General features: G+C 48.1%; 1 protein-coding gene across 1 annotated transcript; it reads right to left on the reverse strand.

Annotated features, from left to right (window-relative positions):
* Nucleotides 1-60,836: 60,836 nt before the first annotated feature.
* CCL28 (C-C motif chemokine ligand 28) lies at nucleotides 60,837-103,967 on the reverse strand. Its single transcript, XM_086962938.1, has 3 exons — nucleotides 103,831-103,967; nucleotides 97,835-97,961; nucleotides 60,837-61,645 (listed from the first exon to the last, which is right to left on the reverse strand). Exons 1-3 carry the CDS (start codon nucleotides 103,898-103,900, stop codon nucleotides 61,456-61,458), a joined length of 387 nt encoding a protein of 128 aa, XP_086819064.1. The 5' UTR covers nucleotides 103,901-103,967; the 3' UTR covers nucleotides 60,837-61,455.
* Nucleotides 103,968-144,179: the final 40,212 nt, after the last annotated feature.

The following is a 144,179-nucleotide window of genomic DNA, read 5'->3' on the forward strand; positions in this document are numbered from 1 at the left end:
TGCATTTATAACATTGTGGCTGGCAGTGCGTTGTGCACCACCCGCCACAATGCCATAAATGCATGTATGCATTTGCATACACAATGCGGCAGGCACCTCGCGGGGCCTACCGCATTGTATATGCAAATGCAGGGGGGTACCACAGGTACCCCCGTGTGCACCCCCCATCCCTCCTTCACTTTGGGGGCCCGCAAGCGGCCCCCAAAGTGAAGACCGCATGCCTTTTCCGCCACGGAAAGGCACCTGCCCAGGCCCATTGTAACATGGCTGGCGGTGTCTAATAGACACCGCCACCATTTTATTCCTTTTCCGCCCCGGCCGCAAGGTGACCGGGGTGGAAAAGCGGCGGACGGTCTTGCCGTCTGCCAAGGTCCTCCCCACCATACTAATATGGCGGGGGGAGAAACGTGCGTGGATGTCGGGCGGATTGCCCCCGCCAGCCTGGCGGGGGCAATCCGCCCGACATCATAATGGGGCCCAAGGCAGGAGTCAGAAAACAACTCCTGATTTATATGGTAATCCTCAATTTTTTGAGCCATTCCTTGTAACTGTTTTAGCGGAATTGGGAATTACCCGAGACCCGTGACGGGGGCCTATGTGTTAACTTTACATAACAAACTGGTCATACTTTGAGTGTAGAGGATTCATGGCTGTGTCAATAGGTTTTACTAGGCCTCGTACAGTATGACAAAGTATGGGATTAAAGTGCACTTGATAAAAGCTCATTTGAGGATGCAAAATATAGTGCGGCCGATAGAGTGATGTGTTTCATTTGCAATGATATCTGACTAAAATGGGAGCCTCCCACAACAGTGTATTTTTTTGTGTGCATTTTATATGAAAACATCACCATATGTCTCTATGGGGGTCATTACGATGTCGGGTGGATTTTGTCCGCCAGGCTGGCGGTGGCCAGCGCCAGCCTGGCGGAGGAAATCTGCCCGACATCCACTGGCCAATTCCCCCCGCCATATTTGGATGGTGGGAGGGACCGCGGCGGTGTCAAAAACCGCCCGAATGTTTTCCGCTCCGGTCGCCTTGCGGCCGGGGGGGACAATGCATTACATGGTGGCGGTGTCTGTGAGACACCGCCCGCCATATTACTATGGGCATTTTCAAATGCCACGGAAAGGCATGCGGAGACTCCCTGCGGGTGCTCCTTGCCGGCCCCTTGGGAGTCCGGGGTTTGGGGGGTGCACTTGGGGTTTACCTATGGTACCCCCCGCATTTCAAAGTGCAACATGGCAGGCACCGTGCGGTGCCTGTCATGTTGTGCTTTGAAATGCACAACGTTAATTTTTACCATTGCAGCGGGCGGAGATTTCAGCTCCGCCCGCCGCAATGGTAAATATACAGGATGCGCCCGCCTGTGTGGCGGGCGCATCCTAATGCCAAAATCGCCTGCCATCCTAATAAACCCATACGTGTTTTAGTTTCATTTGTGTTGTGTGACTTCTTCATGTCTGGACAATGTTTTACTACTTTGATGATCTGTAAGGAGAGTAAAAAAAAGTGCTGCATTTGTGTTTTTTCCAGTTGTGCTTGAACTGTCAAACCGAAATAATGTAATACCTAGCCTGTATAAGTAATTGTTTATACAGGTTAATAGTGAGCAAAACAGGGTCTCAATGTTGCATGAATACATTTCACTTGAGAAGCCCTCTGCTTAAAAAGTGTGCCTCCCAGAACTCCACCGGAGTCTTTCCATTCGTATAAGAGCAGTGCTACCTCAGTTAGGCCACTACAACCCCCCCTCCCCTCCCTCCACCCCTTAGTGAAGGCCTGTTCCCTCGACCATTCCAGCTTTCTATAGTTTGAAGACATGTTAGTATTCTATGAACCTACCTGGAATTTACTGTTTGGTGAGTCGATGCCGCCGGTCAGAAGGGATGGGGTACAGAGAGCTCACGATTCCCTGGGCCCCACACCTTTCAGAGCCCGCACACGTGCTGCAACATTTATCTATAGATTTTAATGCAAAGCTATCCTATTTTTCAACGAAGTGGTATTTAACACAGCTAATGCCACAACCTGGAACCAAAAGCTGGTTCCCTCATAAGCCCCCGCCCCTACAGGACGTTTTTATAAACTTTGATGCAGCCCTCTCTCTGTGACAGGCCCCTCTTCAGTTTGTTAACCTGACATGTCTGCGTCGACAGAGCCAGCCATGGACATCAATACAAATTGTAATCCCTCACTTTGATCTCCGAGTAGCTCCTACTCATCTTCATATTCACTGACCTCTCTAGGCGCTAAGGAGAGCTGTAACTGGCTCTTGTATGGGGCCTTTGCCAGGGAAAGACTTGGCCTGGCTGTAAATCCACCCTAATCCTTGCTCAGGGCGCTGTGACATACTTCTGTAGGAATGCCAAGAGTTTTCCACACTGAGAACAATACAAGGCTTTCTTGTCATGTGACTCCATCGAGGAAGCAGCCAAAGCTTTAGGTGCATTCCCAAACTGGTGTTCAACAAGCAGACCTGGCTGTTAACTTACTCTGACTCTGCAAACAATCTAATTAATCTAAGTGCGCCTTATCTATTTCACTCATAGTAATCGACAGCCCGGGTAACTCACTTCATGTTTGTCCTGCTTGATTATTATTCACGGCCCAGTTATTGCTGATAGGAAAAGGCTGTTATTTTCATGCTTTTTGCTTGCATTGATATTCCACAGATACCAACCAACATGGCATAAGTACTGTCAGACACTCAATAGAGAATCACGCTTGTGATTTGGTGCAAAGATAAATAGGTTCTTACAATTTTTAAGCTGCAGCCAGAAAATGCTTGGAGCTTAGCCTTGCTGTGCACCCTGCCATCAGACCACCTAACCAGCACAGTGTTGGCATTAGGTTGAAGATGTTCACACAGATTATGGGGCATACTTACAAGAAACTGGCGGAGCACAGTCTGTTACCCCAAAATTGATTGTAATTGCTTTATTTGTTGATGAATAAAAATCGTTTCAAACAGAGATAAAACACGGTATGTAAAAAACATTATTTGTATACCGCTTTACACTGAAATTTTTTAGCTGCATTAATAGAAAGCAGCAATAAATATAAAAGCATTTGTGCAAAATTACTAGAGGACAATTTCCAAACCCTATCGTAAAAATTTTAAAACGCTTTGTCTTTAGTCTTAAAATTGTCCAATCCTGTAAAACAATTATGATGTAAAGTTTGTGCAGAACTTTTTAAAATTAGATTTTAAAAACAGATTTTTCATTTTTATTAAAATTTTGCATTAACAGCATATTACTGTACTAACAATTAGAATAAGTTTTGGCTAGTAGTTTTTTTTCGGCAATAAAGATAAACTTCAAAAATTGGGAGATCAGGCGAGGCATTGACCCAGGGAGGCAGGTAATAATGGCGTGTCGACATGTTCTCACCCCTAATTCATTAAAAATAGGTCTTAACAGAGTCATCCGCTCTTCTAGTAAATGGGGGCATGTAGTCACAATATGTATCAAAGTTTCGTCATAGGAACCACATAACCTGCAGAGGTTAGAGGACCATTTTTTCCCATTTGGGTATTCCGTCCTTAGTTGGGTATCTCCCAAGCCGCAATAGCATAAACTTGTCCCTTAAGAATGATTTTAAGTGGGTCAACAAGTATGATTGAGGTTCTAATTTAATAAATGAGTTGGTAATTGACCAAGAATGATACTTTATTCTGAGCTCATCTTTATCTAAAACAATCAATAGTAGGTTGGCTGATCTATTTAATGTTTGCTTAAAAACAGATTTGCTCCTCGCCTCTTCTTCAAATGTTGGGCAATCAAAATTACTTAAACTCTCGTTTAAGAAGGATCTCCAGCTGGTAGCATGCTCATACCTCGTTATCTCCTGCCAGCATTGGTTTGCAAGGGTACCTTGTTCTGAGCAATATAATGAATATAACATTATTAAGAAGGCAGATTGCCGTACCAGGGATTGCCTTTTCAGACCAAATTCTAATCTGACATTAGCATGTCCTATATGTCTGGGGATCCTAAAAACTGATTTGGAGACTTTTATTTGCAGGGCATCAACACTTTTCACGTGTTTGCCACGAAAAATCATTGGGCCGTAAGTCAAAGATGGAATCAGCTTTGCTTTCATGACCTTCAATAGATGTTCATGATTTGGACATGACAACTTGTCCCTCAACTTTCTAAAACCAAATGACAATGCTGTTGCCTTTGCTTTGAGGTTAATAAAATGTTTCAATGTGTAACCCCTTATTGTACCATTCTTTCTTATCTGTTTTTGTTCCACCTATAATCATTATTTTTGTCTTTTTGGAATTGATTTTCAAACCATTAAGAGTGATATAATGATTAAATGACTCAATTAGTCTTTTTAGTCCTATGACAGAATGACTTAATAATATAGGGTCATCTTCATATTGTAAATACATAGGGGCAGATTTACAAGCCCGTTGCGCCACTTTTGCGTCATTTTAACATGGGAAAAGTGACGCAAAAGTGGCGCAAGGGGCTTGTAAATCTGCCCCCTAATATCTTTGCCTTAGAGTGAGGGCGAGTGAGCGTTAACTTCTTTGAAATGTCTAGGAAGATCGGCCATAAATAGATTAAAAAGGCATTGGGCAAGTACACAGCCTTGTTTCAGACCAGTCTTAGTTTCAAGAAAACTTCTGCCATCTTCCATTTTGATCTGAACCCAAGTGTTGGAATATAACAATTTCATCATATCCAACAATTGCTTTGGGATACCCCAATCCAAAGGTTTAGCCCAAAGTAAATTTCAAGGAACAGAATCAAAGGCGGCTTTAAGGTCAACAAAACAGAACATATAACTTTTGCTTTCTATACTTTGCCCTATCGCCTACTAAGGTAAATAAAATCAAGTTTGTGCTGGTTGATTTGCCTCTTATAAAACCGGTTTGGAAAGCTGGAATTAGTTTGTTTCTTGAGATCCAGTCTGCCAAGTCTTCAAGGAGGCAACTCACAAAGATTTTTGTCTCCACATCAGTTAAAGCGGTTAGTCGGTAATTTGCAAGATTGTCTTGTGGACCACTTTATTATATTGGCTGAATTATGCTTTCTTGCCATGACTCGGGAACTGAACCAGATTTGATAACATCATTAAATAAAATCGTTAAAACCTCTGGCCAATGCTTAAGATTTGCTTTAAAAATTGGATTTGGAATCCCGTTAGGGCCGGGCGCTCCATTCGATCTGATCCTGCTCATTGCTTTTTTTACTTGCTCTACGTGCCAAAACTCCATTTCTAGTAGCTACGCTTGGGAAATGAGCGGGACTTGCTCCTTAAAATGCAAAACATCAACATGTAACTCAGATTGGTCATTATGCTGGACAGCACTGTGTTTTCTGCCTTCTTCTCTACTTGATATGTTTGTCTTCTGGCAAACAATATTGGAGTAGAACTGCGGGGCCGAAGGTGCAACGTAAAGATTAAAGATAAAAGATGCCCAGCAAGATTCAGCTATATTAGCACTATTCCCCCTTTTGCTACCATTTTCAAGATTGGTAATTATGCCCCAGAATAGTTTTGGATTTTGAGTTTTGCATGAAAAATGTAATTTGGCCCATAGTCCTTCGTAATATGAATGTTTGGCTTTCCATAGTTCATATTTGTATTGTTTTCTGGAATTTTTTTATTTATGTATTTCCAAAGTTTTTTGTGCTCCATTCGGTTTTCTGAAAACTGCCTTAGTAGCTCTATTAAGCTCTCTTTTTGGCAAAGTAACCGATTATTATACTATCCTGATACCCCAAAATTGGTAACGCCACACTCCGTCAGTTTCGAAATGCAGGGATGCACCATATTCACAAGAATGCGGGCACCCCTTTGTTAACCATAGCGCTGGTGCTAAAAAAGCTGCCTAATGCCAGGGCAGGCACCATAGCGGGATTTTGCAAGGGTGCCAGTTCTGCAGGGGCAATTGTTTATGTGCAAGAAGGAACACCTGTGGAAAGAGCAAAATACAAGGTCGAAATGAAGCATTTCTCATCACATTGCCTTCTTAAGACCAGATATTCCCTGGCTGTATTTTTGGCGCTCCCCCAGACCTTGTAAATCTGGGGTAGCATACAAAAGCAATGGGTGTAGTAGAGGAACACCCAATGCAACACCCATTTCCTGCCCCTTTCACGCAAAGTGCTGCATAAATAGGGGCAATATTTACATAACGGTGTTAAGCTACTTAAAGTGGTTTAATACAGCCTTGTAAACAAGGCAAAGTAGTTAATGCCACCAGAACGTTGGAAAAAGTTACGTTTAGGTGGCGTTAACTCCTTGTAAATATGCCCCTATACAGAGGTGGCTCCACATGGGCATCGGAGCATCGCCCCAATGCTTCCTCGCAGTGCGAGACGCAGAAACATAAACTGCCATTTTATGTTTCTGCTTTTCGCACTGCGAGAAAGCAGAAGAAGGGTTTTGTTGGGGGCAGGCATGTGGGCGGGTCCAGGAGGAGGGGCTTGCTCAATATTGTGGGCGATGACTGTTTGGTCAGCCCCAGGGCCGACCAAACCTGTCACAAGCACTCTCCTGTTTTCTCCATGCAGGCTGCATGCAGCCTGCATGGAGAAAACAGCCTCCCCATAGATGCCTGTGCGGACAGCGTCCTAGCCAATCACAATTCTGCAATGGCAGCATTGTGATTGGCTTAGGGGAGGGGAGTGAGGTTCCGTGACGATTTGAACCCGTGTTTTCAATATTGTCGGAAATACATAATATTGGTATCAGCGAACCGCAAATGATCCATTTAGCATATCCTGGTTGTTAGAACCGGGCGTCTCTGGTTGGCAAAGGTAAGTACCTTGGCCCAAGTAGGGACCCCTAGCTCCGGTCAGGGCGACGGAATAACCCTCTGAGATAACCCCTGCTCACCCTCTAGGTAGCATGGCGCGAGCAGTCTAGGCTAAACTCGGAGACAATGTGGATAACATTTGCACTTAACACAACAACAATTCCCAATCCACCACAAACTGAGACCACACAGGTAAGTATATATAAAATATAACTTTATCTAGTTTCAGCATGTAAATGAAGCAGTTGCATGATAATCACTTCTTTAAAACACATAGCATTTCTAACTTAAAGGTTGCACGTTAAACACTTCATTTAGAACAAGGTTGCACTTAATTCTTAGTAGGTCTTGTAAATAGGCAGTTCTTAGCATAAAAATAAAAATAGTCTCTAGTCTCTCAAATCAGCACTTAAAAATATGCCCCTGATTTCTATGCACTTCGCTCTTAAAACGAGCCAGGAAAACAATGTCAGCGCTTAAAAATAGCCAGGTTGATCTGCCCCTAATACCAGGAATGCTAAGCGCGGCAGCGCGTCTCACCCGAAGGCTGGGGGGACTCCTTTTCCTTCCCCCGACACTTCTTTATGCCTCAGGCGAGCCTCCCTTGCCAGCGCTCACTCGCGCTTGGGCCCGGCCGGTCTCAGCAGGTCCTCCGCCCGCTCCCAGTCTCTCGGGGGCGGCGAGGAGCAGAGACGGCAGGCCGGGGGCCCGAGCACTCCTACAATTCCCTCGGCGAGGTCAGGTCAGTCTTCCCCGGTCCCGGCGGTGATTACGCAGGCAGACGAGGTCCTTGACGACGGGAGCCAATCCTGTCGCGGCCCTTCAGCCGAGCCTCCCGTGACGACACCGCCACGCAGGGGGAATCAGCCAATCCGGTCGCGGCGCTTCTGCCGAGCCTCCCGTGACGTCACCGCCTGCTCTGGGGAAATCGACCAATCCGGTCGCGGCGTTTCTCCCTCAGCCTACGGCGGCAGCCAACCACAGCGCGGCCCCTTCGTGGCTGCGAGCAGACCTTCGGGGGTGATTTCAGGGCCCGGGCCCGCGGCGATGCTGAGGCGGGTCAAGCGTATCTAGCCCTCACCACGCTGGAGCGCTTCAGAACCCTCTGGCCCCCACCAGCACGTGTCGATGAACACGTCGATCTTGAGATGCAGCAGTTAATAGACAGCGCGGCGCTCTCAAGCAGAACAGAGAGCAGCCAGCGCGCTACACGGGGCGATCAGCAGGGCTTAGTCCAGCAGTCCCCGAGTTTCCCTGCACACAGCAGCTTCACGATCGCCTTGCCACACAGCAGCTTCCGGGGGGGGGGCACCGCAGAGTCTTGTTTCCTTGGGCAACCTTTATGTTCCTGGGTTGCAGACAGGGGGCCAGCTCTTCTCAGGCCCTTGGAGATTCAAGCTTGTAGACACAGCACACAGCAGAGTCTTGGCAGTTTCAAGTAGGCAGGGTCACAGCACACAGCAAAGTCCCTTTCTTCTCCTTAGCTTCCAGGTGGACAGCAGAACAAGTCAGCCCTTAGAGCACACAGCAAGGCAGTCTTCCTTCAGTTCTCTAGCTGTCCTCCTTCCAGCGAGGGTTCCTTCTTGCTTGCAGAATTTCAGAATCTAATTCTCTGCAGACAGGGGTCCTTTCCTTATACCCCCCAATGTCTTTGAAGTTCTTGGTGCATGGAGGCCCTGGGTCCAGTCTAAACCAGTTCTGGGGGTTGCGGAGCACTGAGGTGTCTCTGGCTTTCTTCTTCCTGTCAGCTTCAGGGCCAGTGGGGTCAGTTGACCACCAGGAGAGAGCTAATGTGGGGGAGGTAGGCAGGCACAGCCCAGCACTTATCTGGCATTCCTTCCTCCCTCCTCCCAAGCAGGCAGATGTGCCCTTTCATCCCCGGGATGGCTCCGACCCTCTCCTCTGGGGCTCTGCAGCCCCTTCCTGTCATATCCAGACCAGGCAGACATTCCACAAACCCAGGCACACAGAAAGGTTTAGACAAGAGAACAGCCACTTTCTAAAAGTGCTATTCTCCAACACAGGATTTAAAAACACCCTTCACTAAAAGATGTGTCATTAAATTCTGAGTCCAGGGATATCTTTCACTTATGTCCCATCTTGCTCCTATGGGGAGATAGGCTGGTATCACATGGGCCTAGCCCCCCTCCATGTTACTCTATGGAGCAAGATAGCCTTACAGCGGTGAGCACACAAAAATGGCTGTAGCCCACTACCAGAGCATAGTACCTGCACTAGCACACGCTCTACCTTATCCATACACTGCACCCTGCCCAGGGGGGTACCTTGAGCCTTCCATAGGGGTGACTGATGTGCACAGACTGGGAAGGATTAGGCCTAGCCAGTGGGGACACTGGCCAGGCTGACATGGCAGTCACTGACTGCACACAGGCCCTGCGCTGGCAGGCCTGAGTCACCTTTTAAAAGCTACTCATGTGGGTGGCGCAATCTGCGCTGCAGGCCCACTAGTAGCATTTGTCATCACCAGCCCTGGCACACACAGTGCACTCTACTAGGGACTTCGTGGTGATACAAATATGCCAATTAGGTATACTCAATCAATATCACAATTTACAGAAGGAGCACTTACACTCTGACACTGATCAGCAGTGGCAGAGTGTCCAAAACATCTAAATCAGCAAAAACGAAATCCAGCACAGCATCAAAACACATGAGTCAGAGGCAAAAAGATGGGGGGAAGAACCACGCCAAAAGGTGTCAGGTCTAACACGTGTCCCCTCCAGCTGAAAGTGGGGAGAACTACCCAACCTCTTGGGAGTCCTCATCACTAAGGCGGAAGAATCTGGACAGACCGTCAGCGTTGGCGTGTTCTGTACCAGGGCGGTGCTCCACCGTAAAGTCCATCCCCTGTAGGGAAATGGACCACCTCAACAATTTTGGATTCTCACCCCTCATCTGCATTAACCATCTGAGGGGCCTGTGGTCGGTCTGAACGCGGACGTGAGTCCCAAACAGGTAGGGCCTCAGCTTCTTCAGAGCCCAGACCACAGCAAAAGCTTCTCTTTCGATGGCACTCCATTTTTGTTCCCTGGGGATTAGCCTCCGGCTAATGAAAGCCACAGGTTGGTCTCCTCCCTCATCATTGATCTGTGAGAGCACTGCTCCCACGCCTTGCTCTGAAGCGTCAGTTTGCACAATGAACTCACTTGAAAAGTCAGGTGCCTTAAGCACCGGTGCTGTGCACATGGCAGTTTTGAGGGTGTCAAAAGCAGTTTGACAGGCCTCAGTCCAATTCACTTTCCTGGGCTGATTCCTAGATGTCAGCTCTGTCAAAGGGGCCACAATGGTGCCATAGCCTTTGACAAACCGTCTGTAATACCCGGTGAGACCTAGAAAGGCTCTCACCTCAGTCTGGGTCTTGGGGGGTTCCCAAGCCAGAATGGTATCAATTTTTGCCTGTAGGGGCGCCACCTTGCCGCTCCCCACCTGGTGTCCCAAGTACACCACAGATCCCTGCCCTATCTGGCATTTACTGGCCTTGATAGTGAGGCCTGCCTTCTGCAGAGCCTTCAACACTTCAGTGAGGTGTTGCAGGTGTTCCTCCCAAGTGGAGCTGAACACCGCAATGTCATCCAGGTAGGCTGCGCTGAATTGCTCCAGCCCTGCCAGTACCTGGTTGACCAATCTCTGAAATGTGGCGGGGGCATTTTTCAACCCAAAGGGCATGACACGAAACTGGAAGTGTCCTTCTGGCGTTGAAAATGCTGACCTCTCCTTTGCCCCGTCAGTTAAGGCAATCTGCCAGTACCCTGAAGTCAAATCAAAAGTACTCAGGTACTGGGCAGCTCCCAACTGATCCACCAGCTCATCAGCTCTGGGGATGGGGTGCGCGTCAGTCTTCGTGACCGCATTGAGCCCACGGTAGTCCACGCAGAACCGAAGTTCTGGGGGGCCACCGGGGGTAGCAGCTTTCTTAGGCACTAAGACCACTGGGCTAGCCCAGGGGCTGCTGGAGGGCTCAATAACCCCAAGCGCCAACATCTTGGAAACTTCTTCCTTGATGCTAGCTCTGACCTTGTCAGCCACCCTGTAAAACTTCTGTTTCACAGGCATGCTGTCTCCAGTGTCCACGTCGTGGACGCACCATTTGGTGACACCTGGGGTCAGGGAGAACAGTGGGGCGAACTGACCCAAGACTTGGCGACAGTCCTCCTGCTGTTCTGGGGTCAGGGTGGGGGAGAGGACCACGCCATCCACTGACCCATCTTGCTCCTTGACTGCCAGGAGGTCAGGGAGAGGATCACTATCCTCCTCCCCTCCAACATCTGTAGCCATGAGCATAGTCACTTCAGTTCTCTCAAAGTGGGGTTTGAGGCGGTTCACATGTAGCACTCTCAGGGGCTGCCTGGGAGTCTTCAGGTTCACCAAATAGGTAACCTCGCTCTTGCGCTCCACCACCTCATATGGGCCAGACCACTTGTCACGGAGCGCACAAGGCTCCACTGGCGCCATCACCCACACCTTCTGACCAGGTTGGAACTCAACCAGAGAAGTGTTCTGGTCATACCACCTCTTCATTTCCTCCTGGCTAGCCTCCAGGTTCTCTTGAGCGAGCTTCCTGAAGCGCTTGGTCTGGTTGCGAATGGCCAGCACATAGCTGAACACATCCTGAGGGGTTTTCCCACGGGATTTCTCCCACCCCTCCTTCACCAGAGCCAGAGGTCCTCTGACAGGGTGGCCATACAGCAACTCAAAGGGACTGAACCCTAAGGATTTCTGAGGCACCTCCCTGTAGGCAAACAACAGGCATGGCAACAAGACATCCCATTTCCGCCTCATGGGCTCCTCCAGGCCCATGATCATGCCCTTCAATGTGCGGTTGAATCTCTCAACCAAACCATTTCCTTGAGGGTGGTAAGGAGTGGTGAATTTGTAGGTCACCCCACACTCACTCCACAGGGACTTCATATACTTAGAAATGAAGTTTGTCCCGCGGTCCGAAACGACCTCCTTCGGAAATCCCACCCGGGAAAAGATCCCCATCAGGGCACGGCCCACCACTGGGGCGGTGACTGTCCTGAGCGGAAGGGCTTCCGGGTACCGAGTGGCATGGTCCACCAAGACCAGGATAAACCTGTTGCCTAGGGCTGTCTTGGGATCCAGGGGCCCCACGATGTCAATGCCCACCCGCTCAAAAGGGGTGCTCACCACGGGAAAGGGTTGGAGGGGTGCCACGCGCTTCCCTCCACTCTTGCCACTGGCCTGACAAGTCTGACAAGACTTACAAAAGGCAGAGACGTGCGTCTTCATCTGGGGCCAGTAGAAATGGGTGACAAGCCTGTGATAGGTCTTGTCTTGCCCCAGATGTCCTGCGAGAGGCACGTCATGAGCCAGACCCAGTAGGAAGTTCCTGAAGCGCTCCGGTACCACCAGCACACGGGCTGCGCCGGGCTCAGCGAACTTAGGCTCACTATACAGTAAGTCATCCTCCCAATAGATCAAATGTTCCTTGGACCCCAGGCCTGCGGCCTGGTCGGCAGCCTGCTGCCGCACACCCATGAGAGAAGGGCACTCCTTCTGAGCCTGGCAGAATTCCTCCCTGGAGGGACCACCCTCTTGCTGCCACTGGGACAGCTCAGGCAATTCCCCTAGTTCGGCCACCTGCTCCCCTGTAGGTTCCAGGGCATCCCCTTCCGGGTCTGCCTCCTCCTGGACCGTGGGAACGGTGGGGGCTGGTTTCCCGCGCCCTCTACCCCTTCCTCTCTTGGCAGGTCCCTGGGCCATTGTTCCAGGCTCCAGTTCTGTTAGACCGCCCTCTCTTGCTGTCATTGCACGGGTGGACACACAGATCCACGCAGGCAAACCCAACATCTCCAAGTGAGTCCGGTGCTCCACCTCTTTCCATGGGGAGCTCTCCAGGTCATTACCTAATAGACAATCTACAGGCAAGGCATCACTTACTACAATCTCCAAAATACCGGAGACTCCTCCCCATTCAAATGGAACTTTCGCCAGCCTGCAGTAGCGCACTGAACTGTCAGCTGCCACCACAGGCCGGAGTACCTGGGGAACAATTTGCTCTTCAGACACCCACTGACACCTAACAGATGTCACGCTGGCCCCTGTGTCTCTCAGAGCCTCCACCACCTGTCCATTGATGGTCACCTTCTGCCCGTATTTCTTAGTGTTTTGGGGCAGCAAGGTTTCCTGGGCCATCTCTTGGTCTCCTAGAGAGACAAGGGTCATCAATGCTAACCCCTCCTCCCCACTAGAAATCAAATCCCCTCCCAAAGCTACACTGGCTATCGCCGGAGCTGGAGCTGGAGCACCAGTGGGTGCAGATTTCTTCTTTGGACAGTTTGGAGCAATGTGCCCCACCTCCCTACATGCATAGCAAGTGAGGGTTTTCTTGTCCTGCGGGCCCTTATGGGGCCAGGACTTCTTAGACTTGGGGGGTTGAGACACCTTCTCCTGGGAACTACTTTGGGGCCCTTTAGAAGACTCCTTTTGATTACCCGTGTCCCCCCCACTCTTCTGCTGGGGACCCTGTCCACCTTTGGCTGGGGTACTTACCACCCCCTTGTGGACCCTGGTGCTAGTCCACCGGTCCGCCTCTTTAGCAAGCTCACTGGGATCAGTTAACTTACTGTCTAAAAGATGCTGGCGCAGCTCTGGGACACACAAACTACTTAAGTGCTCCCTACTAATCAAGTGACACAACCCCACATAATCAGTAACTTTGCTGCCCTTCATCCAACCTTCCAGTGCACGCGTGTACATACTCACACACTCCACCCAAGTACTTGAATCAAGCTTCTTGAAGTTCCTAAACTTCTGGCGGTACTGTTCAGCAGTGAGCCCATACCTGAGGCACAAAGCCTCCTTCATGGCGGAGTAGGACAAAGCATCCTTTGCTTCTAAGGGTGCCAAAACATCCCTCCCAGAGGCCTCAAAATGCTTCCACAATCCTGCTCCCCAATTCTTCTCAGGCACCTCATTCATCTTTAAGGCAAGTTCATACGCTCTGAACCACGCATAAATATCCTCACCCCTCTGATAATTCTGTACCAGATCCTTTGGTATGTATACCTTACCCGCCTGTACTGGTTGTGCGCTGCCACCATTAGAACTGGACCCCCTCTCTTTATATTTGAAATCCAATTCCTTCATGCTCCTCTCATGAGCCAATTGGAGCTTCTTTTCCTCCAAAGCGAGAGCATGCCTCCTCTCCTGTGCCGCTCTCTCCTGCGCCTCTTTCTCAACTTCTAGGCGCAGTCTCTTCTCGTCGGCTTCCGCTTTGAGCTTCAAAAGCTCAATCTCATGGGCCCTAGCTCTCTGATTCTCCTCCAACTCCTCTGGAGAAATAATCCTACTGGAGTGGGTGCTGCCGGCCCTAGACGCTGGCTTCGCCACTGGCAATTCACTGGGCAAAAACCCAATCTCCTGTGCGCCACCCTCTTCAATAGTAGCTTCTGGGACACCATGTTTGGCCTCCCACCAGGCCCTCAGAGCTGTCCGTAGCTCTTCCTTATTTGCGCCGCCCCTTACTGGGCATTCAAGCTGTCTGCAGAATTTTCTCAGTTGCTCCTTGTTATAGGTGAGCAACTCCTGGCTTTCAAATTCCACTTCCCCTTCTGCATTCATGCTTTGCGCGGTCTGAGACATGTTACCTCCTACCCCTTTTCAACTAAAAAGGTTTCACCAAAAAGAAAAAATCCTGCGCAACCTGTTCCGCTAAACTAGACTAGTGATGTACAAGAAATCACTGCAGGTCAAGTGCAATCATTAGTTCAAAATCCGCACCGCGAGCCACCAATGTTAGAACCGGGCGTCTCTGGTTGGCAAAGGTAAGTACCTTGGCCCAAGTAGGGACCCCTAGCTCCGGTCAGGGCGACGGAATAACCCTCTGAGATAACCCCTGCTCACCCTCTAGGTAGCATGGCGCGAGCAGTCTAGGCTAAACTCGGAGACAATGTGGATAACATTTGCACTTAACACAACAACAATTCCCAATCCACCACAAACTGAGACCACACAGGTAAGTATATATAAAATATAACTTTATCTAGTTTCAGCATGTAAATGAAGCAGTTGCATGATAATCACTTCTTTAAAACACATAGCATTTCTAACTTAAAGGTTGCACGTTAAACACTTCATTTAGAACAAGGTTGCACTTAATTCTTAGTAGGTCTTGTAAATAGGCAGTTCTTAGCATAAAAATAAAAATAGTCTCTAGTCTCTCAAATCAGCACTTAAAAATATGCCCCTGATTTCTATGCACTTCGCTCTTAAAACGAGCCAGGAAAACAATGTCAGCGCTTAAAAATAGCCAGGTTGATCTGCCCCTAATACCAGGAATGCTAAGCGCGGCAGCGCGTCTCACCCGAAGGCTGGGGGGACTCCTTTTCCTTCCCCCGACACTTCTTTATGCCTCAGGCGAGCCTCCCTTGCCAGCGCTCACTCGCGCTTGGGCCCGGCCGGTCTCAGCAGGTCCTCCGCCCGCTCCCAGTCTCTCGGGGGCGGCGAGGAGCAGAGACGGCAGGCCGGGGGCCCGAGCACTCCTACAATTCCCTCGGCGAGGTCAGGTCAGTCTTCCCCGGTCCCGGCGGTGATTACGCAGGCAGACGAGGTCCTTGACGACGGGAGCCAATCCTGTCGTGGCCCTTCAGCCGAGCCTCCCGTGACGACACCGCCACGCAGGGGGAATCAGCCAATCCGGTCGCGGCGCTTCTGCCGAGCCTCCCGTGACGTCACCGCCTGCTCTGGGGAAATCGACCAATCCGGTCGCGGCGTTTCTCCCTCAGCCTACGGCGGCAGCCAACCACAGCGCGGCCCCTTCGTGGCTGCGAGCAGACCTTCGGGGGTGATTTCAGGGCCCGGGCCCGCGGCGATGCTGAGGCGGGTCAAGCGTATCTAGCCCTCACCACGCTGGAGCGCTTCAGAACCCTCTGGCCCCCACCAGCACGTGTCGATGAACACGTCGATCTTGAGATGCAGCAGTTAATAGACAGCGCGGCGCTCTCAAGCAGAACAGAGAGCAGCCAGCGCGCTACACGGGGCGATCAGCAGGGCTTAGTCCAGCAGTCCCCGAGTTTCCCTGCACACAGCAGCTTCACGATCGCCTTGCCACACAGCAGCTTCCGGGGGGGGGGCACCGCAGAGTCTTGTTTCCTTGGGCAACCTTTATGTTCCTGGGTTGCAGACAGGGGGCCAGCTCTTCTCAGGCCCTTGGAGATTCAAGCTTGTAGACACAGCACACAGCAGAGTCTTGGCAGTTTCAAGTAGGCAGGGTCACAGCACACAGCAAAGTCCCTTTCTTCTCCTTAGCTTCCAGGTGGACAGCAGAACAAGTCAGCCCTTAGAGCACACAGCAAGGCAGTCTTCCTTCAGTTCTCTAGCTGTCCTCCTTCCAGCGAGGGTTCCTTCTTGCTTGCAGAATTTCAGAATCTAATTCTCTGCAGACAGGGGTCCTTTCCTTATACCCCCCAATGTCTTTGAAGTTCTTGGTGCATGGAGGCCCTGGGTCCAGTCTAAACCAGTTCTGGGGGTTGCGGAGCACTGAGGTGTCTCTGGCTTTCTTCTTCCTGTCAGCTTCAGGGCCAGTGGGGTCAGTTGACCACCAGGAGAGAGCTAATGTGGGGGAGGTAGGCAGGCACAGCCCAGCACTTATCTGGCATTCCTTCCTCCCTCCTCCCAAGCAGGCAGATGTGCCCTTTCATCCCCGGGATGGCTCCGACCCTCTCCTCTGGGGCTCTGCAGCCCCTTCCTGTCATATCCAGACCAGGCAGACATTCCACAAACCCAGGCACACAGAAAGGTTTAGACAAGAGAACAGCCACTTTCTAAAAGTGCTATTCTCCAACACAGGATTTAAAAACACCCTTCACTAAAAGATGTGTCATTAAATTCTGAGTCCAGGGATATCTTTCACTTATGTCCCATCTTGCTCCTATGGGGAGATAGGCTGGTATCACATGGGCCTAGCCCCCCTCCATGTTACTCTATGGAGCAAGATAGCCTTACAGCGGTGAGCACACAAAAATGGCTGTAGCCCACTACCAGAGCATAGTACCTGCACTAGCACACGCTCTACCTTATCCATACACTGCACCCTGCCCAGGGGGGTACCTTGAGCCTTCCATAGGGGTGACTGATGTGCACAGACTGGGAAGGATTAGGCCTAGCCAGTGGGGACACTGGCCAGGCTGACATGGCAGTCACTGACTGCACACAGGCCCTGCGCTGGCAGGCCTGAGTCACCTTTTAAAAGCTACTCATGTGGGTGGCGCAATCTGCGCTGCAGGCCCACTAGTAGCATTTGTCATCACCAGCCCTGGCACACACAGTGCACTCTACTAGGGACTTCGTGGTGATACAAATATGCCAATTAGGTATACTCAATCAATATCACAATTTACAGAAGGAGCACTTACACTCTGACACTGATCAGCAGTGGCAGAGTGTCCAAAACATCTAAATCAGCAAAAACGAAATCCAGCACAGCATCAAAACACATGAGTCAGAGGCAAAAAGATGGGGGGAAGAACCACGCCAAAAGGTGTCAGGTCTAACACTGGTGTTTTCGCTATGCTACAAGCAAGAGTACTCCTGTTACAAACACATTTCCGATCTACCCATGGCATCCATCTTAGATCATGGCAGCCATTTTGTGTTTCTTGCCCTCACATACGCAATAACCTCTGATTACTTCATTTCGATTAAGGACACGTAGGCTTAGCCGGCAATTCACCTTTCCAGTGACACGTGCACCTTAGAACAGAACACGCTGTAGCTGCATGACTCGACAAAGGCTGCCTCCTGTGCCCGAGGCCAGTCCTGCTATACTGGTTCTTGTGTTCGTTGTCCTGATCATGATTAGGCGGCCGAAGCCGGTAGCCTTGCCCATTTACAACCCACAAACATCCCTTATCCTGCTTTTCTATCTTCTGCACCTGGCTCTGCTCCTTTCCTTCTGGGCCTTGATTAGGGGGAGGTAACGAAATTTACGATGAGGCGGTCCGGGTCTTGAATGAAAAGTTGACATGAGATTATGATGGAAAAGTGGGAACCCCTCGTTCGTAATGTTTTGACATCAGATATTGTCGACGATTCCTGTGCAACGCCAAATATTTATTGTTTAGGACACAAAGGTTTGGGAATGTATTACATGTAAAGAATTTGCCTCAAGCTCAAATTTTAGTATATAAGGAGCAACCCTTTTTGTACAAATCGAACAGGCTCCTAGATACTGCCCGTGTGTAGTTTCTGTGACTTCTGTGTCCCTGCAGTAATAAACCTTTGGTCTTTGACGCCACCATCGAGAAGCCCGTGTTTCTGTTTATTTGTGCACCGAGACAGGTGGAACTCCGGGGTCTTCGGGTGTTATCCCTGACACCTCTGGACGGAACCAAAAAGTCCAGAACTCCAATTGGCGCCCAACGTGGGGCGACGTCATTCGGTACCGGTCCAAAAGCCTGAAGAGTACGAGAAGCTTCGTGTGAAGATTCCTGAGGGAGGCGCCCCACTTCATCGATCCCGGCATATCGCAAAAGTGGCCCGACGTTCTCCTCCACGAGGGTTCCCGTTCAGGACGGCTGCAGTGGTCCGTTGCCTTGACCGTCGCCCTGTCTTGGACCCGAGGTGCAGTCGTTAGTACGGCGAAACGTGACAGGTTTCTCCTTGGTGACGTCTTCAGTGCCTCAGTTAAGTATTTAGTGATTGCTAGTTGGTTACTTCGTAAGGGTTGTTTAAATCCTTTTAGTTCTTGGTTTGGTTTGGTTTCGTAAGATTATCACTGGTTGTTCTGGTTACGATAATCTATTGGTTTAGTTTGGGTATCGATACATTTGTTCGCTTTTGGTAGGCCTAAGTTCTTGGTTCGAGTGCACATTCTTGTTTGTGTTTGTTTGTTCTGTGTTCCGGATTATAAAATGGTAAGTCGGAAAAATTGTATGTTGTCGTGCTTTGGTTGCAACAGTGATTCCCGTTTGGAGGACTCATGTCTGGTTCCTCCGATCGGAACTCCCCTATATGATCTTTATTGTAAGTTTGGTGTGAGTCCTATATCTTATAATGAGGTGTGGGTCCGATACACTGAAAAAGATGGTGTCCTTAGTTGGCCACTACATGGTAGTTTTGAACCCGAAATCCTTGACAATTTAGAAGTGAAATTGTTTAAGAAGAAAGCCCGGCCGGCAATGTTTGATTCTTTCCGTTACTGGCGAAAAGAATCTAAACAGAGAGAGATTAAAAGGTTGAAAAAAGAACAGAAAGAGCAAGAGTTAACTTTAGAACAAGCGGCTAAGCAGCTGCAAGATAACGAGTCTGAGAAAGCAATGGAGATAGCTGCTAGAGAGCGTAACTTAGCGATAGATAAGTGCTACCCAGCCTTGCCATCGAGTACGACTAAGATAGTAGAGGACCCCGAAAACGATCCTCTGTTGTCTTACTTGTTACAGTCACCACCACCGTATGCACAAGGTGCTACGGCTCCACCTGTACCAAATGTTCAAATGCCGGTTGCTGGACAACCTGGTATTCCTGCTCCTGCCCCTCAGAATCAAGTCCCTGTACCTCCTGTGGTTAATGTAAATGTTCCTTCGGCACCACCTCTTCCTGGGTTGCCGACTTCTTTACCTATACCTATATTGCTTACACCTACTACTTCACAAGCTACCTTACTTGACACTCCTACTGTCCCTGTACAATCTGTTCCAACTGCTACTGTGTTTTCTACATCTGCTAGTATTATGACTCCGCTTTCGGTTCGTCGAAGAATCACTGATTCTGTCTCTAACATTCTGTCTCCTTTCTATAAATCTTTAATTAAGACACCTACTTCTGACTCTGTACAAAGACGTAGTCAGCTCCCAAGTACTGAGGAACGGGGAATATTAGATTCCACGGCTCTCCGATGGATTTCGAAGAGTAGAAGATATAGTACGAGAGATGTACTAGATACATTTATGCAGTGGAACAAACCAACACAACGATATGTATTTGACGAGATGTGTTCTCTTTTACGAGAGGAACTAGAAGAAAATGACTCTGAATTGAATTTAGAAGACTTAATTAAGGTTCAGAAAGAGTTCGCTGCAGGTATGATAGTAGGTCAAAATATAAAAGAAGCGATGGAACTGATTTTAAGTTATAGGAATGATCCATCTCTTCGTTCACCGAGGGACTTAGAGAAAAGTAGTACGAAGCAGAATCGCCAAAATCCAATGAGGGAGGTTCCACCAATTTGGCGGGACGCTGTACAAGCAGATGCTGTTAATGGTATTGCAGCCGCTCCGGCGCAATTCCAGAGAGTGTGGATACACATTCCATGGAAGCGAGCCGAAGTGTTAGCAGTGAAACAGGCCTTGCCAGATCCGCGTAAGAATCCTGCCGGATATTATAAGGAGTTAGCACAAACAGTTGAGGCTTGTGTGATGAATCTAGCAGACATTGACATGTTATTTGGGAATGTAGTTCCACAACCAATTTGGGCTAAAATTCGCAAAGAGAATCATCCAGTTGCTCTAGGTGGTGATTGGGCAGCTATAATTGCAGCGGATGGTCAGCAAATAGGTGGTTCCAAACCCGAACCTCTAATTGCTAATCTTCCAGGTAGGATAATCGACTTAATGAAGACTCTGATGCCAGCATTGCGTGTTAACTGGGACAAGTTGTCCGCATGCAGGCAAAAGAAAGACGAAAGTGTCTCCGACTTTTTCACGAGGTTCGAAGAGACTTTTGTAGATCACAGTGGTCAGGATATGAGCACAGAAGGAGGTCAGAGATTGTTTGTCGATAAATTTGTACACAATTTGTTACCCGAGCTATGCAATAAATTAAAAGATTCAGAGAGTGCGTGGGCTGTCTCTACAACTGCGCAAATACTTGCAACTGCACAGTATTATGAAAATAGGGATAAAGAGGAGAAAGAGAAATCAGATAAGAAAACTAAAGACCTAAAGACTAAAGTTCTTCTGCAACAAGCATATCCTCCTCGCATGAATCAGAATAATACACAGCAAGGGTCGTATCAAAGGACAGATTATGGTTCTCAGAGACCACAATACCAGTGGAATCAATGTGTGTATTGTAAGAAAGAAGGTCATTATAAGAATGAGTGTCCAGTCTTAGCGCAAAATAACGCAGCAGCAGCTCAGAGAGGTCGTGGTGGTTTTGTGCAAAATTCTAGAGGTCGAGGACGAGGTACTATGCCTCCACAAACAAATGATCGCCCTTCCAATCACTTTGATCAGCGAAATGGACAGTCTGCTCAACAAAATAGATCTCAACAGTATCATGTTGAAGACTATTGTGAAAACGATGAGGGATTTCAACAAAATGAGTACTAGGACAGCCATGGACACAGAGAGGGGGTAGTATCAGTTCCAGTGGATCAGAGTGGGCCTTATGTCGCAGTAGCAACATCAGGTGTAGTCGAACCGTTTCTGTTGGATACTGGTGCCGCAAAAAGTTCTATCATTCATGCGAAACTCCCTGGCGCACCTTTGTCCGGCTTAACAAATGTTTCTGTAGGTTTTTCAGGCGCCCCTGTTTACAACCCTGTATCTGGTCCTTTGTCTATTTCTGTTGGACCGTGTCAATTGAAAGCACCCCTGATTTTGACGTCAGGTTGTAATGAAAATCTGCTTGGTTTAGACTTGTTAAAACGCCTATATGCGACATTGTACTGTTCTCCGGAAGGAGTACGGCTTACGTTGGGTAAAAGAATCACCTCTCCAATGTACTTGTCAATGGATGCACTCCCGCCAGAGCTGCGTTCACTCCCTGATACTCTTTGGGCGACTGGTCCTAACGATGTAGGCCTTTTAGAAATACCACCATATGTAGTCACTTTGAAAGCAAATGTAAAATTTCCACGAATTCCTCAATACAAGATCTCTAGCGAGGGTGAACGTGCACTTTTATTAATCGTGCAAGATTTGATTAAGAAAGGGGTGGTTGAAGAAACTAGAGGAAATGTCTGTAATAGTCCTGTATTGCCAATTTTGAAACGTACCGATCCTTCTAAGCCTCCAGTATATAGGTTTGTTATAGACCTCAGAGAAGTTAATAAAATTGTGGTTCCGCAGTTTCCTGTAGTTCCAGACATTACTGCATTGTTAACATTGATTCCTGCAACAGCTACATGGTTTTCAGTCATCGACTTGAAGAATGCCTTTTTCAGCATTCCAATAGCCGAGGAAAGCAGAGATATTTTCGGCTTCTGTCTAGGAGGTCGAAGTTTCAGGTTTAAACGCGCTCCACAAGGCTATTGTGAGAGCCCGTCCATTTACAGTCAGGCATTAAAAAGTCAGTTAGATTCCTTTGTACTTCCTCCAGGTTCTGCTTTAGTGCAGTATGTAGATGACCTTCTAGTGGCTGCTGATGACAAGGAAACTTGCAAAGCAGCTACGATTTCGTTATTGCATCATTTGTCTAATTTGAATCATAAGGTGTCACCTTCGAAAATGCAATACTGCTGCCAAGAAGTGACCTATCTAGGTCATCTCTTGTCAAAGGAGGGAAGGAAGTTGACCCCAGAGAGAATAAAAGCAATTACGCAGATGAGTGTTCCTCGTACACAGAGAGAAGTACGTGCCTTTCTAGGTATTACCTCTTACTGTAGGCAGTGGATCCCAAATTTTTCTCTTTTAGCGAAACCGTTGGTAGCTTTGACTGGGAAAAATGTTCCGAGTCCGGTGCCATGGTCTGCTGAATGTCAGGAGAGTTTTTCTGAGTTACGAAATGCACTATGTTCAGCTCCTGTATTAGGTACACCCGATTACAGCAAGCCATTCACGCTCTATGTTCACGAGAGAGAAGGTTGCGCGTTGAGTGTTCTGACACAGAGATTTGGTGATAAACAACGCCCTTGTGCGTACTTTTCATCAACATTAGATCCGGTAGCTAGAGCGTTGCCTAGTTGTTTGAGAGCTACAGCGGCAGCTGCGGCTTCCATTCGACAATCTGCTGGTTTGGTGATGAATAACATGCTAGTGGTCATGGTTCCTCATGCTGTGGATACACTCATGAACAGAACCAAGACACAACACCTTACCAGTGCTAGATTATCAGGCTATGAGCTGACATTGTTAGCGAGTCATATTCAGATCAAAAGATGCAATGTATTGAATCCAGCAACACTGTTGCCGGCTAATCAAGAGTCGAGTGATTCTGAACCCCATGATTGTTGTTTCAGAACCGAGGAAGAGACAAAAGGACGAATTGATTTAAAAGACACCCCATTGTCAGATCCAGATGGCACGTTGTATGTTGATGGGTCATGCTTTAAATTGGAGAATGGTGATGTGACTGCTGCCTATGCAGTAGCGACTTTGAGTACGATTGTGGAGACTGCAAGAGTGAGTCAGAATTCTGCCCAAGCTGCAGAATTAATTGCTCTAACGAGAGCGTGTGTTTTAGCAAAGGGAAAGAGAGTGAATGTGTTCACAGATAGTCAGTACGCGTTCGGCGTGGCCCATAATTTTGGCCGTTTGTGGAAAGAAAGAGGTTTCATTACGTCCCATGGGACTAAGATTCAACATGGTCAGCTAGTTAACGACTTGTTGGAATCTCTAACCTTGCCGACTGAAGTTGCGATTGTGAAATGCAGTGCGCATAAAGCAATCACGGATGATGTTGGTCGTGGGAATGCTTTTGCTGACAAGACCGCTAAACAGACAGCTAGAAATATGATGAGTAGAATGTATGTTGCAACGTCTGCAAGATGGATTTCTGAGTCTGGAATGTGTGAGGATAGAGTGGACAGTGTGAAAGAGATTCAGAAAGAGGCGACTGAGGAGGAAAAGCGTGCATGGAAAGAAAGTACGGGCAAGTTGGATTCGAGTGGGTGTTGGATTGACTTGTCGGAACAACAGCGTTGGATGTTGCCTGATGCGTATGTGCTTGCAGTGGTGACAATGGCACATGGAGTAGAGCATATAAGTTCTAAAGGGATATGTAAGATGTTGGCTCCAGTCTGGAAGAATGATGGGATTAGTAAATGTGCAGAAAGAGTGGTGAAAAATTGTATGGTATGCCTGATGCATAATCCTGGCCACTATAGGTGTGGCAGGGTATACTCAGACATGAGTCCCTTTCTCACTGCTCCATCAGGATTCAAGCAAGCCGGGCCGAAGACGGCTGAAATGCCAGAAACCGGTCCCCGGTAGCTTGTCTCCTTTCTGGTGAAGAATTGGCTTGGTAGTTTAGTCTGCCCTGTTCCCATGATGCACTGGGCCAGGGACAGACTGATTTGCATATAGCCATGTTCTGAGCTGGGATGGGGCAGTGAGATAAATAACGGTGATGATTCAAGCCCTGATCTGTGGACTGGGTAAGAGTGGTCTGCTCAATTCAGACACTCTGTTCATCACCACCCCCTTTTCTGAATCTTTTTTGGCCACTATAGGTGTGGCAGGGTATACTCAGACATGAGTCCCTTTCTCACTGCTCCATCAGGATTCAAGCAAGCCGGGCCGAAGACGGCTGAAATGCCAGAAACCGGTCCCCGGTAGCTTGTCTCCTTTCTGGTGAAGAATTGGCTTGGTAGTTTAGTCTGCCCTGTTCCCATGATGCACTGGGCCAGGGACAGACTGATTTGCATATAGCCATGTTCTGAGCTGGGATGGGGCAGTGAGATAAATAACGGTGATGGATCAAGCCCTGATCTGTGGACTGGGTAAGAGTGGTCTGCTCAATTCAGACACTCTGTTCATCACCACCCCCTTTTCTGAATCCCTTTTTGGCCACTATAGGTGTGGCAGGGTATACTCAGACATGAGTCCCTTTCTCACTGCTCCATCAGGATTCAAGCAAGCCGGGCCGAAGACGGCTGAAATGCCAGAAACCGGTCCCCGGTAGCTTGTCTCCTTTCTGGTGAAGAATTGGCTTGGTAGTTTAGTCTGCCCTGTTCCCATGATGCACTGGGCCAGGGACAGACTGATTTGCATATAGCCATGTTCTGAGCTGGGATGGGGCAGTGAGATAAATAACGGTGATGGATCAAGCCCTGATCTGTGGACTGGGTAAGAGTGGTCTGCTCAATTCAGACACTCTGTTCATCACCACCCCCTTTTCTGAATCCTTTTTGGCCACTATAGGTGTGGCAGGGTATACTCAGACATGAGTCCCTTTCTCACTGCTCCATCAGGATTCAAGCAAGCCGGGCCGAAGACGGCTGAAATGCCAGAAACCGGTCCCCGGTAGCTTGTCTCCTTTCTGGTGAAGAATTGGCTTGGTAGTTTAGTCTGCCCTGTTCCCATGATGCACTGGGCCAGGGACAGACTGATTTGCATATAGCCATGTTCTGAGCTGGGATGGGGCAGTGAGATAAATAACGGTGATGGATCAAGCCCTGATCTGTGGACTGGGTAAGAGTGGTCTGCTCAATTCAGACACTCTGTTCATCACCACCCCCTTTTCTGAATCCTGCAGTGGTGACAATGGCACATGGAGTAGCGCATATAAGTTCTAAAGGGATATGTAAGATGTTGGCTCCAGTCTGGAAGAATGATGGGATTAGTAAATGTGCAGAAAGAGTGGTGAAAAATTGTATGGTATGCCTGATGCATAATCCTGGCAAGGGAATCCCTACTCCTGCTGGTCACTTCGCTCCACCCTCTTGCCCCTTTGAAGTGATTCAGTTAGACTTCATTCACATGGATCGGTGCAATAACTTAAAGTACGTCCTGGTGGTAGTTTGTGCTTTCTCCAGATGGATCGAAGCATATCCACTAAAGGACAACACTGCCCTATCAACTGCCAAAATCCTTCTCAAAGAATATTTCCTTAGATACGGAATGCCACGGATTGTATGGTCAGATAACGGAAGTGAGTTTATAGGGAAAGTTATGCAGAGTGTGTGTGCCGGTTTAGGAATAAAACAAAAATTCCACAGTGCAAACCATCCCCAGTCTGCTGGTTTAGTTGAGGGTTACAATGGCACCCTCAAACTAAAACTTGCTAAAATACAGGCATCCACAGGTTTATCTTGGCCAGACGCACTACCCTTGGCTTTGTTATCCACGAGAACGACTGTGCATTCTAGAGTAGGGCTTAGTCCATATGAAATTGTCTTTGGCCGTCCCGCTAATATTTGGGGAGTGCCAAGGCCAAAGGAATTTTGTTCTCTGGAATATCCAATGTTGATTGATTACCTTTACGACTTGACTGCTAAATTGAGTCTTATTCACCAACAGGTTTTCGATGCATTGCCAAAGCCTCCGGAGAGTCCAGGTCATCAGCTGAAACCAGGTGACCACGTTGTGGTGCAGAACTTTGCGAGGACGAAGAACCTTCAGCCCAGATTTGTTGGCCCCTACCAAATTCTGCTAACAACGAGAACTGCTGTTCGTGTGGCTGGTCGCAAGCACTGGATCCATGCGACACATGTCAAACGTGTGCCCCTACCACTTCCTTATGACAACTGGATTAAGAAGGGAATTGGTGCCTCTGAGTTCGAGCAAACACCCAAGTTTGTCCCTTTCAGCGATGCCGAATTGATAACTGACACTTTGAACTCTGACTCTCCTCCTGAAACTACTTCTTTGATTCCTGAACACTTGCCCTCTGCATCAGAAGAAACTTTGCCATCTGCGAACTTGAACATTGCAACCTCTGCTGACAAGACACTGTTTCCTGATCAAACAGCTCCTGCAAAACTAAGATACAACTTACGATCTCGCAATATGGACAAATAAAGCAGGAAACTGCCTATTGTGATATTTGAAATTTTGAACTTTTGCTTTCAGCCAGGAAGTTTGCTATTGTTTTATTGTTTTTCTAAAATTGCCTTGCCGTCTGGGTAGCCGTAGGGTCGTGGCTGTGTGCCTAGTTGAATCTGCGGGGGTCAGACACAAGGTCGATCTTTCTGTTGGTTCTGGGAACTCCCAGGACTGATAGAGGCATTTTCATCTACGTACACATCATCAGTGGTCGCGAGCGGATTGTAGAAGATGGAGCTTCCTGCGCTGCAACGAGAAAATGTGATTTATGTTCGCAGAAACAGACTTTACAGAATCCTTCATAGTAAATGTTTTCTGATGCAATGTGCTATTACATTTTTAATTGTTTTAATAGCGTTGGTGGGTGGAATCGTTTTTGGTATAAATGTAATCTTTGTGCCAGTAACTACAGTACCTCCCCTTGATCCTACTACCTCTACTGTTTCTTCTATACACTCTTTTCACTCGTTTCCTGAACATGAGCAAGTTCGACGCTCAGAATTTATCAATAACACTTTTGTACAGCTCTTGCACCAACACCAACTGGTAGTTAACACTACAGACTGCTGGGTGTGTGGCTTGATACCCCACACTATGGATAAAGGCATTCCCTATCTGGTTTTGCCTTTTAGCTATAATGGATCATTTCAGGCCTTTCAAACCATCTTTGCTTATGCCCTTGAAACCTATCCTCCGCGTCCACCACGTTCCACTAAATATAACTCTGCCAACAAAGCTTTAGTCCAGGGAATTATTGACATGATCAAGGACGTCAATAATACTCCATCTTACCCTAGAGACGAATTGCGAGTATATTTGAGTTGGAACTCTACAGAGTATCGCCTTAGCTTGGGAGAAAGCAAGCGAAAAAGCTCCACTCCAATATGGGTCGTACCTCACCGAGGTCAGGTCTGTTTGCAAGGTAATGGAAGAAATCCGAGAGCTCAGCTAGGGAGGAGTGAGTGCGTTGAGACTTATGTGTTTCCGTCTAACTCTTCCCCTGCGTTTCTTACTGCTAGGGGTACCTACTTCATCTGTCAAGACAGAGCATATACATGGCTGCCTGCTGACTTTTCAGGTTCATGTCAGCAATTTGACAGCTGAGCTTCAGGCGGATAGACTCATGACGTTGCAGAACCGTATGGTTCTAGACGTAATCCTTGCAGATCGAGGTGGGGTATGCAGAATGATCCAATCGAGCTGCTGTGTCTTTATTCCCAATAATGCTCCAACAGTCTACGAGGCGATCTCTAAGCTACACAAGATTTCCGACTCTCTACATGTAGACAAGGGAAACTGGTCCTTCATGGAGTGGTTGTGGACTCTGATATCAGCGTGGGGATGGAAGGTTCTGATGGTCATTGGTGTCATCTTAGTATTCCTATTCTCATGCTGCCTGATTATCCAGTGTGGTCCTGCTTTGTGTAGTCTCTGTGCTGCAACCTGTTTTAGAAAACCACCTGCATTCGGAGAAAAGGCACGAGAAAGGATGATGATACAACAGCATGTCACTGACCTGATGAGCATAGAATTAGACTCTGACATAGACTGAGTAATTGCCTATGTAAGGGCAAAAGGAGGGTCTGAGGTTCCGTGACGATTTGAACCCGTGTTTTCAATATTGTCGGAAATACATAATATTGGTATCAGCGAACCGCAAATGATCCATTTAGCATATCCTGGTGTTTTCGCTATGCTACGAGCAAGAGTACTCCTGTTACAAACACATTTCTGATCTACCCATGGCATCCATCTTAGATCATGGCAGCCATTTTGTGTTTCTTGCCCTCACATACGCAATAACCTCTGATTACTTCATTTCGATTAAGGACACGTAGGCTTAGCCGGCAATTCACCTTTCCAGTGACACGCGCACCTTAGAACAGAACACGCTGTAGCTGCATGACTCGACAAAGGCTGTCTCCTGTGCCCGAGGCCAGTCCTGCTATACTGGTTCTTGTGTTCGTTGTCCTGATCATGATTAGGCGGCCGAAGCCGGTAGCCTTGCCCATTTACAACCCACAAACATCCCTTATCCTGCTTTTCTATCTTCTGCACCTGGCTCTGCTCCTTTCCTTCTGGGCCTTTATTAGGGGGAGGTAACGAAATTTACGATGAGGCGGTCCGGGTCTTGAATGAAAAGTTGACATGAGATTATGATGGAAAAGTGGGAACCCCTCGTTCGTAATGTTTTGACATCAGATATTGTCGACGATTCCTGTGCAACGCCAAATATTTATTGTTTAGGACACAAAGGTTTGGGAATGTATTACATGTAAAGAATTTGCCTCAAGCTCAAATTTTAGTATATAAGGAGCAACCCTTTTTGTACAAATCGAACAGGCTCCTAGATACTGCCCGTGTGTAGTTTCTGTGACTTCTGTGTCCCTGCAGTAATAAACCTTTGGTCTTTGACGCCACCATCGAGAAGCCCGTGTTTCTGTTTATTTGTGCACCGAGACAGGTGGAACTCCGGGGTCTTCGGGTGTTATCCCTGACACCTCTGGACGGAACCAAAAAGTCCAGAACTCCAATAGGGAGGCTGTCTGCAGCTGCTTCCTGCAAGGAGGACGAACAAAACGCAGGACTGGATCGCCGAAGGTACTTTTTTTATTTAAAATTACCCCCTTCCCTCCCCCGCGCGACCCCCCGCACCCGCGAGTCTTGCCGGCCATGACAGACTGATAGGGTGTAAGCTTTTGGGCCTGGCTGCTTGTCCGAGTTAGGGTTATCATGGGCCTTGCTCAAAGCACATGCCAGCTCACATCCAAGAGGCCTGGCCCAGGTGAGTTGTCTTCAACAGTCTCCCTTTGGAGGAATATGTGTGTGCATGTGTGTCTGCGTGCCTGGGACTGGGCATGAATGTCAGTGTTAATGTCTCTGTATAGGTGCCTGGGAGAGTATGCATGTTTATCTTAATACATTTGTAATCTGAAGGCCTGTGGGGTGGGGGTGGGGGGTGTCAGAACAGGAGCCAGGGTGCCAAGAAGAGGCAATATCCAATCCTCTTCCAAAATAGCTGATGGCCATGGAAAAGGCAAAACTAGTACAACAACTCATCCGAACCACAATATGGCCCAAAGTGACTGCTCTCCATTTTCATCGTAAAGTCAGTCGCTGTGACTGAAAAATCATCGGGTTTCTGTTCAGCAGCTTTCACAGTGGTTGTGTGGGTAGTAGTGAAGAAAAGGATGAGTTGATGGATGGAATGTGCCTCCTTGCTCTGCTTACATACAGCTCTGCCTCTGTGCAAGTGAAAGACATACACGGACTACGCTGCACTTGTGGAAACAGCTAAACTGATGAAACAGCCGCATTATTTATAGAGCTGTCACATTTTCCGAAAGTTGCGTGACTGGCTTTTTTCCTATTAGGCATTTGTGCTCGATCTGTTGTGAAATCATCAACACAAAGATAATCATGCGAAGTAATTACTGTGAAACAGGCGAGCTGGAAACGGGAAACATTGGTGCTCTGCTTTTCCATAATGAGAGTAGCTAACAATAGTGCAGCAGGGACAGTGGCACCGCAGCCTTTGGGTGTGAGCTGGTCTCTTCATTCCAATTAGTTGCTTTTTAGGGCTCGCCTGCTGATGCGCATGCGCATAGCTGGCGAAGCTCTATAGTGACTTAAACAGAGTTTAAACACTGGCGATTCCATGGAGTGCATGTGCGCTTTTTAGGTCATTGCGCAAGCGCAAGCCCTAAAAAGCGCGTGTACAATGCCACCAGCCGCCTGCCTGCCTGCCTCGCATTACCACATCAAAGGCAGCCCAGCCTCACTCCCACAAGCTTATCAGCGTGCGCTCATCCCCTAATTATTCACGGCCGGCTGGCCGTACTTTCAGTTTCACGGCCGCCGGCTGTGTCTCCTTTTTTTGCTTCCTTGAGTGAACGCTTATCGTGAGCTAATCGTCTTTACTACCCCTCTTTGCTTCCATTCCCATCATGTTCTAGCCCAGTTTTGCACCCTATCTGATTCCCAAGCCCTCTGTGCTTCTGGCTTGTGATCTGTAGTGGTGTTTTAATAGAGGTTCTTGAAGTGGCGAACGGTGGTGACGTGTTTAATTCAGAACATCACTGAGTGGTTAGGAAGTATCGACAAATCTCGGACGACTGGACCGCAGCGACTTTGTGGTCCGGTTCGCCCTCTAGCCGCAGTCACCTTTCTCACTTGTCTGTTCTCTTTTCCACGGTGTCCTCTACCCACTGGCTCCACAGCTCTCCTGTCATCTTATCTCTGCACCTTGCTCTATTGACCGCCTCTGCCTCCAGCCCATAAATCACATCTGAAATCCACCGCAGTTGTCGCTCCCCAGCAGGGCCTGCTGTGTAAATCAATCGGGCGGGTACAATATCGCATACTTCCCTGAACACCCTGATAAATTATGGACAGCGCTTTACTGACATGTAGCAATTTGGTAATATACTCCCCTTCCATAATCAGATGCATGAAAGATTTCACTGCCCTCCCATGCCTGTTTATCTTCCTCATGTTTTAACAGATAACAATGTTTATCGCCTTTCTCGGGATTGTTCACCATAGGGCACTTCTGTAGTGTTGCAGCCTCACGGCGCCTCCTCAGGTTTACGTTTATGCATTCCTGGGTGGCGTGTCGTTATTCCTGTGTAGTCTGTCCTTTTCACTAGAGTCCAACATGTCATTTAAGAATGAGTTCACAGAAGCTTCACTCTACTGTGCTGACCAAGTGTTCTGCAAGTAGTAGAGGCTTCTGATGCTGGGCAGCTGCCAGACCGGAGTGCTTTTATAAAGACTTGTGTAGTTAGTGGTTTGAGGCGCTGTTTGCTTCTGCAATATCACTTTTGTATTCTCTGACCTAAAATGACCTTTCAACTGCCCCTTTCACCAACACCACACCCATTGACCTAGTACGGCCATTACTTGCACAGATTTGCCTTTGGTATTCCAAGCAGCTTGGACACGTTTCCACCTAAGAAAAAGACCCAGCAGATGTGTAATATCCATTTCTTTGATTGGCTGCCCAGAACGAGTTTTCAGAAAAAACAGATGTCTGGTAACTCTGAATCCTGTATTCCGATTTCCCTTCTTGTTCCTAAACTTCTGAATGCGACTGCAGCTTCTCCCAGAATTCTCTTCTTGCCCTTCTGCATAAGTTATGCTGCTGAAGTGATGCATCAGTATGGACCGGTTTGTACAACCTTGTTTATTAAAGGAAAATCAGTTCATACCAAATCAACACAATTTTAAGGTCTGAATCGCTAACCCCTATTGAAGGGAAGAGTGACACGTCGAGTCTGTGGTTGAGTTTAAAAAAAAGTATTAAACAAAAGAAAATAACGGCATGGCCCATGGAATCAAGATTTTTTTGACAGGCTGCTCTTGATTCCATCCATCTTCTGTTCGCTGAGTTCATTGTCAAGCCAATGGCACGCCCCCCAAGCCAAGCTCCGCTCCCCCCTCGAGTTCTAGCCTGAACTTCTCCTGGTCACGCAAAGCACTGCTGTCACCCACTGAAAAGCTTCCATAAAGGCACTGCCAACAACTCGCTTTCTGAATTAAGTAATTAGAGGACCGTTGTGCTCCTCTTGTTAATCCTGGAAAAGTGCACAATGTGGGAGAGCAGGGATATAAAAAAGAAAATCAGAGGGAAAGCATGAGTGCACCATGCAGGGTAGAGGCATTATCCGCACGCCAAATGCATAGTGATGCCGCTTAACCCCTGCTTCTCTGGCAATTTATCTATCGCTGATAATAAGACAAAATATTTTAAAAAAAGAAATTTGGTGACCATGTACAGCCATGCCACTAGGCCACAACGCAAATGACAAAGCTATTAATTTAGCAATTTTACAAAATAACGCATAAATAAAAAAAATGTCATTTATAATATCAATAGCTCAAACTTTCCTAATGCGAGCCCTATTGCATTTCCAATGCTTGTTTTAATACCAGCCTGTGGCTGGTGTAGAGAGCCACTCTGGCTCTCCACTACTTTGGTTCGTTTCACTGCTGTGCACGCACTCCTCGGGGCGGGCACGACCCGAGGAGATAAATAAACGGCGGAAGACCGTTTGGGGTCTTCCTGCCAGAGTACCAGTAACCAGTGTGTGTCCCTCATCATTTAAGTGCTGTGTAGGCCTCTGACACCCCTAGACCCCACAGTGCTACACTGGTGACGAGGCTGGTCATACCCCGGTGCATCATCCCTGCCAGGCGAGGAGCGCGCGGAGCCCACCTGCGGCGCTCCGCTATCTGAGGAACCCGCTTCCTGCATCCCTGCCAGGCAAGGAGCTCGTGGAGCCCACCCACAATGCACTGCTAGCTGAGGTACCCGCTTCCTGCCACCTCTCACTGTGCGGTGCTATCCGCAGCCTGGCCTGTGCCTCCTGTGCTCTGTGCTGCCACTGCTGCAGTGTCTCCTGCTCTGCCTCCAGCACTGCGACTCCAGCCAGCGTCATCCCCCACCTCGCGTGAGGCCACTGGACCGTCCTGCACCCGCCGGCGCATCCCTGGACTGTCAGGAGCGTGCCTGGTACGACGGTGCATGCAGGGAGAGGATCGTCACAAGCCTGCATGCGGTGAGTCTGCCGCCCCTGTAGCATGCTCCCCCGGTGGTGCCCAGTAGAATTGCAGGCCTGTGGAGAAGAAGTCAGCAAGTGTAGCCTTCCACGTGGCCTGTGTTGCCCCATCTGCTGCAGGGGAAGCAGTGCCGCCTGCACACATCCAGGGGTGGTCTGAGAACCGTGCCCCACTGCCAAGACCACCTCAGAGGGAGACCTAAGGGAGTTTGTGAAACCCACAGAGGGGAGAGGGCCACCAAGACCCCTACACTGGTGAAAGTGAAGCACAGGGCAGCGTCAGTCAGCCCTACACAGTCTTCAGGGTGGCTATTCCATATCAACCTGAGGAGCAAGCCCAGTGCATCGCGTTTCACCAGGCCCGTCCCACACTGGATACACACTTGCACAGACTGTGCATCCAGGACACCGAGCATCAGCACAGAGACACCGCACTCGCGGCCAGGCGCTCCCATGCCATGACCACGCCAGCCACAGCAGGCACATCGGGCCAGCAGGCCTAAGTGGACAACCCACCCAGAGGAGCCAATGCACCACCTCCAGGCCATAGTCACACAGTTGTATCCCAGCTACCGCCATTCAGCCAAACCGATGACCCTGCCACGGCGGCACCGCGATGGGACGCTTGGATCGGACGGCTGACCACTATTTCAAAGGCACCAGAGAAACGGATGATGCAGTGAAGAGGTCGCTGCTCATATACTATGGCGGCGCAGAGATCTACGATCTTTTCGTAACCCTGCCCAACACAGGTAACGATGACAACTACGAGGCTGCGGTCGCCGCGCTCAACAGGCCTTTCGACCAGCAACTTAACCCCGACTTCGATCAGTTCAAGTTTAGACAGGCGTCGCAGTCAGACATGGAGTCTGTGGCCATGTTTTATGCGTGGCTGCACAGGCTAGCTAGCACGTGCTCCTTCCCTGATCAACGGGAAGAGATACGCGGCCAAGTCATCCAGGGGTGCCACTCGATACTGCTGCGGAAACTGATACTTCGACACGAGATCCTCATCCTGGCCAGGTCTCATGAGCTGTCGAGTGTCCCGGTAGGCGAGATGGAAGCTGCTCTGCACAAGCTTGCCGTGGCAACACACGCCCCACCAAATGTGACCGTCAAAGGAAAAAGGGTTGAGGTGATACAACGGCGCCCCGCGATGGTTCGCCAGGCACCAAGGACGACACCCGGAGGAACATGCCGCAACTGCGGAAAAGACCACCCGGTGACGGCAGTGTGTGGAGCAAGGGGGAAGATGTGCTCTCACTGTGGGAAGATGAACCACTTCGCAAGGGTGTGTCGCAGTAGCTGATCTCGGCAGGCCGCTCAAAGATCACAAGGGATGTCCCACCACCTGGTCTCACTCAAAGACCTGCAGTCGCAAGAAAATGACCCGCCACAGTAGCGTTGCCTCGACCTGGAAGACAATGATGATGAAGTGTTCGTTGTGTCTTTTGTCAGCAGGTCCGACAACCACCGTAGGCCACCACTGATGTGCTCTGTTCTCGTTGAAGGGTCCGCTGGCCCGGCGCTCATTGACACGGGCGCATCGGTCAACGTCATGGATTCGGAACAGTATGATCGGTTGTCGCCACGGCCCCCACTCGCCACAGTGGCTCGGTTCCATGTTACGGAAGGGAGAAAAGGCATGCTACTCAGCTGCCACACGGTGGAGGATCGAGGCCTGGTCTTCTTTGTTAACCAGATCCACGAATCCCACGCCGAAACCATCCTGAGAGACTTCCGGGCGCTGTTCACTGGGCTTGGTAAGCTGAAGCGGAAACGATTCAAGCTTCAGATAGACACCATAGGGAGGCCTATCACCCTGAGGCACAGGAGAGTGTCGTTCAAACTGCCCACAAGTGGAAGAAAAGCTGAAGAAGCTGGAGGACCTCGATGTCATCGTGAAGGTGTCCGACCTGACTCCATGGGTGTCCCCGCTGGTTGTGGCTACCAAGCCAAAGCAGCCTGGAGCCATCCGGCTCTGTGTGGACATGAGGCTCCCAAACCCGGTGGTCAAGAGGGAACACCACCTTACGCCCATGATGGATGACATTGTCGCGGATCTGAATGGAGCCAAGTGGTTTTCAAAGCGGGACTTAAACGCGGGGTACCATCAGTTGGAGCTTGGACCCGAGAGCAGATATATCACCACATTCTCAACTCACATCGGCCTCAGGAGGTAGAGGGGACACTGGGGTGTCATCGGCAGCTGAGGTCTTCCAGAAGGTTTGCAGGGTGTCATCAACCTGAGCAACAACATCCTGGTCACTCACCTCCGAGCCCCCCTCCAGCGGCTCGAAAATAGCGGTCTGACCTTTCACAAAGCAAAGTGCTCATTCTACCTGGAGTCAGTCAACGTCTTCGGGTACGTCTTCACCAGGGAAGGGCTGCAGGTGGACCCCAAGAAGGCCCTACGCACAGCAAGCACCCCAAAGACCCCCATGGAGGTTCGCAGTTTCCTTGGTATGGCCACATAATGTGGCAGATTCATCCCAAATCTGGCCTCACAGTCAGAACCACTTTGCATCCTCACCCGCAGTGACCACAAATGGGAATGGACCATGGCTGTGAATACTGCATTCAACAAAATCAAGGCTGCACTCATGGATAAGATGGTGATGGCCTACTTCCTCCCGGGGCAACGTACCGAGCTGGTTGTCGATGCCAGGCCAGTAGGCCTTGGAGCAGTTGTCCTTCAGGAGCACAGTCACAAGACTTGGAGGCCAGTGGCGTACGCCAGCAGGGCACTATCAGACACTGAGACCAGGTATGCCCAAATCGAAAGAGAGGCTCTGGCAATAAAATGGGTGTGCCAGCATTTTCACCTGTACTTGTACAGACAAGAATTTCAAGTGATCACTGACCATAAACTACTGCTCCCGCTATTTGCTGGGTCATCAAGACTGGCCCCTCCAAGAATAGACAGATGGGTTGTGCAGCTACAGGCCTACAACTTCAAAGTCGTCTTCCGTCCGGGTGGCCATAATCCGGTGGACTACCTCTCAAGGCACCCTGAGTCCCTGGTCCCTCAGAGTCCACCGGAGGATGTATTCTACTCTGAAGCATTCGTGAAAATGATCTCTCAGGAGGCATGCCCCACTGCCATGACCCTAGAGGAGATAAGCCCAGCAACGGAAGAAGACAAAGCACTGGTCAGAGTGAAATCTACCCTGCTGAGCAATGGATAGGCACACTTCCTAGACGCGGCTCAGGCACTCCGAGCCGAAGACAGCCATGCTCAGCAACAGGTCTGGCAAATCCACCATGAACTAAGTGTGGTAGACCGGGGTGTTGTTCTGAGGGGACACTTCATCATAATCTCGAAAAAAACTGCAACCACCAAGGAATGGCGAAGACCAAAGACAGATTGCGGAACGAGGTGTGGTTCCCAGCTATGGATGCCATGGTGGAGGACATGGTGAGACAATGTCATGCTTGCACCATCACTGGTGTGGACCCCGCACCGGCACAGGTAATCACGGAAGAACCAAGCGAACTCCAGTGGACCAAGGTGAGCATCAACTTTGGAAGCTTTCTGGATGGTCGCAAAATGCTGGTGCTGGTTGAGTCCTTCTCAAAGTTCCCGATCATGGAGATGGTGATGTCTACAGAGTTTGTGCATGTCCGAAGAGTCCTTGAGAAGATCTTGGCACTCATGGGGTTAGCCGATTAAATATGTTCAGACAATGGACCTCCGTTCCAGGGATGGGAATTCCAAGAATACTTGGAGAAGAAGGCGATTTGCAACAGAAAAATCACTCCTCTATGGCCACAAGCCAACGGGGAGGTGGAATGTCTTATGCCGACACTCAACCGGGCCGGGCGCATTGCTGAATCAGCACTTGACCAGTTCCTTGATGCCTACAGGCAAACGCCACACAGCATGACCAAGTGTGCTCCAGCTCATCTGCTCTTTAAAAGGCCCCCGAGGGACAGCATCCCGACAGTCCCAACATGGAAACCCCTGGAACAGGACAATGAAGCCGCCCAAGTGAGGAGAACCTCAACGAATCAAAAGGCGAGTGAAGCCCACAGAGCAAGAGAGCCGCAGTTGAAAGTGGGGGTGTCATATGGTTACTACGTTTCTATATATTGTGTTAAGTTAGCATGAGCTTATTAAATGTCTAAACGCAATATTTTCTTTCAGCTTGAGTTTGCACACAACACCTAATTGTTATTGTAGCTTTCAACCTAGACGAAAGATGTGATTTATTTGAGAATAATATGTTATTGCTCTAGTATCAGTCGTGCTTGGTACACTTGGTACAACTGTCTGCACACCGAGAACTGCACACTCTAAGAATAACCTAACACAAGGTTGCTGAAGGCCTGATCCTCGTACCACGTTAGACATAACACAAATAATGTTGCTGCCAACATTGGGCTCTACGCGGGTTTAAGATAGAGTTACAGGGAATGAATCGACACACACTTGATGCTTCGCATGCAGAGAGCTGGTAGCTGTTGATGTGATCTACTCCTACTGAGAATTAGAGGTATGGGCCCGCCCAGCTAGAACCCAAACGAGACCTTCTTAGATATAATATAATATACTGAATAGGGTGCGCGAAATATAGGTGATACAGAATTCTATAGATTTTTGCATCATAACATGCTATCACCTTTTGCTTATTATGGATTAGTGACTATGCTGCTAACTCTGATTTTTATAATATGTATGTTGGTATTATACAAGATACTGCGTTTGAGAACTATGCATTGAAAAATAAACATTTCAAACTTGCACGTGTGTTCTTTGCCTCCCAGTTTCGGTTTGTAATGATTATATAACGAAAGAGTGCTCATGTGTTCCACGATACCTGAGGTACCCTAAGTTCATGTTCTGGATTGTCTAAGTCATTGGGAAGTAATTACTACCGATGAGACACTGTAGCTAGCTTGGTAAGGGGATTTCTGAAACAAAGGTGAGTTTTGGGTCACCCTGACTCACCCAGGTTCTAGATCTCTGTGCACAGTTCTGTGGGAGAACGGAAACCCTGCTACATGGCGCCCATACGTTGATTGGCCTTATATCATGACACTCGAGTAGTATATCATTCAAACCTTAACACCTTCATTCCCGTTTCCGGAAAACGGCGGTGTCGGAAAAACCTACCTAATTTTTTAAATAGGTCTTTTCAAGCTTGAATCTATCTAAAACGGTTTCTTTGAATTACTACCCAGTTGTGCTACAAAGTAGTCTTTGTTTTTTCATCTTCCAGTGCTGGCATGGCACAAGCCGTGGACATCCCGCAGCATAGTCGCATTGCGGTGCGTGACCACTTGCGGGCTTATAATGTCCCTGTGGAAGGCTTGGCTGTTGTTCTAGTGGTGAGTGCGGAACATGCTTACCCGTACGAACTGTTTTATTCGTGGGTGACATTTCCGCCGGTGAACGCTAATTCTGGTGTTTTCCATTCGTACACTGTTTCAGCTGTACCGGTTGCGTATGCTCCGTACAGAGCACTGGAGGTTCCTATTGATGCCTGGCAGCATGGAGTTTGGTTTGGTGGCGCCCTACCACACCCTCTAACCGCACCGAGGTTAGGTCCTTTGTCCATTCCGGGCACACCTTGGCCCGCTTTGGCTGGATTCACTCCTCACCCTGATCGCGCCACTTGCAACGTGGCTGATCTGCGGCGGCTTCATGAAGTCGCTGTGGAGGTGATTAGAGCGCTTGTTCAATACACTGGCCGTAATGTTCAAGACGCACTCCCTAGGGGTGCACAGCTTCGTGCAGAACAGGCTGGTTTGAAAATCAATCCTGTCATGGTGAATTCCGTGATGGGCAAAAAGCCCCAAGATAAGGATGATTTTTCGTTCTGGCTGGCTGAGAAATTCGGCCAGCGAGAAGCTGTGTTTCCCAACACGAGTCCTGGTGATAAGCACAGGATTCTTACACTGAGTTTACCGAAAGATTTAGCGCCTGATCTTGTTGACTGTGAGTCCTGGGGTAGGACTTTTGCAGTGGTCTATTCGAGGTGCTATGGTACCACATCTGTGACCAATCTGGGTGCGGTCCTTAAACGTGTTCAAGATGAACACGGACCGGAGTCGGCGGTCGAATTGGGGATGCGCCTGTGTGGCACCTTTGATATAGTTTGCGATCTGATCCTTGCGAATGTCAAGGGGGATGCGGTGAACTTTCAGGTTGCTAACGCGTTGGCGTTGGTTCCCGAGGCCGAGAGACCGCGTAGGTTAGCAAGGATCATTGTGGCCGCTTATAAAACGGTTGGCCGCAATGCGATGGGGCTTAAAGTTTTTCCTGATAAGGAGAAAAAGCCCCAGGGTCAGTCTTCGGATACTAGTGGTCAACAAAAGTCCAAAAAACAAAATTGGCCTAAAAAGCAGAATCAGGGTAAGCAACAACAACAACAAACACAGGTTTCTACTCCTGCGTCTCCGTTGCCTGCGCAGTCAGATCGGGTTTATGATTTGCGTGATCGCGCGATGATTAAGTCACCTGAAAGATTTCAGGCTTCTGACGAACGCTCTCCTCGTTCCTTTCAGGACTCATCGGCTCCGTCAACCGGTGGTGGAGGGGGTGGCAGGGGCCGGGGTGGCCAGCAAGGACGTGGTCAGCCCCGCCCAAGAGCCGGTGGAGATCAGCGGGAAGGCGCTACGCCCAAGAGACCACAGTTTGCCACGAAGAAAGTCGCCGCCCTGACAGCGCATCGATATGCCCCAGATAGTGAGAACGCGGCTTCGGAATCTGACTTGGGCTCTGACCTTGCTGGACAGCGCAGCAGAGATTACCATAGTGAAAGAGGCCCTCCGTCCACTGTTGAAGGTGACAGCGACTGACACTTATGTTGTGATTGAAACTGCTGATACGCATGTTGCTCCCCCTGAACGTCTTTTTGAAATTGTCCTGTTAATTGAAGGTGACATGCAGCGAACTGTAAAAGGGGTATTTTGGGAAAATCTCTCGTCTACGTATGAAATTTTGCTTTCGGAGGCTGACTGGCCACCACCTTTTGTTCTCGCAGCTCCGCGAGGGGAGGAGGTAATCCTCCCCAGTTTCGCGCACACTGTATCGAGGGTGGAAGCGCTGCATTTTGCAGAAGAGTGGGCTCTGGCGCTTGCGCCGGCTGTGTACCGCAATCAGTGTGGCTGGGATAAATTGTCACCGAGCCACGAGATTCCTTTGCGGTCTCAGCCTCAACCTCAGTATCCCATACGGCGTGAAGCCAAAGCTTCAGTCGCGGCTATCCTTGAACAATTGGAATATCAAGGTGTAATTGAAACGTGTGTGTCACCGATGAATAAACCCCTTTTTACTGTGAACAAGCCAGACGGCTCATATCGTTTGGTTTTGGATTATAGGCATTTAAACTCGCATTGCCGTAACTGCGCAGTACAGAATACTCATGGCTCTGCTTTAGTGAATAGTCTTGAGCGTAAACGGTTCAAAACCACGCTCGACATTTCCAATGGTTTTTATGCACATAGATTAAACGGTCTTAGTTCCCAATGGACCAGTTTTACATGCGGCGGTGTGCAAAAAATGTTTCGGCGTCTCCCAATGGGCTATAAGAACAGTCCGGGAGTATTCTCCGCCCGCATTGTCTCTCTTCTGGAGGGCATCGACCCAGTTGCTTGTTCGTATGTGGATGACATTTATCTCACAGACGACGACCTTTGGGAGCATCTGTGTCGAGTAAATAGCATTATTTGTAACTTTGCTGAAATTGGTTACAAGTTTAACTTTGCAAAGTCGCACATTGCAGAGTACACAGTGTTGTTTCTCGGTTACGAGCTTAACAACGAGGGAAAAGGGTTAGCCCCTCACTTCCTGGAGAAATGCGCACAATTGCGCTCTCCGACAACACTGAAAAAATTACAGTCTTTGCTGGGATTTTTGAATTTCGGGAGAACTTACATTCCGGAATATGTCCAGCGTATCAAGCCTTTGTATGCTTTGATACAACCATCTTTCTCCAAATCATGCTGGCTGCCTGAGCATTCAGCCATTCTGCAGTCTTTGCAGGCTGATTTGCTCGCTTCTGAATACTTACAAACTCGTGATAACCAGACCGACCTGGTGATAAGAATTATCCCTGGGGCGGTGGGTTTCACGTACCTGACCTTTAATGAAGGAGACACAGTACCTATTGCTTACAAATCACACTTGTACACTTCGGCTGAATTGCGTTTTTCCACTGTGGAGAAAGTTTTAACGGCTGTACAGATGGCAATTCTTAAGGAACGTGCCCTGTCACAGGGAAAACGCATGCTAGTTGTTACCCCGTGTCCTGCATTGGAGCGGGTACGAAGGCCAGTGTACCTAATTCCAAAGCTTTGCACCCTCGGTGGATTCAATGGGCTGCATCCTTGACGTCACAAGATGTCACGTTTGTTTTTGACGCCACTTTACGGTCGCAGGAGTATTTACAGTATGAATTTGTTCATCCTGCTCCTTTAGCAATGAGACCGTTGGAGGATTTCCATTGCATCATTTACACTGATGGTTCGGCTCAGGTTGCGCATGGCTCTAAACATGCCTACGTTTCCGCTTGCGCCATTGTGGTCGGTGCCATGGTGAACGATGAGTTCAAGTCCAGTGTCGTGCATACGCAGACGCTTGGGGACTGCACCGCACAATTAGCAGAGCTTTGTGCTTTGATGCTTGCATTAGAGTTCGCTGATCCAAGTGTGACGACTTTGATCGTAAGTGACTCTTACTACTGTGTCCAGTCTTACAATGAGAACTTGTTCTTTTGGATTCAGAATGAGTTTCGTGATTCCAAAGGTAGCACAATAAAACATAAAATGATCTGGGTCCGAGTGGCGGAACTTAAAGAGAAGTTGCCACTCGTGTTTGTGATTCATACTCTCGGTCATCAGCGCGTGGGGGTCCACGCTGTTGGCAATTCTCTTGCTGATGAAGCAGCAAAGTCAGCGGTATCAAAATACTTCGTTGTGGCAGTCACGAGGTCCAAAAGCAAAATTGACGATGACATCTTGGCAGCAGTTGCTGCAACAGAGAAGGGAAGTAAATATCCTGCGGGGTTCCCTTCTAAATACACATACCACTTAAATCCCGATAAGGTTCCTTATGTGAAAATCCCTGATGTTGGCGAACGTCTAGTTCCCAACTCGGATCACAGGGCTGCTTTGATTGCAGCGGCTCATGAAGGTGTGGCGTCTGCGCACGCGGGCGTCTCAGCCACTGTAACTCAGCTGCAACAGAGGGTCTGGTGGCGGGGACTGTACAAACAGACGCGCGATTATGTCCTTCAATGTGACATTTGCCAGCAGATTAAGCCTTCAACTGCTGCGCGTCCGCCTCAGACACAGTTGTACATCTCGAATAAACCGCTTTGATGCGTTTATTTAGATCACTGCGGTCCATTTTCTTCTGATACTGCATACAAGTACATCTTAGTAGCAGTTGATTCATGCACACGTTTTGTGTGGGTGTGGCCACATCGGAGCGCTGATTCACGTACTGTCATTAAGGATTTGCGAGTCTTTGTGGGAATTTTTGCCTGTGGTACCTTCCATTCGGATCAGGGTCCAGCTTTCGCCTCTAAGGCGTATAAGGATGCTATGGTTTCGTTGGGGGTCCAAGTCAAATTTTCGAGTCCCTACAGACCCGAGGGCAATAGTGTAGTTGAACGAATGAACCGCGACTTAAAGCAATCTTTGACAGCTCGAGTTATAGGCACTGGCAGAAACTGGTTAGCCCACCTCATAGGCGTGCAGCGTGCGCTTAATAATCTCCCTAGAAGGTCTCTGGGTGGGCGGACCCCATACGAAATGCTCTTTGGTATCAAGATGTATGTCCCTGACCTCGATGGGCTAAACTGCAAGGCCCAGGCGACGGCCTTTGACGTAGATGAACATTGCAATGTTTTACAGAATCTACAAAAGACAAGAGACAGTCTTGCAAAGGAACATTTGCCCTCCACATCGGATGATGCGCTGCAGATCCCGGTAGTTGGCTGGCTACCCCAAGTTGGAGAACTGGTTCGAGAGAAGATCGATAACAAGAAAGAGTTTGGTCCCTCATATCGTGCACCGGTTCGAGTTCTTGGAGTGAAGGGCACAAGAACAGTCATTTTACCACCACTTCCAGGTCGTAAGGAAAACAGATTTATTTCTATTGACAATGTCAAGACACACAGGGTGGCCGATTCTTCATAGCATGACACCGGCTGTTTCCTGTCCTTCCATGGTGAGGCACTCTGTGCTGGCTATTACATCTGGTGCAGAACAGGAGGTGTCCCTCGAGATGCCTGCCATATCCAGTCCTTTATTAAATACTGTTCCTGTTACTAACATTGATGAGCTGACCTACACCTATCCTGCTGATTTATCAATGCCTGATTTACAGACTCGTTTGGCCGACCAGTCCAGATTCTCTTTTGACTCTGTTTCGGAACCTTCAAAGAAACCCTCAACTATTGCAAGATATGCCACGTTGTTTAAAAAAAAAATTTTAATTCCCCCTTGGACATACATTTGGTTGATCCTATTTTCATTTTATCTTTTTATGTCAATTGGTTTTGTGTTTTATTTTTTCCGCCTGATCGATGGTCACTACGTTAAAGAAAGAACAGGAATTCGGTACCTTAATGGAACATTGGCCCCTCTTTCCTCTTCACATTCAGCGCACAGACTGAAACGAAACTTAAATACAGTTAACATTACTGCTTGGCCTGTCCTTGATGGGATTGTGTGGGATGCAGTTAGGTTTCAGATACATGGGCCCACTGAAGTGATTAATGTTCCAAATGTGCTTAGAGTAAACATGGGAGATGTGATTAAACAAAATATACGTTCTGATGATTGGGATATTCAGGCCGTAGAAGCATTATTCTCTGATTTGAAATATTATGCTGCCTTCGATGCTGAGGATCTGTATTTAGATTCTATTAATTATGGTGATTTGTTTTGTTTTCAACACTAAGGTAATAATTTTTTGCATAAGACAAATTCTAGGAGGGTTGCTGTAAATTATACACAATGGGAACATTGCCCTGCTCCATTAGGTGGCATCTCCAATACGTTTCTGAAAAAATATACTTATTTCACAGACTTTAATCAATCTAATCCCGAGTCATTTTATTTTAAAATGACACAAAAGTCCATGTCCAAAGTTAGACTTACCGATACAAAATTACTGTATTCGAAGTCCTTTCTAGACAGGTTGGCTGTAGATGGCTACGAGTTTTGGAAAGGAACAATTGACCTTAAATCGGTTTGGGGTACCAAGGATTGGCAGGTACAAGGCACTGAGGCTTTGCACCGTGCATGTCTCATCCCGAATCACATGTTGTTTTTAAATTCATCCATTTTCCAAACGACATGCTTTGGATTGGCTACTTCTAAAAAATTAAATACACCAACCATCCCGGATTTAGAGGAATATTTAGGTTGGGGTAACTTTACTGAATTGTCCATTCATGAGTTGCAAGCTCTATTGCACAATTCGTCTTTTAACATTTCCAGTTTGGATTCCAAGGGTTGGCTGATGTGGCATAGGAGTGCTGATTCTTGCCAACGTCGTTTTCTGGGTTTGGCTGAAGGGTTCACAGAAGTCAGACCCGATCCCCGTTTTGAAGAAGATTATACTGTCACGACTTATTCTGTGGGGAAGCTGTGTCAGAATTGGTTGCAACATTCCACATTAGCTGCAGCTAAACTACATCTGTCTCAATTGAATAATAATGTGGATTTAAATGATTTTATAAAAGGCCCAGCTAAAGGTAGATCTAAACGGTGGCTTTATGCTATTTACAATGAAATTTGGAAAGTTTCCCAAGTCGAGGCTGCTAAGCGCCTGAGGGCTATTGATCAAGCAAATTTAGAAAAAGTGCTTGCAGTCGTCGATAACAGTATTAACACGCTTTCTTCCCGAATTTACACATTGAACAATATTGTGTCTTCTGTCGTTGACATTGTACATGATGAAGTGTCCGTGTTATATCATGGTCAAAATCAATTGCGTTCTGTGATGCAGTTTGCTAGGACACTACAGACTCTGAAGTCTGGTCGAGTACCTTGGAATTTTATGAACGTCTCATCACTATTTGCCCCATTTAATTTAACTGAAAAACAGCGTATGCTTTCAATGAGAGATGCATCACTTTCTATGTTACACATTGAAAAATTAGAATCCTTGCCCTTTTCGGTGGCTGAGGTGACTGCTGCTACATGGCTTATCCATGGTGTTATTACCTTGCCTTTTGCTCTGTATAAATTTACAAATTGTATGAAATATATGGCTATAGGGCGATTTGAACCATTAGGCAGTGCTTTCCTCCATGAGACATGGTCTTTACCATACACTTACAGATGCCTAAAGGAGGGGAGTGAAGTGAATCTGAATGGTGAAGAATGTACACAGTCGCCTGACCTCTCACTAATATGCAGACACATCCAGTTGCATGGTTCTTGTAATCAGGACAAGCCTAATTTGGCCTGTGTTTTGAAGGGGACACCGGTTCCTGCAATAGTTCCCACGTTCACATTATTGTCCAACGGTAGTTATTTACTTTTGAATAACGAACTGTGTTGTGGGTTACAGGTCGGTATCGCTAATGTGGTTACTGTTTCAGAGAGGGTGGTTTGTTGCAAGAATGTGTTATATCCACCCACGCATGGGAATTCAGATGTTTCAATTTGGCCACGAATACCAACCTTGAAAGCCGAGTTCAATGGTTTAAGCCATATAAGAGCCCTATTGTCTCAGAAGCAAGTGGCCCTGAGCTCTGCCCGCGAAACTTATGTCCTTCACATATCTAACACACGCACAGAAGTGCAGGCGCTTTTAAATACTGATTTGCCTTTTCATTTCTCCGAGCTGGTTCATCAGATCTTCAATGCCTCCTCCACAACAGGTCTGGCACATTTTTTTAAATTGGTTAGCAGTGGTCTCGTGACTACATTTGAAAAAGTATTTGGTATTATCCCTGCGTTCTTTCATTCTATATTCGCAAGCCTGTTTGGCGGATTTCCTGTTTTGCTGGCTTTGGCTGCAGGCGTTCTGGTGATATTTTGCTTTCTAAAACATGGATGCCCATCCTGCGCAAGGAAACGCTCAGCCCCTACTGATGCAGTTTCGCAACCGGATGCTTGATTACTATGGCTCCTTGCCGCTTGCGACTTTAAGCACGGCTTTTGGATTATCGTTCAGATTTTCCTATTTCACATGTGTCCAGCCCGTGTTTCATTGCCTGAGCTGTGATTTCGACTGGGCCATTGATTTGTGTCTCTGCTTACCGACTTCTCCTGACGTCAACTTTGATCAGCTGATGAGCCCCGTAGTTGCTCACGAGTTGGTTTGTTCTGGCGAAAGGGTTATGGCTGTGGCAGCGATGCATGGACTAATGGGTCAGTGGGACATATTTGCAGCGGCGCATGACTTTCTGGCACATAGCGTTCTCGAGAACCCACTGAGTTGTCCTCTGATGTTGCTAGAGGAATCGGTGTTGGAGGAGCACGTATGTTCTTTCCCATTGCTTAATTGGATGGCTGAACTGTTTTCGGAAGATGACAGCGATTTCATGTTGGAAGCTGTAGCTACCTATTTTGCATATTCATTCAACCCATGAGTGACTTTGAAGACTTTCATTATTAGGGCACGTGACTTTTTAGTAATTCTGAATGGTGCCTTTTTTAATACGAACATTTGACTTTCATATGTTCTGGGCCTATGAACTGGGAGTAGGCCTTAAGTTCGACTTTTATATTTTGTGTGGCCACTATAGGCATTCATACATATTTTTGTTATTAAAATCTTATATACATTTACATACATTTAGCTTGGCTCAATATCATTGAACTCTGCTTTCATGTTTTACCTCTCATATGGTATTAGCTTATGTTTTCTATTTTTTAACCGTCCTCGGATCATTGGGGGGGTGTCATATGGTTACTACGTTTCTATATATTGTGTTAAGTTAGCATGAGCTTATTAAATGTTTAAACGCAATATTTTCTTTCAGCTTGAGTTTGCACACGACACCTAATTGTTATTGTAGCTTTCAACCTAGACGAAAGATGTGATTTATTTGAGAATAATATGTTATTGCTCTAGTATCAGTCGTGCTTGGTACACTTGGTACAATTGTCTGCACACCGAGAACTGCACACTCTAAGAATAACCTAACACAAGGTTGCTGAAGGCCTGATCCTCGTACCACGTTAGACATAACACAAATAATGTTGCTGCCAACATTGGGCTCTACGCGGGTTTAAGATAGAATTACAGGGAATGAATCGACACACACTTGATGCTTCGCATGCAGAGAGCTGGTAGCTGTTGATGTGATCTACTCCTACTGAGAATTAGAGGTATGGGCCCGCCCAGCTAGAACCCAAACGAGACCTTCTTAGATATAATATAATATACTGAATAGGGTGCGCGAAATATAGGTGATACAGAATTCTATAGATTTTTGCATCATAACATGCTATCACCTTTTGCTTATTATGGATTAGTGACTATGCTGCTAACTCTGATTTTTATAATATGTATGTTGGTATTATACAAGATACTGCGTTTGAGAACTATGCATTGAAAAATAAACATTTCAAACTTGCGCGTGTGTTCTTTGCCTCCCAGTTTCGGTTTGTAATGATTATATAACGAAAGAGTGTTCATGTGTTCCACGATACCTGAGGTACCCTAAGTTCATGTTCTGGATTGTCTAAGTCATTGGGAAGTAATTACTACCGATGAGACACTGTAGCTAGCTTGGTAAGGGGATTTCTGAAACAAAGGTGAGTTTTGGGTCACCCTGACTCACCCAGGTTCTAGATCTCTGTGCACAGTTCTGTGGGAGAACGGAAACCCTGCTACAGGGGATTGTGTCGTGGTCAAAGATAGACACCCAGGATGGAAGTTTAGAACACCGTACGAATCAGAAGAATATGTATGTATGTATAGGCATTTATATAGCGCACTACTTACCCGTAGGGTCCCAAGGCGCTTCGACCGCTGCGAAACCCTTCCTGGCTTCCCTGAGAGATGGTCCCTTAATGGGTATCTCCAGGGTGAGACCAGGCATCCCCGGCGGTCTGGTGGGGCCGTTAGTGAAGATGAGGCAAGCTAATGCCCAGAGTTGCCGAGTGTGATCGCTGATCAGAGTGGGCACCGAGGCGAGAGAATTATCGAGTCCGCTGACCCTGGTCCAGAAACCTGCCGCGCCGGGAATCGAACCCTGGTCCCGGGCCGTCCTCTGCTCTCGGGTCTGCCGCCTCTAACCAGTCAGCCACACTACTTCACGGGTCATTGTTAAGATTCAAGGGACCATGGTCACTGCTCAGCGAGGGCAACAAGTTTTCACGAGGAACGAGTCAAGCTTCAAGAAGATGAGTGGGACAGGTGTGGACCAGGAAGAGTTAGGAGGTCTGGAGAACACCAAAAGCCTCACCCTCATCAGCTCATCCGGACCACTAGTCTCTCCACCCAGTTCCCTGCAGGCAGAGAGCGGAGGGACTGTCCAGGACCCCAACGCATCACGCCAAGGACTGGTGACTGTTTTACTCCCGAACCCCCCAACCAATGCAGCGGCCAGTTCCAACTCCCAGAGACAGAAGTATGGTCTCCTGCCGAACCCTGCACCCAGCCAGCGGCTTGGAGACTTTGTGTGCACCTCCCCGTAACTCTGAAGAATCCTGATGGACTGTGTCTAAAGAAAAGGAGGAATGTAGAGAGCCACCCGGGGTCTCCACTATTTTGTTTCTTTTCACTGCTGTGCACGCACTCCTCAGGCGGGCTCGACCAAAGGAGATAAATAAACGTCAGAAGCCCACTCGGGGTCTTCCCACCAGAGTACCAGCAACCAGTGTGTGCCCCTCATCATTTAAGTGCTGCGTAGGTCTCTGACACTACTAGGCCCCACCGCGCTACAGCTGGGAGGCTTCATTTTCTTGCTTGCATTAGGGCGCAGGGTGGACTTTCTGAGCAACTGTGCGTTTGTGTTTTGTAAATCAGGGAAACATTGTGGTCCTGTCTGCACAGTGCATGAACTGGATGCACTTTCTAATTTTCTCAGTCTCTCGTCATTGTGCATGGACAAAGATCAAGCAGCCGCTACTGACACTGCACAGGCATATTTTAATAACTTCAAAAGGCTGTAACACAGACACTGCCCTCTACTAGCAGTTGAATTACCTCTGTTAGCACTCTTTTCTGATGGACAAGCCAGTCACAAGCACAGTTTCAGATCTTGCAGTCTGGGCGGTTCTTCCGTAGACCCTCTTGTTAAATTCTAGAGGTGTTAAATAATTTATTTTTAAAAGCCATAAATGCACTGTGTGGCATCTACTTTCTTAGGGGAGAAGCCACCCAAAACGTACGTTGCTATGCTCGCTCGGGACCATTCAGTGTACGCATTTATGCCTCACCTATTTGAAAGTTCACCAACCGCCACTGTCCCTACGTGCCTTGCAACTGTTATGTAAGCAAACCTCTGTAAAACGTCCCAAAGAACAAGAGAATGTACAAGTCAGCAAGCCCATCAAGACAGAACCTTTTAATGGTGAGTGGGAAGCTAATCTCATGACCTAGCGCACTAGACTGGTGGAGAGATTAAAACAACTGAGGCTGCCTTTAGTATTTCTTGAAGCAATTCAACACCCAACCCATAATGAGGATTATTGCTTTAAAGAAAGGGTGCAGATTTACTAATTTTTCATGCAGTCCAGCAACTAAACTTGCTACACTGTGTTACACAAGGAAGAAAACACCTTGCAGCACCATATTTACTAATATGTGATGCTGTACCCCATCGCCCCCATGCTGGTGCTTTTCTAAAAGGCTGTCTTCCATGATGCACAGCCTAGCAGAGGTCAGTGTGAGCTATCCAGCATAGTTTTTGTACTGGAAGCCTACGATTCCAGCATAGTTTTTGTACTGGAAGAGTACCCTTCCCAGTGCAAAATACATTTTGTCCTTTAGAAAGAAGGCCCACATGGGTGTTTATTACTGAAACCTGGGCATCTGACTCCTCTGGCCCTGATCTGGTGGCCGCTATTCCGGAAAGATATGTGCTTGCCAGACTGGACAGAGTTGGGCGTAGAGGAGGTGGATTAGGGATCCTCTATAAGACATCTCATATTTGCCGTACTTCTGAATTGTCTGGACCTTCAGATCCCTTTCAAGCTCTACACTTTTCAATTAATTCCCCTTGTGCTGCCCCTTTTATAGGCATACTGATCTATAGACCCCCGGGTCCTAGAACTGATTTTAGCCAGTCTCTGCTTAACATTCTGGAACCCTTTTTTGGCTGTGTCCAATTGATGATTCTGGGCGACTTAAATTTCCATCTGGACAATTTTGCTTCAAGAGATTCCCTTACCCTCCTGGACTCTTTGTCCGCTTATGGCCTACAGCAGCTGGTTAAATTTTCCACCCACCAGGCGGGTCACATCCTGTATGGGGTGTTTACAAATGATCCTAGGTTAAAAACAGACCTACCCATTCCTTTGATTTGGTCCGACCATCTGGCCGTTCCGTTGGAACGTAAGACTCTCCCTAAGAACCTTAACCTAACTGGTCCTAGCAAAATGGAACCTAGAAGAAGGTCACTAACTCCTCCCTTGCCCTGCTGATTCAGAAATCTGCCATTGACTCAGCCATAGATGTTAATATAGCTGCGACTTAACTAACGAATGCTATTACGACAGCAGTAAATATGCTAGCCCCGGTAACCTTTCGTTATTCTGCCCGAAAGAGACCATCAGCCCCGTGGTTCTCTGAGCCCTTAAGACTCCTAAGGCAGGGGTGTAGGAGGCAGGAAAGGCTATGGCGGGTGAGTTGGAACCCCCTAGAGTGGGAGAAGCACAAATCTCTCCTTAAGGAATATAAGGTGGAGGTGATTAAGGCGAAACAAGAATACTTCGCCCATCTAACGACTACTCTTACCTCCCCGAGAGAACTCTTTAAGATAGTTGACTCACTATGGACATTACAGATGCCTGATCCCATAGTGTGCTCACAAGATCTTTGTGATAATATCGCAGGATATTTTCACACAAAAATAGCGGACAGCTACTCGGCCCTTGATTTACAAAAGGCCCTAATGCCCCCGCCTTCTCCCAGCCCAACCCTTCTCCCTTCCGAAGTTGATGCCCCGACTACCACATTGCGTCTGTCTGCGTTTCCACTGCTCTCTCTGCAGGATCTTGACTTGCTTCTAAGCAAGTTGAGGTCAGGGTCTCCTTTAGACCTTTGCCCTCTCAAAGTTCTCAAGGACTGCAGACATACTTTGCTCCCTCTGCTTCTGGACATCATGAACAGAGCAAAGAAGGATGGTATCTTCCCTTCCCAATGGAAGAGTGCTGTAGTCAAGCCCCTCCTTAAGAAGCCCACATTAGATCCTGAGGTACTTAAAAACTTCTGCCTCATTTCTTTGCTCCCAGCACCAGCAAAGATGCTGGAGACCCATCTAAACCCACATTTGGCGGCTTTTTGGGATTCCTCGGGTCTTCTAGATCAGTCCCAACACGGTTTCAGGAGAGGACATAGCACGGAGTCGGCCCTTACGATAGTGCTTGACAACATCCGCACTGAGGTCGACCAGGGCCATACCTCCCGGCTGATCCTTTTAGATCTGACAGCCGCCTTCGATACCCTGTCTCCCTCGGTTCTTACATCTCGGCTGAGGGAGATAGGTGTAGAGGGAGCGGCCCTGAGCTTACTGGCTTCTTTCCTGGATCAGAGGGAGCAGAGGGTTAAGCTGGGAGAATATCTATCTCCTCCCACACCTGTACAATGTGGGGTTCCACAAGGGTCGGCATTAAGTCCGACCCTGTTTAACATCTATGTGGCCCCACTTGCCAGGCTGGTGAGATCTTTTGGGATGGAGGTAGTCTCCTATGCCGATGATACCCAGATCCTGGTGTCGCTCTCTCACTCGGTGAACGCTCCCATTCGTAATTTTAGAAACTGCATGGAGGCGGTTTCTAAGTGGATGATTTACAATTCACTTAAACTGAATGGGTAGAAGACCGAGATTCTGGTCTTCGGTGGAAACACAAACATCTGGACGGCCGAATGGTGGCCCCCCTCGCTGGGAGTCTGTCCCATACCAACAGATTCTGCGAAGAATCTGGAAGTGATGATCGACCCAGCTCTCTCAATGGCACAGCAGGTTAATAGAACAGTCGCTACCTGCTGGGGCATCATTAAAATTCTTCGGAAAATTAAACACTATTTGTCCCCTCAGGCTCGCAAGCAGGTCGTCCTTGCACTTGTTGCTTCGCGACTTGATTATTGCAACGCCCTGTGCGCCGGCGCTAATAAAGGTCTGGTGTAGTGCCTTCAGACTGTTCAGAATGCGGCGGCCAAATTTGCAGTGGATGCTCCCAGACTCTCCTCCGCAACGGCTGCCAGGAAAAGCCTGCACTGGCTTCCTATTGAGTCCAGGATTGTTTTTAAGACTCTTTGTTTGACCTATGGGGCGCTTGCTGGCAAAGGGGCCTATGACGTGAGGAAACTGTTGCGCCCATATGCACCGGATAGAGTCCTCCGCTCTTCAATAAAGAGCCTGTTGGTGGTGCCTCGTGTTCGAAGAAGTAAATGGGGCGGGAGGGCGTTTTCAACGGTAGCCCCCATGTTGTGGAACAGCCTTTCCATAGAAATTAAATCCCCACCGTTGGTCCTAAATTTTAGGAAAGCTCTTAAAACGTGGCTTTTCTCAAAGGCGTACCCGTAGTGCTGGCTATCTGGTCATTCTGATTTCTTTTATGTCACGCGCCTTGATGCCTCCGGGCTTAGTAGCGCATTATAAGACTTATTTCATTTCATTTCATAAAGTAATTTTTTTTGTATCACTCTGAGCAAATTTGCACTGCTGTACGCCTTAGTAAATATGGACCCTTGGTTGCTTATTAAAGCTTATGTAAGAGTAGTAGTAATGTTGAATGTTCAAGTGAGAGTAAATTAGGGCTGTTTTTCGTTAACAGTTCATTTGGTATTCATGTGGTATGGATGATTCGCACAGGGGCATAGTTTCAGAGGGGTGTTTGGGGTGTTACATCCCCTTCCCCCATAAATGCATTTACTGATAAATAGTTGGGTACAGGTGCTCTCAGTCTGGTATGTTGAGGTGTCTGTCAGATTTCACCTCAGATTTTTGCATGAGCACTCTGTCAAAATCACACACTCTCTCATCTCTGTTTTGAAAGTCCTAAAATATGTTATTTCATAAAATATTGTTTCTCTCACTTAGGGGCCCATTTGGATCATGTGCGGATCGCCATCGCCCGCATGACAGGAATGCAGGATGCGCCCACCACTGTGGAGGGCACATCCTAATTGCCCCCACAGGACCCCCGCCCTTATGGCGGGCGTTCCCGTTTCCCGATAGGTGTCGCCCGCCATCCTAATGACTCCCAAAGTACTTCTACCGGTCTGCATTCCTTTCTCTGTCTACTGTCCCAAAAGCCCAAGGCACGAGTCGGGGGTACACGCAGGTACACAGCATCACCCCACTATTTTCACAGGGTTAATGCTGTGTAACCTGCCAAGAAGCTGGGCCCAGAAATATGTTGAACTTGCCCCGGTGTAATTTTCAGACACCGGGACATGTTCCGCAGCGCCTGCACATTGTCTGATTTCCATTCCCAGCAGCAACGTGCAGGCAGTCAGGGAGCTTTTGTTTCACCTCCAGCTGCAGCTAGGCAAAAATAAAGGCAGAAATTAAGGGGCCATCAGGTCTCCTTTGATCTAGTATGGGACTGGAGGTGTCCTGGAACCTCTCAAATGCACCGGCAAGGAAACAAAAGCACACAGCTTAACTCGTCACAGGTACTTAAGAAAGGCATGCTTTTGCGTTTGTTCAGTCCCTGTACATAAGAGATGCATGCACTCTAAGAATGTCAGATGGGTTGGTATGTCCCCGTATTTACACAAATAACAATTTAAATAGCACTATTTTGTTTATTTTATAGCACCACAAATCCCAATGCAGAGTGTTAGAGCGCTTTACATAGCATACACATTATCCATTCCAAATATATCATGAAGTTTGTAAAATCAATGTACAAGATGTTTTACATGAGACAGTCAGGGTTACAAGGTGTAGGAGGCAAATACCCTTTGTAGCTCACTGTGGTCTAATAGAAGGATTACTATTTATTAACTGCAAGTAGCAAAAGGATCTCCATGTTCAAAGCAGTAATCCACTTACCTATCTACATAAAATAAAAATCTGTGATCTGCAGGGTACATGATATGCTGTGCAGGAGACAACATTTTTTAAACATATTTTATTGCATTTTCAGTTGGTGCATGTTTATACATATCAGAGCATCACTTCCAGTGAGGTCACTTCTTGTGATGCCACATGGAATGTCACGCATTGTGACGTCATGTGCTTTGATGGCACGTGTCATGATGTCCCTTGCATACTGCCTAATTTGGTCAGTCCCCCCACTTCTGTTTTTTAGAACTTGTGTCCTGCTTAAGCCCCTCTCATGCACCTTGCTTGTCATATAATGTATTTAAACATTATATATCAGCGTGATTGCCGGGAAATCGGATGCCCCTCCCTCCCAAAAAATGTTTTAATGACCAAGCTATGCCCTCTGGATTCGTAACAAAGTTATGTCCGCTGTGATATATTTTTTTAAATAGGTCCAGTCCTCCAGCACATGGGAACACTCGCCTGTAGTATCTTGGGAGCTTTTATGAAACACTTTGCATATTTGTATAGCTTTGCTACACCCCAGACTCTTATGCTGCATGAAGAGACACCCCACTTCCCCTATGGTGGCTTTGTGACCCTCTTCCACTCACATGTACAGGGCTCTATTGCTTTGAGGCAAGGTTCACACTTCACACATGTGCATTCATCCATACAGGAGAAGTGGCTACTCAAACTGGCCAATGAGGTGGCATGATGGTGAAGGGGTGTCAAATGACAGCAAAGAGAAGCAGCCAATCGGATACTCAATTGTTGATAGTGATCGAAGTGTCTGTGCTCCTCTTCAACCAAGCACACATGAAAATATAGACAACACCTCAACAGAATAGAGCAGACACCTGTGCTTTTTTTTAAAGTATAACAAAAATCTATATATTTGGAACAGTAAATGATCAGAATTCCACAGCTGGTTGTGCTGAACAATTTACGACACCTCAGCAGAATGGAGCAGACACCTGTGCTTTTTAGGCCGAGCCTAGAGCAGTTCATGCGCTGCTTGCTCGACTTTTAGTGAGGGGGTTTTCAAAGTGCTACCCACAAGCTTTTCCTGGCCTAAAGCGTGTGTGCATGTGCGTGTGAATGCATGCAGCCGCCATCTGTCTTTCTTTATCTCATTAAGCCTTGTTTTACAGTTACGAGCCGTCATGGCTCATTACGTGCTTTCGCGTGTAACGCACTTGCACACAACTCCCTCCGCCTCTCTCTCCCGCTGCAGCCCCCATCTACGCATTCAGTGCGGCCAATGCTCGTTTTGTAAAGCCTGCTGTTTACAGAATGTACGATTGCACGATATGGAAAGGCAGCTCGAAGTTAAAATGCACATTTCTTCCTATTGATTTTTTTTCTCCACGAGGAAAACATTTCCTTGTCCTCAGCTCCCCCGCACATCTTAAAAAGAAATTTACTCCAGCAAGGAGCTGGAGTAAAACTCCAACCATTTCTAAGTTGGAAAGGATTTGTATAGGAGTCCGTTAATGGCCTCAAATGCACCGGTTTGTGGGAGTTGATAAACTTGTAAGGCACATCAGTCCTTGATCGCTCATTCCCCACTCTGTGGTGGAGTTCACGACTGCGCAATTCAACTCACTCCTGGCTGTGAGTTAAACAGTAGTAAAACCATATGCCCTGGCAGGTATTCTTTTGTGGAATGTTGCCAGGCGTAAAGAATTCCTTAATGTTCATAAACATATGTTTACGGCTGGATTTGCCAACACAGCATCACCATGTGCCGCCACAGCATCACTCTGCGCCACCACATCATCACTCTGCGCCACCACAGCATCACTCAGCGCCACCACAGCATCACTCAGCACCGCCACAGCATCACTCAGCGACACAACAGCATCACTCAGCACCACAACAGCATCACTCAGCACCACCACAGCATCACTCAGCTCCACCATAGCATCACTCAGCGCCACCACAGCATCACCAGCGCCACCACAGCATCACCATGTGCCCCCACAGCATCACTATGTGTCACCACAGCATCACTCTGCACCACCACATCATCACTCAGCGCCATTACAGCATCACTCAGCGACACAATAGCATCACTCAGCACCACAACAGCATCACTCAGGACCACCACAGCATCACTCAGCACCACCACAGCATCACTCAGGGCCACCACGGCATCACTCAGCACCACCACAGCATCACTCAGCGCCACAACGGCATCACTCAGCGCCACCACAGCATCACTCAGCGCCAAGACAATATCACTCAGCAACACCACTGCATCACTCAGCACCACCACAGCATCATTCAGGGCCACCACAGCATCACTCAGCATCATCACAGCATCACTCAGGGCCACCACCGCATCACTCCGTGCCACAACAATATCACTCAGCACCACCACAGCATCACTCAGCAACACCACAGCATCACTCAGCATCACCTTTGCACTAGTGCACCACCACATCATATTCACTCAGCAAGACCTGAGTATTATTTAGCATCACCTTAGCATCGTCTCCGCACCAGTCACCACCACCACCACCACTACAACCTCAGCATCACTCAGCACCACCTCAGCCTGCTCTCGGAATCTGGCATCTGTTGATTCTCCCCTAATATCTGGCTGCTGCTAGTGTTATAATACAGGTACTAGTTCCCAACCTTCACCCTCCGATTGTTTATGCCCCCTCAAAAAAAAGCTTTAACAAACAACCATTGGAATAGGCAGAAACAAGTTGCCAGCATTGCAAGAACAAAAGAAAACTGAGGACACTTTTTATTGTAAATAACTTTTTTTATATGGTCGTTCAGTTGTACATAATGCCTTCTTGGTCATATATAAGGTAACAAAAATGCTTCTGACACTTTTTTATTATAACTTTTCAGCATGCTGCACAGCAGCCACACTTCTCTACAGCACAACTTGAATACATTGGCAATTTCAATAGCTCTGGCTAAACACTTATAAGGGCCCAAAGGCAAGACCTATTGGCTATGCCAATGCTTGTTTTTTTAAGTATGACAAAATCTATAAATCAGAAACTACTTAAGGATGTATATATTGAAATCTTCTTTTCTTTTTGTATTTTCTTGCTGTTTAAAATTTTCTAAAGCTCTGAGACACACAGGGAGATATGAGATGAACTGTGCAATCTATGTTCTCACAAGTATCATATATAGGCTATGCTTGGTAGGTGGAATGGAAAAAATATATTTGTTAAATGGAAAAATTACGAATTTGTTCTTGTAACATATGTGGGATAAATAATAGAAAAAAGAGGGGAGTTGCTGCACAGATTATACAGACCATGAAATTGGATATTTTATGTATACAAGAGTCACATATTATATGGAATGATAGAAAAATGTATGATGAGTTGGGGATGAAATTGTTAGTTTGTACTTCACAAGGTACAACGACGAAAGGAGTGGCAATCCTAGTCAGAAAAGGTTTTGGGATCCCTATTCGCAATAAGGCTGATCAACATGGGAGATGGGCAATAGTAGAGTTAAAGATTGATAGTAAAATCTGGACTATCTGTTCCGTATACGCCCCAAATTTAGATGACCCAAATATGTTGAACTTGTTAAATCTAGAATTAGCTAATTGGGCTCCATCATTAATATTTTGTGGGGATCTCAACCTCCATGTAGACCTTAAGAGGAATGTATGTAACATCTTACATTACCAAGGGGCAAAAAAAAATCTTTACATACTTTGATAATGGATCACGGTTTATTTGATGTTGCTCATGAAAAAAATCTCTCAATACCCGGATTTACATTTTTTTCTTTTCCCCATAAAAAATCTGTACGCCTTGACTACTTTTTTATTAAAAAAATATTATTATGTGACACTAAATTTGATCTCTATCCGCGAATAATTTCGGATCATAATCCAATAGTAATCGAAATTAGAACTAACTTATCGACTCCTCAGGTTAGGACCTGGACGTTTGATAGAAAACTTTTAGTGGACCCCGAGTATTTAGATATGATGGCAAAGTGGATAAAAGAATTTTTTGATATAAATAGAGGAACGGCCTTGGTTCAAAATATATGGGATGCTTTTAAAGCGGGGATCAGAGGGGAGTCACTATCGTATGTCATCAAAAAACAAAAAATAATACGAGAAAGGGTAGATCAAGGCTATAAAAATGTCCTATTATGGGGGAAAAAATTATCAATTGCTATTATTCAAAAACAATCAACTGTAGACATTGAAACGAATCTAGCAATTCATAAAGCTGCTTTATATGAATCTTTTGCCTCAAAATTGGCGGGAATAATAGCAATCCATAGATCTCAATTGTACGAGATGGCTGAGAATGCAGGGAAAATTTTGGTTAAAAGAACTAGACAAAAAGAAGTATATAACACAATAGATGCAATTAAAGACGAAATGGGACAAATACATAATAATCCTGATGCGATCCTTGAAACTTTTCGACAATTTTATCAAAAACTATATAAATATAATGATGACTGTTATTCGTCACCACAATGTATGAATTTTGCCAGAGCTAATGCCCTACCACTCTTGTCTTATGACCAAAAGTTAGCCCTAGAAACAGTAATTTCTTGGGAGGAAACTGAAAATGCATTAACATCGCTAGCATTAGGAAAAGCCACGGGACCTGATGGTATTCCATTGGAATTCTACAGGGTTTTTAGAAATGTTATAAAACAAGACATACTCATTACCTTCCTTGAGGCACAGAGAGGTTTTCCACCGGACTCCTGGGCCCAGTCACTAATAATGACATTTCTCAAAAAAGATAAGGATCCACTAAACCCCGCGTCATACAGACCAATATCTTTAATAAATACAGACAGCAAGATATACTAAAAAATATTAGCAACAAGATTGTCAAAAATAATAGCAACAATTGTATCCCGCTGGCAACATGGGTTTATCCCAAATAGGGATACAGCAGATCATGTACGGAGGGTTGTCGCTATTATGGACTGGGCTGAGGGTACTAAAACATCAATGGGGATCACCATATTGGATGCCGAAAAAGCATTCGATAGGGTGGCATGGCCCTATCTCTGGGAGCTGCTAATTATAAAGGGTTTTGGTCCGGGGATTGTAACCGCTTTTAAAGCTTTGTATAAAAATCCAATGTCATCAGTTAAAATTGGAGCTACGAAATCAGCTTTATTTCCTATCCAACGTGGAACACGTCAAGGATGCCAATCCTCCCCTCTCCTTTTTGCTATCTACATTGATATCTTTCTTAACCAATTAAATCAAGACGAACACATTGCTCCGGTGGCAGTGGGTGGTATCAATTACAGAGCCCTCGCCTATGCAGATGATCTAGTGGTACTTACCAGTGATATTGAGAGGGCGTTCCCTAGAATCGAAGAACTGGCAACAAATTTTGGCTCCTTTTCAGGATACAAATTGAATTTATCTAAAACGCAAATAATTTATGTGGGTCAAAATCCACCGCCCCTTAATAATATAGTCTCTGAAGCAACATACTTGGGGATTAAATTAACTACTCCTATATCAAAGATTCCTGATCTTAATTTTGACCAGATTCTGAGGAAGGCCAACTCAACTTTGGAGAGAATAGACCATTTGCATTTATCACTACATGGCAGGAACAATGTGTTAAAAATGTTGATTTTGCCAAAATTTATATATTTATTTAGAACAATTCCTTTGGAATTCCCGCTTGAATACTTTAAACAACTTGAAAGAATGACAGGAAGATTTCTATGGGGGTACAAAGGTATTAGAAGAGCTTATAAAAAAAATGATACTACCAAGGGATAGAGGTGGATGGCTGTTCCACACTTTTTATTTTATTATCTGGCTACAATATTTTCATGTATATCGCCCCTAATTGTGGGAAAAAAACTCCCATCTCATATGCACATTCCCCTTCGATTTATGAATTAGTTCTAGGATTGGATACTAATAATCAATTTCTAAGAATAATAGAACCAAGCTACTACAAAAAAACAAAATTTAAGATTATATCGGCAGCTTTTAAAGCATGGAGAGTTATTAAAAAATTGGTGGGGATTCCAAAGATTACAAGATATACTCCCTTAAATTCTCCACATTGCTTTCCTCCCATATTCAGAGATGCGGTGATGAAAAGGTGGAATAATAGTTGTATATACTATCTGAGTGATTTATATTCGGCCAATTCTAACACTATATCATCCTTCTCTGAACTACAACAGAAATTTAGAATTCCTCCTCAAGACTACTTTAAATACCTACAGATATTTAGCTTTTTAAACTCGTCGACGCTCAATGATTACCAAGGGTTAAAACTGATTTTGATGATAGAGAGTATGTTTGTTAAAAGAAAAATAGGTTATTTTTATAACCTTCTTATAACTTTTCTCCCAGATGATCTCTCTGCGATTCAACATAGATGGGAGGAGAAATTGTGTGTAAATGACTTGATGTTAAAGGAATCAATTAAAATAGCTAATACTATTCTAATTACAGGACGATCAAGAACCCAGCACTATATGGCTATGTTTGATCTTTATCATACCCCAGCAAAAATTATGAAATGGGGGGGGTACTGCTGGTATAATGTGCAATCGGTGTACACAGATGGGAGCAGATTCAATGCATATGTTTTTCTCATGCTATTATTCTACAAATACAACTTTTCATTGAAAGAATCACAGGGAGAACAATAACTTTTACACCAGAATTGATTTTATTTGGACTATCAATAGACACTTCAGTAAGCGAACAACAACACTTGATCTTTATTATGTTATCTGAATATCGGGCATGCATCACCCAGGAATGGATCAGCCCAGTTCCACCATCGTTCTCTATGTGGAGGGCCCGCTTACTAGCAAAATTTAACTTTGAATCAGCTATGTATGCAACTAAAGGAAGGAAGAAGAAACAATTAGGGATGAAAATTTGGGCTCCGGTACAACAATGGATCCATGAGGAAATTACTTAAAATATTCATTTGCTTAACCTTTGTTGGATTGCTTTGCTGTCGTGTTTCGTTTTATTTTATGGTATTTCTTATACATGTAAAATGTAATCGAGTTAATTTGTATATGTTTGCAACCTGAAAGCAATAAAAAAAATAAAAAAAAATAAAAAAAATCTATATATTTGGAACACTATACAAATGGAATCCCACAGCTGTTTGTGCTGACCAATTTATGAACGTGGTAGATTGTTTTCACCCATGTCTTTTCAGTAATGGTCAAAATGTTTAATGGCCTTTCGCAGGCCTATTATTTGTGCGACAAACACGTCTTGTCCCAGAGATTGTTCATGACCAGCAGTCCTACTGCCTACAGCAACTTCTTCTTTTCTTTCCAACACATTTTACTTTTCTTTCATTCTTTCTTTTCTTTTTACCATTCTTCGAAGTGCTGTGATTATTTATCTTGTCATCACTGCATTTCTTTTTCATCCATCTCTTGACATTTTTGTTGTTTGGGTTTGCACACAGAATTTTGTACTTTGTGTGTAGCCTGTGAAATACAAAATACAGTGTTATCAACCATATATCATTCTGGTAACCGTTCCATTGGATCAACTGTATTGCTTCATCTGAGCGAGTACCGGCAATAGATGGCGCCATAAATCCTCTGTTCTAATAGTTTTTTGTAATTCACCAACAAATTAGAATATGTAAAGGACTCATTTATATGAGAAATGTGTCTCATCTACGCATTCAGGAGGAATCTGTCCTCCCAATCATCCAGCATGCATAGTAGTAATTCACCCGTTCATAAGGCTTCCAGCACCTGATAGGGCAGTGGGGGGAGACACATCAGTAGAATGGATGGCTAGATCCAGGTGATATGGGTGGCCTGCAATCATGTCCACAGGATATTTGGCCTGTAAGAAACTGTATAATTTTTTCTTTAAAACTGTAAAAACAAATATATGTGTGAGTGCGCGTATGTATTTGTCTTTCTGTATTCCTTTCATCCTAACATTCCTTTATTCATTTAATTACTATTCTCACACGACTCCTGGAATATTTGGGGTAAGTGAATTGTGACCAGGCGCCGCGGTCAGTTGTGAGCTATTTGGTTTTTATTGTTACCTAGGTATATTGGTAATGTTCAGTGGCGCTGTATTTGCTTCTATGACTGAGGGACAGCAAAGATAAACGTGAAAGGCACTGATCAGGAAACAGGATAAATTACTGCTCTATAATAATTAAATTAATGTATTACTCATTTTTTTGTTGGTCTGGTGAGTGTTGAAGAAGATAAAATTGAACAGGAATTCTGCCACATGAATTCTGTCTGGAAGACAAATGATGGATTTGGGCAAGTGTCTATGGAAAGTAATCAGAGGGGGAAAGCTGGATAGAGAGGGGGAGACCAGTAGACTTCTGTAAGATTGTGGCTTGTAGGCGCAGTTAGAGAGGAGCAAAAAAAAACTTCTTGAATTGGAAAACAAGTTAAATTTGCGATTTTCTCAATCCACCTGTGGAGTGCAAGGTATGGTTGCGGACAACGGCCGACGCTATGACCGCACTCCCCTGATGTGTTCCCTTCGTGTTTGTTTCAGTAGTCAATTCGGTTGAGTGGGCACAAGCTACTCCAGCACCTGCCGTAATTCGGTGCCAATTGCTATGCAGATAATGGATGAACCCAAGCTTGTGGAGTGGTGCACCGCTCGATATTAAAAGGTTGTTGGTCAAATAGGTCAATAAGTCATATGGTCATGTTAAAGTTGTCTGAATCAATCCTTTATTTTCATAAGTGTCCAAATACAAAATACCAACCAACGCGTTTCGTTCATAAGAACAAATTCTTCTTCAGGGCATAAAATCACGGTCCTGGGAGAGTCAATGTATGTGTGCAATTTGGGCTATGTGGGTCTCCTTGATAAGGGCCAGTATGTGGTGAGTCTCAAGGCAAAGAAAGTAGTGAGCCATCTGCTTCGGAAGTTGCCATCAACTTCCGAAGCGTACATTGACTCTCCCAGGACCGTGATTTTATGCCCTGAAGAAGTTCTTTCCTATGAACGAAATGCGTTGGCTGGTATTTTGTATTTGGAAACTTATGAAAATAAAGGATTAATTAAGACAACTTTAACAAGACCATATGACTTTTTGACTTCTTTGACCAACAACTTTTTAATATCGAGCGGTGTGGAGTGCAGTTGGGCTGGAGAAGACACCCTAACTCGCTCTGCCAGCAAACCAGAAAAATAAATGGATTGTGGGTGTTTCGTGTGGTTCTCCCTGGCAAGCTAAATATGTGTTTACTGATGACAGTGTCTGCTCTACATAGAAATAAAATCAGCAAGACCTTCCCTGTCCAGGAGGAGGGAGTGGAAAGTTTTGCTGAGAGCACGGAGATCAGGTGTATTCTTTGGCAGGAAAGGCGGTAATACTGGCAATTGCAAAAGAGAGCAAGTTACAACGACAACCAGGAAACTGCTTGTACATATGTGAGTGTACAGAGTAAAGCCGCATAAGTGGGAGGAGGTGTGTACAGGTTCCTGCATTAAAAGTATTATTGATGGTTGCAATATTGATATGATTTCTAATGTACGCATATCACTAAATCACAATGAAAATATATACATGGTATTGTGGTTTACTGGGTGTGTTACTAGTACCATGGGGTCTTGCATTTGTGGCATAGAAGTGTGCAGAGGGGATTGGGGTACATGTCAGATAGTATCAGTGAAGTGTGGAGGGGAAGTGTCATGTAATAGAATTGAGGTGTGAGCCACGGGTCACAGTGCAAATCCCAGAGTCCTGATGTGATAAGTGGCGGTCAGACTCCACAACTGAAGTCAGGTGAGATTGAAACGTGGTGCTACTATCGCTCCTCAGGTCTGTGGAACTGTAACAATATCATATTAGACCATAAGGCAGATGATGGGCACAGATCAAAAAAGAGGATAAATGGTTGGCAGAACCACCTGAGTCCAGACCTCAGGCAGGAGGTACACAATAAAGGCCATGATTCCTGTATCAAGCATGACATGGAGGTCAGAAAATTAACTGCAACACCCACTACATGACAAAAAAACTCTGGGGCAGATCTTGCGTCAATTTTACGCCGCAGTTGCGTCACTTTGTGTGACGCATCTTCATCGTAAAAATGTGGCCCATTTACAACATGATGCATCTAGGGAGATGCGCCATGTTGTAAAGACCTGTGTCACATTATACCTCCATGAGGTATAATGCATGCAGGGTGGACTTTCCCACACAAAAGGTATCGTAGAAGTGACGCAGTGAAATGTACAAAAATTCACTGCGCTACTTCTAGGACACCACTGCGTCAAAACCTTGCACCTGCTTGCAGCAGGTGTAGGGAGTGTTGCAGCACAATGAGGATAGGTCTCCCCATGGATTGCTGGAGTTGTGTCGTGCTTGCGACACAACTGCAGCAAAGCATGACTTTTGCGCCAGCAGATGCATCAGAATTTCTCATGCATCTGTCAATCCTTGCTCCATGGTGCATCGTATTGTAAATACGGCACATCCACGGTGGCACAAGGGTTTCTCAGGGTGGTGAGTGACTCATCTCTACAAATGCTTCACTTTCTTGTAAATCTTCCCCACAGTGCCTTAATGTGGAAAAGAGACCAGTAATGTGTACTAAAAGTGGGGCAGGTTAGCATCCAATGGGTTCTTTGGGCTTTCTGACCCCGACCCAAAGACAGGTGAGTGACTGTAGTACCTTCATGGGGGTCAGCGAGGAATCTTCAGAGAAACAAGGAATGATGGTTTGAGCTCTAAAGCTCTGAATGTTGGCATCTATGCATGCTGAAGACAGCACCTCTTTCTGCTACTTGGGTGGACATACTCGGACTGTGCAATGCAATATGGTGTCCGGTCTTTTTTGTTTGCTGGTTGCAGATAAGAGAAAACTGCCCAATGTGTCTGATTTTTTAAGCCAAAGTGGAGATATGCGTTTGATGTCATAATTTGAAGGGTAATAAAAATAACTGGGGGTTTGAATTTCTTGTATAAATGACACATAAGCGTTAGAGTAATTCATGAATTAAAGAAAAGTAGAAGTAAGCCACTGAAAGCACTGCTCACAACTGATCTAAGACAAATTTAGAGCAGTGTCTACAAACCATAATTGTTGTATTTCCAGTCCTGTACAAGATGGCCAGGAAGAATCAGACATCATGTAGTCAGTATCCTTATGTCTCCTTACTTAATTGCAGGTTTTGATGAAGACGTCAGGTGGAAATCTAGTAGTATTAGGGAGCTGTCTTCAGGCACGAGAACATGCATGTTTTCCCCATTCTCCATAGAATGACAGAAGTGTGCAAGCCCTGTCAGTTGACTAACAGGTAGGAAGGCCTGTCAGCAGCTTCCTACATCTGTGCCAGGCAGAGGAAGGCGTGACTAGTCAACAGGACCTGTCCGGCTTTATCTGGCCATGCATGGACCCAGCTAGTAAACCCAGAATGCCTAGGTAGTAAAGTAGCACTGGAGTTTTAGGCATAGGTTAGTAATTATGGTATGACAAGTTTAATTGTTAAGGGTCAATGGTGTTATATATAGGGGAATGTGGCGCAAGACTGTATTAATACAGTAACACTGAGAGAGTGTACTAGCTTATAGAAGACATGGTATGGGAGCCAAACGGTATAACCGGTCACAATATCTACACATAAAATGTTATAAAGGCAAGTGTGATTACCTTTAAAACATTGGTCAACATTGCATTTCTAAACAAAAAATAACAATCAAGATACATGATAATATTTGCTGATCAATATTAATTGGAGAATGCGTAAAAAGCTGGACCTTGAAGGACAAAATGAACAACTAGAAGTGTAGTAAATAGTGGTATTCGATCATCAATCATTTCGGCTATGACTTTGTCAGGAATGGCTAAGTCTTAATATGTACTAAGAAACCTCCTTGATTGGATGTTTACGTTTACGAGAAACATAAGACAAATTCCTCTACTGGTCTGTGAAGAAAGAATGGTGTCACTACTAGCCCCCTTGTCAGAGATCCTCCCAACAACTCAACAACTGAACTCACCACCCACTACAACTCAACAATGTCCTCCATCCTGGAACAAGTAGCCCCTCTGAAACTGAAAAAGGTGAGAAACATTCACTCGAGATCATGGTTCAGTAAAGACCTCAATACTGAAAGAAGACAGAGAAGAGCAGCTGAAAGACTCTGGTGAACAAATCCATCCACAACCCACCTAGGCCAACTCAGGAGGGAACGTAGAAAATATAAAAAACATATCATCAATGAAAAATCCTCCTTCTTCTGCAACGCTCTAGATTCGGCCAAAAACCACCCAAAAGAATTAATCAGCATCATCACACATCAAACCGACAAGCCAGCCTTAAAAATCGGTGTGACAAATTCACTGACTTCTTCTATGATAACGTCACGAAAATCGAGCTCTCCTTTGATTATCACAACCAGTCATCCAGTGCCCAGAAATGAAGATAACAACCCCCCACAATCCACGGACACTCCAGCAACACTCCAGCAACGAGACAAGACAACGAGTGCACTTTAATCCAAGGACCCTACACAAACCCTAATAGTTGGAAGGCTTTCAATCCACTCTCCGAGGCAGACAGGTCTGCTTACTGGCTACATCTAAACCTTCCTCCCTCCTTGCAGACCACTCCCTGACTCAACCATGCCCTAACACCCCACTGGACTAAGATTATAAACAGCTCCCTGCCGACTGGTGTGATGCCATACTATCTCAAACTCAGTCAAGTTAAACTATTGCTTAAAAACCCAGAAACTGACCAAAACGACCACAATAACTTCAGAACAGTTTCCAATCTCCCAATCCTAGCCAAAACTCCAGAGAGATATGAACTCAACCAACACATCAAAAACAACAATCTCGCTGACTGGAGATGCAGTAAGACGTGTCATGCATTCTGTCCATCAACTGTTGTTTTTGCATTGGTCACAGCGAGTGGGATGGGTATGCTCAGACGTGAGTCCCATGCTCTCCACGCCACAGGAGTCAAGCTATCCTGGCTGAAGACGGCTGATGGCCAGAAAACGGTCCTAGGATGCTTGATTCCGGTCCAGGAAAGACATGGCTTGGCAGTTCGGGCTGGACTGTTCCCATGAGGCACTGGGTCAAGGCTGATTTGCATATGGCCATGTCTGAACTGGGGTGGTGTGGAGTGCAAAAAAACGATGGATTTAGGCCCAGATCTCTGTACTGGGGTGAATGTACGATATTTTTCTGCATTCTGTCCATCAACTGTTGTTTTTGCATTTTCCCAGGCCAAACAAGACATCATAGAGCACATTAGGTCCCTCGACTCCGTGACCAGAGGAGTGGCTGCCCATTAAATAACAGATTACCCTCTTTTCCAGCAAGTTCGCCTCTACCCGCTGGGAGTGCTCTGCATCATGTCTCACACTATGCCCCGGCTCCTGGTTGGGAGGGTGGGGTGTGGCGGGAGTTCCCTGTTGGTAGACCTGCGATGCTACTGCGGACATACCCCGGACTGTCCTTAAGGGAGTGACATCCCTGAGTGTATCCAAACCCTTGGGTGTAGGATGCCTTGTATGTGGGCCAGAGAAGTGTGGTCCTGTTGGCCGTTATAGTTGTACAATGTTTTGTGGCCGGTTTGGTCGCTTCTTGTCCTTTTGATCTCTTCTCTCTCTTCTTGTCTCATACTAGCTTCCATCCCTCTCTCTCTTCTTCTTTCCTTCTCTTTTCTCTGCCTCTCCGCACTTTGCTTTCCATTGCTTCCTCTCTCTTTCCCTTTTCTTTCCTTAGTGTGCGTTGGGTTGGGGGAGATGCGGCAGCGTCACTCAGTATGGAGTGGGGTGGGGGGCTTTCCCTGAGGGCTGTGCTGCAAAAGGACTGGAGGGGGGAGGCGTGGGAGGGTTCTGACTGGCTCATATTATGACAGCAAACATACCCAGGCCTTTAAAGGTTTTAACGCTTAATGTCAAGGGCCTGAATTCCCCCAATAAGCGGCGCCAGACATGGTGATATCTCCTGCAATAGAGTCCAGACATCATATTTTTGCAGGAACCCCACCTTTTGCAGGCTGACATAGGACGCATGGCTCATGCCAGATATCCCTTCCAATTTTGGGCGGCGGCAGACACTAAGACAGCAGGTGTGGCAATACTGTGCAGGGCTGGCATCAGGTGGGGGGACCGGGCCCTTCAGGAGCAGGGATGGGCCCTTTCTTAGGGTGAGTGTGGCGATTGGACGGTGCACCCTCACTCTGTGTAATGTGTATGCACCCAACCAGATGCAGGATCGGTATCTCCAGTCACCTCTGAAAGAACATGTCCCGTGAGGAGACCCCTTGCTGATCCTAGGGGGGGATTTTACCTTAGTCTGAGACCCGACAGTGGACCGTAGCGATGCCGTGTTCAGTGGTGCCGGGGCCATGTCCTCCGCATTGCGTACTCAAATAAAGGAATTAGGGCTGTTTGACGCGTGACGCTATCGGACTTGAAGGACTTCTCGTTCTATTCCCACGCCCATCGCTCATACTCCCGGATTGATGATTTATTTGTTTCCCACGCCCTACTAAGCGATATGTTGGGGGCCTCCATGTCTGATATCTCGCCCTCAGATCATGCGCATTTCGAGCTACTCATTCAAGACCCGACCGCTTCCTCAACCCGCGAATCGAGGTGGCGCTTGCCACCAGGTATTCTCCGAGACCCGGCAGATGTAGACAGCATCAGAACTGCCATTGATTCCTACTTCGCTACTAACGATCTCCCGGAGACACCCTTCCCTGTGGTGTGGGACGCCTTCAAGCAACACTGCAATGTCATATAACCACTCTTTCGATTGCCAGGGCGTGCGAGGCTCGGGTCTTGGTGGATAGTCTGGCAAAAGACATAAAATTAGAGGAGCGAAGGGATCAGGGTGGCCCCTCGTTAGCGTTTAGGAGGCGCCTTGCCAACCTTAGAGGGCAGCTCCAACTTTTACGCACTAACAAAGCAGAAAAATCACTGCTGGCCTTGAAGCAGAAGTACTATGAGCGAGGGGACAAGGTGGGCACGCTACTTGCGAGGAGTTTACGGGCATAGCTCATATAGCGACTGTCCAGCGTCCGGACGGGACGAAGCTCTTCTTGGAGAGGGACAAGCGCGAGGCGTTTCAGACCTACTACTCTGCACTATATCAGAAGGAACCGCCGTCCCTCGAGGTGGTGGCAGACGTTCTGAATAATTACACGGGGGGGATGCAGCACCCGCACTACGCTAAGACCCTGTAAGGCCCCATCACCCAAGAAGAGGTAATAGTAGCTATGAGGGATCTTCCCCTTGGGTAGACTCCGGGACCGGATGGTCTGCCCCTATCTTTCTGTCGCATGTTCCAGTCCCAGCTTTGGCCACAACTTTTATGGCTGTATAACTCCTTTACTGACACTGAGGGACCGTCTCCGGATATGGGTATGGCGGAGATAGCATTGATTTTGAAGCCAGGAAGGACCCCACACAGTGTGCATCGTATCGCCCCATTGGCCTGCTAAACACCGACCTCAAAATTTACACCAAACTCTTGGCAAAGCATCTGGACCCCTATATGCCGGGCATGGTGGATCCAGACCAGGTTGGCTTCATCCGCAATAGGCAGGGGGCGGATAATGTACGCAAAATAGCGCATTTACTAGGAAAGGCGCATCACTGGGGGATCCCGGCTTGCCTTCTTTCGTGGATGCGGAGAAGGCATTGATCGAGTGTATTGGACTTTCCTATGAGTGGTTTTATGTAAAATTGGATTAGGCCAGAGCATGCTCACCCATATCATGGCACCATACCTTGCCCCACAGGCTAGGATTCGGGTCAACGGCCGGCTCACGGAGCCGTTCACCATTTGTACGGGTACCAGGCAAGGGTGCCCCCTCTCACCTTTGTTATTTGCCCTTGTGGTGGAACCACTAGCAGAGATGATACGTCAGGCGCCCGATATCCATGGCATCCGCATGGGGGGACGTGAGAATAAGGTGGCGTTGTTTGCGGATGATCTTATTCTCTCCTTAACGCGTCCCCGGGAGTCCCTTCCGGCCCTCCATACAGCGCTGTGCCTTTTTGAACGAGCCTTTGGCCTCAAAATTAATCATAGTAAATCCTGGGCTCTCAACCTTACCATCCCACAAGAAGACATCTCCCTCCTGGAGAGCCTGGTCCCATACCAATGGGCCTTCCACCCCATTAGGTACCTCGGCCTCCAAGTGACTCCCTCTCTTGACACGTGGACGCAAGCTAATTGGAGAGACTGTCACAGGTCAGTACTTGAGGACCTGAGGTGGTGGCGGCCCCTGATGCTATTGTGGCTGGGCCGACTCAACGCCATCAAGATGTGGGTCCTTCCCAAAATCTTATATCTTTTCCAATGCCCCCCCATGCCCATTTCGTTACATTGTATACGCAGCCTCCAGCGCGACCTCACAAACTTTATTTTGGGCGGGCAGCGGCCCCGGTTTTCGCAGAAGCTCCTGATGGCGCCAAGGGATAGGGGGGGACTGGCATGTCCGAACTTAGTGCACTATTATTGGGCTGCACATCTTCGGTGCCTATTGGAGTGGATGGCAACAGAGAGTGAGAAGGGATGGCTCCACATGGACCGGGCCGTGACGGGGCGAACTATCTGGGATCTTGCCTGGCATCACCGGGCGTCGCGCTCTAAGAGCGCCTATGTTGCGATACCCACAAAAACGGTCCAGGACATTTGGGATAAAGTAGCCGTATGCAGAGGCCTCACAAACTTTCCTTTGTCACACACCCCGACTGCAGATTCACCAGCATCCAGCCCACCAAACAACCAACCAGAGAACCCAACCACCTCGGCTGCATCCTCCTCAACACCCGCTCCGCCAGCAAGCACGCCATCGAACTCTGGGACCTCCTAGACTCCACCGCCCCGACGTCGCCTTTCTGACGGAGACCTGGCTGAACGCCACCTCAGCACCAGACATCGCCATAGCCATCCCACAGGGCTACAAGATCTCCCGCAGAGACCGCACCAACAGAGTGGGAGGGGGAATTGCCATCATCCACAAGGACACCCTCAGAGTCTCGACCAACACCGACGACACCCTCACCACTGCCGAACACATGCACTTCCAGATCCACACTGACCCCAACACCACCCTCAGAGGAACACTCGTCTACAGACCTCCCGGACCACGGCCACAGTTCAGCGACACCATCGCCGACCTCGTCAGCATCCACGCCCGCGCCTCCACGGACTACATCCTCCTCTGGGACCTGAACTTCCACCTCGAGAACAACAACGATGCCAACTCCACCACCCTGATCGACAACCTCGCCAACCTCGGACTCAAACAGCTCGTGACGACACCCACCCACGCCGTTGGACACGCGCTGGACCCCATCTTCTCCACAAGCCCCCACGTATCCTTCAACCACACCCCCGAACTCCACTGGACCCACTACAGATGCATCCACTTCACCTTCAGGAAACCCACCACACACCACCGCACCCAACAGCTGTCACACCGCTGCTGGAGCAAGGTCACCAAGGACCAACTGACTGCCACTCTCGCCCTGAGACCACCCGCCAACCCCACTGACCCAGACACCGCTGCGACCAACCTCAAACAGTGGATCAATGACTGCGCCAACACCCTCGCCCCTCTTGAAACCTCCACAACCAACCACACCAACAAGAAAGCCGCCTGGTTCACCGAAGACCTCCGGATCTCCAAGCACACCTGTTGGAAGCTGGAGAAGAAATGGCTCCACGACCAAACACCTGACAGCCGCACAGCCCACAAGAGCGCCACCCGCAGACACCACCAACTCATCAGGGCCACCAAGAGGACTGCGTTCAAGGACCACTCAGACAACAACGCACACAACACCAAAGAGCTCTTCAGCATCGTGAAAGAACTCTCCAACCCCAGCTCCAACACCAACGACATCCCACCATCACAAGACTTGTGGAACTCCCTGGCCACCTTCTTTCACCGCAAGATCACCGACATCCATGACAGCTTCAACTCTGACACCCCTGCACCCACCACCGAGCCCTCCACCCCTGCGACCACCACCCGAACCAGCCGCCTGACCGCCTGGTCCAATGTCAGCGACGAAGACACCATCAAAACCATGAACTCCATCCACTCCGGATCCCCATCTGACCCCTGCCCTCACCACGTCTTCAACAAAGCCAGCACAACCATTGCCCCCCACCTCCAGAAAGCAATCAACATCTCCTTCGAAACAGCAACCTTCCCGGAAAGCTGGAAGCACACCGAGATCAACGCCCTTCTGAAGAAGCCCAAGGTGGACCCTAAGGACCTCAAGAACTTCAGGCCCCTTTCCCTGCTCCAGTTCATGGCAAAAGTAACAGAGAAGATTGTCAACAAACAGCTAACCCGCTACCTCGAAGACAACAACATCCTGGACCCTTCCCAATCCGGTTTTCGCAGCAACCACAGCACCGAGACAGCCCTCATCGCCGTCACTGACGACATCAGGATCCTGATGGACAAAGGAGAAACGGCCGCCCTCATCCTCCTGGACCTATCAGCAGCCTTCGACACAGTCTGCCACCGCACCCTATCAGCCCGCCTCCATGACGCCGGAATTCAAGAGAAGGCCCTGGCCTGGACCACATTCTTCCTCTCCGGCAGAACCCAGAGCATCCGCCTCCCACCCTTCCGCTCGAAATCCACCGAGATCATCTGCGGCGTTCCACAGGGATCCTCCCTCAGCCCGACGCTGTTCAATATCTACATGGCACTGCTCGCCCACGTCGCATGACAACATAAGCTCAACATCATCTCCTACGCCAATGACACCCAGCTGATCATATCCCTCACAGAAGACCCCCACACCGCCAAAGCCAACCTCCACAGAGGAATGAAGGCCGTATCCGACTGGATGAAGGACAGCAGACTGAAGCTGAACTCAGACAAGACGGAGGTCCTCATTCTCGGCCCCACCTCATCAGCCTGGGACGACTCTTGGTGGCCCACATCGCTAGGCACAGCCCCGGAACCCACAGACCACGCACGCAACCTGGGGGTCATCCTCAGCTCCACCCTCTCTATGACCAGGCAAGAAGAAGCCCTCTCCGCATTCTGCTTCAACACCCTCCACATGCTCTGCAGGATCTTCAAATGGATCCCTCCCAACACGAGAAAGACTGTCACCCAGGCCCTCGTCACCAGCAGACTCGACTATGGGAACGCCCTCTACTCAGGAACAACAACCAAGCTCCTGAAACGACCACAACGAATCCAGAACACCTCGGCACAACTGGTCCTCAACGTCCCCCGACGCAGCCACATCACACCCCTCCTGAGAGGCCTGCACTGGCTCCCCGTCAACAAGAGTATCACCTGCAAACTCCTTATCCACGCACACAAAGACCTACACAACACCGGACCTACATACCTCAACAACCGACTCAACTTCCACACCCCCACCCAAAGCCTCCGCTCAGCTAACCTCGCCCTCGCCACAGTTCCTCGTATCCGGAAAACCACCACCGGCGGCAGATCCTTCTCCTACCAAGACCTGGAACGCTCTCCCCACCAGCCTACGACAGACTAAGGACCTACTGGCCTTCACAAAACTCCTCAAGGCCTGGCTCTTCGATCAGTAGCTCCCCCCACCCAGCGCCTTGTGACCCTCACGGGTATGTAGCGTGCTTTACAAATGCAGTGATTGATTGATCCTTCCCACAGGCATATCACACGCGGACATTTGCCAAAGGGTCGCAAGGGGACTGCCGGGTGATAACGGACCTGTTCGAGGCGGGTGCGCTTACATCCTTTGCTCAATGTAGGGAAGAGTTCCAAGTCCCGTCGATGGCAGGGCTACAATATGCCCAGCTGAGGCACTGGGTGTCTGCGGAGGACATACATCAGGCACCTACGCGGGCCTTCACTCCCTTTGAGAGCCTAGCCCGGCATCCTATTGAGTCAAAGGGGCTTATATCCCGAATCTACCAGATTTTGCAATATCCACAGACACCGCCTTCCCACCTCTATCAACGCCGATGACAGGAAATGTCGGACACAGATATTTCTCCCATGCAGTGGAGCAAGCTGTGGCGAGAAATTCCCAAAGTGTACTGTAGCATTCCGCAACGGAAAAATTCTTATAAGCTCATGACTCAGTGGTACTACACGTCCCAACGCCTCCACAAGATGTTCCCCTCATCCTCCCCCTTGTGCTGGAGATGCCGATCTGCGACGGGGGACTTCATTCACATCTGGTGGGCCTACCTGTTGCAGACTATACTCTGGAAAGAGGCCCTTAGCCACATCAGGAGGGTGCTGGGGTTCACTTTGCCTGAGGTCCCCAGTGTGGTCTTGCTAAGCATTAAACCTGCTGGCCTGAAGGCGCTCACCAGGAGCTATTGGATTTTGGCGCTTCAAATGTTAGGAGCAGCCAAGCAGCTTATTGCTCTGTATTGGAAAAAACCAGAGGCCCCTCTAATCGCTGCCTGGTTTGTGCGTTTATGGCATGTTGCCACTATGGAGCTCTTCAGAGCGCAATTGCAGGCACGCGACACATGCTTTAAGGCTGTTTGGCACCCTTTAATTAAATACCTATGCACGGTTGAGCATGCCCGCCATATGCCCACCAAATTGAGAATGCTGCACCTTTTCATGGATGCTGTTATTCCTTCGGACCCAAGCAGATTGATTCCATAGCCGCTCTCCTGCATTGTGATCCCACCATGGCCGACATAGGGTTGGCCTTCATGCCCTGCTCTCTCATCAGTGGTGCACACTGTTCTTGCTCTCCCTGTACTGTCCCTTCTCTTCTCCTTCACCCATTTCTTATCGTCTATCCTTTTCTTTCTCTTTCTCCACTGCTCTGTGGGTTCCTGGGCCCTGTTGGGTCGACTGTTGAAGCCGGGCACGTTGCCCGTCTATTGCAAGGGTGGACACTAGGGGTCTACCCTCCACACAGGACCTGACTATGCTATTATCTGCATTACAGAACGCGGCCGGCCCCTTGTGGGTTGTAGGCGTAACGCTGTGTATCATTTCACCTCTTACATAGAGTATTAGCGAATTGCATGTACTATCCAAACACGAGGCCGGCCCGGGATAGGGTTGTAGGCTTAACGCTGTGTACCTACTGGTCCTGTGGTGTGTGATCTTTTTCGAAAATAAAAAAGATTTGAAATAAAATAAAAAAACAACAATCTCCTGGACCCACACCAATCGGGTTTCAGAAAAGGATGCAGCACGGAAACAGCCATTTTGAACATAGTAGAAGACCTACACAAATTACTGGATACAGACTGTTGCTGCCTACTCATACTTCTAGACGTATCAGCTGCCTACAACACGGTTAATGTTAATGTGATAGATTTAGAAAGCTCACTGTTACCGTTAGGTGTCCTGGCGCTAGCTTAATCTGATCGGTGGAGAAGGCAAATATCTTGGCAAAGATCTGAGGTGCTGGATTCCCTTCAAAAACGGATCTGTGCGGACTGGATGGACCATCGCATCTTTTCTACCAAAGGGCTCCCAACAACAAAAAATATGCAATCAAACCTCTGATACAACTGCAATAACCTGGGTGTCCCCCAAAGGTTTTATCCTCTCAACCACACTGTTCAGTATTCACATGGACCACTCACAGCGATCCTCAACCAAGCAAAAATCCCCTTCCGTCTTCACACATATGACACTCAGCTCTACATAGAGATCTCCTTACCATAAAGCATACACCGGTTAAATGCCACTGTCAAAGATATCCAACACTGGCTATCTCGCAACCACCTTAAACTCATCCAAGATAAGACAGAAATTCTGTTAATTTCAAAGACAGAGCAACCCCCCAATGCAAGAATGGATATACTCCATAGACGCCCTTAACTGCATTCTAACGCTAGGTGATGATTCTGTCAATGCTGTAGGAATCTCTCTGGGCCTCAAACTGACCCTGACAGAGAATATAAAGAACTGTGCGAAGAATCCTACCCCCCGCCGATTTATCTTTTTCACTCAGCCACGCAAGCACTGGTGCTGTCTAGATTGGACTACGCCACCCTCACAGGTACTGCCAAATTCCACCTAGCACTCCTTAGAACCATTTTCAACGCAGCAGCCAGGATGGTCACAGGAATCAAAAAATTTGACCACATCTCTCCGGCCCTGAAAAAAGTGAAAGGGTTCCTGATTGAAGCTTGTTGCCGCTTCAGTACTGTGTGCCTTACCCACAAAGCACTTCACACTGGAAAACCAACTTAGCTTGCCTCTAAACTCAAAAAGTCAGATCAGACGAGAAACCACAGAAGCCCAAACACCCTACTCCCCATCTTGCCTAAAGCTCACAAACAAAAAACACTGCCACGCTCCTTCTCGAGCAACAACCCTAAAATCTGGAACTCAATACCAATACATATCAGGACGAACCCCTCTTTTTTGAGCTTCAAGAGACAGCTAAAGGATCTCCTCCTCAACCAGCACTTCAACTAGCGGGTCATCAATCGCCCAATGTGTCATTAGCTCTACCTCTTGCTCTCCTTGCATACTTTACCTCCCTCATGCCCAACCATTGGTTTGGTATGATTCTACTTCTTTTTTATAAATATCCTCATTACTTTGATGTTAACAGGTTCTGAAGTAAAGCGCTCTGATATCCTCGGGTCTTGCCAGCGCTATATAAAACGACTAAATAGTAAATAAATAAATTGTTTTCTCTGTTATTAAAATGCATTTAATGTTAAATGCTACGGCTACGGCACTGAAGACTGGTTTAGCAATGCAGTGTAAGGCCCCAGGTCCATGGATCACCTCATGGTACTAGAAGAGCGCTTGCAGGATCAGTGGAATGCAGGATATTTGCCTACAGTTATAGATGGCTGACACTGTGGTTGCACAGGACATGATAACACTGATGTCTACCATAATCGCCTGAGTTAATTAAAATCAATATTGATGTGGTTGTACTCAGGGGCGGCTGGTGACATTTTAAAGTGGTGAGGCGCAAACTGATTTGCGAGTGCGGGCCCCAGGCCACTCGGGCCGGCGGCGACCCCCCCCTGACCCACGTACACAACACTCAAAGAAATGTATTCACACACGCATACACACAAACACATCCATTCTCCACCAAACATTCATGCAAACACGTACGCTCGCACCAAACACTTTAAAATAAAAGAGAAACACACACTCTTACCTTTCTGCCGGTCCCGGTCTGCGCCACCTCTGGGCTCTGCTCCCCACACGTCACAGGCTCACAGCGCCCCTGGCCAATCCTGGCTCCAGGGGCACAGGTACCTTCTCGCCTGCAGCACGCCCATTAGGGCTCCTAATGGGCATGTGCAACGTCGCAAAAACACAAGTGCGCATGAGTGGGCACGGGTAAAAATTCACCCTCCGTCCCCCCTCATGCGCACTTGTGTTGCCGCCTGTACAATCATGTCAATCAATCAACATGACGCCAGACCGCCAGGCAGGGCGGTCTGATGTCATTTTGATTCATTGACATGATTGTCACAGTCTTAACTCAAAAACGCTGAGGGAGCTGCGGGCGGCTTCGGGCAGGGGGGGCTACGCCCCCACGCCCCAATGGACGAACCGCGCCTGGTTGTACTTTCGTCTGAGGCAAAGGGCTTTGGAGTCAAAAGGGCTTTGGAGTCAAACACAAAAACTGTTCTTAATCCAAGTCAAATAGATTTGCAATCTCAAAATGTTCGATAGTGTAGTATTTTATGCAGCGAGGTACCTCATTTCTGTAAGTATAACTTCATAGATACATGACAATTGAAGGCAATGTTATTTGATATTCATAGATGCATGGCAATTGAAGAATGTGAATGTGAATAGGCTTTTATAGAGCGCACTTACACTCCAGGGAGCATCTTGGCGCTAGACATCACTGTCCCGAAAAAGAAGAAGGGGGGATGCTGCTTAAGGTAGATCATATTCATAGATCCTGGTCTATGAATAAAGTGAGGGGTTAGATTAACGCCAAGCAGAGTGAGTCTTCGGATTTGAAGATCCATGTTTTGAGCGTTTTGCGAAACAGTTTTTCGGAATGGATCAAGCGCATTTGTGGTGGGAGCTTGTTCCAGGCTTTGGCTCCAAGTACTCCGATGGATTTTCCACCTTTTGTGGTTAGTCTAAATTTGGGAACTGCGAGTAGGTTTAGGTTGGATGATCTGAGTGACCGTGAGGGAGTGTATCTTCTAAACCTTTGGGACAGGTATGTCGGTCCCGACTGGTGGTAGGCTCTGAACGTGATGAGCAGGATTTTAAAAAGCACTCTTTTGTGGATGGGTAACCAGTGCAGGGTTTTGAGTGCTTTTGAGGCAGATGATTTCCTGGGTAGTCTTAGCACCAGGCGGGCGGCGGCGTTTTGAACCATCTGCAGCTTGTGCAGGACGGCTCTGTTTGAGCCTGCATAGATGCTGTTGCAGTAGTCTAAGCGGGATGTGATGAGGGCTACTGCCACAGTCTTTCTAGCTGTTAAGGGAAGGAGGTCGAAGAACCTTCTAAGACCTTTGATGATATTGAAGCAGGACCCTGCCACTGTACCTGCTTGTTGCTTAAAGGATAAGGCTTCATCAAACCTTATCCCAAGGTTGCGGGCCGACGTGATGGTGTTTGGTGGAATTTCGGCGTCTTGGGGCCACCAATTGGTGGGGGAGAAAAGGTTGTTTTGGCCAAAAGGGAGGATTTCAGTTTTACCTGAATTACATTTAAGGTGGTGCGTTCGCATCCATTCAAAGGTTGCCGTCAGACAGTTTCTTAAATTTTCCTCCGCTTTGGAAGAGTTGTTATCCAGTACTAGGATGAGCTGGGTGTCGTCAGCGTAAGATATTGTGCTGATGTTAAAGGATGTGATGAGTTCAATCAGGGGGGTCATATAAAGGTTGAACAAAACCGGGCTTAGGCTTGAGCCTTGTGGTACCCCTGTTTTTATGGTTTTTTCATCCGAGCAGTAGTTTCCTAGCATGGTGACTTGCCTCCTATGGCTTAGGAAGTTTTTAAGCCATTCGAGGGAGGTTCCTGCTAGCCCTGACTCTGTCAGGCGGCCTATCAACACGGGGTGTGAGACCGTGTCAAAGGCCGCCGACAGGTCGAGCAGGATCAGGACGGCCTTTTTCCCTTGGTCCAGTGCCATCTTGAGGGTCTCTACAGTATGTAGGAGGGCTGACTCCGTGGAGTGTTTGGCCCTGAAACCAGCCTGGTTAGGATGAAATAGGTGGTTTTTCTCTAGGTGTTTAGTCAACTGTTTATTTACTGCAGCTTCGGTCAGTTTAAACAGTAGTGGGAGCAACGAGATGGGGCGAAGGTTGGAGAGCGTAGTGGGGTCAGGAAGGGGTTTTTTCTGCAGAGGTTTGACTGCAGCGAGCTTCCATTCAGCCGGAATGGATGCAGTGGCCAAAGAGGAGTTTATGATGGAATTTATGGCTGGATTTACCGTGTCCACCAGAGTGTGGAGCAGCATTGGGGGGCATGGGTCAAACGGGGAGCCTGATTTGCTGGAGAGAATTGCTTGTCGGGATTCGTCGAGACTGATGTGAGTAAAATTTTTCAGCTGGGGTTTGTTGTCGGATGGTCGCGTTGCGTCGTAGGGGGGGGTTCAGGAGGGTCCGGGAAGTCTGTGGTAAGTTTAAGTATTTTCTGTTCGAAATAGTCAGCTATATCGTTACAGAGAGCCAGTGAGGGTGGTATTTCTTGCCGGAGGATTCTGGGGTTCATGAACTCATCAACAATTTTAAAGATCTGTTTCTGATTATTGTTGGACCGATTGATTCTTTGAAGGAAATGGTCTTTTTTGGCGTTTTTTTATCATAGAGTGATATAGTTTCCTAGCGATTCTGTAGGCAAGGGCTTCCTTTGGATAATAGTTTTGGCGCCATTTCTTTTCGAGAGCTCCGATCTCTGTACGTTTGATTTTTAGCTCGGGGGAGAACCAGGGTGCGGATTTTCTATTCTGTTTTTTTCTTACTTTCTCTGAGTTGGCCGGACCGCAGCACTCAGAGATCCAGTTGCAAAATATTTTGTAGTCGGATTCTGTGTCTCCAGATAGCGATGGTTTAGATTTCTCTGCAGTGAGCAGGAAATTTGGTGAGCTGGCAAGCTTTTTCCAGTCTTTTTGCATTGGGACTTCGATTTTTAGGTTGGCGGTATTAGACATTTTCTTGTTGGTGGTTAGATTGAACGGAATTAACCAGTGGTCGGTCCATGTTTGGATCAGCGGGTTTTCGACCGTTAGGGTTTTGGTATTGGTGCAAATGCAGTCTAGTATGTGGCCTGCTTTGTGCGTGGGCATTTTGGTCAGTATTTCCAGACCTAGGATATTGGTTAAGTCCTTGAGCCATATGGTATTGGGGTCGTTGGGTTTGTCTAGGTGGAAATTTAGGTCACCCAGAACTGTGAAATTTGCGTATTTTAGGGTTAAAGTGCTGAGAGCATCTTTGAAACTTTCGAAGAAGCCGTTTTGGGGTCCTGGGGGGCGGTAGATGAGGGCTCCCGCGAAGGTATTTTCCTCATTTAGTTGGATGCAGAAACCCATACTTTCTGCCCCTTTTACGTCTGAGAGTTCGATGGTAGTACATTTTAGTGAATCTCGATGGATGATGGCTAGGCCACCTCCTCTGAGTTCTTGTCTGTCGATCCTCTGAATGAGGTATCCTTGGGGGACAGTTTGGGCTATGATCGGGTTGCACCATGGTTTCAGCCATGTTTCGGTTATGAAGAGTATGTCAATGTCGTTCTCCGTAATGAGGTCAAGAATGTGCTCCCCATTTTTGCAAATGGACCTCGCATTGATCAAGGCTCCTCGAAGCGAGGTTGCGTTGTTCATGTTAAGTGACTGTTTTTCCTGGGTGAGGAGAGTTCTGCAATGGTGGCAGCATGTGGGTCCTAACCATGTCTCGGCATTGACAATGTTAAGACAGTGATTTTTATTGTGGTTTAGTGCGAGTAGATCAGCTCGGGTATAGGTAAGTAATTGATTTGTACGTACCGTAGGTTGGGCAGCGTGACCGGCCCTGGGCCCGGCCGTGGCACGGACGGGCACAGACGGGCTTGCCTTAGGCGCGCCTTCGGCGCGCAAACGGCGCTCCCGCTGCGCTCGTCCGCTGCGCTTCCTGTGCATGCACATTTGTAGGGCGAGGGGGCGTGGCCTCTAGTGGGCGTGTCCGGCGAGCGCGCCTGCTCTAATGGCGGCCGCTTTGTAATTGAGGAAAGCACAACAGCGTATGCACCGCTGTGTGCTACAAGAAGTCGTTGGCAGTATTTTAAAAGCAGTTTACAGTGCAAGTAAAGAGTGACACCACACAAAGTTTTAAAATTTCGATTTTGCCAATGTTTGATTACAGTACTGAGAGAGCGCAAACTGAACAAAATGTATGAGTGCACTATAATCGCTAGTAGTAAGCACAATTCATAAAAAGAAATGCTATGAGTGCTGAAAATATATTCATATGTACCTTGAAATGTGTAGTTAACTTAGAGATTTCATATAGAAGTGGAACTAATGCAACATGTGTGAAAACATATACTCTTATTAGAAGTGTTTAATCAGGATCCATGTTATGTAGCTGCTAATAAGAGAAATCATGCTGCAAGGCATGGAAGAGAATGGCCCTTATGGCTAGGCCAGAAGGGTTCAGAAACGAGGATTGCTTTTCATATACATGGATTGCACTAATGTTACACTGACATGTTTATTCATTAGATTTATATTCCATAGATGTGTTTTATTATGCCAAGAGAAAAAGCTAACATGTTATTCTAGTTAACTTGCGAAAGGGTTGTAGGCCTGAAATGATGAAAGGATTTTTGATTTGCACGTACTGGTACAGGCCGAACTGTGTCAGGGGAAAATGTTGCAAGCTTCTGTTAGAAGTCTATGAGAATGAAGATTCAGCCACGGATGTCTGTCTGCAATCGTGAGGGGGATCCAATTAATAATTGGATGAATAGAGTTTTGTCCATAAGAGCGATGCAGACACGGAGGAGGGTTCAGGAATGTTTTAGGGGGTATCGGCGGGCCGGAGAAGAGTCTGAGAAGCAAGGTCAACGCTAACGCACGAGGCCCAAAAGAAGAAACATCATGGAAAAAGCCAGGAGAGACACCACGTGAGGGGCGTCTCACAAGGGGCGTCTCAAATGATGTTGCGTTTTGTATTAGGGTCAGCTCCCCTGGGTGGAGTTAGAGCAGATGCCTGAGGACCCTTTAGAGAGCGGATGGGTAGGCAGAGAGGGGTCATGACTGGCGATCATAGGTTTTCATCTAGATACTAAGTGTGGGTGATCTCCCCAGGGATCATTCACCGCTGACACCTTTTGGTAGGTTGGGATTCTGTTAAGTAGGGATACCATCCAGAGCAGGGTAGGGACAGCCTAACCTGAACCTTTTATCCCTGCTGCAAATGACGGAGAGATCACAATACGTGTCTATGCTTGCAGCCCTTTTAATCTTAGAACTTGTACTTGTTGTATTCTTTGCTCGCTTAAGAGCTTTTCGGGAGCACATGTATGTAGTGGTGCCCGTATATCTTTTGAATCTCATTCTGAGATGCCTGTACTTGCAGTTAACCTTAACCTTATAATAAACCTTTAAAAGCTAGAAGTAGTTTGTGGTTTTTCTGAGTTGAGTCCATCAATAGCAAAGTTAACCTGGTGTTGGATGCACTTTCTTTCCTCAAAGACAGGCAATAAAGGTTCGATTGACCAGAACGGGGTTTAGATCTAAAGTGATAAGATAGAGATCTACAATCTCACCCTCGCAGTTGGTAGCTATAGAGGGTGGTTGCCTTCTTGAGGAAGGTGATCTAGGCCAGGTTAGATTACCCCAAGGCCCCTAGAGATTGGTGATCGGAAGAACCGCCCGCCGAAGAAGGTCCGGATGACGTGAGACAGAAAAGCAGCAGTATCAGTCGAGAGTGAGTATAAAGGGTCATGCGTGTTAGATTGCGGTGTTTTTATGTTGTGTCTATGTTGTAATGTCTGGCGGAGTTGAATGCCTGTAGAGTGACTGTGGAACAGGTTGTGAGCGCGCGAAACCGGTGAAAATCTTAAGTTCAAAGAGAGCTTAAGTGGTTCGGGTGTATCGGACATCCAGAGTAATTGTCAACCAGAGTGAAGGGGGTCATGAGGTACCATTGATCGCCCGCAGGACCGTGATAGGGGGAACGTAAGAGTGAGTGCGTGAGTAACGGACGCTGGTCGGAAGTTACTGTGTGTAAGCAACCTATCAGAGAGACGGAGGACGTTTCGTCAGTTGTGGTGACAATTACAGATAGACTGTGGCCGTACAGTCAAGAGAAGTGACGGCTTGGTCGGAAGTAGTCATTTTTCGGTGTATGAATGGGACGCATGCATGACCGGGAGACGAGCTGAGAAAGGAGGGGTGCTGCTGCGAAGCGGAGGCGAGTGACGTCAGAAAGAGCCGCGCTGGGATTGGCCAGCCAGAGCAAGACCGCGCTGTGATAGGCCAGTTAGCAAAGCCGCGCTAGGATTGGTGGATTGTCATCAGGAAGTAAACAGTATAGCGAGGTCGGAAATTGTACGTTTAATCATGAAGTGTTTTAAATAGTTAAGAGCGGCGTTTAAAAGAGAGAGACGGAGATCCTATGATGGGGAAGAAGCCCCGCCGGAGGGTACACCGGCTTATTATATGGCAGCGAATGTTGGGCTACACACGATAATGTGGATCTCAGAGTGGAGTAAAATTACAGAAGGAAATGAGGAATTAACGTTCCCAAAGTACAGGACGTTCAGATTAGAGGTGCTACACAGATGACCTCAATGAGACCTATGCCTAGACCGACCCAGTTTGAAGCTCTCAATGCATGGATTAGGGCAGCGCACGAGAGGAACCTGAATAGACGACAAGAAAGGGAGAAACGATCGGTAAGAGCAGTGCAGGATGCCAAATGGGATGCGGATGCTAAAAGATGGAGAGTGAATAACTTAGAAGTAAATAAACTGTACCCAGTATTAGAGGTGGCAGGAAACAAGAACCCATTCGAGGAGGATGAAGAGAGTGAGTCAGAAGATAGCCTGATAAATAGGTTATTGACAGATAGGCCACCCCCGTATAACAATGAGACAGGAAATGTTGAACCCAGCAGGGAAGGGGGGCCCAGCCTAGGGGAGCAGGGACCGCTTCCCATTACAGATTGGGATCCCACTGCAAAGAAGGAACTGTCCCAACCTAGTCCGGTGCAGCAGGTAGTCGGAAGGTTTGTGGTACAAAGGGTGCCAGAAACGGAGTGTGCCACCTCCTACGCACTGCCAGATGCCCTACAAGTACCTGTTACCATAGGTCCTATAGTATCGATCTATGACCCCGAGAGAGCAAAAGGGGAGGAACGGGTACGGAGGGATAGGGAGAGAGCAGATATGGCAAGGAGGAGCGACATAATCAATTCCCCAAGTCAGTTGCCAAGACCAAGAGATTGGAGCACCCCAGTACACACAGCAGAGGATCCAATAGGGGATCCGGGGGGCCCTAGATGGCCGGGAGATCTGAGGGGATCAGGACGGAAATCCTTCCAGGAGCTAAGTGAGTACATGAGGAAATGGGATGAGGCAGTGGAGGCTCACAAGAGCACCATAGCAGCGGAAGCTGGAAGGGAAAGCCAGGATAGCAGGACCCGGACTCACTGTGGGGCTGACGAAAGCAGTCCGGAGTGGGACGGGAAGGGTCAAGACAGTAGAGGAGACACTTGCCCTATCAAGAGAGGAGGGAGACCAGACCTGGAAAACAGGAGCCCTGAGTGTGGGGGGGTGTCTCGCCCAATTCACAGCGAAGGAGATAGGAGAACGCAGGAATACCGGAACAGTTTTAAGTGCACCCACTATGAGTCTGACAATAGTGGGCAGAACGAGGGTTGCGAGAGGACTCGTCATAACCCCTGCGACTACGGACAGGAACGCAGTCCTGGGGAGATGGGGAGCCGAGGAGGAACCTACCGAATCTTGAGTGACACTAGGCAACGGGAAAATAGCGATAGAAGGGAGAACAGCAGGGAAGGCAGAGGGAATGAGGATGGGGGAAACAGGCCCGTGTTTCACCATCTTCCAAGGCAGGATGGCCGAGCCTGGGACCTAGAGAGATGGGAACAAGGGAGGACACTCCTTAACTCCCCTGAGCCCAAGCGTAGGACTCGGAGTTGGGATGGTAGAGAGACCAGTGAACCCCTTAAGAAAGAGATATTGCGAGCTGAGATAAAAGCCAAGAGACTTGATGTCGCCAGCTTAAAATCAGATCTGGATGACATGTTAGATGGTACTTTGCCCCTAGAGAGAATGGAGATGTATGAACAGGATGAGATACTGTTCATGGCAAAGGACATCACTCGGAAGGCGAGAGCGGCACATGAGAAATTAGTCGAACTAGCAGGGAAGTATATGGTAGACCTGTCAAGGACCAAAGCATTACAGGGTAACCATAGACTCCATTATTCCGATCGGGACCTAGATGAGAGAAGAACAATAGGATTAAAAACACACATAAGGGAACTGATCACGGGAATAAGGACATGGAGGGCGCTTGGTAAATGGGAAGAAAGGTGGTCCAAGAAAGGGACCGTCAGGAGAAGCATGCTTGGGATGACCCCGGAGGGAGGGTTGCAGAGAGTAGAGGCATACCCTTTGCGTGAGGTTGCAAATGGGAATTATGTGCATGTGCCATGGAGTAGAGGAGACTTAGCAGCTTTTACCAACTCCTTTCCTAAATTGAGGGAGAACCCAGTCGAGTGGTATAAGCAGGTTGAGAGGTTCGTGAAAATCTCCAAGGTACTGTGGATAGATCTGAATGCACTGTTTGACATAGTGGTACCAGGAGACCTGTGGACCGCATGTAAGTTTAGTGCCGAGTGGCCCACAGCAGAACCAGAGAGAGATCCACGGACCAATGGGCCGTCCGAGACAGTAATGGTAAAATATGAGAGAGTGATAACTTGGCTGAAAGACAAGGTGCCCATGCAAGACATAGATTGGGTCAAAATAGATCGAACTAGGCAGGAACCCAAGGAGACGGTTCATGAGTATTACGAGAGATTGCTGAAGGCGTTCAAACAATATAGCGGGTTGGATGTCATGGACCCGAAAGACATAGGGCAGTTTGTGTCCAAGTTTGTTTTGGGTTTGAGACCGGATATTAGTTTAATGATTCAGCAACACTTGATTTGTTGGCAAAATAAACCTTTGGATGAAATTCTGAGATATTCTAGGTACTGTTGTGATGAGATAGACTCAAAGGCAAAAAAACTAAAGGAAAAACTGATGGTGGTTCAGATGCAGTCAGCCGGCAAGGGGGGACAACAACAGCAGCAGCAGGGGACAGGGACTGGGGGTAAGAAGCAGTATGGTCAGAACAAGGGCAATGAGGAGAACTCTACCTTCAGACCTAGGGTGGACATTGCGGCATTGAAAAAGACGACCCGGTGCCATCAGTGTAACGAGGTGGGGCATTGGAAACGCGAGTGTCCCTACAACATCGAAATTGGAGAACAAGAGGTAGAGGAGGAAGAGATTCAAAGCACTCCAGGAAAAGGGGTAACGCAATACCAAGGAAAGGTGGTCAAAGGGGGGACCCCAGCTCCGTGAGCTCAGTTCCCTCAACCACCCAGAATAGCGACAACGGGAAAAACCTATAGACAGATGCCTCTGTTTGTTGGAGGAGAGGAGTGCTATTACGTTGACCCCTTAACCGGACAGAGGGTAGAGAGAGAAGAGTGTACCCTTGGGGCAGTCTTAGATGTGGATCAAAGGGGACCCTATGTTGAGGCAGAAGTGGCAGGGTGCCCCACGACATTCTTAGTGGACACAGGAGCCACCAGATCCACGATCAGATCAGCTGCAGTTCCAGGCCTGCCTATGTCTGGAGAGACCATTCAAGTGGTGGGGGTCGCAAACAGGAGAATAACGAGCTCATTGACGGAACCGGTACAAGTGAAAATAGGGAAGTACAGCGATGAGCATCAGTTTGTAGTTTGCGACTCTAGTCCGGTATGTTTATTGGGAAGAGATCTGTTGTGTAAGTTAAATTGTACCATATATTGTACCCCGCAGGGAGTGGAGGTATTAACCAATGATGATGATGCAGACTTCAAAGTCGCAAATTCAAGAATATGTGTGGAGCTGTATCCCACTTTGACCGTGGATGAGCTCCCCTGGGACCTAAGGGAGACCGTGGCACCAGAAGTATGGGATTTCACTGGGGAAGAGATTGGGCTAGTCAAAGGAGTAGACCCAGTGAAGATAATAGTGAAACCACACGCTGAGTTTCCAAGGACCCCCCAGTATAAATTGACTCCAGAAACGATTGCAGGTATAAAACCTGTGATCGAGTCCATGATTAAGCAGGGAATACTGAAAGAGATCGTGGGTAGTCCGTGTAACTCCCCGATCATGGGTTTGCAGAAACCCAACGGGAAATTCAGGATAGTGCAGGACCTTCGAAAGATTAATAACATAGTTGTCTCATGTTGTCCAGTGGTACCCAATCCATCAGTGATATTGTTTCAGATACCGTTCCAAGCCGAATGGTTCACTGTGATAGATCTTTGCCAGGCCTTCTTTTCGATCCCTCTGGACGAGGAGAGCCATTTTCTTTTCGCATTTAAGCTGGAAGGTCGCGTCCTAACATGGTGTCGTATTCCTCAGGGGTATACGAAAAGCCCATCGATCTTTAACCAGCTGTTGAAGAAAAATCTTGAAAGTCTAGTGCTGCCCCAGAAGTCAGTTCTGGTCCAGTACATAGACGACCTGCTTGTGGCGTCAGAAACGGAAGAGGCTTGCAGAGAGGACTCCATTGCTTTGCTAAACCACTTAGCTGCAAATGGGCACAAGGTGTCCCCGGGAAAATTGCAGTACTGCCTGACAGAGGTGCAGTACTTGCGGCACAGAATAGAGAAGGGGAAACGGAAGGTGTCCCCAGACAGGATAGAGGCGATCATGAAGATGAATGCGCCCAAAACCCAGAGAGAGGTCAGGATGTTCCTAGGGATGGTGGGGTATTGCCGACAGTGGATAGCGAACTTTTCACTGAAAGCGAAACCCTTGCAAAAACTGACGCACAAGAGGTGAGTGATCCGGTACCATGGGACAAGGACTGTTTGATGGCGTTCCTGCAGCTGAGAGAGGACCTGTGTCGTGCTCCTGCTCTGGGAATGCCTGATTACGATAAAATATTCTTGCTCTATTGCTGTGAAAGAGAGGGTTGTGCTTTGTCTGTCTTGGTCCAAATTCATGGGAATGCCCGTAGACCAGTTGCCTACTTTTCGGCTACATTAGACCCAGTAGCCGCAGCGTTGCCCGGATGTCTCAAATCCGTTGCTGCAACAGGTGTCAGTATTGAGCGTTCTGAGAACATTGTCATGGGACACCCGTTAGAGGTGTATGTGCCGCATTCTGTTGAACTGTTGATAACCAGGACCAAAACACAGCATCTGACCAATAGCAGGCTCACGCGCTATGAGCAAGTCATTCTTGCTGCAGAGAACGTGACTCTTAAGAGATGCTCTGTTTTGAACCCTGCCACATTGATGCCACTTGCAGGTGATATAGATGAAGATGTATGTACGGACCATGATTGCCTTGATGTGACTGAACTATGCACCAAACCGAGACCCGACATCGTAGATGAGCCACTGACTGACCCCGATGAAATCTTCTTTGTCGATGGCTCATGTGTAAGAGACGAAGTTGGGCAGTTGAGAGCAGCTTATGCTGTTTGTACAATTACTGGAGTTGAGGAAGCCGGATGCCTGGAAGGAGTACACTCCGCTCAGGTAGCTGAGATTATTGCCTTGACGCGTGCCTGTCTGGCAAGCAACCAAATTCGAGTCACCATATACACCGACAGCCAATATGGTTTCGGGGTAGTTCATGATTACGGGCAATTGTGGTCTCAAAGAGGGTACATGACTTCTTCAGGCTCTCCCATTCGCAATGGAGAGTTTGTGCGTCTACTGTTAGAAGCTTTGCAATGTCCAGCAGGTATTGCAGTTGTAAAATGTACCGCCCATACTAGAAATATGGACTTCGTGTCACAAGGCAATAGATATGCCGACGAAGTTGCGAGGTACTGTGCCGAACAAGGGTACTCTTTCACGGAGGTGGAAGTGGGCGGAATAAATGTAAGAACTGAATTGGCTATGATATTGGAAACTGTAGACACTTGGGATGAATTGAAATGCATGCAGGAAAATGCACCCGATTTTGAAAAACAAACCTGGAGGACAGCAGGATGTGTAATAGGCGAAGCCCATTTCTGGGTTTCAGCAGATGGAAGAGCAGTATTGCCTAATGAGATGGTGAGCCCAATGGCCAGGCAGATACATGGTCCAGTACATTTAGGGAGAGATGCTATGTTGAGAGTATTCAGACAAACCTGGTACAATCCTAAGTTCAGAGTAGCAGCAGAAGCCGTGTGCCAGCGTTGTGTGACCTGTCAGCAGTTGAATGTAGGAAAAAGAACACCAGTTACATTGAGTCACATAGGGAGGTCTGGAGGTCCTTTCAATAGGATGCAGATAGATTTTATTGAAATGCCAAGGTGCAACCGCCTTCGTTATGTCCTGGTGGTTGTTTGCGTATTTTCCAGATGGGTCGAGGCATACCCTACACGCAGGTGTGACACCCTCACAGTAGCCAAGTTATTGCTTAGGGAGCTCATACCACGGTTTGGGGTACCGGCCTCTTTGGAGTCAGATAGGGGAACTCATTTCAATAGCGAACTTGTGAAGGTGATTTGTGCGGCTCTGAACATAGACCAGAAATTGCATTGTAGTTACAGACCAGAAGCTTCAGGAATAGTGGAGCAGATAAATAGCACCATCAAGAATCGGATTGCCAAAATGTGTTCATCAACGTCCCTGAGTTGGCCTGATGCTCTGCCATTGGTCCTTATGAGTATCCGTAGTACCCCAGACAGAAGAAAGGGACTGTCACCGCACGAAGTGTTAATGGGGAGGGCAATGAGATTGCCATCAGTACCAACTGCTGCACTGTTAAACATCACAGATGATATGATCCTGGACTATTGCAAGGGGCTGTCTGACGCCATTCATTCTGTGTCCCTTCAGGTGCAGGCTGCCGAGGTTCCATCGTGCCAGGACCTGTGCCATGACCTGTACCCTGGAGACTGGGTGCTGGTGAAGAAACACGTGAGGAGAAACTGCCTGGATGTTCGGTGGCGTGGACCCTATCAGATCATCCTGATCACGAACACCGCAGTGAAGGTGGGAGGCCTGCCCAATTGGATCCACGCGTCTCATACGCGGAGGGTTCCAGCACCTCTGGAAGAAACAGCTCCTCTCTCGGATGGAAGTCCAGCTGTGGACCGAGAAGACATAGAGGGGGCTAGCCAAGCTGTAGAGGTGCAAGAAGAAGCAGGGAACGAGTCTGACCAAGCTGAGGACGGTCAGTACAACAGCGAAACAGACGACGCTACTGAAGGAGGAAGTAGCTGGGAGTACGAATCAGACACCGACCAGTCTGAAAGAGAGCGTGAGCAGACCAGAAGGAGAAGGAGCAGAAGGGTACGTGGAGAAGCTAGTTGGCCACAAAGAAGGAGTTCTAGCCTGAGGTCAACTCCAGAGAGAACCCTTGCTCCCATATCAGAGGACTCAGACCCGGAGGAAGGTGCGCAGGGCGCTGAAGCACCAGATCTACGAAGGTCAAGAAGAGTACGTGTGCCCCGCAGAAGATACGCCACCCCTGAGTGGACATATCTGGCGACAAATGTCTTTGGAGCGGGAGACAGGGAGGATACGAGCGGTGGTGGTGTCCAGCTCTGAGCCCATCATCACAGTGGAAGTACAGCTGTTAGTACCCGGAGTCGAAGCAGAAGGGTCACTAACTTTCACACTCCCCAGCCCTCCCCGCCTGAGCAAGTTAAAGCACATGTTTTTCACCGAATTGCAATTCCCTGACTTTGGAACCAAGATAACAAGCCATGAAGAGCACACTCTTCGCCTGGAAATATTGAACTATGCTATTCAAGCCGCAGGCTCGAAACTTATTGTGGATGCTTAAAGACTTTTGTAAATAAGCAAGAAAAAGGAGATTACCTAGCGCCTAGGAAGCAGAGAATCTTAGGGACTTTCCTATTAGTTGACGGAGAAGGGCTAGGGTTGTCTGTGTTAAAGCTTCAAAAAGACTTTTGGGAAAAGAGACTGCCAGCTTCCACTTGTGTGATTCTAAAGACTGGCTGATTAAGAGAGACTGTAAAGGAATAAAGAAGAAAAGAACTTTTGGGTTGAAATAAGAGAGAAAGAATCATACTGTCTGAAGAAATGGAGGCCGGTAGTCCAACCCGTAGAGCTAAATGTATAATAGGCACACTAATAGTAGGAGTGATAATCTTAATAGCTTTAGTAGTTACTGTATCATATGTTAAGGGACATGAGAGTGAGGCAAGGGCAACAGACGAGAAGTCTGTGGTGACACCAAAACCCACTGTTGCTGGTAAGAAGGGGGAAAACATACAGGAGAAAGCGTTATTAGCAGCAGAAGCCCGCAGGTTACACATGGATGAGTCCCAAGGTGACTATAGGTCAAATGCTTATGCCAAACTTTTGTATGAATACGTGGATGCCATGGAGGTGAAGGACTGTTATGTCTGCATGCAATTACCGGCGTCTGTAGATGAAGGCATTAGATATCATCACCTCCCGTTGACATATGGCATTACATGTAGCTTATTGCTTAGCATATTTTATGGGAGAGATAGTTTGGAATACTATTTCTCCAATTACGATTCAGTGTTACCAGAAGTCCCTAATTATAAGCAGATGAATAAGTGGGACTACTGGAAGAGTGAAGACAGATTGGCCAAGTTTTTCATTCCTTGGATTACTTTAGATACTTCACATGCCCGCAGAAATAACCTGACATGCAAGGTGTCAGAAGTCGAAAAGAAGTTTATAGGGCAGGTGGACGATCGATATAGAAGGCAAAAGATTTTGAAGAAATCAGGACAATGGAAAACAGATTGGACAGAGGAAGAGAAGGCACACAAGAGAAAGGGTAGTAGTGGTCCAATAGCTTTGGATAAGACCCAGAGAGGGAAGTTATGTCTTCACAGAGCCAAAACATATTACGAAAATGTATTCGTAGGAGAAGTCAGTTGTGAACATGCTTTTAATCTAGAATATTATACAAAGGATTTCTTGAAAGGAATGCAAGTCATTCCAAATGTGTATTTTGTATGTGGAAGAAATGCCTACGTGAGACTACCTGATAACTGGTATGGATCATGTTACTTGGCAATTGTCTTTCCCAAAATATACCATGCTCAAGACTTAGAGATCATTGAGGGCAAGGCCTCGAAGAGAGGGAGAAGAGATGTGGGAGATGCAGAATTAGTTGGAGATATATTTGGAGCTGCATTTCCTATTTTAGGACTGACCCTCAATGATGTCAAAATTAGGCGACTGGCAACAGTCGTAGACAGGTTGTCTGCCAGCACTGCTAGATCCTTAATGCTGGTGGAAGGAGAGATGCAATCGATAAGGGCCATGGTGCTTCAAAACCGTCTTGCATTAGACGTCCTGCTAGCAAAAGAGGGAGGAGTCTGTAAGGCTTTGAAGGTCCAGGAATGTTGCACTTACATTCCAGACAATTCAAAACCTCTTGAGAAGGTCATTATGAATATAACTAATATTCATAAGGAGATCGAAGACCTAACCAAAGTAAATGTTTGGGAAAAGGTGGGTCATGGAATGGGCGAAGTTGGAGGTTGGTTCGCCAACCTAGGGAAGAGCTTTGTGTGGTATGTGCTGAAACCTATCATCATAATAGTGATCTGTGTTATCCTGTTGTGGGGACTGGTGAGGTCATACCAATGGTATAGATCAAATAGACTGGAAAGATCCAGAAAAGAGCAGTTACAGAGATTGGCTGCAATGCAAGATAATCAGTACCGGAGGCTGGGGGCTCTGGAAACGCAGAAACGAGGGGCATTAGCCATTAGTTCAGTTTGACTTTTGGTGATGACCCCTTGAGGTCATCAAAGGGGGGAACTGAGAGAGCGCAAACTGAACAAAATGTATGAGTGCACTATAATCGCTAGTAGTAAGCACAATTCATAAAGAGAAATGCTATGAGTGCTGAAAATATATTCATATGTACCTTGAAATGTGTAGTTAACTTAGAGATTTCATATAGAAGTGGAACTAATGCTACATGTGTGAAAACATATACTCTTATTAGAAGTGTTTAATCAGGATCCATGTTATGTAGCTGCTAATAAGAGAAATCATGCTGCAAGGCATGGAAGAGAATGGCCCTTATGGCTAGGCCAGAAGGGTTCAGAAACGAGGATTGCTTTTCATATACATGGATTGCACTAATGTTACACTGACATGTTTATTCATTAGATTTATATTCCATAGATGTGTTTTATTATGCCAAGAGAAAAAGCTAACATGTTATTCTAGTTAACTTGCGAAAGGGTTGTAGGCCTGAAATGATGAAAGGATTTTTGATTTGCACGTACTGGTACAGGCCGAACTGTGTCAGGGGAAAATGTTGCAAGCTTCTGTTAGAAGTCTATGAGAATGAAGATTCAGCCACGGATGTCTGTCTGCAATCGTGAGGGGGATCCAATTAATAATTGGATGAATAGAGTTTTGTCCATAAGAGCGATGCAGACACGGAGGAGGGTTCAGGAATGTTTTAGGGGGTATCGGCGGGCCGGAGAAGAGTCTGAGAAGCAAGGTCAACGCTAACGCACGAGGCCCAAAAGAAGAAACATCATGGAAAAAGCCAGGAGAGACACCACGTGAAGGGCGTCTCACAAGGGGCGTCTCAAATGATGTTGCGTTTTGTATTAGGGTCAGCTCCCCTGGGTGGAGTTAGAGCAGATGCCTGAGGACCCTTTAGAGAGCGGATGGGTAGGCAGAGAGGGGTCATGACTGGCGATCATAGGTTTTCATCTAGATACTAAGTGTGGGTGATCTCCCCAGGTAGTCATTCACCGCTGACACCTTTTGGTAGGTTGGGATTCTGTTAAGTAGGGATACCATCCAGAGCAGGGTAGGGACAGCCTAACCTGAACCTTTTATCCCTGCTGCAAATGACGGAGAGATCACAAAACGTGTCTATGCTTGCAGCCCTTTTAATCTTAGAACTTGTACTTGTTGTATTCTTTGCTCGCTTAAGAGCTTTTCGGGAGCACATGTATGTAGTGGTGCCCGTATATCTTTTGAATCTCATTCTGAGATGCCTGTACTTGCAGTTAACCTTAACCTTATAATAAACCTTTAAAAGCTAGAAGTAGTTTGTGGTTTTTCTGAGTTGAGTCCATCAATAGCAAAGTTAACCTGGTGTTGGATGCACTTTCTTTCCTCAAAGACAGGCAATAAAGGTTCGATTGACCAGAACGGGGTTTAGATCTAAAGTGATAAGATAGAGATCTACAATCTCACCCTCGCAGTACCTCCAGCTCCCGGCTTCCGCCTCAGGACTGGGTCAGTGATCGGTCGTTGCGCTGAAGATCAGCGTTTAAGTAGTCAAAGGGGCGTGGCCTCTAGTGGGCGTGTCTGGCGAGCGCGCCTGCTCTAATGGCGGCCGCTTTGTAATTGAGGAAAGCACAACAGCGTATGCACCGCTGTGTGCTACAAGAAGTCGTTGGCAGTATTTTAAAAGCAGTTTACAGTGCAAGTAATGAGTGACACCACACAAAGTTTTAAAATTTCGATTTTGTCAATGTTTGATTACAGTACCTCCAGCTCCCGGCTTCCGCCTCAGGACTGGGTCAGTGATCGGTCGTTGCGCTGAAGATCAGCGTTTAAGTAGTCAAAGGGGCGTGGCCTCTAGTGGGCGTGTCCGGCGAGCGCGCCTGCTCTAATGGCGGCCGCTTTGTAATTGAGGAAAGCACAACAGCGTATGCACCGCTGTGTGCTACAAGAAGTCGTTGGCAGTATTTTAAAAGCAGTTTACAGTGCAAGTAAAGAGTGACACCACACAAAGTTTTAAAATTTCGATTTTGCCAATGTTTGATTACAGTACCTCCAGCTCCCGGCTTCCGCCTCAGGACTGGGTCAGTGATCTTTATCATTATCTTTAACAAACACTAAAAATAGAACTAGAATACAATTTTTTCACATCCCTCGCTGAACAAGGCATAGGCTGAGATCTGCACCTATCAGGCGCCCTGACGTCCCCCAGCACCAAATTTGCAGTGTCGAACAGTTTGAATACATGGAGTGCATTTGTCACATGCACTTCTTTAATTCGGGAATTTCAGCATATAAAAAATGCACTTTTATTTATCATAGAAAATAACGTTTTCAGTAGTAAATGGACTTTTGTAAAGTATTGCCTACTTTTTAAAGCATCTCAGAACAAGCATCACTTACATTTTAAAACATCTCAGAAGGATGAAAAGATAAGAGATTTAAATTGCATTTCCTTGTTATCTACTGATCTCGGCTGCAAAACCATTAATTCATTGTAACATTACACTACCTCCCTGACTTTTCTCAACCCAACAGCAATCCGTCAAAGGCCTTTGACTTCACTCCTTTTATCATGATGTGTTGTAGCACAGGTGGGCTGGTTACGCCCTCAGATGTTGCTGTATTTATGTGGTGAAGCACTGATACCATGAAATGTTATGAAGCCTTTGTACATGTAACAATTCTATGCATGGATGGCTATTCACAGTGTACCTAATCTATAAAATACGATTAATATATGTAACTATTTTATGCATGTATGGTCTATTCACAGTGCATCTAAGCTATAACATAAGATTAATATCAGTAACTATTCTATGCACGCATGGCCTATTAACAGTGCACCTACGGCATGACATAAGATTAATATCTGTAACTATTCCATGCATGTATGGCCTATTCACAGTGCACCTAATTTATAACATAAGATTAATATCTGTAACTATTCTATGCATGCATGGCCTATTCACAGTGCGCCTAATCTATAACATAAGATTAATATCTGTAACTATTCTGTGCACACATGGCCTATTAACAGTGCACCTACGCCATGACATAAGATTAATATCTGTAACTATTCCATGCATTTATGGCCTATTCACAGTGCACCTAATCTATAACATAAGATTAATATCTGTAATTATTCTATGCATGCATTGCCTATTCACAGTGTACCTAATCTATAACATAAGATTAAAATCTGTAGCTATTCTATGCACGCGTGGCCTATTAACAGTTCCCCTAATCTACAACATAAGATTAATATCTGTAATTATTCTATGCATGCATGGCCTATTAACAGTTCCCCTAATCTATAACATAAGATTAATATCTGTAACTATTCTATGCAGGCATGGCCTATTAACAGTGCACCTAATCTATAACATAAGATTAATATCTGTAACTATTCTATGCATGCATTGCCTATTCACAGTGTACCTAATCTATAACATAAAATTAAAATCTGTAGCTATTCTATGCACGCGTGGCCTATTAACAGTTCCCCTAATCTATAACATAAGATTAATATCTGTAATTATTCTATGCATGCATGGCCTATTAACAGTTCCCCTAATCTATAACATAAGATTAATATCTGTAACTATTCTATGCAGGCATGGCCTATTAACAGTGCACCTAATCTATAACATAAGATTAATATCTGTAACTATTCTATGCATGCATTGCCTATTCACAGTGTACCTAATCTATAACATAAGATTAATATCTGTAACTATTCTATGCACGCATGGCCTATTAACAGTGCACCTACACCATGACATAAGATTAATATTTTAACTATTCCATGCATGTATGGCCTATTCACAGTGCACCTAATCTATAACATAAGATTAATATCTGTAACTATTCTATGCATGCATTGCCTATTCACAGTGTACCTAATCTATAACATAAGATTAATATATGTAACTATTCTATGCATGCATGGCCTATTAACAGTGCACCTACGCCATGACATAAGGTTAATATCTGTAACTATTCTATGCACGCATGGCCTATTAACAGTGCACCTACGCCATGACATAAGATTAATATCTGTAACTATTCCATGCATGTATGGCCTATTCACAGTGCACCTAATCTATAACATAAGATTAAAATCTGTAAGTATTCCATGGATGTATGGCCTATTCACAGTGCACCTAATCTATAACATAAGCTTAATATCAGTAACTATAATATGCACCCATGGCCGATTAACAGTGCACCTAATCTATAACATAAGATTAATATCTGTAACTATTCCATGCATGTATGGCCTATTCACAGTGCACCTAATCTATAACATAGATTAATATCTTTAACTGTCTATGCGTGTATGGCCTATTAACAGTGCACCTAATCTATAACATAAGATTAAAATCTGTAACTATTCTTGGCACGCATGGCCAATTAACAGTGCACCTACGCCATAACATAAGATTAATATCTGTATCTATTCTATGCACGCATGGCCTATTAACAGTGCACCTACGCCATGGTATAAGATTAATATCTGTAACTATTCTATGCACGCATGGACTATTAACAGTGCACCTACGCCATGACATAAGATTAATATCTGTATCTATTCTTGGCGTGCATGGCCAATTAACAGTGCACCTACGCCATAACATAAGATTAATATCTGTATCTATTCTATGCACTCATGGCCCATTAACAGTGCACCTAATCTATAACATAAGATTGATATCTGTAACTATTCTATGTACGCATGGTCTATTAACAGTGCACCTACGCCTTAACAGATACAATTAATTTAAAGTCACTTACACTATAGCTGCGATGTCACATACACCATCGGCTCTCTGAATTTCACAGCTGAGTACCCTTCCTAAAGCCTTCTTTGAAACATGATTGCCAACTTCGGTGCAGCAGCTGATGCCATTAGGGGAGAATGCTGTAATGAAAAGGTAAGTATGGATCTAGATGCCCACCATGTTGTATTGCATGACTCAGAATAGAATACAGCTCAATAAGGACAAAAGTGTAACAATAACACAATATCACAACTCTGAGCTGTGAACCTTGTTACATACCTGTACACAGTTGTGGCTGTTACAGGTAAGAGCAGTGGGGCGGGGCGAGGGCAGGGGATAGGGGGGTGAAGTCGACATGCGACAATAAGGGGAAATAAAATAGTAAAAAAAGAAAAACGCTTACCTTGCGCTCGCCGCATCGCTGAGTCGGCGATGCGGCAAACACAAGTTAAGTGGTTTTCTGTTTTTTTTTATTTAATTTTCCCTCAACATCTGTCGTCTTCTCCCCACAGCCCCCACCTATCCCCACCGCTCTTACATGCAGTGGCCGCGACTTCCTGTATAACTTTCTGCAAGGCAAAGTCAACGGCGTACTACCACCAGTGTAGAGAGGTGGGCACTGCCAACCTTCTCACTGGGGGAGGTACAAGCTGGTGTCTGTTGTGCTTTTGGTTAATTTCAAAGTTGTGAAGAAAACGCCATAGAACCTCATTCATTTTTACCTCTTTGACTGACTCACTGACTATGGGTTGAATATGAATTTCTGGGGCATATTTACAAGGGGATTGCACCATGGGACGTCACATTTTAAGACGTTCCAGTGGCGCACTGCCCTGTACCATATGTACAAACTGGCGTTAAGCCATTTTGCATGGCCTAACGCCACTTTGTAAATATGGTACGCTTTCATGCAGTTTTCTGCATGAAAGGAGCGTACAATGGGTGTTGCTGTGGGCGTTCCACCGCAACAACCATTGCTTTTTGAAGCTGCTTCAAATTTACAAGGATCTGTAAATCGAAGGCAGCACCAAAAACTAACGCCATCGAAAAGCAGGCGTTAGATTGGCGAAAGAATAGAAATACTTTCTCCTTGTTTCTGCTTTTTCTGTGGGTGCTGCAGAAGCAAAACGCCTTAAATGATTGCTTATGTGCATGAAGCTGTCCCTTGCCAAACCTGAAAAGGCACCGGGTAGCCCAAACCAAGGGCATGCTTGCTTGGTGGAAGCATTTTTAAATCTCCTGCCAAGAGGGAGCAAACATCTAGTCTGGTCCCAGCGGGCGTGAGATTTGAATGTTGCTCCCACTCACAGAGAGCAGCATTATTAGCTGACCTTGAGAGCAGGAGCAATGCCAGCTCCTGCTGAATGCAGAGACCCGGTTTGGGCCCCAGAGGCCTTGGGGTTTCTCTGTGACCCCCACCAACAGTGCGGCGGTTGCCCCTGGGTGCACACCAGGGCATCAACCCTTTGTTTAGCCGGTAGATGGGGTACCCGGTCTGAAATCGGACTGGGTAGGGAGGCTGTGTAACCTTCTCCCCCTTTAAATTTCTGCCTGGCCTCTGGGGCTAAATTTGGCCTGGGCCCCTTCCCCCCCCCCCCCTCCCCCACATAGTGTATGCCCCAGGGGATATGGTCCTTAGTGCCAAAATCGGCCCAGTGAGGATGGCCACATGCCCCTTTCCCCTTTAAAATGGTGCAGGGACATGGGGGAGGTTGTCCCTGGGGCCATAATACCTGTTTAAGGGCGTCTTGTGCCCCTTCTCCCCTCCAGAAAGTACCTGGCACCCAGGGATGAAGTCCCTGGGACCAAAATCTGCCTGAGGAGAAGGTCACATGTGCCACCTCCCCCTAAAAATGAGGCTGGGCCATGGGGTGGAAGTCCTTGGGGCTGAAATCAGCCCGGGGAGGATGGGTGCTCCCCCCATAAAAAGTATACTGGGCCCTGAGGAATGTGGTCCTCAGAGCCAAAATCAGGCCAGGGAGGGGGCTATGAGCACCCCCTCCCCTTCATTTAAAAGTGTGGCCCTGGGGGATGGCGTCCCCAGGGCAATACCAGCTCAGCGAAGGGGGATCTCCTTTCCTTTCATTTAAAATAAAATGCCCAGGGGGATGCGGTCGCCAGGGCCAGGCTCAATGTCCAACCCCCCATTGCGCATGGCCAAAGGCTGTGCACAGCATGGTGTTGCTATATAGGGGAGTATTAGGGTGGGTGTTGGCTGCAGGGCATGGTGATTAAGTATTACTTTACATTTTTTTAACTAGAAATTCACTCAAAAAAACAAAGGTCAGTGCTTAACAGATGAGCGTAGCCCCACTGCTCACGGAGCAGTGTAAATGAAAAAATAAAATGATAATAACTGAATGTATTATCATTTTATTTTTCGTATGGTAAGGCTAGGGCAGGGCGGGGCTTGGCTCCCCTGATGTCAGGGAGATGGAGTGGTGTGCACTCTGTAAAGTGTGCATGAATGTTTAACCGGCCCTCTCGGGCCGGCCAAACATTCATGCGCATTTCATATGTTCTCCATGCAGGCTGCCTTACAGCCTGCATGGAGAACATGCCCAGGCACCAATTCCCTGACCGAGCGCCGCAATCACAACGCTGCACTGCTGTGGGGAGCCTGGGTGCTTCCTGGTCCCCGGAAGAGACTCACTCGGTGTGGGAGAGACACGGCGAGATAAGGTAAGTGATTTCATTATTCAAACAATCCCTTCCCCTTGCCACCCCCGTACCTTACCGGCCGCCACTACCAAAGGTTAAAGTAACGTTATAGTAACATTATAGTTAGGCACGATAAAAGGATCAGCTTTTTTTTATACCTTAGAAATTCACTAAAAAAAAACAAAGCTTAAAGTAACGTTATAGTTTGGTGAATATATCAGTCATAACATTAACATTTTGGACTAAACAAAACACATAAATTCACCAGTTACTGTTAGCATGACTAACTATAAAGTGTGCCCCCGCCATGCACTGCTTATGAGCTCAAATATGACATCACTTATGGTGTCATTTATGGCATCACTGATGACATCACTGATGATGTCATTCAAGAAACACTTTCCCGCATATTGGTCTATACATTACTATGCATTAGAGGCCTGACAGTAAGTACAAAATAGCTCAGAACAATATCAGCCTTCACATTGACCCTTTACCATACACTTTACAGCTAGCATAGTTCACAATAACAATAAACCACAGATATATAGAAACCCCTCATTGAGTACAGTGTTCAGGCTGTATAAAACTGTTCAGAGAAAGACTAGTTCCTACAAATAGTGAATGTCAGGTCCAAAACAAAGGACCTACTACGGGCAGCTTTTATCTGTATCAAACACCTGATACTCACTGAACCGACATTGAAAATTTTATATGATATCAGTAGGAAACTGAGTATTGTAAATAGTGGTTACTCTATGGAGAGTTTACTTTATACCACATTGTATACTAACAGTGAAACGTTCATAAGAAACACACATCAGAGTATTAAAAAGTACACTTTATGCAACAGTTGTCAAAAAAGACACTATTTGCTCAAAATCACCAAGATCTCAACATGTTAAACATCCAATTACCTGTACCCTTTACTGTGGTGAAAAGTTTACAGGTCGCCCATATTCTGAAACAGCACATGTACACTGGTAAGTATCTGGTGCACACAGTCTTCTATGTTAAGAAGAAATTGTCATGTTGAGATAATTCTGTCCAATAACTAGAGGCTGCTTACAATACTTAGTATGTAGTACATATAGTTCTTGCCCTTCTGGAAACTTTTTCTGCAGAACCAAAAAACTTGTGTAGAACATAGTGAACACAAGTCAACTGTCACCTGAGACGCAGAATAACTCTTGAATACAAAGATTTATAGCATGTTTAATACCTCTACACACCTATGGGGCATTAGAAACAGGTGCGTTTTGCAAACACTTATGCCCATTAGCAGGACTCAGGCTGTACAAAATTAGGTTGACAAGTAATACGGTACTTACCCACCACTAAGTAAACTATAAAACAAACTAGCACACTCATTTGATGATGTCATCAGTGATCTCATTTGAGATGTCATAAATTATGTCTTTGAACATGTCATGAGTGATGTCATATGTGAGGTCATAAGCAGAGCATGGCAGCGGCACAAGTTGTAGTTAACGCTGCTAACTATAACAAGCAAATGTAAGTGTTTTTCAGAATGTTTATGTTATCAGAGAAATATTCACTTAACTATAAAGTTACTAACCTTTTTTTTCAGGGTATATATAACTCTTGAAACTGCTTACCTCTGTATTTTTCCCTATCCTGTAGTCTGTTATCCTCCATTCATTCCTCTCACAGTATGAGTCACATTGGACACAGAAAACAGACTGTAGCCGCTGTTACTTTTTACTGTTGAACACTCTTCCCATTCTTTAGTCTAAATATTATTCTTACTGTATCTTGTTTTCAAGTTTAGGAATAACGTTTTCCAAATACAGACCAAGGCTGAGGCTGGGTACACAAAACATATTGATGAAAATTGTCCACTTTAAAGCAAAATTGCTGTTTTCCTTTTTCATAATACACCAAATTGGAATTACACAAGACTGTTGTCAGGAAAATGTTCTTCATTTTGTTTTTTTCACTATCTCCTATCTACTTCAATCAATGGGATGAGAGATGGAGTACCCCTTTGGTAAAGTAGGGACTCTTAGAGTAGGTGATTTCTGTCACATCATACTTCACATCTGTTAGAAATTGGGTGGTAGATGGACTGTGATATGAGCCCTAGGCAAGCAGCAACCACAATCCTAGCCAGGGTAAAAAGCAGGCGAACCCTAAAATAACCTGTTCTCCCACTCTGTTAGCTTGGCATAGAGCAGTCGGCTTAATTTACAGGCAAAGGGGAGGAAAGGCAAAGTGAAGGATGGCTCTCCCTTTAGTCTTCTCCCCCTGCGTAGCAGTTGAAAGCAAAAACGATTTGGGCCATATATAACATACATTTATAGATGGGTAAAAAATGAAGTATGAGGTTCCGTGTAACATCCTAGGCAATTCGAGCTTTGGTCTCTTTCTGTCCGATGTCACTCAGAACCCATTGACAAAAACATCCCCTTATTTACTGTTACCCATCTGTAAATCTATATGGTGTCTTTGGCTCTCATTGAGAATCACTAGCATGAACAACATGTTCTAAATCTGGCTATTCACTGCTCTGATTTAGCACCAGTGGGTTACAAAACATTACCTACTGTTGCTGCGTCATAAAGGAAGTCGTGACTCTTCTGACGGGGCTTTGTGGCAGCCTGTCGGCGCCGCGCTGGCTCTGCTTCGATTGAGGGCAGAGGGCACCGCTTTGGGGAAGGGTGGTTGGATGGCACAGAGGGTGGTGGGTTGGGTGGCTTGAAGTGCAGGTTTTCTTTTACATTTGGGACGGCGAGGCGAAGCCATGTAGTATATGGCTTCACATTACTCACTATTGCCCATCTATAGTTCTATATATTGTATTCGTACATTTACCTCGAAGGGTTCTAGTAACATGACACACGTCAAAATCGGAGTCCGAGTGGTCAGTAAAGAGCACCAGAGCCCTGAGATGGTCAAAAGCGAGGAATGCATGATTATGCGACGTATGGGCTTTCCAAGTCACTGAGAGAAGTGACGCACTTGACTTCACGCTGACAGAAATGCCCTGTTCGCACGCGGCTGCTCTAAGGCAGGCAGCGGTAGGCAAGCAAGGTGCTTCCCATGCGGCAGCCGCACACACGGGCGAGTTTACTCGTGTGCTCGCATGCCCAATCAAAACTGCAACTGGCACGCTTACGTTGTTTCTGCACACTGGCTGTGATGTCGTTTTAGAAACTCTTTCTAAAAACAAGCTGCAACGTACACGAGTAGGCTGGCATCATAAAACAACAGGTTACACGGGCGCCCTATGCTTTTTTCGGTGCGCCGAATGTTATGGGGCTTCAATTTGGGGGAAATAAACTTCCTGGTATCAAATAATACACCAAGAGTTGACGCGCAACTCACCCTCGGAGGGCTGGAACCAGCAGCACACGAGCGCGAGTCCGGCCAGGGCTGTCAGAGCTTTCGGATCCATCGCGCGGGCGGTCGCCTGTCGTTGTTGCGATACAACTATTGTACGTTAGCTCCGAACCTGTGCATTGTACAAGAGGTGCCAAGGATTAAATACTCTTCGCTCCCTCTCCCCACCCCCGCAGGAGCTGAAACCTGAGCATCAGGTCCTGTCTTACCTGAGACAGAAAGCGAAACACTCCGCACTAAAAACACACATGCATACACGTTTTAAACTGTCTCCATATATGTTTAGTATTTTCTGATGTTAAAGACTAATTTTAGATCAATAGGTGGGCAAAATCCGCCCGATTTCCCACATTCAACCAGTGTTTTAAACTGTACATCAACATCATTAGACAAGTCTTTAGATATAGAAAAGTAGAGCTGGCAAAGGTTTATTTTTAGCAGAAAGTACATGCTTCCTCTGTTCCTGTTTAACTGCTTTTGTTGTTGTTGTCAAAGGATGTTTCTCCTTATAACAATGCTGTAAACTTGCGGACATGGCTGCTCGACAGAAACCATCGCTGCTACAGAGGGTGGAGAGCAGATTCGGTTCAGACTTGAGGGAGACAGGACAGGAGAGGGGTGTAGAAGGGAGTATCTTAGAACGAGCTCTGTAGCTTAGGCTACTTACCTATGGAAAGTGAGTGTACTTCTTAGGAAGTCTTCATTGCTGACACCTTTTCTCTTGTCTGGGAGGGAATGCTAAGTAGGGATGTCACCTTAGAGTTAGTATAGGGACAGACTAACCTTATCTTTTCTTGAGCAAATGCAGTCGAGGCTTCAAGCTGGGCCTGTTATTGTTTGCTTTGCTTGATGCTTCTTGAACTTACATTGATTTTTATATTGAGTCGTCTGAGACTCTTGCAGGAGGATTATGTTTGTATTAGCGCTGGTTTATTTCTTGAACCTCTTACTGAGGTGCTTGTATGTTCAGTTATTTTTGGCTTTGTAATAAATCTTCAAACTTTATATCATAGTCAGTGGTTCTTCCAAATTGGTTGGTTTTATGCCCAAGTTGTTTTGAGTTATGATTTGGCGATCTTCTCTCTACACTTCCTAGCAGGCGACAACGGTCCAGTCGACCACGGATTCTAAAGATCGGTAAGGAAAATCTAGATAGAAGCTGGCCCCAACAATTGGTAGCAAACGAGGATGGTTGTCTCTGGAGTGAGTGATCTAGATTAGGATAAGAGTTTCCTAAGGCCCATAGAATTTAGGTGATGATTGCCCAGTTGATTATCGGCGGAAGATGGCGTTTCATGGAAACAGACGGAGAGTGACGGTCCGGCGAAAGCAGCAGTTCGTGGGAGAGTGAGTATGAATAGGGTTATGTGTTGTTAGATTGCAGTGTTTATTTTGTGATGTCTTGCGGAGTTGGAATGTCTGTTGTATGAAAGCAGGTCAGACTGTGAGCGCACGCAGCCCAGGAAAGTCTTAGGCTCAAGGAGTAGCTTAAGCGGTTAGGGTGTAGCAGACACCCAGAGTAATTGTTGACCATTGTTAAGGGAATCGTGGGGTACCATCGATTGCCCGCTGGACCGTGATAGGGAGAACAAATGTGTGAGTGCGTGAGTAACTGACGCTGGTCGTGGGTTGCTGTAACATTGAGTGCTTGTAACCTATCAGTTGAGGTGATTGTCCGGTCATTTCGTGGACAGATAGTTGCCAGTTGAAGTAGACAATTACATGAGACTGTGGACATACAGTCAGACTGTGGACGTACAGTCAGTGAAGTGATTGCTTGGACGTACAAGCAATTATTTCAGTGTATGAATGGGACATGTGCGTGAATGAGAGACGACTTGTAAAGGAGGGGAACTGCTTCTAGCAGAGGCGAGTGACATCAGAAGGTCCGCGCTGCGTCAGGGCGGTTGGTGTGAAGCCGCTCTGGGATTGGTGGATTGTCATCAGCAAGTAGAAGAGCGCTGCGGAAAGAAAAACGTTGGTTTCATTATGAAATGTTTTAAAGTGTTATGAGATTTGTTTAGGAGAGAAAATAAATTAGAGTCTCGGGGGGAGAAGAAGCTCTGCCCGAAGAAACACCAGCTCATTACATGGCTACGAATGTAGGGTTGCATACCATACCTTGGCTTGAGAATTGGTGTGAAATGACCGAAGGAAATGAAGAATTGACCTTTTCCCGTAATGGAAATTTTTAGATTGGAAGTGTTATATCAGTTGAAATCGATTATGGCTTCTTTGCGACTTCTGCTTATACCAACACATTTTGAGGCACTACATGCGTGGATTAGGGCGGCACACGAAAGAAGCAGGGACAGGAGACAGGAAAGAGTGAAAAGGTCGGTTAGGGCATTCCAAGATGCGAGGTGGGATGCATTAGAGAAGAGATGGAGAGTACAGACGATTGAGGGGGATAAGTCGTTCCCACTGTTGGTCAAGACAGGTAACGCACAGAAAAATAATTAAGAGGAAGATGACAGTGATACTAATGATAGCTTGATAGAAAGGCTGTTATCGGAGAGACCACCTCCATACAACCCGGAGTCAGAGAGAGATAAATCAGCCCCAACGGAGAGAGCTAGGGAACCACAAGCTCCACCTAGTACCAAAGTAGTGGAGAAACTCTCGACAGGGGAAATGCAGAAAGCAGAAAGTGCCGGTTCTCAGAGGTTACCGGATGCTCTTACGGTACCGGTTACCATTGGCCCCATAGTGTTGGTGTACAATCCAGATCAGGTGAGGAGTGGGAATACATTATAGGCAGGAGCAGAAGGGAGTGCTAGCTTTAGCAGGAACAGTATAGTGAATGGATTGAGTCAGTTACCAAGGCCTGTAGAATCCAGTACGCCAATACCAGCTACGGCGGATTCGTCGAGAGGGCCGATGGATCTGAGGGGACCGAGACCAAAGTCCTTTGTTGAGCTAAGGTCAGATCTGAGAACGTGGGAGTCAGGTGAAGGGGCTCAAGATGACAGGCCAAGGGAGAACTGGGACCATGGGAATGCCGAGAACAGGACAAGTTTTAGAGGCACATCTGAACAGAATAGGTGCCGAGAACAGGACAGCGACTGCAGGGAGTTGAGTGGTGCATCTAGTCAAGGTACCCTAAAGGCAGCCATAAGTGCAAGGAGACTGGATGTGATGCGGTTAAAAGCAGAAGTGGATGAGATAATTGACGGAAATTTGCCCTTAGAGAGAGTGGAGTTCTATGAGCCAGACGAGTTGCTGTTCGTAGCTAAAGATGTAACTCGCAAAGCAAGGTCAACACTTGAGAAATTAACCGAATTGGCTAACAGATATGAAGTGGATCTGTCTAAAACAAAAATGTTGCAGGGTATTCATAGGTTACAGTACACTGACCAAGACCTGGTAGAAAAGAGGGTAATTGGATTGAAGACTCACATTAGAGAACTGATCACAGGGATACGAGCATGGAACAGGCTTGACAAGTGGGAAAAAAGATGGTCCAAGAAAAAGAGCGCCAAAAGGAATGTGGAAGAGACACCTCCTCCAGGCGGGGGAACATTAGGAATAGGGAACTACCCATTAAGAGAGGTATCTAGCGGAGGGTGTGATCATGTGCCCATGAGTAGAGGAGATTTGGCGGCATTCACAAATGACTTTCCAAAGTTGAGGGAGAGCCCACTTGAGTGGGACAAGCAAGTAGAGCTGTTTGTAAAGATCTTGAAGGTGTTATGGATTGACCTAAACACACTGTTCGACATTGTGGTTCCGGGTGATCTGTGGGCGGCCTGTAAGATTGCCGTTGAATGGCCCACCTCTGAACCAGACAGAGATGTTGCTACGAATGGCCCGTCACCTCTTGTTATGAAAAAAATATGAGCAGGTGATCATGCGGTTGAAATCTAAGGTATTGCCACAGGATATTGACTGGGTGAAAATAGATCGGACTGTTCAGGAGCCAAAGGAGACAGTGCATGAGTATTACGAAAGACTGTTGCAGGTTTTTAAGCAGTATAGTGGGCTGGATGTAACGGACCCTAAGGATATTGGACAGTTTGTTTCGAAGTTTGTTCTAGGGTTGAGGCCAGTGATTTGTCTTATGATCCATTTGATTTGTTGGCAGAACAAGCCATTGGACGAGATACTGAGGTATGCTAGATATTACAGTGATGAAGTACATTCAAAACATAAGAAGCTTAAGGACGAACTGATGCTAGTTCAGATGCAAGCAGCTGACAAGGGAGGTCAAATGCAGACAGGTCCAGGAACGTTAGGGAGGAAACAGAATGGTCAGAATAAAGGAAAGAGAAACCCAGAGGACCCTAAACCGAGAGTAGATTTGGCAACGTTGAAGAAGACCACTGAGTGTCACTTGTGTCATCAAATTGGACACTGGAGACGCGAGTGTCCCTTGAACCCTGCAAATCAGTTGCAGCAGGAGGAAGAGGTAGTACAGGTACAGGAGCCTGAGGTGACAACGACAGTAATGAGGCCAAGGTCGATGAAAGGGGGGACATCGGCTCCGCGAGCGAAAGTTCCCCAGCCACCGACGATCCCGACAGGGACTCTGACTTACCAGCAGATGCCTCTTTTTGAGGACATGATGACTGTTACTTGGACCCATTGGCATGATGGTGCCTGAGGAGGGGGGAGGAAGACTGCACTCTTGGGGTAGTCTTGGAGGTAGACCAGAGGGGACCATTCGTGGAAGCTCATGTCGATATTCACCCTACCACCTTTTTGGTTGGCACTGGTGCTACCCGTTCTACTGTGAGATCTGTAGTAGTCGCCAACCTAACCCTCTCGGGACAATCTATCCAAGCTGTAGGAGTTGCAAATAAGACCTTTGACTGAACCAATTCCTGTGAATATAGGAACGTTTCGAGATAGACACCAGTTTGTGGTGTGTGATTTGAACCCTGTTTGTTTCCTAGGGAGGGATCTCCTGTGCAAACTCAATTGCACCATCTATTGTACCCCAAGGGGAGTGGAATTGCAAACTAATGATGACGATGCTACCTTTAAGGTTATAAATCAACACGTGTGTATAGAACTGTACCCCGTGTTGGCGGTGGAAGCACTTTCACTAGATTTGAGAGATTCAGTTTCACAGCAGGTGTGGGACTTTACAGGTGAAGATATAGGCTTGATCAAAGGAGTTGATCCAGTTAAGATTCAGAATAAGAAAAATGTTTAATTCCCAAGAACGCCTCAGTACAATTTGATACCAGAAATGGTTGCAGGAATAAAGCCTGTGATCGAGTCCATGATTAAGCAAGGAATACTGAAGGAAGTAATGCAACTCGCTTATTATGGGGCTGCAGAAGCCGAGCAGGAAATTTAGGATTGTGCAGGATTTACGCAGGGTTAACAACATAGTTGTTCCATGTTGTCCAGTGGTACCGAATCCATCTGTGATATTGTTTCAAATCCCATGGAAAGCGGAGTGGTTCAGTGTGATTGACCTCTGTCAGGCTTTCTTTTCAATACCATTGTACAGAGAGAGCCAATTTCTTTTTGCCTTTAAGCTGGAAAATCGTGTCTTAACGTGGTGTTGTATCCATTAGGGGTATACTGAGAGCCCATCGATCTTTAATCAGATCTTGACGAAGAATCTTGAGAGTCTTGTACTGCCGCAGAACTCTGTTCTCGTACAGTATATAGACGATCTCCTTGTTGCGTCAGAAACTGAGGATGCGTGCCGGGTTGATACCATCGCTTTACTGAATCACTTGGCAGAGAATGGACACAAGGTGTCGCCAAATAAGCTACATTATTGCTTCAATGAAGTGCAGTATTTGGGGCATCGAATAGAAAAAGGCAAGAGGAAGATGTCACCTTATAGGATTCAGGCAATCATAAGCATGATGTTGCCTTCTACTCAGAGAGAAGTCAGGATGTTTCTAGGGATGGTTGGCTACTGTCGTCAGTGGATTGCCAACTTCTCATTAAAGGCAAAGCCTTTGCAGAGACTGACACATTAGGATGTGAGTGATCCGGTACCATGGGACAGTGGCTGTATGAAGTCGTTCCTAGAGTTACGAGAGGATCTTTGTCGCGCTCCAGTGCTGGGGATGCCAGACTACAACAAACCTTTTTCACTATTTTGTTGTGAACAAGAAGGTTGTGCCTTATCAGTTTTGGCTCAAGATCATGGAGGTGTCCGTAGACTAGCTGCCTACTTCTAAGCTACTTTAGATCCAGTAGCTTCAGCATTGCCCGGATGTCTCAAATCCGTTGCTGCAATGGGTGTCAGCATTGAAAGGTGTAAAAGCATTGTCATGGGTCATCAGTTAATTGTGTGTGTTCCACATTCTGTGGAATTGTTGATGACAAGGACCAAGACACAGCACCTGACCAATAATAGGCTCACACGCTACGAGCAGGATATACTTGTAGCGGAGAATGTGACCCTTAGGAGGTGTTCTGTTTTGAATCCTACAACCTTGATGCTGTTGCCAAACACACTTGATGAAGATTGTGCGGACCATGATTGTCTTGATGTGACTGAACTTTGCACCAAACCAAGACCTGACATTGTTAATGAACCATTGCTCGACCCTGATGAAATTTTCTTTGTTGATGGTTCATGCATAAGAGACAGTGTTGGTCAGTTGAGAGCAGCATTTGCTATATGTACCATTACGGGAGTAGTTGAAGCCGCATGCCTGGAAAGAGTATTCTCACTCAGGTGGTTGAGATCATTGCTTTGACTCGTGCCTGCTTGGCCGCAGAACAGATTCGGATCACCATTTACACTGACAGCCAGTATGGGTTTGGTGTGGTTCATGACTTCGGACAGTTATGGTCTCAGAGAGGTTATATGACATCATCTGGATCACCCATCTGTAATGGGGAGTTTGTGAGGTTGCTTTTAGAGGCCTTACAGCGCCCCAAAGAGATTGCGGTTGTAAAGTACACAGCACATGGAAAGGGGACAGATTTTGTGTCGCTTATAAACCGCTATGCGGACAAAGTTACGCAGTTCTGTGCCAAACAGGGTTGCTCATTCACTGAGAGTCATGTAGAGGGGAGCCAAGAAAGAACCGAGTTCAACACGATGTTGGCCATGGCAGATACTTAGGATGAGCTCAAGTGCCTGCAAGGAACAGGTTTCAGACCAGGAGAGGAATGTGTGGTTCAACTCAGGCTGAGTAAAGGGAGATGTGGACATTTGGGTTTCGAGTGATGGAAGGCAGTGTTGCCGGATGAGCTGTTGAGCCCGATGGCAAGACAGATTCATGGTGCAGTGCATCTGGGAAGGGATGCGATGGTGCGAGTGTTCAGACAAACGTGGCACAATCCCCGGTTTTATGCAGTGGTTGAAGCTGTGTTTCAGAGATGCGTTACATGCCAACAAATGAATGCTGGAAAGAAAACTGTGGTTATAATGAGTCACATTGGGAGGTCTGGAGGGCCTTTCAATAGGATGCAGTTGGATTTTAGTGAAATGCCTAGGTGCAATGGGGTGAGATACATCTTGGTAGTGGTGTGTGTGTTCTCACTGTGGGTGGAGGCTTATCCAACATGTAGGTGCGGTTCACTCACAGTGGCAAAGTTGTTGAGGGAACTTATACCTAGGTTTGGAATACCGACCTCTTTGGAATCGCACAGAGGAACATACTTCCATAGTCAAATCATGAAGATGCATTGTACAGCACTGAATGTTGATGAGAGACTCCATTGTGGTTATCGTCCAGAGGCTTCTGGGGTAGTGGAGCAGATCAATGGGACTTTGAAAGCGCAAATGGCGAAGGTGTGTTCATCCTCGTCCCTGAAGTGGCCTGATGCTTTGCCTCTGGTGTTGATGAGTGTTAGTAGTACCCCAGACCGGAGGACAGGTCTTTTACCTCATGAAGTGCTGTTGGGAAGGGCTATGAGGTTACCAGTGGTCCCATTGACAGCCTTGTTAAGCATCACAGATGATCTGATTCTTGACTATTGCAAGGGACTCGCCAATGTCGTCCGTTCTGTGTCTCATTAGGTGCAGGCTGCTGTGGTTCCAGCTTCAAGTGATCTCTGCCACAACCTGAGTCCGGGTGACTGGATGCTGGTTCGGAAGCACATGAGAAAGAGCTGTTTGGATGTTCGCTGGAGAGGTCCTTACCAAGTCATATTGGTGGCGAACACTGCAGTAAAGTGTGGAAGACTGCCAAACTGGGTGCATGCTTCTCACACCCGTCGAGTTGTAGCAGCCTTGGAAGAAACAGCTCCTCTCCCAAATGAAAATCCAGCTGATGTGGCATGGCCACAGGAGGGGACAAGCCAGGCTGTGAGGGTGTCTGAAAAAGCTGGTTGCTCACTAGACCAAGCTGAGGAGGGTCACGACGGAAGCAACTCTGAAACTGCCTCAGAAAGGGGAATTAATTGTAAAGGTGACCCAGAGTAAGACTCAGCTGAGAGAAGTTGTGTGCAGGGTGAGCAAAGAGAAAGCAGGAGAACAAGCAGAGCAGAAGAGCAGTGACTGGAGAGACAGAAGCGGCTGAACTTGAGACTGGTCTCTGAGAGGGATCTTGCTCCAGTGTCGGAGGACTCTGAGTCGGAAGAAGGCGAAGAAGGGCAAGTTCGTGGAGGTCTGAGGAAATCAAGACAAATGAGGGTGCCTTGCCGAAAGTACATGACTCCAGAGTGGACATACGTTGTGACTGATGCCAGGAGTACTGAGATCGAGGAGGCTGAGGGCAGTGACAGTGGTCAGTACCAGTCCTAATGTGAAATTGGACGTGGTGTTGTTGGTGCCAGGACTTGAAATTGAAGGAGTGCTAACCACCACAGTCCCGAATCCGATATTGAGCAGAATTCGTAATCTGATATTGAATAGACTGATATTTCCTACATTTGGAACTGAAGTGCCATCTCATGAATTTATTGTTCTTTGTCTTGAACTTTTGCAGCAAGTTTTAGAAGCAGTTGGAGCAAATCTTATTTTGAATTAAAGAGATGTTGTTGTAAATAAGCACAATTTACCTAGGTCTGAGTGGAAGAAGAAGACATTTGGGGGCTTTGTGTAGATTTTGGAGAAGGGTTAAGGAAGCCTTTGTGTGATGTAAATAAGGAACTGAAATTCAAAAGGGGACTTCCAGTTTTCCGAGGTGTGGTTCGAGTTGGTTCTCAGGCAACCAAAGGAGGAGAGAGACTTTGGGTGTTGGTTGCCGGACCAAAAGTTCAAAACATTCCTGAGACCTTGGAGGCTGGAAACCCAAATAGGAGATCTACTCTTCATAGTTCTAGTAGTGGAGGTAATGTAATGTAATGTAATGTAAACAGGTATTTATAGAGCGCAAAACTGTCGCTCCGGAAGGAGCATCCTGGCGCTAAAAAAGTAGCTTCCATGAGATATCCGGAAAAGTGCTAAATGGCAGCAAACACATATGAGTCTGGCAGATTATATATCCAGGTTTTAAGTTTCTTTCAGAAGGCCGCTTGGGTGGGTTGCAATCTAAGGTCATTTGGCATAGCATTCCAGGCTTTAGGGGCAAGGACACCAAGTGATTTACCTCCTTTCATTTTAAGATGAAATTTAGGAACTTTAGCAAGATTGAGCCTCGCTGATCTCAAGACTCTAGTTGGATTATAGCGAGATAGTCTTTTCGACAGATACTTAGGTCCAGTGTTGTTTAAAGCTCCGTAGGCAGTTATTAAGATCTTAAAAAAGATTCTTTTATGCATCGGGAGCCAATGCAAAGTTCTAAGGGCTGCCGATGCAGAAGATCTCCTCGGAAGTTTTAACACTAACCGTGCTGCCGCAAGGTGGACACTTTGCAGCTTCTTTAATGTTTGTTTCTTTATTCCGGCCATAAGGCCATTGCAGTAATCTAAGCAGGAAAGTAGGAGTGACGCTGCCACAGACTTTCTCGCTTCAATAGGAAGAAAGTCGAAAAACTTCTTCAAAGATTTTATCATATTGAAACAGCTGCCTGCTAGGTTTCTCACATGATGATCAAAAGAGAGAGAGACGAGTCAAAGAGAATACCAAGGTTTCTGGCTGACTCAACCACGTCAGGCGGTGGAGAGGTACCTTCGGGCCACCATTTACTGGGGCAGAAACTATTATTTTTACCCATAGGCAGAATTTCAGTTTTATTTGAATTGCATTTAAGGTGGTTGGTTGTCATCCACTGAAAAACCTCCGGTAGAGGGAACACCTACACCTACTACTCCTAGCAAGAAAGATGTCAAAATAGGAGACGAAAGAGCTTTGCTGCTAGAAGAGAGTCGTAGGTTTAACATAGATCTGTCTAGAGGTGACTTTAAGCTTAATGCGTATGCAAAGTTGTTGTATGAGTATATTGATGCAGTTTATGCGAAAGACTGTTATGTGTGTATGCAATTGCTAGCTTCAGTGGATGAGGGTATTAGATACCATCATCTTCCATTGACGTATGGTATTTCGTGTAGTTTGTTGCTTAGAATTTTCTATGGACAAAATCATTTTGACTATTTCTTTTCAAATTATGATGCAGTGCTTCCTGAAGTACCAGTTTACAAGCATTTGAATAAGTATGATTATTGCAAATCAGAAGATAGACTTAGAATGTATTTCATACCGACTTTAGAGTTGGATACAGCTTATGCTCATCGCCATAATCTGGCATGCCTGTTGTCAGACGTAGAGAAGAAATTCATAGATCATGTAGAAGATAGGTACAGAAAACAAAAACAGCTGCGAGATTCAGGTCAGGGAAAAATAGATTGGACAGATGAAGAGAAATTGCACAAGTCGAATGGAAGTTATGGTCCGATAGCTCTAGATGAAGTGCCGAAGGGGAAGTTGTGCATAAGTCGCCCACAGACATATTAGGAGAATGTGAATGTGGGACAAACTTCAAAGTTTAGGATGTGCACAACCTAAGGTTTATCCACGTTATCCGTGCCTCCTAGGGTATCACTCTCCTCCCAGAGTGTGTACGAATAATCAAATGGTTGCAGGACTATTGATCCATAGCCCTCTCACCCAGGGCACAAGAAAATTGCTGGTGCTCAAGCTGTTGCAATTCAAACAAGATTCTGTTGAGTGTTCATACACTTAAATTTATTTTTCATCGTATTCAAATGTTTTCATGGTAAGTTCACATGTTGATTTTTTCTTTCTACATCGTTTGTTAATTGTTCCCAAAATAAATCACATCCAATGCATTTCGGTGCATATAGCACCTTCATCAGGGAAACCTGTAGATTAATAAAACAAAAACTTGCTTTAGCCTGCCCTGATTCATATTTTACATGCTCAAAACGTACATAGAAACTTAATGTGATAACATTATTATTACGCAAATGCGTGGCTTAACATCGGTAACATGATGATACAAAAATATTACAAGGTGCTAGACGAGTTTTAAGTGATCTAATGGGCTTCTGTGTTAATAGTGCGAGTTGGTAATTCAATATGGCTGTAGAGCGTATTTGCTAACTGCTAGTCTAAATATGACCACTATGGTTATGGGGCCGCTTGCTCGCTTGCACATACTTAGATGACTTTGAAAAGGTTGCTTTGTGTTTAAAATTGTTGCATTAGGATTGAACTTGCCATGTTAAAGTTGCACGTGTAGGTTGCCTACTAATGAATAAAGTAATGCTTTAACATGAGAAAGAATAATGCTTTAGAAGTGCAATGAAATAATGCTTTTTTAGAATGATTTTAAATGTAAAGCTTATGTTGAAGTATTAGAAATGCATTTAAAAGTGTAAAGGCCTGAGACATGAAAACGCCAGCAGAGGCCTAACTGTAATTTCTTAGCTTAGCTGAACGTTGCAGACCTGAAATGTATTTTACCTTGGGAAGGCTCCGTTCTCAGTTAGGTTTTAATTGTATCTTGTGTGTGCGCAAAATTATTTTCTCATACGCTTTCTGCTGCAGGTGCAAGGACACATAGATCGTTAGGTAGAATAGTCCTTTGTTTAGGGGTTAGACTGGTTGTCTCGAATGATGGGGGAGTGACGAGGAATGCACAGCCGATACATTTGGCGGAGAAGGTGCCTGGGACCCAAGGACACAGCGCGTTTTTTGGACAAAGTTGGAGGCTTGCTGGAAAATTCCACAAGGAAGCACCTGCCTGAAGGGTGTGTTTTAGGGCATGTTTACTGTTTTTAGGATTTTGTATGAGGGACAGCAGCCCGCGGGTGGGGAGCAGATTCGGTTCAGACTTGAGGGAGACAGGACAGGAGAGGGGTGTAGGACTGAGCATCTTAGAACGATCTCTGTAGCTTAAGCTACTTACCTATCGAAAGTGAGTGTACTTCTTAGGAAGTCATCACTGGTGACACCTTTTCTCTTGTCTGGGAGGGAATGCTAAGTAGGGATGTCACCTTAGAGTTCGTGTAGGGACAGACTAACCTTATCTTTTCTTGAGCAAATGCAGTCGAGGCTTCAAGCTGGGCCTGTAATTGTTTGCTTGATGCTTCTTGAATTTTCATTGATTTTCATATTGAGTCGTCTGAGACTCTTGCGCAGGATTATGTTTGTATTAGTGCTGGTTTATTTCTTGAACCTCTTCCTGAGGTGCTTGTATGTTCAGTTATTTTTGGCTTTGTAATAAATCTTCAAACTTTATTTCGTAGTCAGTGGTTCTTCCAAATTGGTTGGTTTTATGCCCAAGTTGTTATGAGTTATTATTTGGTGTTCTTCTCTCTACACTTCCTAGCAGGCAACAACGGTCCAGTCGACCATGGATTCTAAAGATTGGTAAGGAAAGTCTAGATAGAATCCCGCCCCATCACTACTATAAGGGCAAGCTTAGGGCACCCCTCCAGGTCCTATGACATTTCCTGGGCCTCACAGTGTGATGGGAAGGACTAGGCATCTGCTGCACACATTGTAGATTATAGTGATACAGGGCTGAAAAAAAAAGTCTGAAAACCGGTATCACATGCGATTGGACACAAAGGGCAGCAGTACATATCCATGTACCATGCAGGGGACATCCCTGTCACAACAATGACATCATCATGCTTCACCCGTGGCTACTTCTAGGCGGACCCATAGGAAATTAATTTATCAGTGATTTATTGGCAAGCAACCCCTTCTAGTAAATCGACTACTTAGACTGTCAACTTACCTGGCAGTTGTTGAGAAACTGTGTCCAATAGTTTACATTTTAGCCACTTCTAAGTATACTCCATTATCCCCAAGTTATCATTTGGTTTCTGGAAGCGGTACCTCCACTGTGGCACCCCTGACCACTTCTAAAACAATCCATAGAGTTCTATATAACTGCTGGTCTTTAAGTTACCTGTGGTCTTGGGAAAATGCATATTCCATTGGGTTGTACCAATACTGCTGGTGCTCAGTGGCGGCCGCAACATACAAAAAGTTTTGGGGCAAGAGGGCACAGGGGAGGGAGGAGCACAAGAGGAGGGGACTATTATAATATTAATACGTAGAAAAAAAAGTTTAACTGCTGCCGGTCACCTCCTGCATCGCACCTTGGTGCTGGGACTTCCTTGTCACAATAGACACTGTGGTTATGTCACAGACTTCCTGTCCAATCCCTGCACTGCTATGCAGCACGGGGATTGGCCTGCGCGGGCTGGTAAGACGCTCCGCTCAGGTCACGGAGTCTGTGGGATTTCTCTACCCTGGCTGTTCAATACAGAAACCTAAGTGTGCTTGTGTGTTTTGGTCGACCTGAGATGGGTGCCAAACACATATGCACACTTACGGAGTGCACATAGCACTCCTCCTCCCCCTCCCATACCCCACCGCCCCTTTCTGCACATGCTGGCTGAGCCAGCGGCTTAAAAATAAAACTATAATGAAATATCGTTTTATTATTTTGCGGCTGGCTCCGAGCCAGTGGGGCGACACTCCTCAGCCATTGCAGAGGAGCCCCCCTGCTGCTGTTGATAGTTGCTTATTGCTTGGGAAACTGCATCTCCTGTAGGTTAATCACATTTCTAGTTTGATGAAGATGTGTCTTTAAGTAGGCCACTTCCTAGATTCTTTATTACCCCCATGAAAAAACCATGACCAATGGAACATTCATTTCACACCTATAGGCATTCTGGCACCCACTCCAGCCTACCCATGTTCAATGTCAGATGAAGGCTTAACATCTCATTTCAGTGTTCCTGAGTGCTCTCTCCTATCTCTTCCCTCCTAAGCTCACTCATCATCCCTCTAACTCTCATTTCCCACACCTGCACTACTGGCCTCCTCCTAACATTCTTTCTCCCCACTCCACCTCAAAAAGCAAACCCCTCTCCCCCCCTCCTAACCTACCTTGAATTCAACCACCCCCTTCCAGCCTCCTCACCAGTCTAGTTGAAGCATATTTCCTTTCCATTCCCTTCAACAGTGCATTATCCCACTCCTCTATCTTCTCTATCCTTGCAGTCCACAAAGCTAAAGTCTGGGTAAACCCTTTACCACTTTGCACTACTCATCTCTCTCTTTCCCTAATCCTGACCACTTTTAACACCTTCTACAAGTCCTCCATTGTACTCAAAATGCATCACATATGTGGGTGTGTTTAGTACACTTCAGACGTCATCAACATGACAGTTTTTTCCAACATACCTGGCCCTTCCTTACCTGACTTACCCCAATGTTTTCTTTCCACAGTGGGGTCCCGATTCGTACCACACCGCCCAGTACATTTTTCCTATTTTCCCTCATGACGCATCTCCAACCCACTTCTTAACCTGTCCTCTTAACCCCGTCAAGGCCCTACTCTCCCACATGGAGCCTGAAGGAGGGCCTTTAAACTATACCACAATCCTTCTTACTCCCTATCTCCTACTCATACCCTTCATCTTTTCCTCGTCCCTGTTAACACTGCCCGCCTCCTCTCCCTCACAGACCTCAACCTCCTTTGCCTTAGTTGAATTTTTATCAAAGTATGATCAATTAAGAGAAACTTACCTAAACTTCAGTGACACTATCTCATATTTCAACCTGGAACTCCTGTTCATCACCATAACCTAGTTAAGAGTCAACACACTTGCGTATTATTGGTTTTATCCTCCTCCCTTTCTTCTGCATGTTTCTGTGGAGGCGGATGATATGTTCCTGGACCACCTAGTGGCTCTGTTGTCAAAGGCACGGACCAAACTATCCCTCTAAGATAATGTGGACTGCAGACTGCACGGCCCAGGTGTGGCGGTGATGGCGAGGCGGGCAGGCAGGCACCCTATATATATGCACTGGCACTCCCACTGGCACATCATCCTAGCATTTCGGTGGCGCAAGACAAAGGAGCATTGGAAACACTAGCGGGAATAGGTTTAGTTACAATGGGTGATGCATACCCAGAAGCACCTTTGTCTCAATGACTGCCATATATGATCGACATCCCTGTTCACTAATGACAGTATTCACATATAACAGGCATCAGGAGGCACTTAAGGCTTTTAATGATAGACTCCCTGCTGAGTCAATAGTGCTGAGCCCACTACAATTCTTATTGGCGGGCCCCTCGCAGGTTAAATTAGTAACTAGGCTGTACAACACTATGCAAGCGGAAACTGCACCTCTCACTAGTAAAGCCAGGGAGCAATGGGAAACAACATTGGAGAACACACTCAAGGATGAGGACTGGGAATTCAGTTGCTCTGTGACTCAGCGGTTGACTGGCAACTGTAATTTGCGAATATTAGATTTTAAGGGGCAGATTTATGTTGGGAATGTGCCACGTTTGCGTCACGCAACTAGGGCGTAAAAGTGGCGCATCCCTACTACCCATTTACAACGTGACGCATCTAGGCAGATACGTCACGTTGTAAAGCCCTGCGCCACTTGTGGGCGTTCCGGCGCAGGGTGGGCGTTCCGGGGCAGGTGCGCCTTGCAAAAGTGGCTTTCAGGCCAATGCTGCGTCAAAACCTGGGCCTGCTTGAAGCAGGCGTAGGTCTTGACGCAGCATTGTAAAGATGGGGCACCCCGAGCCTTGCTGGAGCTGCGTCGCGCTTGCGACGCAACTCCAGCAATGCACCACCTTTACGGCACAGATGCGTCACGCATCTGTGCCGTTTTTGCACTATGGTGCGCCGCATTGTAAATGCGGCGCACCATGGGTGGCGGAGCTGCGGCGCAAAATAACTGGCGCATCCCTGGGGATGCGCCAGTTATCATAAGTCTGCCCCTAAGTAAGTGAGCAACTGTATTATACCCCTCTACAGCTACAAAAATATGGTTAAAGAGACGGCTCGATGTAAAAGGTGTAATGTTCTGGAGGCAGACTTTATTCATTTAGCCTGGTTGTGCCATAGGGTGCACAGGTTCTGGGTGTTGGTCACACAGCCTCTGACTGACATGATCCGGGAGGAGGTGGGTTGCACACCGTAGATGTGTTTATTGGGGCTTGTGAAGCATATGAAGCCAGAGAGTAGACGTCTGGTACTGATCGCATTGCTATTGGCAAAGAGAACGGTGGGGCACATGCATCCAAATTTCAAAATTGGCTGAAAGACGTTGTCATCTGCAGAGATCAGCTGCCTTTTTATACCGAGGAACTACCTACATCATCCAGGCCTAAGGATATCTGGGCACCACTCACTGCATATCTGTTGTCAGTGGCCAAGGAAGTCCCTGCTGATGGGGGAATGGCCTAGATGTACCCGTATCCAAATGTAACAGGACTTGTAACACTACATGGCATGTGTGTATGTTCTTGTATCTTGCAAAAGATGATTGTATTATGTTGTCATGCGGGGGCTTTTTTATTTTTTTTAACAAACTTTATTGGGTTTTACAAAGATTCCACTTATCCATTATACAAGAATTTCATCATAGTTCAGGTTTACAATTGATCGGCTGGGAACACAATTAAGGTAGTAACCACACATGAGGATTGCCAGTCAACACATTTTTCTCAACTGCCCTGTTGTTCTCCCACAGTCCAGTGTACATGCATTGGATAGTACTTGATTCTGGGACTTCTAGGCTAAACTTCAGTCCCGCCCTTAACCTCCCATCACACAACTTCTCCCCACCCTCCCCTCTCTACAGGCGTGTCACATGTACTCAGGTCGCTACTTTGCGGTATCCCACTATTCCAGGCTGGGCTGTAGTATTTACTGGGGTAGCTGTTTAGGGAATTTCGATTAGACAGGGCGGCAATATGCTGAGCTTGCTAGTGAGTCCCATGGTCCTAAGATTCACTCAGATGTATGCAGCTTAATCTACTCCTTCCTGGGGTTCATCTATCACGCGGGGGGCTTGTTGATGCATATTTTAGGTGACTGCTGTATGTTCTAAAAAAGCATAAAATAACATTAAAAAAAAAAAGTCAACACACACCTAATTTTTTGGGTGGCAATCCCCAGGGACATATAATCCTAACCAGAATCAGCTACTGGAGAAGATTGGAGGAGGACTATTTGTCATTTTAAATAATATCTTACAGATCTCAAGCTTTAAAGTTTTCAAAAGAATGCTCAGCTCAGTTCAGAAAAATCTTTATTCGGCTTACACAGCCATACAAGAATACTACTTCATACAATACAATATATCACCTTGTTCAATTAACACAGCAAATAATAGAGCACATTAAAAAGAAGACAATTAAAATACTATAGAATACAGTACTCCATCCATCCTAAAAACCGCGCTGGCCGTACCGTTTCCTAATATACAGTGCTTCTCTAATGTAACTTATCATGGCATGGCAGATTTCCGAGGTGTCAAGGTTAGTTAAAAGTCTAAAACCTTCACAATACGATTTAATATTTTGAACATGCAGGAAGAGGTGTGGCGCAGCGGATAGAGCAGCTGACTCCGGAACACGGGGCTCACGGTTCGATCGCTGGCAGCAGGTTAGCCCAGCACCATCTGACTGTGGCCAATAGCTCGCTTAATCTTCCCAACAGCCCTCGCGTCTTGACACCCTTAGGGGTAATTGTTCGCACTTTACAAATACCGGATTACATTACCTTTACATGCAGAAGGGGGGCGAAAATTCCCTCAGGGGATTTTATAATGTGCACAAAAAAACAAAAAGTGCAGGGTGCTTTGTCTAGAAATATTGTCACATGGACACCAGGTAGTCCTTACACTAGAAATGCAACCAGGAAATGTACCATACTCAGTCTCGTCCTTGTTAGACAAAATCCATATTGAGGATTATCTATGCAGGTAAGATAAAAATGCATCTCCTGGTTAAATATCTCAAGTCCCCCATTAACCAAGGAGGGGGGCTGTAAGAATTTACAATTATGCTTGAGTTAGGCTTCTTCGTAACAAGCTGACTTAATCAGGTCTTTGGCTGATTGGGGGATTAGAGTTGATTCTTTATAGAACTCCAATAATCCTAACCCCTTCATGCTGTGATGTATACATCTAAACTATGGGATACGTACAGCTTTATCCAGGGCTAAACAATCCTGAAGAAAAAGTCTGAACATTCTAGTTTAGGTGTTATCCAGATTTTTATCCACCAAAGGAGCTGAGCCAGGCCCACAGAGTCCTCCAAATATTTTAAACCCACCTCCGAGTGACAGAAGAAGGTTGCAGCACCTTGGGCGACCATTAGGAGTCTAACCAAAAAATTGTTTTCTACAATTTGTAGCCTTGTACAGTTGACATACCACCACACTCCAGCACCATATATGGTGATAGATAAACACTTAGAGGTCGATTATGATGGCAGACGGAAGGACGACCGCCGGCCTGTAGTATGCGGAAAATGCTTTTAACAGTCCACAAGCCGCGGGTAGTCCGTCGCCATAATAGGATGGGAAGCACTGCCAAATTTCCGTACGCCGCGGAAATACGTGTACCGCCGCGGAAACGCACCCGACCCCGCAGCGGACGTAACCAATCCAGAGACACCGCCATACGGAATGACGTCTCTACCGTCCTCACAATCACCATGGCGGAAAACACACAGCAAATCGCTGCGGAAATACCATCAGCCCGAACACGGCAGAACCACCACAGCTGAGAGGCAAAACATTGCAGAGAGACCCACCACAGGCAGACCACCGTCATGGACCCAGCCCTACACGCATTCCCGGTACTCTTCGTGCTCCACCACCAGCAAGTCATGGACCGTCGCCGCCGACGACGCAGGTACACAAACACACAACACACACCACGCGCGTGTCGACACCCCTGCCCACAACAGAACCCCAGGTCTGGACAGTAACACACAAACATGCACCCCCAGCAAAACCTCATGGCTACAACTGACCCCACGCACCGCGAACAAACAGCCACACCACGGACAACGCAACGTAGCAGATCAGACGACGGAAATCATACCCACAATCAACTAGGCAGTGTTGGACAGGCCTCGTGGCATGCCCGACCCCTCCCCGCATGGCGGGCCGCGGACCCTTGCTACTCCTGTTCCCCGGACAAGAGAAACCCCTGCAACCCGCCGGGTCAACCCACGGCCCTTCCCTGACGGAACATTGGCTCCTGAACACCACAGTCTCGGCTGGCCCGGGTCCCTTCCAGAACCCCTGTCTCCGGCCCAGCCGCCATTTTGGACACTACACGACCAGGCCTCGTGGCCTCGGGTCGACCTCGGCCTCGGGCCCGGCCAGGCCCCGACATCGAGGCACCACCATCCACCCAGGGGGTAGAGAGACCACTTGGCAGGTCAATGGGGGAAGGAGTGTCAACGGCTCCCCTCCGCCAGGTTTCGATCGTCCCCAGCCCCCCTGGGCGCTGGCTCCACCCCCCTGCTGGGTGTCTGGACTCCCTCATCCCGGACCTCCCGACCTCCAAGTGCGAGGGTCCGGACATCAAAGGGCGCCAGACCTATAACTGGGGCAGCTCCAGAGCAGGAAGGCAGTTGTATCCTGGAGTCGAGAGACACCGAGACAAACTCATCCTTGGAGGCCTGCTGGCGCTGCCGCGGCTCCTCTTCGTGAACTACCTTTGAAGGCCTGAATGAAATTAAAATTAATGAAATTAAACTTATAAACGCGCAACTTTGCCCAGAGGCATCAAGGCGCCTACCAAAGGAAATCAGAAAAGGAAAGAAAGGCAAATTCAAAAGCTAAGGGTATGCTTTACCAAAAAGCCAAGTTTTCAAAGCTTTTCTAAAAGATTGCATTGAGGGTGAAATCCTGATCTCCAAGGGAACTATGTTCCACCATCTTGGAGCCAGTTTGGAGAAGGCTCTGCCTCCCCATTTAGCTCTTCGCACTCGAGGAACACTAAGGAGCAGTTTCGCCGAGGAATGAAGGTTCCTAGCTGGAGAGTACGGGAGGAGGAGATCTTTTACGCCTCCAGTCTCTTTCCTGTTTAAGGCACCATACACCAGGCATAACACCTTGAATGAAATCCTGGCGTCAATGGGGAGCCAGTGCAAAGATTTCCTGGCGGCGGTCGCCGACGACCTTTTCGGAAGGTCCAGGGCAAACTTCGCCGCAGCATTTTGCACCGATTGAAGGCCTTGCAACAGACCTTTATTGCCTCCGGCATATAAAGCATTGCAATAATCGAGCCGAGATGTTATCAGAGCTACGACAGTTTGTTTCCGAGCTTGCACAGACAGGTAGTACTTAATTTTGCGCAAGATTGCAATGATGCCCCAGCAGGTGGAGATAGTCCGCCTTACTTGAAGAGCCATATCAAGGGAGGGATCGATCATAACCCCCAGATTTCGTGCTGCCCGAGTTGGAGCCGGACAGGTCCCCAAGGATTCGGGCCACCATTCCGCCGACCTGATGTCTTCCTTCTCGCCGAATACGAGGATCTCTGTCTTTTCGCCATTTAGCCGCAGTGAATTGTTAATCATCCAAAGGGCAACTGCCTCCATGCAGAGTCTAAATTTGGAGGCAGAGGAGCTGACAGGCTGGGCGAGAGACAGCAAGGTCTGCGTGTCATCGGCGTACGACACTACCTCCATCCCGAAAGATCTAATGAGCCTGGCCAGGGGGGTCACATAGATATTGAACAGGGTCGGGCTTAACGCCGACCCCTGTGGGACCCCACAGTTCAGCGGCCGGGATGGAGATAGGAACTCTCCCAGCATCACTCTCTGTTCCCTCTGGTCCAAGAAAGAGGCCAACAGGCTTAAAGCGTGCCCCTCCACTCCTATCTCCCTCAAACGACATGTTAAGACGAGTGGAGACAGGGTGCCAAACGCAGCTGTGAGATCCAGAAGGATCAGCAACGCACTTCCGCCCTTGTCAACCGTGGTGCGGATGTTGTCAAGCACCACGGTCAGGGCGGATTCCGTGCTATGACCCTTCCGGAAACCGTGCTGCGAGTGATCCAAAAGGCCAGCGGAATCCAGAAAGGAAGAGAGATGATGGTGTAGATGGATTTCCAGCATCTTTGCTGGGGCTGGGAGCAGCGAGATGGGGCGGAAATTTTTCAGCACTTCTGGGTCCAATGACGGCTTCTTCAAGAGCGGCTTCACAACCGCTTTCTTCCATTGGGAAGGGAAAGTGCCTTCACTCAGGGCCTTATTCATGATCTGAAGTAACGGGGGCAGGAGAGTTTCCTTACATTGTTTAAGAAGAAGAAGGGAACAGGGATCAAGAGGTGACCCGGATTTGGTCTTGATCAGGAGGACTTCTAATTCCTGTAAGGAAAGTAAGGGAAAGATGGACAGCAAGAGCGAATTTGTAGGTCCCGCCGGCCCAGTAAGGGGAAGGATCTGAGGAACAGAAAGAGCAGGTGAAGGTGCAGGGATCCTTTGGAGCTCAAGAGCCGAGACAATGCTCTCAATTCTGTCGTGAAAGAATTCTGCTATGTCATCGCAGAGCTGCTGTGATTTAGTGACAGGATCGGGGGTCTTCAGAGTGATAAGAGAGTCTACGATGTTAAAGAGCTCTTTCGGTGAAGTAAGAGCCCCAGTAAGGTTTGAGAAATATTCTTGCTTAATTCTAATAAGCTCCGTCCTATATTCCCTCAAAAGAATTTTGTGAGTCTCTCTATCCTGCATGTTCCCACTAGATCTCCAACATCGTTCCTGCTTTCTACAGGCTTGTCTTAATAGCCTTAGGGACTCGACATACCAAGGAGCTGATGGCCTTTTTCTAACACTATAGCGCAGAGAGAGAGGTCCGAGCTCATCCACAGCTGCAGACGTAACGTCTTCAAACCTCTGTACCGCGGAGTCAACGTCCTCGTCTCTTAAGATTAGTAGAGTAGAGATTAATGGAGCCAATGAGTCATTAGTCACCTTCCTCAAGTTCCGCTTGAGTTCCATTTTGTTGGGACCTGTTGGAATATTATTAATGGGAGTGGTCTCCAATGACAGTGGGATGGCGAAGTGATCTGACCAGGAGAGCGGCATAGGTGCTTCGACTGACAGGCGTCTATCATTTGTAAAGACTCCGTCCAAAGTATGGCCCGCCTGATGGGTGGCACCTTGACTAATTGCTGCAAACCACAGGCAGATAAAGTATCTAGGAGGCAGAGGGTGTTTTTTTCCTCAGGATTTTCTAAGTGGAAATGTATGTCTCCCAGAACTGTGACAGACTCAAGTCCAAAGTAAGGTTCCAAAATAGTAAGCAAATGATGAGTGAAATCCGCTCTAGGCCCTGGAGGTCTATATATGAGCACACCCTTAAACGGAAAGGAGTAAGATGCATTAATTGAGAAATGCAAGGCCTGGATGCCTTCATGAGGAGCAGACAAGGGTGTCGTGTGACACGAATATGGATCCCTATGCAGGATACCAACCCCTCCGCCAACACGACCCGCTCTATCCAGCCTAACCAGGGTATAGCCATCTGGGACTGCCTCAACGAGATCAGGCCCCGAGGATTCCTTGGCCCATGTTTCCGTTATAAAAACCCAGGAGGGTTTATTTACCCCAACAAAGTCTTTAAAAGAGACGTTATTCTTGATTAAAGATCTAGCATTAATCAAATAACCGTTCTGCTGGTGCTGCCGCGGCTCATTCTGGCCATAAACTATCCTGAAGGCCTGCTGGTGCTGCCGCGGCTCCTCCTCGTCGTCAACCATCTTCAAGGCCTGCTGGCGCTGCCGCGGCCCCTCCTCGTCGTGAACCATCTTGAAGGCCTGCTGGCGCTGCCGCGGCTCATCCCCGTCGTGAACCATCTTTGAAGGCCTGCTGGCGCTGCCGCGGCTCATCCTCGTCGTGAACCATCTTGAAGGCCTGCTGGCGCTGCCGCGGCCCCTCCTTGGGAACCCTCCAGCTCGAGGATTGTTACCTCCACCCCTGCTACACCCGTACCGGATCGGTACTCAGACTGTCCCGCTACCTCCTTCCCCAAAGAGACTAGAATTGACAGGATCCTCGTATCCTGGTCCTGCTGTATCGTCAAGTTACCTTGCCTAAGAATACCTATAAAAGTATACGTAACCTATCTTGGTGTGGTGCCCGTCTGTGGGGGGGAATTTACTCGTCCGTACGATTACCGGAGTGGGCCCTCGCCAGGAGGCCTCTCCCCCTTTACTCGGCCGACCCTCCGGGTCCCCGTCTAACATTGGTGGCCAGCGGCGCGATCCGAGCCGAAGCATAATCGTACAGAGAGTAACTCACCCCACGACACACAGCAGCCATGACAACAAAAGAGAGTGGAACAACCGAAAAATTTCAGATGGAACGGCTGGAAGAATACAGCCACAAACAACTAAAGCAATTCTGCATAGAGTTGGGCATTGCTACCACGGGACTGAGCACGAAGGATGACCTCAAGCACGCCTTGGAATCTTGGGTGGAGACGGAAACATCCCCACCCCAAAATCAAAGCCTCGAGACAACAGAAACAAGTACCACCCCCGTGGAAGAAAGAAGAGCGGGCCTCTCGTCCGAAGAGGCCCGAGAACGGGAGAAAAGCCGGCTCCACGAGTTGGAGCTGGCTCGACTCCGCTTAGATGGAGAACTCAAACTGGCAGAACAAAAGATAACCCTCGAACACTTACGGCTCAGGGAAGAACGAGAAGAGAAAAAGAGCCAGAGGGAGCTGGAAGAAAAAAGACTAGCATACGAGCATGAGCACAATTTAAAAGAACTAGAAATTCGATGGCAAAACAAAGACCTCGGCATCTCTGGGCACCAGAACCCCACTCCCCTACGGACCCCAAGGTCCACATCCCCAAGGACGTCGTCCGGGAATACTACCGGAATGATGATATCCAACAATGGTTTAAGGCCTACGAGGTAGCCATGACCTCCCACCGAATCCCGTGGAGTGACTGGGGAGCCGGGTTATGGGGGAAATTCGTCAACGCAGGAAGAGATGCCCTGCTGCAACTCCCCGACCACGAGATGACATCCTACGACCACATGAAGGCCGCTCTCCTCACTCGCTATGGGCTCACACCTAAGATGTACCGGCAGCGATTTCGAGACTGTAAGAGAATCCCTGTCACCACCTGGGTGGAGTACGTAAACTTTTTTAGCAGAGCCTTCGAGGGATGGATCAAGGGCAGCCAGGTCACCAACTACAAGCAATTATTCAACCTTATTGTGTGGGAGCACCTCTCCAATAACTGTTTCGTAGAACTAAGACAGCACCTCCTCGATAGTAAGCTGACCGAACCTCGGAAACTCGCCATCGAAGCTGACCGATGGGAGAGCACACGGGTCCCTCGGAGCTGGCCCAGCGAACAGAACAGAGCCTCCCAAGGGCCCCACCGCCCACGGGGGGGGGGGGGGGAGGAGGAGGCCAGGGTCGGGGCCGGGACACCGTCGCGGTGCCCCCCATTAGCAACCCCCCGCCCCCGGCCGGAAGAGGAAGCCCTCCAACGCGACCAGGGTTCCGATCCAACATTACCTGCCACAAATGCCAGCGACCCGGCCACTACGCCAATGATCCCAACTGCCCGAAAAATCAGAGCCCCATGAACCGCCAGATCACCGCCGTCGCCCTGGGAGAAGAGCCGGGCCACGAAGAAGCCGAAGAGTGCGAGCAGTACCAGCACGAGTGGGAACCAGCCGCCATGTCCCTGGTCTGTCTAGGGGAAAGGGACATGGTCCCGTGGGCGCCCATCCCCGCCAACACGCAGAAGTACAGCCAGTGGATCACCATCAATGGGCGCCGGGCTGAAGCCCTCCGTGACACAGGGGCCAGTGTGACCGCCGTCCGCTGCCATCTGGTGACCCCTGACCAGATCCTACCCAAAGTACTTTGTCCAGTACGGTCGGCAGACAACTCCAAAAGCCTGTGCCAGATGGCCCGCGTCCCCTTCGAGTGGGGGGGGGGGGGTCCGGCATGCTAAAAGTGACTGTCCGCGACAACGCCCCGGTGGACTGCCTTCAGGGGAACGACCTCGAGAGCTCCCCCTGGTCAGCCGTTGAGCGGAGAGAGCACCTGGGGATGCTTGGTCTCCCTGAATGGGTCTGTATAACGACCCGATCCATGGCCGCCCGCGCCATCTCCAGCACAGAGGAACAGGAGTGGCCCGAACCTCCTCCGTCGATCGTCGCAGAAGAAACAACCCCTGAGCTTGGTCCTCCGGGGCTCAGCAACGAAGAACCGGACCAACTACAAGACCTCCCGGAGCTGGCCCAGTGGCGCCAAGAGGGTGGCCCCACTTAGGAGCAGTTCCGCCAGGAACAAAGAGCGTGTCCCTCCCTCAAGGGCCTCCGACAACAAGCCATAGCCCAGAGCGCAGAGGATGCCTCGGGGCCCACTGGATCTACTGGGACATTGGGCTGCTCTACAGTGAGCAAAAGATTGCCGAGCTGGGAGCCAGCCGGGTGCTGGTGGTCCCCCTCCGATTCAGAGACTTCCTCTTGAACCTGGCCCACGATGTGCCTCTTGCCGGGCACCTGGGGCAGGACAAGACGTACAGCCGCCTGGTGACCCACTTCTACTGGCCGAAGATGCGGAACGATGTAGCGAACCACTGCCGTGCCTGCCCCACCTGCCAGGCCAGCGGGAAGAGCGGCCGGAAACTGAAAGTCCCCCTGCAACCCTTTCCCATCGTCACCACCCCCTTTGAGCGGGTGGGAATCGACATTGTGGGGCCCCTGGAGCCCCGGACAGCACAGGGACACCGGTTCATCCTTGTCCTGGTGGACCATGCCGCTCGCTATCCCAAAGCCATACCTCTCCGGACCGTGACAGCGCCCGTGGTGGGCCGAGCCTTGATGGGGATCTTCTCGCGGGTGGGCTTCCCCCGAGAAGTCGTCAGTGACAGGGGCACGAACTTCATCTCCAGATACATGAAGTCCCTATGGCAACAGTGCGGGGTCACCCACAAATTCACAACCCCCTATCACCCGCAAGGGAACGGACTAGTAGAACGATTCAACTGCGCCCTCAAGGGGATGATCATGGGCCTGGAAGAGCCTCTACGTCGCCAATGGGACGTGCTGCTCCCGTGCCTCCTGTTCGCTTACAGGGAGGTCCCCCAGAAATCCCTGGGCTTCAGACCGTTCGAACTCTTGTATGGGCACCCCGTCCGGGGCCCCCTCAGCCTGGTCAAAGAAGGGTGGGAGGTGGCCAAGACTCCCCCTGATGTATACAAGTACCTCTTGACCCTCCGGAACCAGACCCGGCGGTTCAGGGAACTTGCCAAGGCCAACCTCGAAGCCAGCCAAGAGGACATGAAGCGCTGGTATGATCAGAATGCCTCCTCCATCGAGTTCGAGCCGGAACAACAGGTCTGGGTTATGTCCCCGGTCGAACCTTGCGCCCTCCAGGACAAATGGACGGGACCCTTCAAGGTGGTGGAGCGCTAGGGCCCCGTCACCTACCTGGTGGACCTGGAGTCCCCCCGGAACCCTCTCCGTGTCCTCCACGCCAACAGACTTAAGCCACACTTTGTACGCTCTGAACTTAGCCTCCTGATGGCTACCAACAGTGGGGCTGAAGAAGACTCCGAGCCCCTCCCCGATCTCCTGAAAACACTTGAGAAAGACGGCTCCGTGGAGAGAGTCCACCTCTCTGATGCCCTGTCCCCAGCGCAACGCCAAGACTGCCAAGACCTGCTACTACAATTTGCTGACCTGTTCTCCCTCATCCCGGGGGTCACGCCCTGGTGCCTCCACGACGTCGACACTGGGGATAGCCCCCCTATCCGACACAGGGCGTACAGGGTACCTGATCGAGTACGCGCCTGCATCCAGTCGGAAGTCTCCAAGATGCTAGCTCTAGGAGTGATCGAGCCTTCAGACAGCCTCTGAGCCAGCCCGGTTGTGCTGGTCCCCAAGGCCGGGCTATTGGTAGATCGGCCTCACTCCAGGTGCCCAGGAGCGATCCGCCTTCTACACCGGATGGCCACTACCACTTCAAGGTGATGCCCTTCGGAATGAAAAACGCACCCGCCACCTTCCAGAGACTCGTGAACAAAGTCTTGGCGGGTCTGGAGGAATTCAGCGCCGCCTATCTGGACGATATTGCAGTGTACAGCCGCCACTGGGCAGAACACCTCCACCACCTCCGGGAGGTCCTGAACGCCCTCCAGCAGGCCGGGCTAACAATAAAGGCCAGCAAGTGCCAGATCGGCCAAGGGTCCGTGACCTACCTGGGGCACCAGGTGGGAAGTGGCCTGGTGGCCCCCCTCCAACTCAAGATCGCTGCCATTCAGCCCCCGGTCACCCAAACAGAGGTCTGAGCCTTCCTGGGGCTCACCGGGCACTACCGGCGCTTCGTAAAATAAACAAACACAGGACGTAACAATAATAAATAAAAACATTCCAATAAAAAAGGAGCTACAGGAAAAAGGACTAAATTCAAATAACAAAATTATTTCGAATTTTCCTTAGTTTCGTAATCCACATTCACTCCTTGAGCATCCTGTAGCTCCTTTTTTATTGGAATGTTTTTATTTATTATTGTTACGTCCTGTGTTTGTTTCTCAATTTTTAATCAACATAATGTATGTCAATAAATTGTACTAATGTTTTGATCCTATTATAGTGTTTTCACGTGTTTGAATTTTCCATTTTTCATTGCTTTCTTGTTATGCTTATGTATAAGTGAGTCTATTGTCTGTAAGTACCTTTGTATTGATGTTCACTTGCCCAAAGGGAATTCACTTTTTTGACTTGTGTCTATTGTGGTACCCTATCCCTTTGGTTTAGGGGTCCCTCTCTCTTTTATTAGAGACAAGATCACACCAACGCAGACGGCCTGTCCCGCTTCTTCCGCCTCGGCGAGGAGAGTACCCAAGAGGATGGGTGACTCTCCCTGCCTTCAGCTCGGGGGACGCATGTTGGACAGGCCTCGTGGCATGCCCGACCCCTCCCCGCATGGCGGGTCGCGGACCCTTGCTACTCCTGTTCCCCGGACAAGAGCAACCCCTGCAACCCGCCGGGTCAAACCACGGCCCTTCCCCGACGGAACATTGGCTCCTAAACACCACTGTCTCGGCTGGCCCGGGTCCCTTCCAGAACCCCTGTCTCCGGCCCAGCCTCCGTTTTGGACACTACACGACCAGGCCTCGTGGCCTCGGGTCGACCTCGGCCTCGGGCCCGGCCAGGCCCCGACATCGAGGCACCACCATCCACCCAGGGGGTAGAGAGACCACTTGGCAGGTCAATGGAGGAAGGAGTGTCAACGGCTCCCCTCCGCCAGGTTTCGATCGTCCCCAGCCCCCCTGGGCGCTGGCTCCACCCCCCTGCTGGGTGTCTGGACTCCCTCATCCCGGACCTCCCGACCTCCAAGTGCGAGGGTCCGGACATCAAAGGGCGCCAGACCTATAACTGGGGCAGCTCCAGAGCAGGAAGGCAGTTGTATCCTGGAGTCTAGAGACACCGAGACAAACTCATCCTTGGAGGCCTGCTGGCGCTGCCGCGGCTCCTCTTCGTGAACTACCTTTGAAGGCCTGCTGGCGCTGCCGCGGCTCATTCTCGCCATAAACTATCCTGAAGGCCTGCTGGCGCTGCCGCGGCTCCTCCTCGTCGTGAACCATCTTCAAGGCCTGCTGGCGCTGCCGCGGCCCCTCCTCGTCGTGAACCATCTTGAAGGCCTGCTGGCACTGCCGCGGCTCATCCCCGTCGTGAACCATCTTTGAAGGCCTGCTGGCGCTGCCGCGGCTCATCCTCGTCGTGAACCATCTTGAAGGCCTGCTTGCGCTGCCGCGGCCCCTCCTTGGGAACCCTCCAGCTCGAGGATTGTTACCTCCACCCCTGCTACACCCGTACCGGATCGGTACTCAGACTGTCCCGCTACCTCCTTCCCCAAAGAGACTAGAATTGACAGGATCCTCGTATCCTGGTCCTGCTGTATCGTCAAGTTACCTTGCCTAAGAATACCTATAAAAGTATACGTAACCTATCTTGGTGTGGTGCCCGTCTGTGGGGGGGAAGTTACTCGTCTGTACGATTACCGGAGAGGGCCCTCGCCAGGAGGCCTCTCCCCCTTTACTCAGCCGACCCTCCGGGTCCCCGTCTAACATTGGTGGCCAGCGGCGCGATCCGAGCCGACGCATAATCGTACAGAGAGTAACTCACCCCACGACACACAGCAGCCATGACAACAAAAGAGAGTGGAACAACCGAAAAATTTCAGATGGAACGGCTGGAAGAATACAGCCACAAAGAACTAAAGCAATTCTGCATAGAGTTGGGCAATGCTACCACGGGACTGAGCACGAAGGATGACCTCAAGCACGCCTTGGAATCTTGGGTGGAGACGGAAACATCCCCACCCCAAAATCAAAGCCTCGAGACAACAGAAACAAGTACCACCCCCGTGGAAGAAAGAAGAGCGGGCCTCTCGTCCGAAGAGGCCCGAGAACGGGAGAAAAGCCGGCTCCACGAGTTGGAGCTGGCTCGACTCCGCTTAGATGGAGAACTCAAACTGGCAGAACAAAAGATAACCCTCGAACACTTACCGCTCAGGGAAGAACGAGAAGAGAAAAAGAGCCAGAGGGAGCTGGAAGAAAAAAGACTAGCATACGAGCATGAGCGCAATTTAAAAGAACTAGAAATTCGACGGCAAAACAAAGACCTCGGCATCTCTGGGCACCAGAACCCCACTTCCCCTACGGACCCCAAGGTCCACATCCCCAAGGACGTCGTCCGGGAATACTACCGGAACGATGATATCCAACAATGGTTTAAGGCCTACGAGGTAGCCATGACCTCCCACCGAATCCCGCGGAGTGACTGGGGAGCCGGGTTATGGGGGAAATTCGTCAACGCAGGAAGAGATGCCCTCCTGCAACTCCCCGACCACGAGATGACATCCTACGACCACATGAAGGCCGCTCTCCTCACTCGCTATGGGCTCACACCTAAGATGTACCGGCAGCGATTTCGAGACTGTAAGAGAATCCCTGGTACCACCTGGGTGGAGTACGTAAACTTTTTTAGCAGAGCCTTCGAGGGATGGATCAAGGGCAGCCAGGTCACCAACTACAAGCAATTATTCAACCTTATTGTGTGGGAGCACCTCTCCAATAATTGTTTCGTAGAACTAAGACAGCACCTCCTCGATAGTAAGCTGACCGAACCTCGGAAACTCGCCATCGAAGCTGACCGATGGGAGAGCACACGGGTCCCTCGGAGCTGGCCCAGCGAACAGAACAGAGCCTCCCAAGGGCCCCACCGCCCACGGGGGGGGAGGAGGAGGCCAGGGTCGGGGCCGGGACACCGTCGCGGTGCCCCCCATTAGCAACCCCCCGCCCCCGGCCGGAAGAGGAAGCCCTCCAACGCGACCAGGGTTCCGATCCAACATTACCTGCCACAAATGCCAGCGACCCGGCCACTACGCCAATGATCCCAACTGCCCGAAAAATCAGAGCCCCATGAACCGCCAGATCACCGCCGTCGCCCTGGGAGAAGAGCCGGGCCACGAAGAAGCCGAAGAGTGCGAGCAGTACCAGCACGAGTGGGAACCAGCCGCCATGTCCCTGGTCTGTCTAGGGGAAAGGGACATGGTCCCGTGGGCGCCCATCCCCGCCAACACGCAGAAGTACAGCCAGTGGATCACCATCAATGGGCGCCGGGCTGAAGCCCTCCGTGACACAGGGGCCAGTGTGACCGCCGTTCGCTGCCATCTGGTGACCCCTGACCAGATCCTACCCAATGTACTTTGTCCAGTACGGTCGGCAGACAACTCCGAAAGCCTGTGCCAGATGGCCCGCGTCCCCTTCGAGTGGGGGGGGGGTCCGGCATGCTAAAAGTGACTGTCTGCGACAACGCCCCGGTGGACTGACTTCTGGGGAACGACCTCGAGAGCTCCCCCTGGTCAGCCGTTGAGCAGAGAGAGCACCTGGGGATGCTTGGTCTCCCTGAATGGGTCTGTATAACGACCCGATCCATGGCCGCCCGCGCCATCTCCAGCACAGAGGAACAGGAGTGGCCCGAACCTCCTCCGTCGATCGTCGCAGAAGAAACAACCCCTGAGCTTGGTCCTCCGGGGCTCAGCAACGAAGAACTGGACCAACTACAAGACCTCCCAGAGCTGGCCCAGTGGCGCCAAGAGGGTGGCCCCACTTAGGAGCAGTTCCGCCAGGAACAAAGAGCGTGCCCCTCCCTCAAGGGCCTCCGACAACAAGCCATAGCCCAGAGCGCAGGGGATGCCTCGGGGGCCCACTGGATCTACTGGGACATTGGGATGCTCTACAGTGAGCAAAAGATTGCCGAGCTGGGAGCCAGCCGGGTGCTGGTGGTCCCCCTCCGATTCAGAGACTTCCTCTTGAACCTGGCCCACGATGTGCCTCTTGTCGGGCACCTGGGGCAGGACAAGACGTACAGCCGCCTGGTGACCCACTTCTACTGGCCGAAGATGCGGAACGATGTAGCGAACCACTGCCGGGCCTGCCCCACCTGCCAGACCAGCGGGAAGAGCGGCCGGAAACTGAAAGTCCCCCTGCAACCCTTTCCCATCGTCACCACCCCCTTTGAGCGGGTGGGAATCGACATCGTGGGGCCCCTGGAGCCCCGGACAGCACAGGGACACCGGTTCATCCTTGTCCTGGTGGACCATGCCGCTCGCTATCCCGAAGCCATACCTCTCCGGACCGTGACAGCGCCCGTGGTGGGCCGAGCCTTGATGGGGATCTTCTCGCGGGTGGGCTTCCCCCGAGAAGTCGTCAGTGACAGGGGCACGAACTTCATCTCCAGATACATGAAGTCCCTATGGCAACAGTGCGGGGTCACCTACAAATTCACAACCCCCTATCACCCGCAAGGGAACGGACTAGTAGAACGATTCAACTGCACCCTCAAGGGGATGATCATGGGCCTGGAAGAGCCTCTACGTCGCCAATGGGACGTGCTGCTCCCGTGCCTCCTGTTCGCTTACAGGGAGGTCCCCCAGAAATCCCTGGGCTTCAGACTGTTCGAACTCTTGTATGGGCACCCCGTCCGGGGCCCCCTCAGCCTGGTCAAAGAAGGGTGGGAGGTGGCCAAGACTCCCCCTGATGTATACAAGTACCTCTTGACCCTCCGGAACCAGACCCGGCGGTTCAGGGAACTTGCCAAGGCCAACCTCGAAGCCAGCCAAGAGGACATGAAGCGCTGGTATGATCAGAATGCCACCTCCATCGAGTTCGAGCCGGGACAACAGGTCTGGGTTATGTCCCCGGTCGAACCTTGCGCCCTCCAGGACAAATGGACGGGACCCTTCAAGGTGGTGGAGCGCTAGGGCCCCGTCACCTACCTGGTGGACCTGGAGTCCCCCCGGAACCCTCTCCGTGTCCTCCACGCCAACAGACTTAAGCCACACTTTGTACGCTCTGAACTTAGCCTCCTGATGGCTACCAACAGTGGGGCTGAAGAAGACTCCGAGCCCCTCCCCGATCTCCTGAAAACACTTGAGAAAGACGGCTCCGTGGAGAGAGTCCACCTCTCCGATGCCCTGTCCCCAGCGCAACGCCAAGACTGCCAAGACCTGCTACTACAATTTGCTGACCTGTTCTCCCTCATCCCGGGGGTCACGCCCTGGTGCCTCCACGACGTCGACACTGGGGATAGCCCCCCTATCCGACACAGGGCGTACAGGGTACCTGATCGAGTAAGCGCCTGCATCCAGTCGGAAGTCTCCAAGATGCTAGCTCTAGGAGTGATCGAGCCTTCCGACAGCCCCTGAGCCAGCCCGGTTGTGCTGGTCCCCAAGGCCGCCGCCCCTGGCGTCGCCCCTGAGCTCAGGTTTTGTGTAGACTATCGGGGTCTGAACACCGTCACCAGGACTGACGCTCACCCCATTCCCCGGGCAGATGAGCTAATCGACCGCATGGGGGCCGCCCGCTACCTGAGCATCTTTGATTTGACAGCAGCTATTGGCAGATCGGCCTCACTCCAGGTGCCCAGGAGCGATCCGCCTTCTCCACCCCGGATGGCCACTACCACGTCAAGGTGATGCCCTTCGGAATGAAAAACGCACCCGCCACCTTCCAGAGACTCGTGAACAAAGTCTTGGCGGGTCTGGAGGAATTCAGCGCCGCCTATCTGGACGATATTGCCGTGTACAGCCGCCACTGGGCAGAACACCTCCACCACCTCCGGGAGGTCCTGAACGCCCTCCGGCAGGCCGGGCTAACAATAAAGGCCAGCAAGTGCCAGATCGGCCAAGGGTCCGTGACCTACATGGGGCACCAGGTGGGAAGTGGCCTGGTGGCCCCCCTCCAACTCAAGATCGCCGCCATTCAGCCCCCGGTCACCCAAACAGAGGTCTGAGCCTTCCTGGGGCTCACCGGGCACTACCGGCGCTTCGTAAAAGAAACAAACACAGGACGTAACAATAATAAATAAAAACATTCCAATAAAAAAGGAGCTACAGGAAAAAGGACTAAATTCAAATAACAAAATTATTTCGAATTTTCCTTAGTTTCGTAATCCACATTCACTCCTTGAGCATCCTGTAGCTCCTTTTTTATTGGAATGTTTTTATTTATTATTGTTACGTCCTGTGTTTGTTTCTCAATTTTTAATCAACATAATGTATGTCAATAAATTGTACTAATGTTTTGATCCTATTATAGTGTTTTCACGTGTTTGAATTTTCCATTTTTCATTGCTTTCTTGTTATGCTTATGTATAAGTGAGTCTATTGTCTGTAAGGACCTTTGTATTGATGTTCACTTGCCCAAAGGGAATTCACTTTTTTGACTTGTGTCTATTGTGGTACCCTATCCCTTTGGTTTAGGGGTCCCTCTCTCTTTTATTAGAGACAAGATCACACCAACGCAGACGGCCTGTCCCGCTTCTTCCGCCTCGGCGAGGAGAGTACCCAAGAGGATGGGTGACTCTCCCTGCCTTCAGCTGGGGGGACGCATGTTGGACAGGCCTCGTGGCATGCCCGACCCCTCCCCGCATGGCGGGTCGCGGACCCTTGCTACTCCTGTTCCCCGGACAAGAGCAACCCCTGCAACCCGCCGGGTCAACCCACGGCCCTTCCCCGACGGAACATTGGCTCCTGAACACCACTGTCTCGGCTGGCCCTGGTCCCTTCCAGAACCCCTGTCTCCGGCCCAGCCTCCATTTTGGACACTACACGACCAGGCCTCGTGGCCTCGGGTCAACCTCGGCCTCGGGCCCGGCCAGGCCCCGACATCGAGGCACCACCATCCACCCAGGGGGTAGAGAGACCACTTGGCAGGCCAATGGGGGAAGGAGTGTCAACGGCTCCCCTCCGCCAGGTTTCGATCGTCCCCAGCCCCCCTGGGCGCTGGCTCCACCCCCCTGCTGGGTGTCTGGACTCCCTCATCCCGGACCTCCCGACCTCCAAGTGCGAGGGTCCGGACATCAAAGGGTGCCAGACCTATAACTGGGGCAGCTCCAGAGCAGGAAGGCAGTTGTATCCCCGAGTCTAGAGACACCGAGTCAAACTCATCCTTGGAGGCCTGCTGGCGCTGCCGCGGCTCCTCTTCGTGAACTACCTTTGAAGGCCTGCTGGCGCTGCCGCGGCTCATTCTCGCCATAAACTATCCTGAAGGCCTGCTGGCGCTGCCGCGGCTCCTCCTCGTCGTGAACCATCTTCAAGGCCTGCTGGCGCTGCCGCGGCCCCTCCTCGTCGTGAACCATCTTGAAGGCCTGCTGGCGCTGCCGCGGCTTATCCCCGTCGTGAACCATCTTTGAAGGCCTGCTGGCGCTGCCGCGGCTCATCCTCATCGTGAACCATCTTGAAGGCCTGCTGGCGCTGCCGCGGCCCCTCCTTGCGAACCCTCCAGCTCGAGGATTATGAGCTCCACCCCTGCTACACCCGTACCGGATCGGTACTCAGACTGTCCCACTACCCCCTTCCCAAAAGAGACTAGAATTGACAGGATCCTCGTATCCTGGTCCTGCTGTATCGTCAAGTTACCTTGCCTAAGAATACCTATAAAAGTATACGTAACCTATCGTGGTGTGGTGTCCGTCTGTGGGGGGGAAGTTACTCGTCCGTACGATTACCGGAGAGGGCCCTCGCCAGGAGGCCTCTCCCCCTTTACTCGGCTGACCCTCCGGGTCCCCGTCTAACAGGCAGGCAGGCAGGAATGGCTAGACCACACAGCTCCCAGGCTCACATACACACACCAACACACAAAGGCAAAGCACACATAAGGAGACATGCTGTCCCACCCTCAGGCCAACACCACACCTACCCCACTAACAGACAGGGGCCCATACACCACACACCACAAACATCAACCCTGCTGCACACACATCAAGAACCAACACACACACGATGAGCCCTGACATGTTGACTGTCAAAGTCGAGACTGAACAACCTCTTGGGAGCCACAAATCATGGCTGTGACACCTGCACCATATGAAAAACATCCACATAGCCTGCAGTGTATGGGAAGCCACTGTTGTCCCAAAATAAGCCTCAGGGTGCCTCCCCCACCCTTACACAGTCCACAGCCATATTTTAATGACTGTCACCCCTGCCAAACGAAAGTAAACAGTGCTGGGCAATGGTCATGTTAAATTGGCAGACACAGCATGTACGACAGCAGCGATATATCAACAATGCAAGGAAACAACCAGGAATGCCACAGATAAACCACAACACATGATTAACTTGCTTTATTGCACAGCACACAGGTTGACTTTGTGAGTAGGCAGGAGCATGCACACTGAATAGAACAGAGCAGGTCATTCTGAGGCAGCACATGAGAGGGCACAATACAGCATCCTAACAGCAACAGGGCAGTGTTCATAACAGAGCTGGTACATCTGAGGCAGCACATGAGAGGGGCAAAGAGCATCAACAGTCCATGGTACAGAACAGAGCAGGTCCATCTGAGGCAGCACATGAGAGGGGTAAAGAGCATTAACAGTCCATGGTACAGAACAGAGCAGGTCCATCTGAGGCAGCACATGAGAGGGGTAAAGAGCATTAACAGTCCATGGTACAGAACAGAGCAGGTCCATCTGAGGCAGCACATGAGAGGGGTAAAGAGCATTAACAGTCCATGGTACAGAACAGAGCAGGTCCATCTGAGGCAGCACATGAGAGGGCACAATGCAGCATCCTAACAGCAACAGGGCAGTGTTCACAACAGAGCAGGTACATCTGAGGCAGCACATGAGAGGGCAAGGTGCAGCATTCTAACAGCAACAGGGCAGTGTTCACAACAGAGCAGGTACATCTGAGGCAGCACATGAGAGGGGCAAAGAGCATCAACAGTCCATGGTACAGAACAGAGCAGGTACATCTGAGGCAGCACATGAGAGGGGCAAAGAGCATCAACAGTCCATGTTACAGAACAGAGCAGGTCCACCTGAGGCAGCATATGAGAGGGCACAATGCAGCATCCTAACAGCAACAGGGCAGTGTTCACAACAGAGCAGGTACATCTGAGGCAGCACATGAGAGGGCACAATGCAGCATCCAAACAGCAACAGGGCAGTGTTCACAACAGAGCAGGTACATCTGAGGCAGCACATGAGAGGGGCACAGAGCATCAACAGGCCATGGTACAGAACAGAGCAGGTCCATCTGAGGCAGCACATGAGAGGGGTATAGAGCATTAACAGTCCATGGTACAGAACAGAGCAGGTCCATCTGAGGCAGCACATGAGAGGGCACAATGCAGCATCCTAACAGCAACAGGGCAGTGTTCACAACAGAGCAGGTACATCTGAGGCAGCACATTAGAGGGGCAAAGAGCATCAAGAGTCCATGGTACAGAACAGAGCAGGTCCATCTGAGGCAGCACATGAGAGGGCACAATGCAGCATCCTAACAGCAACAGGGCAGTGTTCACAACAGAGCAGGTACATCTGAGGCAGCACATGAGAGGGGCAAAGAGCATCGACAGTCCATGGTACAAAACAGAGCAGGTCCATCTGAGGCAGCACATGAGAGGGGCAAAGAGCATCAACAGTCCATGTTACAGAACAGAGCAGGTCCATCTGAAGCAGCACATGAGAGGGCACAATGCAGCATCCTAACAGCAACAGGGCAGTGTTCACAACAGAGCAGGTACATCTGAGGCAGCACATGAACGTGTGTCATGTTGACAGTCCCATGGACAATAATAATGCAAGGGTGGTTATACTGGACATTCCAGACATCAAGTACAATGAGATTTTAGTGATGGTAACTGCACCTTACAGCACAGAATCAGGTGGACTGTGGGCCCTCGTAGTTTCGGACACAGTAGTAGGATCTGATACAGGAGTGTGAGACACAGCCACAGCTCTAGTGACTGACACATGAGCCATAGACCCAGAAACACTGGCAGGACCGGATACAGGAGTGTGAGACACAGCCACAGCTCAAGTGACTGACACATGAGCCATAGACCCAGACACACTGGCAGGACCGGATACAGGAGTGTGAGACACAGCCACAGCTCTAGTGACCGACACATGAGCCATAGACCCAGACACACTGCCAGGACATGTCCCTGGACAGTGACCAACAAATACCATGCCAGTATCTGAGACATGACAGTGGCGTACACACACAGTGGCACTACCTGAAACAGGAGAGGGCACAACTGACACGGTGCTACTACATGAGGCATGACAGCGAACAACAGACACTGTGCCACTATCTGATACATGAGAGTGAACTGCAGCTGACCCACTAGGACCACTGAAATGATGAGCTACAGGGCTGTATGGGTCAGGAGGCAGGGTGGTTCTGGGAGCTGGGGACAGCTGTACTGGAGCGACATTGGGGTGGTCAGGTGTCACCGGTGTGTGTTTCTGTTTCTTTGGGATATGTAAGGGCACCCTGGATATGACTGGACTGGTAAATGGTGCGGGTTCATCAGAAACATCACCCATCAAAGGTGGATCATGTGCTGGTGGGGGTCTGCTCTCTGTGGATGTGCTGGACCCTGCTTGATGCTTGCTCTGGCCCTGCCTTCTGCCCTCTGCATCATGTGTAATGGGGGATGCAACAACAGTGTACTCCTTTCTCTGCTTTACCGGGGTATGGATGGGAGTAGAGGTATGGGGCGAATCCACCTCTGACACATGTGGTTTACGTTCCTTCACTAACACCAGCTTCAGGGGATGCAGGGGTAATAGCTGCCTGTCCTTGGTGGATGTCCTGTCCATGGCAGAAGCCTTGGCCCTGGGATCTGCTGCTCCCTGGGAGGTGCCTTGTCCGTGGGAGTGTCCCTGTCCTTGGGAGGTACCCTGTCCCTTGGAGGTGCCCTGTCCTTTGCAGTGTCCCTGTTCTTGGGAGGTGCCGGGTCCTTGGGAGGTTCCCTGTCCTTTGCAGTGTCCCTGTCCTTGGGAGTGTCCCTGTCCTTGGGAGGTGCCCTGTCCTTGGGAGGTGCCCTGTCCTTTGCAGTGTTCCTGTCCTTGGGAGGTGTCCTGTCCTTGGGAGTGTCCCTGTCCTTGGGAGGTGCTCTGTCCTTGGGAGGTGCCCTGTCCTTTGCAGTGTCCCTGTCCTTGGGAGTGTCCCTGTCCTTGGGAGGTGCCCTGTCCTTGGGAGGTGCCCTGTCCTTTGCAGTGTCCCTGTCCTTGGGAGGTGCCCTGTCCTTGGGAGTGTCCCTGTCCTTGGGAGGTGCTCTGTCCTTGGGAGGTGCCCTGTCCTTTGCAGTGTCCCTGTCCTTGGGAGTGTCCCTGTCCTTGGGAGGTGCCCTGTCCTTGGGAGGTGCCCTGTCATTTGTAGTGTCCCTGTCCTTGGGAGTAGCCCTGTCCTTGGGAGTGTCCCTGTCCTTGGGAGGTGCCTTGTCCTTGGGAGGTGCCCTGTCCTTTGCAGTGTTCCTGTCCTTGGGAGTGTCCCTGTCCTTGGAGGTGCCCTGTCCTTGGGAGGTTCCCTGTCCTTTGCAGTGTCCCTGTCCTTGGGAGGTGCCCTGTCCTTGGAAGGTGCCCTGTCCTTGGGAGGTGCCCTGTCCTTTGCAGTGTCCCTGTCCTTAGGAGTGTCCCTGTCCTTGGAAGTGTCCCTGTCCTTGGGAGGTGCCCTGTCCATGGGAGGTGCCCTGTCCTTTGCAGTGTTCCTGTCCTTGGGAGTGTCCCTGTCCTTGGGAGGTGCCCTGTCCTTGGGAGGTTCCCTGTCCTTTGCAGTGTCCCTGTCCTTGGGAGGTGCCCTGTCCTTTGCAGTGTCCCTGTCCTTGGGAGGTGCCCTGTCCTTGGGATGTGCCCTGACCTTGGGGTGTGCCTTGTCCATGAGATGTGACTTTGCCTTGGGAGTACTTTTTGAGGGGTACGCCTGTGTGCCCTGTGAATCTGTGTCCCCAGCACCCCTTGAGGATCCTGTGTGTCAACACCAGGGTAGCTGATGCCGTGTTCTGTGAAAGATTTCCCTTTCCCAGGGGATGGTGTCTGTGGCCTCCATTGCCTGCCTTGCTGCCTGTGCCTGCTTCTAGTGCTATACCCAGAAAATGAGGCCTGTTCAGAAATGTCACTCTCCCGTGAGACAGTAAGTGGTGTGAATGGGGGAACTGAAGTAGAACCTTGTCCATGTGACTGTTGTATGGCTGCAGACACTGTGTTGGATAAGGACTGTACTGTTCTGTGGAGACCAGCAACATCACCATGCATCCCCTCCAGGAATGCTACCTCCTGCCCCAACTTCCTATTGTGGTCCAGGAATGCATTAATCATGTTTGTCTGCCCTACACACAGCTGGTGCAGCAGATCAACCTCCTTAGCACTAAGGGCAGTTTGTGTCACAGGGGCAGGAGCAGCGGTGCCTGCACCAAAGGCCACTCTGCTCCCCCTACTCTGGCGAGCACGAGCAGTACTTGTTGCAGTTGGTGGCAGTGTGGGCCCAGGGTGCTGTGTACCTATTGAAGGTGTAGATTGTCCACTCCCTGTGTCTAACAACAGTGCTAACTCACCACCGCTGTCTGAAGATGAGGACGATGGGGTCTCCACATGTGAGTCCTCAGGGATAGTTCTGTCCCCCTCTCCTGGGCTGCTCTCTTCAGTCTCAGTTTGCGTGTGTGTGATCTCAGATCCAGATGCATTGCCACCACTAAGCTCTGTCGTATGTGGGTCAATGCCCTCGTCCAAAGCTGAAAGAGAGAGAAAAGAGGTATACCTAAGTACCACACCCACGTGCTGCAAATTACAAAATACAAACATCCTTGCCTGTTGACCAACATGTAGCACCCATCCTTCACATGAACCACCCCTACCAGACATCCTCATGTCAGAGAATTAGTGGGCCCTGTGACACATGTACATGAAACAATCATTGCAAGTGCA

Source organism: Lissotriton vulgaris, chromosome 3_1, assembly GCF_964263255.1.
Source record: "Lissotriton vulgaris chromosome 3_1, aLisVul1.2, whole genome shotgun sequence".
Lineage (NCBI taxonomy): Eukaryota > Metazoa > Chordata > Amphibia > Caudata > Salamandridae > Lissotriton > Lissotriton vulgaris.

Bases quoted from the DNA above. Each gene is read 5' to 3' on its own strand.
- CCL28 (XM_086962938.1), bottom strand. From the start codon at position 103,900: ATGGATCCGAAAGCTCTGACAGCCCTGGCCGGACTCGCGCTCGTGTGC. The intron at 97,962-103,830 runs GTGAGTTGCGCG...TTTTCATTACAG, and splicing joins CTGGTTCCAGCCCTCCGAGG to CATTCTCCCCTAATGGCATC. The intron at 61,646-97,834 runs GTAAGTGACTTT...TGTATTTCACAG, and splicing joins TGTGACATCGCAGCTATAGT to GCTACACACAAAGTACAAAA.